At 34.8% G+C, this 144,179-nt stretch overlaps 2 protein-coding genes across 5 annotated transcripts in view; one reads left to right on the top strand and one right to left on the bottom strand.

Annotated features, from left to right (window-relative positions):
- Positions 1-21,288: 21,288 nt before the first annotated feature.
- Positions 21,289-86,582, bottom strand: LOC124354651 (lachesin-like). 2 transcript variants are annotated; one of them, XM_046805274.1, is made up of 8 exons: positions 86,340-86,582; positions 63,865-63,976; positions 39,390-39,556; positions 31,460-31,670; positions 29,146-29,241; positions 25,014-25,141; positions 24,751-24,919; positions 21,289-22,518 (listed from the first exon to the last, which is right to left on the bottom strand). In XM_046805274.1, exons 2-8 carry the CDS (start codon positions 63,923-63,925, stop codon positions 22,376-22,378), a joined length of 975 nt encoding a protein of 324 aa, XP_046661230.1. In that variant the 5' UTR covers positions 63,926-63,976; positions 86,340-86,582; the 3' UTR covers positions 21,289-22,375. The 2 variants fall into 2 exon arrangements, with proteins under 2 accessions (XP_046661230.1, XP_046661231.1); XM_046805275.1 differs by lacking the exon at positions 29,146-29,241.
- Positions 86,583-104,575: 17,993 nt separating this feature from the next.
- Positions 104,576-144,179, top strand: part of LOC124354652 (DNA-directed RNA polymerases I, II, and III subunit RPABC1) — a 52,372-nt gene continuing 12,768 nt past the window's right edge. Inside the window, exons 1-6 of one of the 3 annotated variants that reach the window (XM_046805276.1) lie at positions 104,580-104,941; positions 108,589-108,677; positions 109,725-109,786; positions 117,668-117,807; positions 135,060-135,199; positions 143,415-143,493. In XM_046805276.1, coding sequence (XP_046661232.1) covers positions 104,885-104,941; positions 108,589-108,677; positions 109,725-109,786; positions 117,668-117,807; positions 135,060-135,199; positions 143,415-143,493 — 567 coding nt within the window. In that variant the 5' untranslated portion in view covers positions 104,580-104,884. Of the gene's footprint in view, positions 104,942-108,588; positions 108,678-109,724; positions 109,787-117,667; positions 117,808-135,059; positions 135,200-143,414; positions 143,494-144,179 lie in introns of all 3 variants that reach the window. The other 2 variants (XM_046805277.1, XM_046805278.1) reach the window with 2 other exon arrangements.

Below are 144,179 nucleotides of genomic sequence, written 5' to 3' on the forward strand. Positions count from 1 at the left end.
TCGCAATAAACAACGAAACATTACGCATTTATGATTTTATTAGAAAGTTCTATAATTATATCTCTTCAATTATTTCTTAAAAACACCATTATAGTATTAGTTATACAATTCCTCCAACTAAATTTGTATTATCAGCTGGGGATATTCCGATTCCCCCAATAATATTATCCAGCTGAGAATATTCCGGCGTCTTCAACAATCCTACCTTACCAGACGAGAACATTCCGGTTCTCCAACAAACCTACAGGCGGGAACATTCGACCTCCAGCGCTCGTTGTGTCAACAACTCCTGGAACAACATGACTGACATCTTGAAGAAGATGGGACAGCGTGCCTTTGGAAGTGCCGGGCAGAAAGCTAAGAGGCCTAGCTCTCCACCTGCCAGCTCGGCGCCTAAGAAGGTCGCTGCTCCAGCAAAGGGCCTTTTTAAAGGCCACAACGTCACCTCTGCTACTGTGACATCTGACCAACCTACGGCTTCGGTTTTTACGCCCAGGATACCCTTGCTGTTCCTGGACAGTGTTCCGGACTGGCCTATCAACGCCAAGAAGTTGGAGGAGTTGGCGCGGGACGGCCTGACGACAACATTCCGCCGTGCTCACTATCGCTTGAAAGTGACCACCGTGGAGGACTTCAGGGCAGTTCAGCGGTACCTATGTTCCAAGAAGCTGCCCTTCTACACTCACAACCTTGGGCGTGAAAGATCGCTTAAGTTTGTGACCAGCGGACTGCCCGACACCGATGATGTAGAGCTCTTCGATGTCTTAACTGACGAGGGCTTCGCCGTCAACGAGGTTGCACGACTTCGGACAGCCAGGGGACCTACCAGGAGCTGGGTGATCACGCTGACCAGGGACAGTGAGCGAGAGAACCCTGACACCAAGCGGACTAGCCAAATCTACAACGTGACAAGCCTGCTCCATGTCAGGGTCTTAGTCACTGTCTACAAGCAGCCGGTCGGCCCGCCGCAGTGCTACCGATGCCAAGGTTTTGGCCACGGCTCCGGCAACTGCGGGAGGCCGAGAAAATGCGTCCGCTGCGGGGAAAATCATCTGAAGATGAACTGCCCCAAAGTCTCGACGGAGAAGGGTCACTGCTGCAACTGTGGCGGCGATCACAACGCCAACTATCGTGGGTGTCCAGCCTACAAGGAGGCCAGAGCGGCAGCTGTCCAGTTAGGCCGCAAGTACCGGCCAACCAAACCAGCGGCGAGGCGACCAAAGGCCCAGCCGCCCAAGCCACCAGCGCGGGACGAGTCACCAGCGGACACCGTATTGGAGAGTGAAGCTGAGGACGACATGCCGCAGAAGAAGAAGCGCCGGAGGAAACCCCGGAACCCTGCCAACCGACTTCCTCGCCCGCCGGCATCTGTGGCTGGCCTTCCGGTCACACAGAGGCCCAGGGCGACTCCCAGGCAGAAACTAGAGTGGCCACCTACACCAGCCACTCCGCCGCAACAAACAGAGGCGCCAGCAGCTGATGCAGCAGCAGAAGCAGCCGCCCCCGCCCAGCGCAGCCTACAAGCCGTTTTGGCCGAAATAGCTGCGCAGCTGACCGCCCACTACCGGCTCTTCAATGAAGCAGTGGCCCTCAGTGGCACACCGACCAGCTGCTAGACTGCTGCAGGAGCAAATTTTTCCAGTTGACAGGCAAGTAATAGAGCTCAACTGCTCAGATACTGCCCACAGACCAGGAGGAGCGCCCAGAGGCCATCCTAGCGACCCGACTTGGACTTGGACAGTTTAAATTAGCGACCACTTCGTTCAAATTCGTCTTGGGGACGTAAAATGGCTGCTTAGAATTAAGTCACGACGTTGATTTTAGTGTCATTAAACTGTAGACGTGTATATAACTATCGAAAAAAATATAAAAAATTACTTTCGGTCAGAAAATACACTTGAAAAGCTCTACTGATAAGAAGTTCCGACTACTTTGGATTTCACTGACTGAGGTATTATTTCATTTTCCATAGTATATTCCGATCGGAAGTGATTATTTTTGTTTTATTTTCTCTATAATTATATATTTATTGGTCGGCGTTGAATTAATACCTAAAATCAATGTCCTAACAAAATTATAAGTACCACTTTTACCTCAACCACTCAACCAGTGAAATCCAAAATCGTCAAAACTTGAATCTGTAGAGAGCTTTTCTTCGGTATTTACCGACCGGAAGTGATTTTTTGTCGATAATTATATAGGTAGTCGAGTACAGTTTAATGGTAACAAAAAAATCGTCATCCTAACTCAATCAAAAATACCACGTTTACCTCAATAACTGAAGTCCGAAGTAGTTGAAGTTCTAATCATTAGAGTTTTTCAGGTGTATTTTATTTCCGACCGAAAGTGATTTTTTTCCGATAATTATATACTCGTCTACAGTGTAATGATACAAAAAATCGTCATTATAACTCATTCATAAGTACCTCAATCAGTGAAATCCAAAGTAGTCGAATTTCTAATCAGTAGAGTTTTCCCGGTGCATTTTCCGACCGTTAGTTTGATCTTATACGCTTGAGTGAAGCTCTGTTTTGTTCTTTTTCTTTCTTATCCAGTGAATCCAACATCACTTTGATGCCTTATACTCGGCCAGAATCGAACTTCGTAAAGTTTCTGTAGCTATACAAGAAAATTTGTGGTACTAGAGTTGCTGTGAGAGTTGAATTTGCCTATTACATCTTTCCACCTTCTATAAGGCGTAGTTACTAAAGCCCATATTTTTGTTATTTACCTTTTACCAGTGAATTCATTGGCAAATAACACACAAAACGTCCCCCGGATCCCCCGGTTTCGGACCCCCCCCGAACGAAATTTCTGGCTACGCTACTGCCTTACTTGATGGAAACAATCCAACAAAACTAACTTGCCAGGTGGAGATATTTCGGCTTCTTCAGCTTACTAGATGGAAACATTTCGAAGTCTCTAACCATTCTACCATATCACTCAAATTGATTCTGGACTCTTCAACAATCCTACCTTTTTAGACGGAAACGTTGTCAAAACAAGAATTACTGACCAATGGGAGGTTTTTAACTTATCCAATAATACTTTACTAGCCGTCCTCCTTTGCTGAAGGTTCGACTTGACCTTTACATATATATTCATAATTATATGTACATAATTGTATTAAAAGAAGGACAATTTAAAATATGCATTTAATACTATCTTTATATTTTATATTTCGAGAATGTAAAGTTATTATGTTTGTGTTTTAAATGTGTATGTGTAAATTTTATTTTAACACTATGTTCTGATTTCTGTTTTTAAATAACATCAATTTTAAAGTACTTATGAGTGATGACAACTAACTTAAATTGAAAAACAATCAAATTAAATGTTTTAACCGACAGGTATTTCAGGATGTTCTTTTAATTCTCTATCGGTTTAAATTGCACTTCATCCCAAAAACGTAGCAAGGTTTAGTTATACATTAGGTATATTAACTGTATATTTTAGTCATAGTGTGGTGAATATTTACAAATGATCATTGATATGTACAATTCAATATATATCACAATTTATTATTATTTAATTATTGTTGATTGACAGTTGAAAATTTATTCATATATTAATGTTTTCATTTGTTATAAATTTTAATATTTAAAAATAATAAAAACACTTAATTGTGTTTGATAGATCATTTCACAGTGTTTGGAGGCTCTTTCCGAATTCCAAAAATTCATACATCTCAAATCTGTATGGCGGTTTCAATTTAAAATTTAAAACTGCAATTTTTTTAATCATTAATGACAATTTTGTTTGCCATGCGGTGTGTAACATATTATCAAGGCACTGTGATGTAACTTTATTGACAAGCTGTACAACAATACATAAATACTAACACGCATATTTTACGACAATGCACTCATAGGAAATTATATTAGTAATTAATGTAATTTAATGAGGGGTATATTAACATTTATATAAGCCAGTATTATTAACTGTGCTGTCAATGAACTGATTTGTAGTAGTATTTTTGGAAAAAGTAAGCTGTAAAGTGTAGTTCAAGTATTTGCAACTGATGGCAAAAATTTACAAACTTTTAAACCAATATTAACACAAAATTTACATCCTGTAGCATATAATAAGGAAAACTGTATTCACCGGATATAATTTTATATTTTTAACTATTAATATGGAGCTAAGAATAATACATTATTACATTTCTTATTCCCATAAAATCCAATCTTTTACTATGCTATACTCTATAAAGCCGATCTAAAAGTGGAATATTGAAATAGGTCGCTAAAAGCAGAGTCGTGTAAGTCCACTGCTATTTACGACTACTATTGTTTATAGTGCATAATTCACGTCAAATAGTGCTGCCATTGACCGAGTGCACGTGTGAAAGCATTCCTGAAATTCCCTTTAAGTCAGTAAAGCTGCTGTTACTTTCCTGCCGAGGGCTCAGTGCAAGAGACAACATTGAAATTAGTTTATCAGTTGAAACAACAATTTGGGACTACCCGAGGCGTAAAATAAAGTTTGAAAAATCTCTGTTAGTTTAACTGTTATTGTGTGCGTAATTACATGCAGGGATTTAAAATGCCAAAATTTAATCGTTTTTTGGCAAATCCACTAACCAGGTAAATTCCATACATGAGAGGGAATTTTGAGTTTAAACAGTCCCTTCATAGCTCCTATGAGCCCTTCATAGTTTAAACAGTGCTTAAACAAATTAAAATTGAATTTTCAGCAGTAAAAATAAAATTTCTTGCTCAAATCTGTATTACTTGTTAACTGTAATTTAATTGCATCAGACAGCTGTGACTATTTTACACCAAAAAAATACGAAGAGCGAATATTGGCTTAACAGCTTATATTTTGAGTACATTTCAACTACATACAGTTGTGAGTGGTTTATTAGGTATTATACGAATTATTCAAGTACCATAGACTGGAACTTTTAAGAAATGCAAATCTTTTGGCAGTTCCAGCTGAGATATTCCTGGTGTAATCCCACTTGTCGCATTAGGACCTTGAGGGGTTTCCCACAACTGAGTTGTTCAGTCAAGTGGTAATCACTTCTCGGTCTTCCAGATCCGCTCAACCAGCCTAACTGACACTTCTGTCTAACTCTGGCGAATCCTGTGATGGTTCGGTGACTGTACTGCATCGAATTTAAAAGCGCAATAGCCAATGTAATTTCTATGAAAACACTGTGTTATGAAATTTGAACGCAAAACCGAAAACATAGATAAAAGCTAGTATTTAATGTGTAGCGTTTTAGTTTCAATAGTATTTTTGGCTTTTATACTGCATACCGTAGATTCAGGACTTTCAAATTTCAGAATGGTTTTTATTTGAGTAAATCCTATGCATATATGATAGAATATATACTTTTAGATGAGTTATGTAGGTCTTTGCCTCAAAGGTTCTTCACATTTATAATCTTATACCTTCAATAGTGCCAGATTCGATTCAAAACCACACAGTGATGGTCATTGTTCTAAGGTATAATTGGTCATAGTTACCATTGGCTTTAATGGGAACACCTCAAGGTTCGGTTCTTGGTCCAATCTTGTTCTTACTACCTATCAATGATTTTCATAAAGGAGTAACTTTAAGAAAAATGTAACGTGGAATCATCAAATTCATTTTCTGTATCTGAATTCTGAACTGAGGTAGTTTGTGAAAGGTTTCATGGGAAGAATTCATAATGCAAAGTTTTTATCAATGTCTTAACAGGTTTGTTAATAAAGGTTTTGCATTTTAATTGTTAATACAAATTATATCAAGTGGTTTCGACAAAGTATATCCTATTTCAAGTATAGAATAGAAGTTTTTCATTTTAAGTGAACTAGTTGTTTGTTGTTTAAACTTGTAAATTCCTCAACACAGAAAATACCTTTGGAAATTAAATTTAAAATTAGGAATACCATATTTATTTTACACAATCGTTATAGTTAAAGTAAATTCTGCCGTTAATTTACTAATAAAGCACAGACTAGTAAATGGATGAATAGTTAGAGAAGTTCGTATCTAAAGGAACTTTGGTAGTTCCACAATTTGGTCAATGGAATGGAGCAGATGCACCTAAGTTATGGTATTAGAACATCTACTAATCTAAAGGTTCACGCATACCAAAAATAACTTGTTGACGCATCCATCGTCACCATACGGTGAAAATAAGCTTATTGAAAGTATTTTATTTATGATCAGTTAAGTAGGATACTTATTTTATCAACAATTTGAAACATGGGTAATTGTTTTGTATTACATTACAAAATACTCAAATATGTATGTTCGATTTTTAATTTTTTTGTCTTAAAAAGTTTATAAAAAGATCAGATTATGCGTGTATGTGTAATGGTTTAATATTTTTAAATATATTTGACCCTGTTAAACATTTCTGAATAAGTTTTATTTTATGTTTCCCGTAAGTTTTTGAAAATCTTTTTAACACGTACCTCTTAAATAGTAATTAATGGGGTAATAAAACCTGTTTTTTGGAACATTTTAAAAACATACAAGGACTACTCAAACCAGACAAAGTCATCATTTATTTAACTCAGGTTGTATATTAACTGATTTTCAGTGCAGAAGTAGCTTAGACAAGATAAACTCGACATTGATGTTTTATTAAACCGATCAATGAGTGTAAAGTTACAGTTAATTTACTGTACGTAGATATTTTTTTACTACAATTATATTCATTGACGAATTCGTAAAGGAACATATTCTAAAATTTGTTATTTTGTATTACAACAAGGGAATTCCAGAGTAACTAAAACGTAAAAATCATTCTTCCAGCGAAGTTTTGAACATTATAATCTACCGTTATTTAAAAAATAGTCGCATTGTTCTAAAACTAAAATGTAGATTTGTATACTATTAGCGTTTGCAATCGTAATCAATATTTAGTTCTTTTAATCAATATCAATAGTACTCTAAAAACTTGTATGCAATCAAAAACTTGTATATTGAATACAAGTGTTAATGAAAGTACAATATTGATATTAAATCCATTTTTACAACTATTATTGATTATAAATATTTACATAAAAAAATATATATATATATATATATATATATATATATATATATATATATTAAACGATTTCATACAAATAAATGTAATTTGTTTGTAACGATGTAATTTCATTGTTATTAGTAAAGCAGGCTCGGGAGGTGCGTGATCAAAGGTGCTTTTTTCAGACAAACACCGCACAAAGAATGAGTGAAAGTTGATGGAAAACTTATCATACTTTGTTTGCCACAGTTTGGGGTGAGGGGGAGGAACTTAACAATCTGCAAGCACGGGATCATTCGTGTTGACTACTTATCCACGTAGTAAAAGTTCATATTGATATTTTCTGCTGTTTTAAGTGTTAGCGAAATTTCTTATGAGAGACAGCAAGAAATCATACGTCTGCCCGCGGAGATAAAACTCAAGTTCATTATCTACAACAGAAATAATAATAATAACAAATCGGAATGCAGATTCAGTTACACTTATTCACTGCTCTATCAAAATATAGGTATACACAATTCGGATTAGATATATAAACAACTTTATCATCGTAAAATATAAATTAATTGCTTGAGATTATCATATAAATAACCATGAATATGTATACATTGTTTATCCGAGGGCGGCTTTTATAAGTACTTGTAATTTTTTATGTAATAGCAATCAGCAAATTTAATCTAAAATTTTATTTTAAAAGACCAAACAACCTTTTTCTATCTGTTACTATCTACACCAGCTTTGTACATTAGTTTGAAGCTATAAAATAAATTTAAAAGATTTAAAATGAGCAAAAACCAAAAATGGATCATATTAACGAAACAGGATTTATCATCAAAGTCTACTACAGAAAGAGTCCATTTTAAGGACATATTATGGACAGGGAATAATAATAATAATAGTAGATATATCACATCAACAAACAAAATTGTAGCAAAATCTATTTAAAACACATACAATGAGAAATAAGTAAATGAAATTTTTCGTAAGGCAAACAGTTTATCTCATACGACATCTGAATTAAATACAAACCAAAGCGATGGTGTAAACAAAATTATTACATTATTACATCATCATCTGTAAATAGCACAAAAGCCTGAAAGTATCCAGCTCATTAATAGAATATAACCACTTTCAACTTGATAAAAATAAACCCTACCAACCAAACCTACGAATTACTTAAACAAATTCTGAACAAATATAAAAATAGTTTTGCGAGAAGCTATAGTTATGATCCTGCCAAATTCTTGGAAAGAGCCTGTTTACTTAATTTTCAATCAATGTTATTTTCAATATGTCCTCCATTCTAGCCATCTCTGGTCATTGCTCCCTTCAATCGGTCCAAAAATGACGCATGGTAGTCATAAGTTCTGCGGTAATGGTGTTTGTCCATTTCAAGGTAGTCAATGAAGAAAATGCCTTTTGCTTCTCAAAACACAGACGCCTTCTTCTCTCCAGCGGATGGAGCGCTACCACGCCTAAATTAATTTACGTACAGTAAAACAGTTTCATAGAGGGCATGATTTACCTAATGTTATTTACCTTAAACTTTATCATTAATTTCCTTCCGGTTTTACCCTCTAATAATTTGAATCATACCAATTTTTTGGATTTTGATCCAATTTTAACTAACTTTATTTTAACTATTTCTACTGCACAAGTGTTAAAATACCATATAACGAATAAGGGGGTTTAGAATAATATGGGATCCCAGGTTATCTCATTTTATGTAGGAGTCCTTATTATTGTTTATATAAACATGACATTAACTATTAGTAGCTAAACCAAGATACTTTTGAAGCCAATCTCGTAAGAGCTTCACATGGTTTTAACAGCTGGTTATTTTTTAAATATTAATTTATTTTATTACAGATCAATGCTTTATTGAAAACTGTTATTCGAGTTTGTTCTAGTCTTAGTATCTGACATAATAGAGAAAAACGTAGACATTTCAAGCTACATATCCAGTGATTGAACCTCCTTTAATCATGTCAATTTCAAAGTGGCGAAAGCCAGAAAAGAGATACTTGAAATTGAATGTGTGCAGAAGAAGGTACTGATGGCAGGCACTTCTCCTAGAAAACCCAAGTATCCTTGTTTGTGCCTACAATCATGCTTAATATCTCTACGGAATTATTCTGAAATGTTAACGGGGTTATTTTTGGCCACTGTTATTTGTGCTTATCAGTAGACAGGTTTGCATAATTTATTTTGAGGGGTAATGAACGCGTTCCATTATAAAAATAATTTTATAAAGCATCTTTTTATTGTCAGTCCTTGCTGCTGTTTAAACAATTCATCGCGTAATCACCCCACTATTTTGTTTCTATTTTAGATATGAACGCCTACTATTAAGTGTAGACAAACGTTCATACAAAGTAGCTGACGTATATTCATCTGGTGGCTATTCAAAGTGTAAACACCTACGCAGGACACACTTTATATCTGCATTGGCTTACGCAAAATAATGAGGGCTTATGAACACTATAACTGCTATAATTTTCAATAGATTCAAATTATAATTATAGCCATAGTGTTTGCACATAGGTTGAATGAGTTTGTTGACTGACCTCATCCAATAAAAGTTTCAAAATAGCATCCATTTCCATTTATTAATATTTTTATGTGAACTATTTCACAATAGATACACCAACAGATTAATCAACAATGACAGGTTTTTAAACGTGTGAGTAAATTGCAATAAAGTTTTATAGTTACATGCGGTTCGATATCTCTTTAACGCTATAACATTGCAGCAGTCAAAAGATTTGGAAAATAAATATATCTGTCATTAAGCATTGTAGTTAGATACAAGTTAACCTTATATAATAATGTATCTTCAGTGTGATACTTTGTGACGGCATACACACGTGAAATTTACTTTTCTTCCGACTAAGCTCGAAGGGATATTTTAATTAAAACCGTCAAATCCTTCTTGACTTTCCTACAGCTTCTCTCCTTCCATACTTCAGCTTAACAAAACTTATCTACGTATCTTCATCTTTGTTTTTTAGCTTAGAAAATTCTTAGTTTATTAGCATATGAAAATTACGTATCAGATCCAGGACTTGAACATAGGTTTTGGAAGAATGCTACCATTAATTTTTATCCCAATCGTACATAATCATTGTCTTAGTATACCGACTTAACAAGTGTACTATCGAGCTGGTCGTGTTCACTGAATGATATTATTTAAAAATTTACTAACCCTCATGTTCATGTATCAAAATCCTCTAAAATGCCCAATTTTTAATTTTTGAGTTTTTCTGAGGTTCAATGTATTCATTGTTTTCAATTGTTACAAAACTCCGTAATCATGAACACTAACCATAATACATGTATAAATTGTAAGAAAATTTCACATAAACATTAAAAGTCCCAAAAACGTTATTTTATTTTTACTTAAAAAAAGTATTATTATAAAGTGTAAAAACGGTCACTGAAGTGGAAAAAGAATTGTATCCTTTCATTGCCACTGTCGATCGTAGCCTCTTTTACTTCAGGAATTATTCAAGGTTCGGTATTGGCCCTTTTGTTTCTTCTTTTCATTAATAACCTTCATTTAATTTATTTGCCGCCAATAAATGCAGATTGACTTTATATTTTCATGGTGGTGATACAAGTTTGATCATGAGTGCGACTTATCTTCATGTGTCAGTTGTATACTGTCTCATTTAATAGGTGTATCTGTATTCAATGGCAATGGTTAACATATACTATTTATATTGTTAACGTACAGTTGTGCATGATTCATAAAATAGCTATTAAATAATAAAAAGTACAAATGAAATCTCTTAATTATTTTTTAATTGCCAAAACGTCAATAAAAATACTATATCCTTAATATAAATAATGTTTAAAATATGTGTATATAGATAAAATATGTAATAAGATTTATAAATGGATGTACAAGTATCAACATCCAATTAGTTATACCGAGATTTATACTCTTGTTTGTAGAACAGGAAAGGTAGGTGAACCACGAAACTAATGGTGTAGCTTGATTGATAACTTGTACCAGACCAGACAGTCAGTAGAGTAGGTGTAACGAGCAGCGGTCACGGCATACATCATTCATTGCCACCTTTCTCTTTTATCACTAGCAAGCTTTTGGTCTACGTGTCGTTTATATACAACCTAGATAAAAGTAACGTATTGTGAATGCTTTCACAAATTGCTCAATTTTCCTAACTGGGTGAACGTTACAAGTGGTGTTGGTTCATGTTTTTAATTATTCGTGAAGGTACAGAAAGGCAATACAACAAAATTTTATCCCACCAAGAGTATTGTAGGATATTAAAGTAAAAAATTCGGGTAATTATTTAACCAAATCCAACATTTATAAATTTAATAAAATAAATATGTGATTTTTCAAGAACTTAATTTAGGATATTAGCATAATTTAAATAAAACCTTAATTAGAAGTAAGAAAATCAATAATGACGTAATATGGCTGATGTAAGAATGTGCCATGTGTCATTCAGCGCAAGCGTATCTGGCGTAATTCGGCTGCCGTATATGCGTATTTAGTGGCCAACAGTGTTTCCAGATCGTAGTTATGAGTATATATAAAGTACAATTGTTTGGCGGCCATGAATTTTATGCCCATGTCAGGCATGGCCGAAGACTGTGAGTGTAGTGCCTCTCACGATCAATAATTGCGTTGCACCCGTGGGTATTTGTCTTCTTTAAAGAAAATTTTGCCTCTCGGCCTCACGCTTTCCTGTCACGCGCGTGCAGCACCTGCGGCTCGTGCAGCTCCTGAAGTTCGTGCAACACCCGCAGCTTCAAGATTTAAATTTAAAATTAAAAACTGTATTATTCTCGTTGGAAAATTGGTACCTTGCATTAATTATAATACATCATATATTAATGCCTTATCCAATATAAACATAATTATTATTGAAATTCTACTCCGTGTGGTTCAATTAAAATAAATTACAGAAAGTAGTAATAATAGAACTAACAAATATTGCAAGTACTTACCAAGGTTTAAATTATTGATTAGACCAATTATGAGAAGAATTTATATTAACGCCTAGAAAAGAGTTTTGTTCAAGAATGTTAAATTCATAAATTACACCAATAACCTCAGATTGAATGACTTGCATTGACATATTTTTTGTTGCTTGTTTTCCCGCTCATACCCTGTTAAGAATTTCTCCCTGTACACACGACTTACTACTGTATTGGAGTTAACAAAGTGGGTTGTACAGTTTGAGTACCTATATAGTGAACTCATAGTTTTGAAAATAGAACACCGTCACTCATAATTGGATGAGTACAATATTGTTTCGCGACGACGGCGAACAACCATTAACACACACAATGGACTTACTGAACACCAGTTTTTGTTTAGACCTTCTTTGAATAGATTTTTGCTACTATGAACGTTTATGTAAAAACCCAACATTCTGGTTTTCCACGAGTAGCGTGTGGTCGGACCTCGTGGCGGGATTTCTAACAGCAGGAACACAACCTATTCTTCATACAGTATAGAATTATTTGGTTACAAATTTTCACACTTTTTCTCAACATATCCCAGTCGACCCCATCCCAATGTCACCCTAGTTAACTGTAGGAATGTATTATAACTAAATCATGACTTGTACACGACAATTGTGAACAGTTTTTTTATTGCTTTAATAATGTATTTTCCTAAGTAATAAACTTCCCACTCTCATGTAGTATAGGGCAGTCATTTTGTTTCAAGTTAACTGTACTGTGCTGAAAATATAATATTTTCAGTACACATATTTCAGTGTAACTATATATAATATAGTTACACTATATTATAGTGTAACTATATAGAATTACAGTACAAACAATACCTTTCTGATTTATAATTAAACAGGCCACTGTTATTCACATAGATTTACTTTTATTTACCAAGAGTAATTTTGATTTAATCTGCAATAACCCCTTAAGTATATAAAATTTTTATTTCGAAACATTTATCTCCTGATTAAAAAAAATAAAATGTAATAATTTTAAATTAGTACAATCTTACAATTTGAATCCTTAGATAGACTACACCCTCACAAGTCAAGGTTTTCATTGACAAAGACCATACGTGAGTGAATAATAAACACTACAGTAGTTCTCAAATTATTTAAATTTCGGATTTTCAAGAATGTTCTTAAAATTATTATTGGTCGGATACACAATTTTTTATATTGGATTGAACCTGAAGCACCTTATGTCAAGACAAGTACGTAGCCAGGATAAATTGATGGTGGGGGTACAAGACAACTGACATGTTCCCAAAGTGGGCAGAAACTAAGCTCCCATTTTGTTCCTTAAAAAGTTCTTCACCCGTATGTGTGTTGAGAACGATCTTTCAGCAGTACATGTCAGTAACATTAAATTATTTAAATAATAATAATTGTTTACTAAAACATAAATTGAAACAATTGAAAATTTAGGAGGATCCGGACCCCTTGGACCCCCTCGATGGTGTTAAGAACTTATATATGGAAAATAAGTGATACAGACAACTTTCCATGGAGATCCTGGATTTATTGAATTCTATTTGACAATAACTTCAGACTAAGTTTATGATCTGTAGACTCATCTCCACAGGTAACATTGGTATCCCAGACTGCTTCTTAGGTGTTTTAGCAAGTTGCTCTAATGATCTGGACTTCGGCAACTGCATTATCTTTTACAGGCTTCCTTTCTCTCGGGCATGGAACAAAAGATTGTACTCAGTATTGTAGCAAACTATAGAGGTAGTAGACATTTAAAGAAAGAAATAAGAATCAAAGGTAATATCTGAATGATGGTAAAGCACTCTGGTCCAAAACTCAGAAACAATTTTAACGAGCTCAGAATTAGAGAACAAAATTCCAATCGAAACGCGTAGCGCCGTGCTCTAAAACAGGAACGAAAAACTTTACAAACAATTCAACTAAGCGTTCACTTTTATATAGAATCACCATAAAACCTTTTAGAGCGCCCAAAGTTTAATAAGATTTAAAAATTCAAGTAAGAAATTGGTTCCCCTAAAGAATTATATAGACGTGGCAACTAAGAAGACTGAAATTTTCAAACACAGTCAAATTTCCAACAACCTATACTATACACAATTCTCCCTGTACACTTTGGGTACGGAGAGGATTAAACACAGTTATAAACAGACATTTTGTAGCTTCCATTACAAAATAAGGTATTAATTATTAAGAGGAATGGAAAAGCCGGAACAGTGCTTTTAGTTATATTAATAACGACCAAGAGAGTCACTTTAATTAATTAAGTATATGTAAACCGACTTGTATAAAATAATATATTTGATGAAACTTGCGCAAATTAGTGTTAAATACTGTGATTAATCATTACTAAAACTAATAGAATGCTTTAGACAAGAGAAATGGTGAGATAAGGTTAAGTAATGAATATTAAAAGTAACTCATCCATGTAAGTTCCCGGTGTTCTCGTGGTCACGCCACCGATGAGATGGTAGTAGAGTGAATTAAACACAACTAATTTGTCCAAAATCCTGAATCACTTTAAACATTTCTTTTGCCGTTTCCCAGGTAATATATACGATTAAAAATTGCATTGTTGGATATGTTTTAGGTGGTTTTATTCTGTTTAATTTTGTACAAGACGTGTAGTGTCAAATCATTATCACACCTATGAATTTATATTATCTGTTTTAGTCGAAAGTGTTTATAGATATGTTAATGAAATAATATTGCTCGATCAATCTATAACAAACTTAGTAAACTATAATAATTTATGATCACAACTTAATATGGACATGAAAATAAATAAAAGTCAGTTAATATACAAGTATATTTCAAACATAAAAAACCGACCGAAAACATTTATGTTGAAACAGGTAGACGATAACTTCACCAAGACATCCGACGCACAGGTATGGAATGTCATTATATGGAATTTGTTTTGTTAACAACTAATGCAACATAAAATGAAAATTAATATTTGACTAACAGACACTGATTAAGTGAAGGGTATTTTATCCATATCTCTGCAGCTTCAGGGCTGACATGGAGGAATCACTCGGTAACTACGTGCCCGAACACGATGGTACTGCAACCTTGCATTCCTGTGGAGTATTTCTGTGTATAAATTGAGCTATAAAAAGAGTTAGTGTTACTGAGGTTTACTCTCGGGGTCTGGAAGCCGATGTTGTCCTATTCCTTGTTCCATGTACATGCAAGGTTAGTGAAAACATTTTATGTTTAACAGTTTTAATACAGGTTAAAAGAATATCTATAAACATATATATATATATATATATGTGTATGTGTGTGTGTGTGTGTGTGTGTGTGTGTGTGTGTGTGTGTAAATTACATTTTTAACATATTTTCTTGATCGTGTCAACAAGGCAAACTCAACATTATCGTCGGAAATATAATTAACTCAAACCAAAAGTGCTCATACAGGTGCAAAACCTAGGAAATTACGTGCGAAGCCTCGAGTAACTGCTAATAGGTAATAATATTCAATTATGGTTTTTGTTAGATAATATTTTTCTTCGACACACATAAAACACCGGTAAGAGACACAAATAAAATGTTTCATCTCTTTATCTAGTTGACTAGGGCGACTGCTGATCAATTACTTTCACACTAAAGCTCCTCTATCGGTTTCCAGGAAAACCAGGTTGTGTGATAATGCACTGCAAAGTGGTTCTCGGCTTTATGACTATTAAGTGTTCTCCAGTTGGAAAATAATTCCTGACATCTAACTTATCATCTATCAAGATTTAGTATTTATTAGCCGTTCCAGTTAACCCATCAAAGAATTGACTGCGGAGTAGACATTATTAACTTAAAAAAATTGGAGGGTGAGTAGGCTTCCATTAAAATGAGAGATACTCGATAAATAGCTCCAAGGCAATATAGTAATGTATTACAAGTAACGGTGAAGGCCTTAAGTATTATACAAGAAGTAATGTTTCCAATTGCAAGCTTTCGGAAGAAATAAGAATCTCTCATACTGTTTGTGTATAGACAAGAGACAGACGCAGAATATTTATCGTTTATCCCTGATCTATGAAAGATGAATACACATAACGTCCTTAAATTGGCAGTTAAAATCTTCAGGATAGCTGTAATAAATTGTACAAGTTTATAACTTGTAGTGAAACAGCGTTTTTCCAGAGTATTCATAGCCAATATCGTTACGGACTAAATAGTTAAAATGATTTATAGTCTACTACGCCATTTATTGTGATGTATACAACATCTCAAGGGACCCTAACGCTATATTACAAATTAGGCAGTGAGTGAACATGAGTTATGAGTCTCTGTTTTTATTATTTAATGATATTTATGTTGTTTGCCCATATTTTATAACGCAAACACTTCCTGAGTGTTATTAGTAAACAAATTTCATTATTAGGTAACTGTAGAGAAAGTTTGGAGTATCAAACTCACTTTTAAGACAACAATTGGCAAGAACTTTCTCAAAGAAACAATTTAAGTCTCAATGAAACACCGCACACACCACAAAAGCTTTGCTGGGGAAACTGACAAAGGCTTGGCTTATGTCGGTAATTAAATGAGCTTCTCGGATTTGTGTTCAACGCCTCAACTGGGATCGATTGCAAGTAGACAGTTACAACTTGAGATAAGAGTTTACAACTAATTACATAAATAGAGGGAATTAGCTATACTTTTTTGATAATTATATGCTTATATATCCATTCATACTTCTGTATGTCAACAATAATATAAAATTGACTAATAGTATTGTTTTATGTTGACTTAGACATTTAATTTATAGGCCATGTGCGTCAGAAAAGTTTTTAAGGAATATATAAAGTATGAATATACTAATAACAAACATATAAAAAACATAATGGTTGTATTATTGGGCGAGATGAACTCTTCTATGAAGTATTGAAAATGTACGGTCACTAAGAGAATTAGAGTCTTTTGATTGGAATTATATTGCAAGTACAGTACGTACGCAGGAAAATACTTCTATTTTTCCGATAACTGTTTTTACATTCCTCTCTAATTGGTGCAAACCGTACTAACGTTGAGAGATATGTTAGAAGCAGCACGGTTGGCAGGACTGTTATTAAAGCAAGTCACGCCACACAGAGAGTTGGCATCTCTGACTCCAGTCACGAACTGTTGGAATACAACCCGCTCTGATTTCTGGTAGTCGCCGCCCTCGTCTCGTTTCTCGTCTGAAATCTGAATACCGCTATGAATTCCATATTCGAGGTGAACCTTCAATATTTAACGTTATTTCCAAGTTCTTTGAACGTCAATTACATTTCGTTAAATGTTTTGAAGTTCTTTGTTTCCAGTCGATTTCCAGACTTTAAAAAACTATAATGTTACTTATGATAATGCGTTATGATAGTTCTTGTCTGCATGTATAAAAGTTATAAATACAATTAAGATATTATACCATTTAAATTTATAATACCATTATAAATATTATAAAGATTTTTGAGCACTAAATATTTTAAAATTTACAGTGACAGAATACGAAGTTATACTCCTAGTTTATAAAAAGTAGTACACAAATTTTTATTTAGTTGAAAAATGTTATAAGAATGAATGCCATTTTATATTTTCTGTAGTAAATAATTACCATATCGTGTTGTTGTTACAATATCAGTTAAAATATGTTAAATCCCCATATTTAACTTCTTAGGAAGGGAGTAGTTAATTTTATTTCATCTCTTTAGACTCAATATATACAAAATTACTATTGTGTTAATTGAACAATAAAGTCCTGAAAATAAAACCACCGGTTTATGTCAAACGTCAATAAATTTTGATTGAACACTAAACATCGCTGGCACAAAATATTGAGGGCTAGTAAACAATTCGACAACTTCTAAATTAGCGCATTATTAAAAGCAGCATTTTAATGTTGGCAAAAATACTGCATTGAATAATATTACTTTTGACCAACGTTTATTTAATTTGACGAAAACGTGTTTAACAATTTATTTTACTCTACTCTGATTGTATGAATTTTTATTTTTGGCTCTTCTTCAGTGAATAGGTTATTTTTGTACTTAATTCCCATCGCTATATATTTGCCTGTGATAGATATTGTTGGCATTCCAAAAACATTGGTATACAAATGCAACTAAATTTACAGTAGAAAACAAATATATTTTGGGTTTTGTTCTTGTGGTTTACGACTTCATATTATAGATTTACAGAAATTGTTGTAATAATTATTGATCAAGAGAGTATATATACATACTTAGGACTTATAATCGTACTACAGTAACAAAACTATCTATTCCGGTAGTTTTATTTCACTTTCGTTTAGTTCAAGAAAATGTATACGTATATAGGTCTCGAAAGTCCACTTTGATAATAAATGCGTCTAGATCCGGCCTTTTTTTATTTAATTAGCTAAAATATTTCTAGTGTCATAGTTGTTTGGTCTGATGCTCTGATCAACATTAACATACATAGGGTGAGAAGCTTACTTCGGTCAATACACATCTACTTCCTGCACTTTGTAATCTACATCAGGTATAAGAACAAAGTGAAAACCCTTAACTTGGTGCTAAATCTTCAAACAGACACATACGCACACAGTACACAAAATACAGGAACTATTCGGACCATGCTGATTTATTAACAATATCAACACTATTAGTTTAAATCCCTAAAACTGTAAAAGTTCGCTGGCTTTGTTTGTACCTTCGGTATTCGATTTTTTAAGGTATCAATATATTTAAACCTGATACGGTACAGTGTATACTCTTGCTATTCAATCTTTGTTCGTTATTTATTTTTATTCCAAGATTCAGTCTTAAATTAAAATTCAGCGAAAATTCGAACACGTCTAAAATGCACTTGCTGATTTTCTTTTAATGGAGTAAATGATAAATGTAAGTAACATTTTGTGTTGAGCTGCAATTTAGAAACAAACTGATGGCTTAAAATGTGACAAAGAGATAGTTAAAATTAAAAAGAGTGTAAATATTCAATAATGTTTACATTAAGTAACTCTTCAACGTATCAGCAGCTTTTATACTCGAACAGAACAAATGAACCAGAGAGAGGATCATTTAGTGATTGGGACTCTTTGTTCTAGATCTGACTAATTTGCTCTTTGGGTGTTTAACGTGATCACATAACGTTTTAATACGCAATAGTTCGTTGTCCAAAGTTGACACATCTGCCAGCAAATATTTTTTCTTCCAATATCTCTCTAAATATTAATACAAATGATTTAATCTGTGGCATGAGATATTTACTGTAATTTCTATAAAACTGATTTGTCTCATCTTCAACCCCGCCTTTCTTTCTGGGTAACAAATTTAGTCATTGATCACGTCTGGTGCAATTCCTTTCAGCGTTTGGCTTCGATCGCGCCCACACAGAGCACAGAAATAAATGGTCTTTACAATCAATGACATCACACTCAATACGTCAGCCCACCCAATTCGCTCTAAATAGAGCTAAATGTATAAATTAACGATCGTAATTTCCAATGCCACATAAACAAATCACAAAATATTGATTTGCTTATGACTTTGTACCTGAGATTATTATTTTCATTGTTTAACTTTGGATCTTTATGAAAGGTAACCAAATTGAGTTTTCTCGTGAGAAACTAAGGTAAAATGTTCCGTTACTTTATGCCGAAACAATCAAGTATGTCGTTGTGTGTGTGTGTGTGTGTTTTTTTTTTCAAATACACATAGGTTAGGCGAGATACGCATGATTATAAAATGAAATATATGTGATATTTATTGTGGCGCTACCACTTACACACTTTACATGGTTCGCATAAAATATAATGTTTATTGAGCCTGAGAAAACAGGTTAAACAGGAATAAAATGTTCTGTTACTTTATGCCGAAACAATCAAGTATGTCTTTGTGTGCATATGTGTGTTTTTTTCAGATACACATAGGTTTAGTGAGATGCGCATGCTTATCAAATGAAATATATGTGATATTTATTGTGGCGCTACCACTTTCACACTTTACAAGGTTCACATAAAATATAATGTTTATGGACCCTGAGAAAACTTAGGTAAAAAAAAGGAATAGCTTGAGGTAAAACTAGACAAGTTAATGGTCTTTAACTCTCGGCTTACACACTTCATTGCCCAAACAGATTACAAAGGGACTTTAAGCCATATGTTGTCAGTTTAGTCCTATCCCTTTCACTCAAGAAAAAAACTTTATTAATAATTTATTAAGTAATTAAGAATCAATTATATTTATAATTTGAAACTTATTGCGTTCATTTAAAGGACGATCTTATCTCAAAGAAATAGCTAATTATAGTTTAGTTCGACGTAAGCAAAACTGCCCACAGGGGAAATAGATCTATGAACCACAGATGAAAAATTCAGTATTTTCGTAAGGGCTGGAGTGCTAATTATTTCAACTTAAATGCCCGTTCCTTGGTACAAATGAAGGTTGTAACATTAGTTGCGAGTTGAATTAAGTGGGTGCGTGTTACCGCTCCATTTCGTAATATAGCCACTTAAGGATCTCAGGTTTATCTCTGGAAAATGAATTTATCAGCAGACGTTAGTGCTGGGTTACTGACCGCGTAGCTAATATGAAACTAAAACCTTGCAGCAGAGAAGCTATGGCTGAACATGATGTCATTACTTTTAATTGTGTTCACTCCTTGTTTGATTACCTTTATTTTGTGGAATTTAATTATCAAAATATCGTTTACCCGTATAATTCGAACAATTAAACTTTGAAGTAGATCGTGTCTAGTTCAATATATTTTGTAAATTTTGAATAATTAGCGGTAGCTTTATTCTGAATTTATTTAATTGCTCAGTTCTGCAGTTAGAATTAGTAACGTATGTTAATGAACTGTTCTTATTAATAATATTAGTTCTTAATATTTTGATTTCTTAGAGTGTTTAATTTGTTTAATCATTTTTTGTAAATAGGTTAAATTTTAAATAGGCTGATGTGAAATATAAAAAATATACACAATTTGCAACAAAATTCTTTTTGGAAATTTATTTTCTAAAAGTGTATCACAAAAGGTTCCAATCGTTTGAGTTGGGGGCTCTCCTTTCGGGGAGAAACACAAAACACGTCATGTTTACATATCAAAAGTAACCACAACTGACATAAAACATCCTAATTTCTTTTTTCAATCAGTAACAAAATGTTATGAGACGGTTATACTCTTATGGCCATACTGTATACAATACCCTAATCTGTAATATGAAGCCTGTAGTATAGTAACGTAACTTCGATTACTACTTCTCTGTTTTATCAATGTCTATCACAGGCAGTAAGGTATGCATGCACGTACATGCACATACACAGTTGGCCAACGCAGCGTGGTTAAGATTAATTTAAAACACAAAGATTTTATAAAATGGGTATTTTATTTCATTGTAAATATAATCAAACAACATAATTCTACAATTATGTACACTTTTTACTACATGTGATTTACACGAATATAATGTACATATTATGATACATATGTACAATACTGTACACAATTCAGTAATGTTTAGATATTATTTTTAAGTACACAAACTTAACATAACATATTATAAACTAAAAGTATTCATTAACAGCTGAGGTAAATTTAATTTTAATAAGTTAATATAAACCTGTTGTTAATGAGACTTTATCCATATATACGATCTAAGAAAATAGCATACAAAGTTTTGTATCTGTAAGTAATTTACATACCCATGAGAAAATGGTAAATGCCAAGATTTCAGGAATCCTGAAAGTTGAACGTCTCAGTAACATTGCAACGTGATGTAAATCAAATTCAAATTACCTCCTGAGTTGACAGCTACTCCAACAGTATCACTAATGACATATGATAACGTACCTTTTCCTTCTGCAATGTGATAAATGGTTTTTATTTTAAGTCTTACAAAATATACTAATAATAGTGTAGAATATACTTATCAAATAAAAACAATTAGGGAAGGTGTTAAAACTTATTTATGCCATAATCGTTCTTATTACCTGACTTAATTGCTCGAAAAGGAAAAGAAAATTAATGTGGTAAACTTAACGTAGCTACTTTACAATTGAAGTTAGATATATTTGGGCTATTATATAATAGTACACTATCAATCATAAAAATATTTAGTTATAAATTCCATGAAGCACACAGTGGTGTATAACGAAATGTTCTACATTTATTACTTTTCTTCAACTACAAAATTTTGGAGATATTACTCATAGTTATTCACCATTGGGTAGTTTTACAATTGTTAATTTTTTATGAAGTATAGTGATGAATAAAGGGATATCAATCGGTTTACACATAGTGGAACATAATTCTATACAGCATTCATTATAATAAAAAGTCTAAAATATAACAACAGTGATGAAAGAATAATTAAAAGTTAGTCATATCACAATGAAATTGAAACAGTGGCTCGAAAATATTGAGCAGTCACACGACAATATAAGTGTCCTTGATATTATCTGATAACAGGCTGAGCGTTGAGCTGAACTGCATCTAGCACATGACTATAGTACCAGGAGAGCAGAATTAGAGTGAGGATGTTAAGGGAACTGTTGCTCAGTCCTGCAGAACCAGTCTGCATAGCTGCCGGTCGCTCCCCTACAACCAATATATTACTATTAAAATAAAGGTTGTAATAATACCAGGAAAACATAATAAGTATGAGGATCTTGAACTGTTAATATCAGATGAACATGTCTGCATAGCTGAAGTTCGCTCCCCTACATACAATATATTATTATGGTGATAATAATAACAGGAGAACATAAACAGAGTGAGGATCTTGAACTATTCTACAGATAGCTGAACCTGTCGGCATAGCTATTTTCCGGTCGCTTTCATACAAAAATTATAATTACTGTGTTATTTTTTGAGTAGGGATATTGACAAAAATTCCAGGAAAGCAGAAGCAGAAAGAGGAATTCGAGTGAACAGTTGCTTAGTCTTGTTTGCATGGATGCGTGACAACAAATTATTTAAAGAGAAATATTGGACTGTTATGAATATTTTCCCGCTTTCTAACCCTGATAACTAAATGTAGTTTGAAGCAAAGAAGATATTTTTAAATTTAGGATAAGACCTTTTGTTTGAAACCCCATTCAAGTCATATTTAAAGAAACTACTAGGACACTAAATAATGCCTACGCTGTATGTCTGAAGAAGGCTGCTAGTTATGTTTGTAGTCCGCGAATGTTTGGAATATCCTGAAATTTCGGGATCTCGTACACCACACTTCATTCCTAAACCTAATGAAACAGACATAAACAAATATTCGAGTTTATATTTTCAAAACAAATTGATAGGACTTTATAATATCTACAGACCATGGTGAATATGGTATGGTTTGTTTTAGTACTTTCCAATAATAAAAAGGTTAACTATTTTTGGATTATTCCTCGATTTTAACCACACGAAGTGTTCAGTCATTGTATTGTGACTTAATAATTACTATCCCTTGATAATTCCTATGTATTCTATGTATTCCTATGTAGACTTATTTTGTGTACGCTCTTGCATGTTTCAGTGTACCATTTCTTTATGGTCTGAGACTTATTGTTGTGGTAACGTAATGAAGATTGTTAATGTTACATGTAGAATATTTTTATTTCCATGCAACAGATCGAGCTTTTATATTAAATGAAAATGTTTGTAAAATATAAGTAAAGTTGAAAGAATTGAAGCTAAAGATGTGTAATGATAATGATGGCAGCGCAACATAATAGGCTATTCTTAGAATTAATGGCAAGCTTGTTTCCTACAACAAACAACTACTCCCAGACATCTTAAATAGACCCTTTGAAACTTTTAGCCTTCCCTAAGAAGAATACATCTTTGTATGATTTACTGTTCAACAGCTCCTTCGAGTTATAGAATTAAAACTTCGATTTCAAACGTGTATTGTCCCTAAATACATTTTTGTTAAATAAAATCAAACACTTTTTATATTAATAGTTTAACACTTAAGATCAATTTCAAACAATTCGACATATTTCTTAAGTATTCTAGACCCACTGAAAAAGTTGAAGCCAAATACGCAGACATCTTAGAGCCAGTTTTAATTACTTACTTGTTTAACAAATCTTCACTAAAAGTATGAAAATGTTCACTAGGGATGAGTGGTGTATTCATGTTCTGATGACATCAAAGACGATATTTCATTTTGCGTTAGAAATGTACAAGGGTGAAATTATATTATTAGCATTTTACAGTGAAATATGTCACTCGTTAAGAAATATGCAGTAGGCAACTAAATTCCGTCTGAAACTAAATGTTTCCAGAGCATGAATATCACTATTTTTCAATATCTTTAACAATAATTCAGTAAAAACAAATATTACAATAATAATGAAATGAAATGAATTAATAATAAAATTAAAATTTATTTTATAGATAGTTAATAATTATTTTACTAATTTAACGATAGCGTGCTGATTTGGATTCTACACCAAAACAGATAATCATAATAGCTTTTAAATCCCATCATTTTTAATTGTTTTTTCTATTATTAATGAAACTTAAAATGAATATAATAAAAAAAATTATTTCAATTACAACATTGTTATCAATATATTCCATCTTTGTGTTATTATTATTTAAATACGACCAACATTTCAGCTTTCTTCTTCATGTCTCGAGTTCTTATGCAAAAAATGAACAATTCAAACATGGCTCATCCGTTTAATCAACAAGCTCAAGCACATCAAAACGAACAAAATAGTTGTACCTCTATAAACATATACCTTAAATCCAGTAGTATCTCCCTTTGTTGTAACAGAACCCTGCTGATCACATTAGTTCATAAAACAATGAGTGGCTCACGCTACTACTAACCATTGAGCACGTGGACGCGCACACTGGCCACGTCAGCATTGGACGGACTGCAGGAGTACTTGCCCGAGTCCTCCAGCTCAGCGTGCTGGATCAGCAGATAGCTGGTAGTCACGTCCCCCTTCTCCGTGATCACACTCACCCCACCTCTGGTAGAGTCGTAGCTTATCACCTGCAGGAGGACACAAAACTGTCGTGAAATTATGTCTATCTACACAACATTTCGTGTGTGTTTGTAGCATTACTGGCGTGGAAAGAGCGCTAACCTCCTCGTGGTGGTACCAGAAGATGTAGGCCGGCGGCTCGGGACTGTAACGGATCGCGCAGGTCAGGTTGATGGTGCTGCCCTTGTCCACGTGAAGGTCAGGACCTCCCAGTATAGTTGCTGTGGGCACTGTAACACCAACAAGTTCTAGAATAGTGGCAGAAACAAAAAAGTGGGAAGACAATATTACCAGTACTCTGCCAGTAAACACGGCATCATTCGTTACGTAACTACTGTTAATATCTACGAGTAAATAATTTAAAGATTCATTACTTGTGTAGGAGATAAACAACTTTTAAACATTAAAGTAGACCAAGAGTAAGTACATAAAATTAATTAAGTGTTACAAAAGTGTAAATATATACCAAAACATTTGGAAAACAATTAAGACTCTTTGGAACAACAAGGCTTCTTTATAATATGCTGTCAGATTATCGATAATCTTTTAGACTATCTAATTAATAGATGATCCCTCTTGATCATTTTGTCACTCCCTCCCTTGTAAATAGAGCCGCAACTACATATAATTTCGTACATCCCAGGCGTACACAGTGAAATTTAGTAATCCTTCACTGATATCACACACAATTCTTTAATTTTTATACTATACAGTTTTGATATTGCACTTTTTAATACACATGATCCTACTGGTATATATATATATATATATATATATATATATATATATATATATATATATATATATAACATTTCAGTATCGTGTGATAAATGTCTTTTGTCATAGTAGTCTCTATACTCTACAGGCAAATGTGTTATCCGTTTTATCCTACCTATATCTTTGCTTCTAAGAAATAAAGGCAGTTCAGAAGTTTTTCATTTTGATGTGTAACTTAATATGAAGTTTATTTTTACACTGAATGAATTGGGATTCTTAACAATCACAAAATATGTTTCGAATATTTCCATTAAAAATGTTAATTTTTTTCCTTCAATAATTACGTGTCTCAGTTACAAAAAAAAATAGAACAAAATGCTTTTAAAGCTTCAAACTTTACGATCTTAGCATTATTTAGGAAAGCGTACCGCTTTTTTTTATTACCTATTAAAATCCCAACATAACATCAGTTCAGGTCCTACTGTATACTTAGAGTAAATTTATTTCTCAAGAACATTTTCTTCAAATACATAAAAATTTAGTTCCCTTATTTGTCCTCTATTTGTGTTATTAATTTTCCACCATTTACTGCTTTATGAGGAAAAACATATTATTGAGTGGAGCTCCAGTTTACCTTCCTCTTATGAGCAGCATCTGAAATCTGATGCTGTTTGAGCCCTTCCCACCATAGCTGCTTTATGAGGAAAAACATATTATTGAGTGGAGCTCCAGTTCACCTTCCTCTTATGAGCAGCATCTGAAATCTGATGCTGTTTGAGCCCTTCCCACCGTAGCTGCTTTATGTGAAGAAAATAACAAATCAATACAGCTTTAAAATCAAGGAAAAATATAGGTTTTTAACTAGAATACTATTCATAATTCATAATTACGTCAGATATTTTAAATACTTCAAGTTAAATGATTATAATGTAAACATCTATGGATACCGGAGTAAAGGTACCAATAATTACAAAGTACGACTAACTTTTACAGTTTCTTTATGAATAAAGTACATTTGAATTCTTCCATGTATTTACGGAACATAAACAACGCAGGATTACCAACATAAGGATTGAAAGCGCAATCTGTAAAATATTTTAAACACGACCAATGCATCCCTGTTAAGGAAACGACTGTTTTATGTACTATATTTGATAATATAATTGTTAATCAGTTGATGAAGATAGTTACTTCACACAGCACGTCACTCACAGAAAGAAATGATATATTTATTTGCTTCACAGCATGAACTAACTGTACTTACCCGTCATAGCGTTAGAGGGTAGTTTATTTATTTATATAAAAAGGTTTTAACATATTGACAAATGTTCCTAAATTATTACAGGCTACGTGCATGGTAACCTAAAATCCTAATAGGTCAAACTGAACGTGTCAAAACGGAACACAGCCAGAAAAACAGCATATATATATATATATATATATATATATATATATATATATATATATATTATATACTCCAAAAGACGCAATATGATGAAACTTTCAAGAAACTTTGTTAAGTAAATACAAAATGTGTTATGGTATACTCTACGCAAATCATATAGTTACGAATAATTTAACAAACACTTTTCAATCAGTTTGTAGCTACTAAGCCCGGTCAATATTTTTTTTACTAATTCATTTTTATTACTATGTAAAATTAGTTTTTTAAGCCATGAACTTTTGTACGGTTTGTGTTCGTAAAATTTTTTTTAATGCTTTTTTATTTTTTGTAAAAACAATTACCTACAACAAATGTATTAATACGTAGGTAAATTAAGTCATTGATGCTTAGATCTAGACTATCCACGTTGAGTTATTTTGTTATTTTATTTCAAACTGTCAGAATAGCCAACTGTTGCACGATAATGTAGCTTGGAGAAAATCAATTTTGTAATACTTGTTTGACAAGTGCTGAAACCCAGCAGTGAAAGTATACATGCGATCTCGGCTATAAGATAACAAGTATCCTATTATCCTCGCGTCTAGTGCTTCCGGCGCTACGCAGTAGGACGTGTCCAAGTAGTGTATGTTGATAGATATTCACGAGTATTTAATATAATTTAATTTCATTCAAAAGAGAAAACTTATACAAATTAATAGCTATATATTGAGTGAGAGATAATAGACTACCAAAGGTAATATAAAAAGTGTATAGTTTGCCATACATTGACGTATTAACATCATTATTTATTCCTCCCAAAATAATCCAATAAAATGGGGGTTTTCCGAATCATCCAAAACTGTTTTAACTGTTTACAGGCTTTAAACTTACCAAAATCGGACACCAATCTCTCATCGTTTACCTGTTTATCCTGGGTGATACAATATATATATATATATATATATATATATATATATATATATATATATATATATATAATACAATTATGGGTAATAGACCTGAGGAAGGGGGTAGATATCAATCCTCGAAACGTAGTGTTATACATTTTGTAACACATAACGATTGCACATCTTCGAACTCCTATTATCCTTTTAAACCATTCATCCCCAGTTTATATTAAGAATGTAGATCAAAACAAAGAATATATTAAGTTGACGTATACATTTCTTGAATCGTATGCCTAATTTGGATAAAATTTTAGTACATTTCAGTTATACTGAGTTTAGCAGACAATAATAATTTTTTTATATTTTAACTATAAGTATATTCCAAACAGTTTTACTACTTTGGAAGATGTATCGTTCTATGTAGTGAAGTGTATTTTTAACAATGTTAAAATCGTGGTCTTTCCAAATGTTTAATAATCTAAAAACGACGAAACAAATTAAATTTTGTTAGAGTAGCCTAATTATCAAAACATGATTATACGGCAGAATCATTAGTAATATAAAGTGACCAATTAACTTGAACGAATTACTAACAAATTATCACGCAATTATCTAATTAACACGTGGATGTGGCGTGACATCTGCAGTATGGCCATGCTTCACTTTAACGTGACCATTTGTTATAAATTGCGCGTATCTCCTTATTAATTATTTAAATCCACATTTCTTGATTCAATCGCTTTGTTTTAAAATGCTACATGATTTTGTACTTATGATCAAGTTTTACAATTAGTTTTCAAGATATTTCGCCTTAAACGTCTGTAAGGCCATCACTTCGAAATGCACGATCAAAAAACAAAATGTGTTTTATAAGCTAATAGTGCCTACAACAATCAAATTTACTGTCAATTCTAATGATCTGGTTGAGGAAACATTATTTTTAAAATATAAATTACAAAATTTTAGCTGTTTCATTCAAATTTGGCGTACAGGTAGAATTACAAAAATGTTCATCCATTTCAAAACGTTAATAATGATTTCTTGTTAATTTACACATTATTAATAAAATACAGACATGTGTTAAAATACAATACAGTGCATAAGTAATACAAGGTTAGTGAATCACAACACAACCGCCCATGTTACATCGAGCTTGCTGTTAAGTGCATGCCTTGCAGTATTAGTTAGGATGTTAATGAAACGCATACGTGATGCACAGATTAACCTTGATATATATCACGATACATTTGCTGGTAAGGGTCGTATTCTCTGGGAGATTCTATCAACCTCCTCAAATCCGCTTCTTGTGCCTTTTTCAAATCTGCAAAATCACAAATTCTCAACATTTGTAATGAAAACAAACTGAAAAGTATAGGAGAGTAAATCTAGAATAATTAATTCACTGACTCACTTACCTAATCAAGCTTCCCGTGTTAAAACCCGTCTCAAGATTACTATGAGCCATCCTCATTACCAGTTATTTATGAAATTATTTATAACAGGATAAAACCTCCGTTTTAAGTCAAATATATAATGAAGTAATAATACAGTTACAATAATAACAGCATTAAAAGATAAAGATGTTGATACGTATATGAAAACGGTTAATGTAAAAGAATTTACAACATGGTGTGATATAATGCACCCTAAAAATAATATACATCCGATGATATTACCTAGAAATAATGTTTATGAGATAATCTGATACCTTCCTTTCGTTTAACTAATAACACTTATATCATCTAGTTTTAATTCCTTATTAACTTTTCGTTGGAAAACTTCCCTCCCTAGTATACTACCCCCCAAAAAACATGTTATGTGATTTTTATAAATTTTTATTTTCTTCATTTGATTTTCCAGTATTTTTTTCCATATTACATAATATATTATCTTAAAGAACTTATTACAATAGGTTGTTTAGCTCCTTATAATTATAGAGGAAATGAGTTTATTTCAAGAGATAACACAATAGTACTCCTACAAAGTAATCCCATGGGATTATCCTTCCCCGGCCTTTATTAACCGTTTCTCCAATAGTGCTGGTTGGTCGAATATTGGAGTCGAAGGTGAAACTGAAAAGACAGGAGGGGGTTCGTGTGTTGTGTAAGAATTGAAGGTCTTTTTATCGGGTATTTTGCCTTACTGCAGTTCTTCGAAGACCGTACCTAAAAGGTTAAGCTTTGAGGTTTTGTAAATTAACAATTCGAATATATGACTTTCGCTAATGATTTTATCTAGCTTGACGACCCACTTTTGACGCCTTTAGATAACTCTGGATGACATGGAACAAGCAGACTTCAACTCAAAGGCTTGTATCTAGCTAAATTAAATTTGTAACTTGTCGAGGCAAACCGGATAAAAATCATAGATTGTTACAGGGGTTGTGATGATGTGTTCTTTATAAGCCTTTTTTTCAGAATACAATTATCTCCTTCAAAAGTTAGTACCCAAGAAGGAGGTAAGAGACAATAATTTGTTATCCAAAATAATAATGAGGACCTTTTTAAAACCTGAGTAGAGATATCTTACTACTCACCCTTCGGTCCTGCGATGGTTGTGGTTACAACCATGAATATTGTCATCGTCATCAAAACTGACAATGGCCTATGCATGCCCTCCTTAGCTTTCAATAAACCCTGATATGATACTTTGTAAGTTTAAAGTTGTCAGTATCATCATCTTGAGGTATGTATACACGGTAATGTGTCCTATTAACGTTTCTAGATTCACACTCGATAGATCAATAAATTAACTTTTCGATCTGTTCCAACTATTAAATAAAGTACTTATGACTTTTGAACTAATAATAAGTATGTGAAATCAGCCTAAATAATATAAGCTACTGTATGGAGAACAAGACAATATCCATAACTTATGTAGAAGCAATCAATACTTTATATTTAAAACATCAACACATTTTGACTCAGTCAAAACAGAACAAGAGGACTGGTTTTACTATTTTGTTAATTTTTTAATGAATAAAGAATACATTTTTTTTACTAACCAACATTATGACCACATGGTCCTTTTACACTAAAACTCAAATAATATATTTAGAAAGATTATATGTAGTAATTATGCTTCGTAGTCATGTTGGTATCTCAAAACTTTGAATTGTAGGCAGATTTGTGTCATACTATAGTTCACCCTGTGTATATACTAATATGTGTAAAAGTATAAATAGATGTTATTTAATACCTTATAGTTAACAATATTAATTCAATAGTTAGTTCGATTTCTTAGCCCGTAAGAAAAGTGATATCTTTGATAAGATTCAAAACTAATTTAATAATTACTACTACCTTTTTATCGAATAATAGTGAAATTGTCACGATTATTCAATTATTATCATATTAGGTTGGCTGTGTTTGGGTGTTATATATTGAAACAACTAGCCAAACTTCTTTACCCTGTATAAAACAAACGATGATAGCTAAAATAAGCTATAACCGTTCTTTTGTGTATTTTGAAGCAGAAGACGAGACCGCATCGTGAACGCTTCATAAACACGCTGTGAACTAAAATAGCTGTTAACTCACCCACAACATTTAAACTGACGAAGAAGCTGCGCACTGGCTGTGTGGAGATCTGGCACTCGTACATCCCTGCATCTCTCTTCTGGGCCCACTTGATCTGCAAGGTCCACTCGTCGTTGTCACGGTGGTGGAGAGCCATGAACCTCTGGTCTGAGGTGTAGGTGTAACCACCGACCGTCAAGATGTGGATGTCTCGGTGTCTGACCCAGGACACCTGTTCACCAACAACACAGTTACTTATACCGGCATCGCACTTTTTACATTGGCAGCAACATGAATAAGAACCAACAGGAAAAGTATGGAAAGGATTTAAAGGAATGATGTTTACGCCCACAATACTGACACCTTTTAGTTCATCCAATTTTCAAATGTTGGATGAAGAGATGGACCATCTAACCCTATAAAACCTATATCTCCTTCACCTAAAAATGCATATACGCGTAGATACATCAAAAACCAAATAATAAATTCCTTAGCAAGCGAAATTTAAGACCTCTGAGACATTCAAACTCCTCTAAGTGATCGTGTAATTACGTGAAGACTATTTTATTAACATTATTTTATTTATAGGATAAAGTGCGTCAATGAATTATAACTTTTATATGTGGCTTCTTTCGCTCATTAGACATTTTGTTTGTCCTACCGAACAACGGCATTGCCCTGCTTGTTCAAACTTCTATAACTTAATATTAATCTAACGACTAAGTATGTACTTTAACTCCACACTCCTCAGTAATATACAATTATATTATTTCTTTTCCAAGTTTTCTCACTAGTCTCCCAAACGCATTAAGACAATTTTTAGTAAATTACCTTTCTTTCCCTTATTCTAGTGCAAATGATTTGACTCAAAATCCTTTCAATTCTTCAGGAGCATTCTTATTTTACTTCTGTAGTTCTCTTCCTCGCCACATCACGCATATTCCACACCCCTGATATCACCATTATTCGTCATATTTTGAGCCAATTAAAGCGGCCTACACGCATATTTATCCCCATCCTTTCCTTAAAACACAGCCTACGTTTCTATCTCCTGGTTTCATCTACAGGACCATTTTTCCTGCCACTCTTATAGACTGTACTAGCTTCTTCTCTCTAATGCCACACTTTTCCAAGCTCTCCTTCTTCCATATGCTGCTAAGCACTTACTTTCATTGTCTCTCACGCTGGGGTTCCTAGTGAATTCTCCAGCCAATTGCTCATGAGACGTAATTGCAATAATTACCCTCCAGGCCACTTCCCACTAACTTGAAACACTTTCTTTATCTTACAAACACCACAGTTAGCAAGCCCTTTCACTACATGTATACCACTACATGGCTATACCAATCCTAACACCAAAATACTCGACCTCATTCACACTTGTCGATCTGCCTTCTACTCTCTGCCTCGGCAAGCTAATCTTGCCAAACTTTCCCTTCAACATCAAAAATACCGATCTTTCCCTTAGCACCTTCCCTACCTCTCACCATGTCCTATACTCTGCTTACCCCTACGTAGCGCGATTTCCCAAACTATTCCTTTTTTTCTTCTCTTTTCACTAATACCAGACAGTCGTCTGTGAAGACCAATTTTCAATGTGTTCACCTGTATTTAAACGAGCTAGTATACCAATTGTTTAACCTCTAACAGCCTAGTGTATCAATATGGACATTTCTCATTTTATTATTTGGGCTAATACAGGTTAACCTTTTAACTCTGTTAAAAAGTAACATTAGTAGAAGCCAACACTGAGCCACGGAGGTATGCCACAGTCACTAAAGACCAATCCTGCACTTGCCAACAAGCAGTTCCACCGATTGCTTTCCGAAATAATATCGTACCATGCCACAAAACTCCGGGAATACTACCGCCCCCTGAGATTCGTCTATATTTCTGACATCCACACATCATCAATGTCGCATAATATACCTAGACAGACGACCATCACGTAATATGATCGTTATATTGAGATATGGTCATATTATCTCTTCTTTTACAAGTGTATGCACTTAACGCTCCATCATCTTCAGTGCCTCAGTAGTATCTCGTCCCTCCTGGAGGCAATATTTTCCATCACAAAAGTTTTCTTTCTTGCTTAGTGACAATTTTTTAGTCTGTCCATTTCGATCTCTCTTCCAGTTTATTTATACCCAGATTCAGCGTTTAATATGACAGGAATTGGGTCCTAGTTGAATACTTACCACGTTCTTTCAAGAAGAAAACTATTAATGTGATACTAAATTCACCTATACTGTAACTACATATAAACTTTTCATATTCTCAAAACTTTCCAGTTTTTTGTTTTCGAAAAAAAAAAACATTTTGTAAGTTTGAAAGCCAGACCGGAGCTTTATACTCATATTTCTGTTCACTTCTTTCAAGTTATGTAAAGCATGATGAGAAATTTATCCATAAAAATTACAGTAAGTGCAAGTATTTTCACTTAGAAATTTTTTGGGAGCGAACTAAAAAGTTTAGTATATTTAAATTTTGAATTTGATGCAAAATATCACATACTTTAATTTCCACTATAGTAAATTTCCTCTCCATGATTGATAATAATATTAGAGTTATTGTCACATTAGAGACATATATTTTTTTAGAATATCCGATGTAAGTTCAAAAGGTCAAAGTTGAGACGTTTTAATATTTTATGAAATATAAATTATAATTGATATGCGGTAATTTATATACTATCTTTATATGCCTACCAAAGTGTGTGCTATCCGATTTGTATATTGGTTTTTATACCATTTTGGAATTTCACTTTTATTTCTTCATGAGGAATTTGAGTATTCACTCCATTTTTCAGTGAGTCAGTGAGTAATCAGTTTTAAATTGATAGCTCTTAAGTTTCATCGAGGTTTCCAACATTTAACGCCATGTACATATTCAATAACATTTAAGCCCGATGGCACTCCTTCTTGACTTGCTAACTGATACGTAGTACTGCTCTTTACTGTTGCCAACTATCTTTTTTTTTTTTTTTTTTTTTTTTTTTTTTGTAAAAAAGTTTGAAGACAATTGTTTTTTATTCCAAACTAATGTCATTTATAGATTGGTGACTAAACCAAAAGATACTTAATTATGCTATTAACAACTGTTTTGGTAAATCTAGCTTAAAATCCTATTAAAAATCGTATCTATTAAGCATAGAACATGTATTGGTAAACAACGCAACGGTAGGCGTCAAGATACGATCTATACCAACGTCAAGTACTCAGTTCAATTAAAACTTGGTTACAAGGATTTCCTTTTGATTACACTTGTGTTCTAGAAGTTAGCTATTTAATCAATAAATTTAAACCATCTATAAATAGTTACAGTTTCGTATCGGGCCATCAAAACAACGTAATAAAATTTCAAACCAGCGTTATTGATATATAGTTCAACATACGAATTAATCTTTACTGGAATAATCAGTAAAGTATTATTTACATGTGGTTTTATGAAATAAAATGTGAAAAAAATCATTGTAGAATATTGTATATTTAGAAAAATTGATAAACATACAAACTTATAAACATATACTAAATAAGTTAACAAATTAATTTCTTCTGTTTTGTGATGCACAAATTCCTCACGATTTTAATGGAATGAAAAGAATTAATTCCTGCCAGATATTTTTCTATCCTGTTGAGATATTCGGCTAGATAATCTATTAGTTTTAATCAAATATAATGAAGATCAATTAATGTGTTTTCAAAAGACATTTTAGTAGTTTTATTCGACTAATAAATATAAGTTAAATCATCTCTTTTGTATAGCATTATAAAAATGATGTTATTTTAAGTTTTAATTTTTATGGTACGTATCGATACATTTTTTCGATATTTTGGTGGCCTGTTATGAACATTTATGATAATAACTATTAATTTTAAATAAAGAAATATAATGAATACCTTTAACACAAAACTGTCATTATTTTTTGCTGAATGTTTACAAACACATCATCTTATAACAATCATGTAATAAACATAACATACGTTTTTCATAGAGTATTATATTATATAAATTTATCTACAACTTGTCCCAATATAAATTGCATGACCATAAATTCTCAATAGCAATATTTTAGTTTATAAGTACGACATTCGCCACCCAACACGGCACCTCAACTAGCTACCAAATTAAACTCAATTAAATTTACACTGTAAATGTTTTTTGTAATTTTAGGAAGTCTATCTTCTAACCTTAGTAAGGAATATCGAGTACCCGTTACTAATACAATAGGCACGGTCTGCCAGATGCTATTTAATGAGGAAAGAAGATAAATGACAATTAACACGTAACAATTTATTCCACTAATTACTAAAACTCGGACGCTTGCAGCGCTCTCTTAGTCGGTCCACTGACGCTTGGAACTCACCTGAACTCCATAACTCACTGTCAGACACTGGCGCCAAGCCAACTCCTTCCGTTCGTCGCGTCGTCGTCCCTCTTTTTCTTCATTTTTATTTATTTCCTCGATATTCGTTGTCAACTCCCCGGCTTCTATGTACCAACCGCTCTGATGGAATCGTTTTCACAGTATAATTCAATAAATTAAATTTATAAAAAATAAAAAAAATAAAAATAAATAAAAAATAAAAAAAAAACACTTGTTGCACATAAACAGAATTGACGTTGTATACTATACGGCAGTATATTTAAAGCATTCTCTTAATTCATATTATTACAAGGTTTATGAACACACCTGTCAGCAGTTTCAAATAATTAAATGGATAACTACCTATAAAAATGATGTAATTAATATTCATTTATAGTAACTCACTTCATAAACCAACAATCACAGATATCAAATTACAGTTGATATAATAATATTTCTAATAGAAACCTACATATGTCAACACTGAACGATACAAATCTTACCATCTCTAACGGAAACTGACAATATTAAGAAAACTATTTGAAAAATCTTTTCTCAAATCAAGTATTGTGCTATTTAATGACTAGAACGTTTTACATAAAACCAACGCACTTAGTTCGTGGGAAAATATTTCAAACTTCAAAGCCAACTTTTAATCAAAACAATGACGCAATTGTATTCTACAATTCATTTACATCTGTAGTGTATGGTTTAAATCCGAAACTGATTTTATCATAATGAACCTAAGCCAGAAAAATGGAGAGGAAAACGATAGTAATGGTAAAGCTGGTTGGAGAAAGTAACGCAACCTGTATTGCAGGACAACCTGGTACATCCATGATGCAGTGCCCATAATGAGCCTTAGCCATTTCGATCACATGGGCGAATTATAGCACTCAATTTAGATACTAAAGAGAAAACATGGCCAATATAAGCACTCAACGTTAATCATGATACCAGACAGTAAGAAGTAAATTCGCTATAATAAGACACGTTTGATTTGTCTCAATCCTTAAATCCATCTACAGAATATAAGTAAGAAATAATGTAAATCTCAAGTAAATCTACAAAGTCATCTACACACTGTCCTTAAACTAGATTGTTCAAAGCCTAATTCACTTTCAAACTTTACTATTTCACGAATCAGCTTACCTAAACCGTTGGCATTATATGTATGTATGTATAAAAAGTCCCAGCATTGTATAACCTATAGTAAACCTCCAACGTCATTTATATGTAATAAGTCAGAAACTTTTATGATTTTAACGCTCAAGTCTTGTATAATGCTTTTATTTAATCCTAATATTTCGCTGACCGAAATTCCAACGTTACCTTTGGCTCTGAAAAAAAATGTAAATTTGACTGGTCTAAATATCTAAGGTCATATTATGCAGACTACAAAAACACTTGGCTATAAACCTTCAAAGGTTTCTTTTTCATTTATAAGCATATGTAAAAATTTGAATGACCTAAATCTTAACGCCATCCTGGATAGTGACATCCCTAGTTATTTTTGTGGGGTTTTTCCAACTCAGTGAAACTTTTTAACGGTTCATCCATTGCTTCTTCATCTTATAGTTTATAGAGGTCATGAAAATGAAACTTGGCTATTGAAAGAGTAGCACTGCAAAACAAACCTAACCATTACGAACAACTCCAGATACAGTCAACCCCAGGTGATTTTTGCACAAATCAATGTTATTTGACATCAGGTTATCAAATGCTAGCAATTACCTAGTCTCTTGTCCGATTTTAGGTAACTATATGTTTAAAGATAGGGCTCCTGAAGTCGGAGTAAAACTGTTTTTTTGTAAGGACCTCTGAAGTTTCTTGAATTTCTCTCTAATACTTCATGCTGTTTCATTGAATAACTCCAACGATTTCAGTAAAACTTGAACCATTTAGGCCAGTGTTGAGAAATCCTGTCCAAAAGGAGACTAAAATCGAAGTCCTTACTTTTCAGTTAACACACTGTAAAGTATCAATAATGAAATTTTACTGTAGTTGAGTAAAACCCCAATGACAGTAAACAAAGAAAAGCTTCTGCACGTAACATGATATTTGTAAAGTGTAACTAACATTGACAGATGAATAACAATAAACATTTACTATTACCTGTTTAAATGTGTATAAATTGTTATACTTACTATTGTTGACTTTTACAGGTTATTAAAACACATTTACTATCTACTAATAAAGCCAGGTCCTTATATGGATAATGGCGTGTTTAAAGGAGTTTCAAAGACCAGTGGGGCGTAGCCCGGAGAGATTTTCGAAATAGTTTTCGAAATTTTAACTAGGGACCCTAAGAATGTCTATCAACAGTTTTGGTATAATCACTTCAGTAGTGGATATGTAATTGAATTTAAAACACACACACATAACATTGACAGATGAATAACAATAAATATTTACTATTACCTGTTTAAATGTGTATAAATTGTTATACTTACTATTGTTGACTTTGACAGGTGATTAAAACACATTTACTATCTACTGATAAAGCCAGGTCCTTATATGGATAATGGCATGTTAAAGGAGTTTCCAAGACCAGTGGGGCGTAGCCCGGAGGGATTTTCGAAATAGTTTTTGAAATTTTAGCTAGGGACCCTAAGAATGTCTATCAACAGTTTTGGTATAATCACTTCAGTAGTGGATATGTAATTGAATTTAAAACACACACACATAACATTGACAGATGAATAACAATAAATATTTACTATTACCTGTTTAAATGTGTATAAATTGTTATACTTACTATTGTTGACTTTGACAGGTGATTAAAACACATTTACTATCTACTGATAAAGCCAGGTCCTTATATGGATAATGGCATGTTAAAGGAGTTTCCAAGACCAGTGGGGCGTAGCCCGGAGGGATTTTCGAAATAGTTTTTGAAATTTTAGCTAGGGACCCTAAGAATGTCTATCAACAGTTTTGGTATAATCACTTCAGTAGTGGATATGTAATTGAATTTAAAACACACACACAGAGACACCATTATATTTTTATATAATAGTATAGATAAGATTTTAACATCTATACTTGTGAGCGGATCTATACCCTTAACATCTATATCCTGAATATATAGGAAATATTCAACCAGGGGCATCCATAACAATATCAAATAAATGGCATATCAGTAAAATATTTTAATAATATTGTAAAGGATTTTTAAAAAGTGAGTCATACCCACGGTTATATAGAAAAAAATAGTTATCACCAGCATGACTACTCACCACTCCACGAGAGACATGCCAGCCGGTGCGGTCCAGACAGACAGCCTTATGCAGGAGACATGCATAACTAATATCTAATATTTGTCCACTGTGTCTGCGACAGCTGTGGATTTCGTAATGCAGTCGGTTATGCTTAGTATTTGATTTGCTGATAACTTGTAGGCTTACTTCAATCTATTGGTATTGGTAGCAGTATGTATATAGTATGTACTAGGTATAGTAAACTCGAAAATTTACATCTACATTAGGTTTTCGCGAGCCAGTTGATCAGTTCACAGCACTGCTGACGTCACTGAGTGGAGCTTTATACGGTTTTTGTTATATATACCATGATCACACTTACCGTTCGGTTTCCAAGGTTACGAACCCTGCAGCTGAGGTATGCGGACTTGCCGACCAGGGCTGTAACGTTCCGAGGAGTAAGGGGGTCAAAGTAAGGGTCCTGGCGCCCTGGGGCCGCAGTAGAGCCCATGTCTACTGAGTTGCGCCCGTTGTTCATATAATGACAACCTATGACAAAACAAAAAGATATCATGAGACCATGAGAGACATCTGGTTGTGTGATCATCATAATAATGTTCTATACACCAAGTAACCAACTGAAAAATAACAATTAAAATTAAATTTAAAAGGATTTCAATTAGTTTTAATGCACTTTATATTGAACCCATATTTAACTCTTTACGTAGTATATGTCTATTAGATACATCATCCTGAAAGCTACTAATATCAGTGTTATCACACACACTTTATATACTGCCAATAAAAGATTAAATAGATTGCATGATTATTTTGCCCACATAGATTATAAATTCTGTGTACAAGGACGAGTCTGACGGTGCACTCATATATCAAACATTTATAAAAATTTATTTATCTCAGTGGACTAGAAGTAAACTACAGTAAGTACAGTCTTAAGCTTATGAAGTTAATAAAACAATAATATAACAAACCCAGAACTCCCCCATGTCAAAATTGTTCCAGATCATTATTTTGAGGCATATAAAACAATAACATGGCAAACCCAGCAATTTCCCATGTCAGTATTGTATCAGATCAATATTTTGAGACAGAAAAACAGTAATATGGCAATCCCAGCTATTTTCCATGTCAATAAAGTATCAGATCTTTAATTTGAGGCAGATAAAACAATAGTATGAGAACTATAGATTGCAGTCATAATGAAAAAAAACTTAAGAAAAGAAAACAAAGAAATTTTCAAATGAAAACAAACTAAAACAAAACTACTGATACGGCGATTGCTAAAGCGTCTCTGCAGCTTCCCTGCCAATACGAAGCAGCCAGGTACCCACTTTTCGTTTGTACACGACTCGGCGTAGCCGTACCACTCCATATTTCTTTACTTCTCATGTCCAACGTTTGTACACTATTTGGAGCAAATATAATGAGTTATTTAATTACTTACTTAAGTTACTTTAAAGCTAAGTTTTAATCTTGCTGTATTTTAACCGTACCGGTAGTTATTTATATGCCTAGTTTGATACTTGTGTGAAATTTCACTCAATATTATTTTGTAATTTGTTATGTAAAGAATTAAAGTTTGTATGAATAATAATCTAAAAAAATAAAAACTACGAATATCTTATATGTTTTAGCAATGATCTTCTTATGTTCCCTGGGGACAGCAGGTGTTTCAAGGGCAGTGGGCGAACTGCAACACTGACTAAACTTAATTATAGTATACGGTCCTGGGCTGACCTACACTCAATACCTTACTGAGGTGTTATAAGCGTAGAAGTTTTTTAACATGTTATACGTGAAGAATCTACCTAATTTTGTTATCAAGAATGAATCCCATATTGTTATGCCGTTCACACGCACAATATAAGAGTAGCCTAAGTGTAAACTGTTGACCGCAAATACACCATAAAAATACATTTTAAATTACTTTTACCCGGATCAACTACGTTTCTAATAAAGAATTGAAAGAGATCTTATAGTAAGCTTCTTTCCACGCGTAGGCTTATGAGACCTAAGCCGTATTATCAGCAAATAAGAACAGCTCACCTCAAAATTTTAGATACGATATATTGTTAATATACACTAAATAAGAAACAAGAAAGGGCCCAGAGTACTCCATATTTCATACTTGTGACATCACTGACATACTTGTGACATCGTCAATCGAACCCGCTTCGATAATGACTTTTAACCTATACAAGTGTTTTTATTTTATTTTAATTGATTTGAGAGTAACAATTATTTTTTATGTGTTCACACTAGCCACGGCTTTAGATAAGTAAAGAAAAAAAACAACATATTTTTTATGCACAGTTGGTTTCACATGTATTCTGTTATATCAAACAAATCGTTATAGATGTTTTTATTAGTTTTAAAACCATACTGGAAATTGATGTGTGACTAACAATTAAATAATCCATTAGTTCAATTATTATACTATTTGCTAATACTTGAGATAGTATTATTAAAAGAGATAGGTCTGAAGTTTATATGTTTTTGGTTTTAGATTTGTAAATCAGCGCCACCTTTTCTATTTTAAGCACTTCTGGAAATTTTCCAATGTTGAAAACTGAAATTTACAATGTACGAGTACACAAGAAGCTCAGCTAAAATGGTGACATTATTTTGTATTCAACTCGAGGTAATGTTGTCATGGCTGAAAGTCCTTTGATATTAGTACCTATTTAAAATAAAAACACCCTAAAATAGACTATTTGCTGAGTAACAGGCCTTAGCTCAAAGCTACAGTTCCACATCAAAGCTAAAGTCGTCATCGGTGATCCCCACTGATCAAGATGAATGTATGTTGTTAACCAATTGTTATATTACTGAAACAAAATAATTATTGAAGGAATTACATATTTAATTAATTTTGACCGAAGTGGTGGCGTCAGTCATTTGTTTGGGTTAAACCATTAATGAGGAAATAATTCTTACCTTACGGTCTACCTGTCACCTCGTTAAACACTGATAAACAATGTTTTGAGTCTTTATCACATCACTTCGTCAATCTTATTTTTATAATAATTATATTTATCTTCCTTAACGGCTAAATTAACATAATTCCTTAGGCAAATATATTAATCCCTCAATGTCACATTAAACGGTTGTGTGTTTAGTTTCTTTAATATTTCATCTTAGAATTTTAATATAGAAGTTGTAAAAGCCTTTGTAGTGACAGCTGGTCAGCTGATTTAAAAATATAATTTTTTTTTAGTATTGTAAAAGATATAGACCACCTCTTTTGTTTTGATCATTATATAAAGTTAGTTATCATCTTCTCTCTGTAAATACAATACTATTATTTTGACTAATTACATATCTTTAATTTCTTAATTAGGGAATTATTTAGTAACATATCATTCCCTATATTGGTGACCCCCGAAAAAGAGGACAAATTATTCAAGACCCGCTTTTTATTCACATTCAATGGAAGATTTGCAAAGGCCAAAACGACATTTTGCGGACTCAAGTTGAAGATCTGCAACGTCATCTTCAAGGTCAGCAAGAAAACAATGCTGAAGAGATTCACCAATCCTGCTAACCAGGACAATGAACATGCGGGGAAACTGATATACAAACTGCAGACTCTCCCCAACGTGTCGTCAATCGGGTAAGTGTCAAACTTCCACCCTTTTGGCCCGAAGATGTGGAAACTATGGTTTGCACAAGTCGAAGCTCAGTTTACCATCGCCCATGTTACACAGGAGAATACAAGATTTGCATACGCTGTAAGTCAGCTAGAAGGTCGCTACGCTCATGAGGTAAGGGATATAATTAAAGCTCCTCCTGTAGCCAACCCTTACACGCGTCTCAAAAACCGAAATTATCCAAAGGCTCTCTCTCAGTACCAATCAACGACTAAAACAAATTCTGACGGAGGAAGAAATGGGATCTCGTAAACCATCTCAATTCCTTCGTCATCTACTATCACTTTCCGGTAACACTCCAGTACATGAGGATCTTATTCGTCAAACTATGGATCACTCGCCTACCATGCCAAAGTCCAAGCAATACTGCAGGCACAACCTCAAGAACATTCACTAGAGCAACTAGCTCATGTTGCTGACAAAGATATTTTGAGGTAAGCCCATCAATCCCTTTGAGTACAGTTCAAAGCACCGCAACTCCGAATGTAAGTGTATTTATTTTCCCATCTACAGTGTGTTCTCTCAACCGTAAAACTGTAAATATTGACTCAGAACTCACCTTGGTCATAAAGGAATTGACGGATAGGATTTCTCAGATCGAGACAGCACTCTCAGCTCATCATCCTGGATCTCGCTCAGACTTACACGGCCAGGATGGTTCTAAATCATTATCTAGCTCCTTCGATATATGTTGGTATCATTTTAAATATGGTAAAAAAAGCTAATAAATGTATCAAAGCCATGTAAATTTTCTTTAAACTCCAACAGCAGTCAATAATGGCGTCTACTGGCTGCTCAAATGGAGGACGACGCCTTCTCATCAGTGACCGGGTTACTGGTACTAAATTTCTCATAGACACTGGTTCTGATCTCTGCTGCTACCCACGTTACCTACTACAAAAACAGACCACAACGCGTGGACTACGACTTGGTTTGCAGCGAACTCATCACAAATTCACACCTACGGTTTTAGAAAATTTTGGTCTAAATCTAGGTTTGCGACGCATCTTTGCATGGAAATTCATCATCGCTGATGTCACCATGCCCATCATTGGATCTGATTTTCTTGCTGACTACGGACTTCTTCCTGACTGTCGCAATCAACGCTTGATTGACTCAACAACTAATTTAACAGTAAGATGTCAAACTTCTGAATGCCTCTGTTCCTAGTGTGAAGACCCTCACCGAGTCCTCTCTATTCCACGCTGTGCTTGCTGAGTTTTCCTACCCTCACTCGTCCGGCTGGAACACCTCGTGAGGTGAAGCATAATACGTTACACTTCATCAAGACGACGCCTGGCCCTCCAATCTCTTGCCGACCTCGCCGTCTTGCACCTGATCGCCTTAAAATCGCCAAAGCCGAATTCGATAGTATGGTCCAAGAAGGGACTGCCCGACGCTCTGATGGACCTTGGTCGTCTCCTCTGCACTTAGTTCCCTAAGAAGACGGAAGGTTGGCGACCGTGTGGTGACTACCGTGCTCTAAACGCTAGAACCATTCCTGACAGCTATCCGGTACGTCACCATTCACATTGACTTCAATCCTCAAATTCGTGGGTGCACAACATTTTCGGTCATTGATCTAGTAAAAGCTTACACCCAAATACCAGTAAACCCTGACGACATCCCTAAGACGGCCATAACCACACCTTTCGGTTTGTTCGAATTTCCCTTCATGGGGTTTGGACTCAGAAATGCTGGACAGACATTTCAGAGATTTATCGACGAAGTGGTTTCAGGACTTGATTTTTGTTTCCCATACATTGATGACATACTTATTTTCTCACAAACAATCCGAACAACATCAAGATCACCTCCGTATCCTTTTTCAAAAGACTCACAGACTATGGAATCCTTGTCAAACGCTAACAAATGTGTCCTTGGGATTTCCAATAGTTACCTTTCTAGGCTACGAAGTATCTGCCAGTGGTACTAGACCTCTTCCCGATCGTATCACCGCTCTTCAGAACTTCGCTCGCCCGGAAACTGCCAAAGGACTACGTCGTTTTTCCTGGGCATGATTAATTTTTATAGAAGATTCATTCTTCTGCATCTCAACACCAAGCACCAACTTCACTCTGCTCTTGCAGGCCTCCAAAGGAAATCAGAAGATAACCTGGACCACCGAGTTAGAACAGGCCTTCATCAATTGCAAGGAGAATCTCTCTCAAGCAACTCTGCTCAATCACCCTGACCCAAACGCTCCACTCGGACTTTTCACTGACGCCAGCACCTCATCTGTTTGGGGCATGCCTTCAACAACTCGTCAAGAATGAATGGCAAACCACTTGCTTTCTTTTCTCAAAAGCTTACTGCAAGACAAATAGAGTGGCCCGCCTACTACCGTGAACTCTACACCAAGCACCACTTCACTCTGCTCTTGCAGGCCTCAAAGGACACATTTTCAGAAGATAACGTTGTACTATATTCACTGGACCACCGAGTTAGAACAGGCCTTCAACAGAGGCAAGGATAAACTTCCCTCCTGTTCAAGTCAACTCAACTATCACCTTGACCCAAAACGCTCCAATTCGGACTTTTCACTGACATTCAGCACCTCATCTGTTGAACCGGGACACATGCCTTAAAGCGTCAAGAATGAATTGGTTCAACCACGTTGACCTTTCTTTTCTCAAAAGCTTACTGCAAGACAAATAGAGTGGCCCGCCTACTACCGTGAACTCTATGCCGTCTACTCATCAGAACACTGGTTTTTAGACACACTTTTACAGCTCAACTTAAGTCATCCCGGCATAAAGCTTCAGCTCGCCTTTCCAACAGAGAAAGGAATTTAAACTCTCCTTGTTTCAAGTCAATCAACTATCATTTATTGCCCAATTGGCCCTACTTGTCAGCTCTGCCATATCCGTGAACATATTTGAACCGTGACACAGTCCACTTAACAGCTCAAGAGAATCACGGTCTGCTCGTTTTCAAACGTCACCTCTTCTGTAGACACTTCTAATCCTCACTCCGACCATTTGTACCTGGCCCTCTCAGACGACTGGTTTTGACTCGTTATTACAGGTTTAAGATGGCCAGAAGCTTCACCCACTTCAGCAAATCACTGCTGTTTGGAAGACGCCGAAGCTTTGCCGCACTTGGGCCCAAATTGTCAGCTCTGCCAACGTGCCCAAAGTTTCACGCCACGTTCACGTCCACTTGGAACATCAATCCACCATCTGCTCGTTTTCGTCACATTCATGTAGACATAATTCAAACGTCTCACCAGCTCTACACTGTTTGACCGTTATTGAACAGGTTTACCAGGATTCCAGAAGTTCACCCACTTCAGCCATCACTGCTGAGAAGACGCCGAAGCTTTGGTGAACTGTTGGATATCCCGTTTGGATGCCCAGAACGTATCACAACGGATCAAGGTCGTCAATTCGAATCTGGACTTTTCAAATCTCACCTCTTGGGATTGAACGTCTACGGACCCATCAGTAATCACCCACAAGCTGGTTTTCACCGTCATCAAGCATCATCTGTCAATCAAGCTGGCTCCAAGCCCTTCTCTACTTGGTATCCGAAACGTATACAGAGAAGATTTAACAACGTCCTCTGCTGAACTAGTATACGGAGAACCCTTACGTCTACCTGGATCACTCCTTGCCAGCCCTCCGGGGTTGGGGACGCAGTGAAGACATCTCTGACCTTGTTGTCAGGCTGCAACGTCAAACATCTCGCCTTCAACCTGTCTCTGGCTCAGCTCACAGCAAACCTCAGACATTTGTCTTCCAGGAATTATCAACATTACACTCATGTTTTCTTACGTGACGATACTGTGCGTCGAGCCCTGCAACCTCCCTACAGCGGACCTCACAAAGTGCTCAGCCGTGACGATAAAACTATGACCATCCAGATCGCAGATAGAAGCTCTAAAGTAAGCATTGACAGAGTGAAGCCTGCTTACATTCTACCTGACCCTTCCCCACAGCCTCAACCAAGAAGCGCCCACACACCGGCACCCAGCATCGGTACACCTGCTGCAGACCCGGACAACGCAACACCAGAGTGCGCTACCAGATTTGGTCGCAATGTGCGATTACGGCTTGCTCCCTGACTTCCAGTCTCCCTAGGGGGCTTATGTAGTGTCAGCTGGTCAGCCTGATTTAAAAATATAATTTATTTTAGTATTGTAAAAGATATAGACCACCTGTTTTTGTTTTGATCATTATTATAAAGTTAGTTATCATCTTCTCTCTGTAAATACAATACTATTATTTTTGACTAATTTACATATCTTTAATTTCTTAATTAGGGAATTATTTAGTAACATATCATTCCCTATACCTTGTTTAATAACAAAGGCTTTTAATTTGGTCTATCTAACTTTTTGTTTAACTTTTTTGTGCTTATTATTTGCATTATTATTCACTGTAAAATTAATTCCATCATAGACTATACAACTGAGTCTCAGTATCAGACCTGGGTAAGCCATAGAATATCTTATACAAATTTCGGTAAGTATCTGTCCAAAAAAGGGATCTACATTACTCGATTTCGTTAACGTTTTCCATCATAGTGAAAAATAGATGCATATCCCTCTGATCATTTTTGTTCGAAACAGGGTCTTTGCATTAGTATCAAACACTGACATCACCAGGTCAACATTTTTAAAGTATCCTCCACAAATAAAGCTTTCAGAGTAGAGTAGTTTTTTTATACTTATTTCCACTCTAGAGATCTGTTCCTTTGCCCAAAATGTATTAAGATGTAACAAACAGAGCTGCTACGCCGTATGTACATTTCTGTGCCATATAAAAAAAACTGCAAAGTAGTAAAAAACCCAGACCAGTGGTTTGATTTAGTACCCTAAAAATTCCCATGTCACGTTTCATTATGATCCCTTTATAATGTTCTGTCATAATCACCCTTAGGCTTCGCCCTCTTTGGTCTGAAATAAGTTCAGAATCATTTTACAAAATGAAAATTGTTCGTGGGCAATCTTACAGAAAATGCTATATGTAGTGTTTAGAGGTACGCTTCACTTAGTACATACAATTCCTTTTTAAAACTGTACCTTCACCCAAAAAATAAATCAAAAATAAATATCTTCTTTTATATCTGAGACACTCGTTTTAGACCAAACCTACACTTTAATTTCCACTTATATAACGTGTTGTTTTTATACTTTAACAATGAAATTTCAGAATGATATAGAAAACTTTTAGAAAGACGGAAGGGATTCTTCTTGATAAACTATTGCAAAGTTAGTAAGAATGAAATGCACAGTTTTTTATGATTGTACATTCTAGCAATATGTTTTCTTAATTCACATAATCCATTGTTTAAGTTTAACTCAGTGCCATCTACATCACGTGCCTTTCAATATGGTCATGAAAGTTAAAATTAAAATCATATTCACCTCTGCTTATAAGTTGAGATCAACAGAATTGCACTACCAAGAACAAGAGCATGGTTGATACTCTGAAACCAATTTAAATTTGTAATAAATTCCTAAATTGGTGGCAATTTGGTGAAATACACTATTGTTCAATTCTTCCACATTCTTAAGCTGGCATTCAATGATTCTACAACATATTGCATCCTAGTAATTCTGCTTATGGCATTAATTGTGATGTGGATATTGCAGCATATTTTAATATTTTATGCATGGCCAAGTCTCTATCCTCTGACTGTCCCAGAAATGAGTTATCAGTATAAAATAATGGATCTCTTAGGAGACATTATTGTAAGCCACTGGTATCATCTACGCATCAGGAGACAAATAATGAAATTATGTTCTTTTCACATAGACGAGGAAATTTCATGATTTTATATTTTTCAAGCGGCAGGACTACGAAGTTTTACTTCTCGAGAACATAGTGGAACAAATGAAATAAACAGAAAGACTTGGCGATGGACAGATATCGGTTTCTACACCGACAAGGTTCAACCTTGATATTGATGAATATTAAGTTCATTACTTGCCGATGGTTAAATTAAATACAGTACTATTTTTTTTAATAAGCATGCATTGTATATATTAACTTAATACAATTATTTTTATATTAAATATTGTAAATAGTTCACTATTTAGTATATTAAAATATAAAAACTGCTAGTATAGAGCAGATGATAAATAATTGAGTATAGAAGATATGCAGAGGTCTCACTGGTAAAATGATTCTCAGTATGATGTGACAGCCGAACCTGATTGATGGAACCGTCTGTAGTTACTGTTAATTTGTTGAGTTGCTACTACCAAGACCACGGCGCGGCTCGACGTCACCAAGACTAAGTGAGACATCAGCATGGAATGTGCGATGAGAAATTCAGCATTCCATCTGGACTGTCATCTGTCTACACCATAAAGTTCTCTATTTTACCAAATCTGTTAAGTATATATGTAGTTTATTTCGAAACAGTGATCAAACAATTCTGGGCTAATGTCGTGTTCCTATGTTGAGTCCTATGCTATTTTTAAAAAAAATCATGATTTTTTTTATGTTGTAATCGCTCTAAATACCTTCTTTTATTTATACTCTCAATTAATAAAAATGTGCTATCACGTTTCACATTCACTTACAACATACGGAAGGGAGCTACATAGAATCTGTTTTGTTCACTTTGTACACAATCGATTCAGTTCTGTAAAACACTGCAATGTTCATGCATATGCAGAACTGTCAGTTCCATTTATCATGTCATCCTAGCTAACGCAAGAGTTGGTTATTACTATAATATACACTGGTCTTGAAGACATAATGGTTCAATCAAGAATAAATTTAACATACACACAGTCCTCCACATCATTCCCAGAGAAAATAACACGTATAACGTTAAAATACTATATATATATATATATATATATATATATATATATATATATATATATATATATATATGTGTGTGTGTGTAGGGTTTTTCATTTTGTGCTGGTAGATGTTGGCAGCTTGTGACGGCCATGTTGTTTTGGTGTCAGCTGTTTTAATAGTGTATTGTTGTTCAGTAAGTTCTGCCATTTCATTACAATTTATTTCATCATGACAAGTTACTCGATTGAGCAGCACGTTCGGATGATTAAACTTTATTATCAAAATGAGTGTTCACCGGTTAAAACGTTACGTGCGTTGCGGCTATTTTATGGCAGACGCGGAGGCCCTTCAATTTCAACTCTTCAACGTTTGGTAGCTAAATTCGATAAGACCGGTTCGGTAAATAACCAGCCGACACCCAGACGTCAAAGGAACAGCAGATCTATCGAGAACCTCGCCACTGTCCATGAAAGTGTGGAAAGTGTGCAGAGAAACCCGGGCAGTCAATTCCTCGCCGTGCACAAGAACTCGGCCTTTCTAAAACTTCAACTTGGCAAATTTTGCGTCTGGATTTAGACCTGCATCTGTACAGAATCAAACTGACCCAGGAGGTTAACGTGTATGACCATAGACAACGCCATTTGTTCGCCGAGTGAGTTTTGTAGCGTTTGAAAGAGGACCCTAATTTCGGCCGAAAAAGTATCTTCAGCGACGAAGGACATTTCTGGATGAATGGCTACGTTAACAAGCATAATTGCCGTATATGACACAATGAAAACCCACATGAGGTTCACCAGATAGCGGTGCATCCACAAAACTGTTACTGTTTGGGGCGGATTTGGGCTGGCGGTGTGATTGGTCCGTATTTTTTTTTAAAAACAACGTTGATGAGGCCATCACTGTCAACGGCGAACGCTACAGAACGATGATAACGGATTTCTTTTGGCCCAAATTGAACGATATGGATGTAAACGACATGTGTTTTCAGCAGGACGGCTTTACGTGCCACACAGTGAACGAAATCATGAACTTTTTCATGAACGATTTGAGGGTATGGTCATCTCTCGCAGAGGTGACGTGAATTGGCTACCAAGATCGTGCGATTTGACGCCCCTAGACTTTTTTATGGGTTTTCTGAAGTCGCAGGTCTATGCCAATAGGCCTCAATCAACCGATGAGCTTAAGATCAACATAACCCAGGCCATCGATCAAATTCAACCGGATTTATGCGGCAGAGTAATTGAAAATTGGACCACTCGAATCCTTACTATTGTGAGAAATCACGGTGGACATTTGAACGATGTTATATTCCACACATAATTGCATACATAGGCCTTTCAAATGAAAAATAAATTTCGTTAATATATCATACATAGCTTGTTTTATTTCATCTCAACATCTACCCGCCCAAAATGAAAAACCCTATAGATATAGTTTCTCGACAATAAAAACATGTTGGGAACGATTCTCTTTAATAATGGCAATTTGTTTTGTTGAATGAACGTTACGCAGCGCTATCGTGGAATAGAGCTGTACAGGAACAGTTATAGGTATTAACGGGTAGTTACCGAAAAGGCAACAACGACACGCCTGAAATACAACCATTCACTGCTAACCTGCTGGAAAACAACACTTTAAGGCAAGACATTGAACATATCCCATTACAGTGATATTTGGCACTCAGCAGTATTCTTGTTCATCAGAAGAAACCATTCCTTGCCACGCGGAGGTTTCTTGTGAAGTGGGAGGGAAAGGTTCTCGTACTTCACCGACAAGCTGTATAAGTATATTAATTGATTCCTGAAAGCACTAAAGGGCCGATTTTCCAACATAGAACAGAATAGCTGTTAGTTTATAAACGTTCAGATATTGCTAGACGTACATCTAAAACGCGTTATTTGAAATAATAGTGTTTTAAAACTGTTAAGATTCTTATTTGTTCCAATATGCAAAGATACATTTTGTATTTTTTATCAAGTAATGAGGAATTTGGGCTAGAATATAACATTTAGTAACTCAATTTCAGGTGCATGTACCATGCAGGATCATTTATGGCGGATGTCCATAATTGGCCTCTTGTGCGTGAAAGCATAGTTTCCTTATATCTTTATGAGTTAGCCTTGTTTATACCTTGTCCTAGCAGCAAGTATTCTAATGAAACGTCTATTTTATTAGTATGAGAGGGGCTAGCCTTTCAAACCGAAAAAACTCATTGGTTGATATATATTTTTTGCACTTTAGGACATTATATATTCAAAAGTGGATGATAATTTAGCACGTCCTAAGAATTAGTCTGATATTTTTTTTTATTCCTGTTGTCAAATCCTAAAATACAAGACCTTACTCAACCTTTTCATATACTCTTGGCTCTGTAGCGTGCATTCCAAACCGGCATTCTTGATTTTAGTCTCGTCCAAATTTGCATTCTAATTCATAACAAAATAATTAATTATTTTACAGGTAGAAATAACTGTATTTAGTTTTCTAAATACATCCTTACAATTTCCTTATTACAAAAGATTATGTTGCAATGTGGGGGTTTAATGAGATAGTTCTCTAGATCGTGTAAATTGTGCAGAACACATACGATTTATTTCATCTTAAACGTAAACTTTAATCTGAAAACTACGACCGATTTGGTAATATTTATTATTGCCAATCTTGCAATAAAACTGTATTTACAAGTTGAAATATTAGTATGTATAATTATTTTTTTTACATTCTTGCATTTCCAAGTCCGCCAAGAAGGCGATATGATACTTTGAACCTGTACAATATCTTAGGAAAGAGTCAGACAATAGATCAAGTCGGTTGAGGGTGCCAAGGACTGAGACTAGTGTTTAGAGCGGTGTGGTGTGCATGTGTGTGTGTATGTGTGCGTGTGTGTCTGACAGTGAAACATTAGCCCATTAAACGAACGTTCTTTACGCCACGCCAGTTGGGCTTGTAATGTTGGGGGCGGGGAGAGGCGTCTATGTATAGCCCAGTGTCTGCCTACCAAACATCTTTGTTTTACCGTTACTTATTTCTGGTTCGCAAACTTTTGTCTCATAACATTTGTTTAGCATATGATTAGCCACACAAAGTGGTGGTTAGTAATGGCCTTGGGTGACCGAGTGATGCCATAGAATGGATTGTTACATTCACGGACAATAAAGATTCATATTTTTTGTGAAGCTAAATATTCAAAATCGTATACATTATCAAGATTTATAATGATATTTGACTTCTCTCGGTCCTATCAGTTGTTCCAAACAGATGAAGTTGCTTCTGAGACCAGGATGAGCGGATATCTTTTCATGAGCGTTCGGCCACGTGTTTTGGAGTTTTTCACAACTCTTTATTTTCACTTTCTAACATGAAACATTTCAATAAGGCTATAGGAAAAATCTTAGTTTTTGAATCATTTAAGCATTTCAAAGCCAGCTCAAATTATTTAGTAAGTTATTATTAATTTCTTTGGTAAGTTCACGCTTATATTTATTTGAACAGGAATCTCTAGTCTGCATACTTGAAAGCCAAAATAAGTTATAGGTAACGGAAGGACCGTGTGAAAAAAGCATGATATATCTTGCTCCTAATCCACGTAAGGCGGCTTGGGACAATGAGCGAGACTGGTAAACCTAGGGCAATAATGAAGTGCTCGTCCAGTTCCGATAATTTTTAACAAGTTTATTCTGGGAAAGCAGAGCGAATTGAGGAACCCATACCACCATGTTAAAACATTGGCCATCTGAGCTTTACCAAAATTGGTGTACCAAATAATTTGTTAACTAAGTGGAATTATGTTGGCCAGTCTCTGATAATGTGGATAACTTTAAGGAAAAGGAATTATGTCACTAATCCTTGCGTAAGGCCGTCCAATGTGTTCCTGACGGAATCCTACTGGAGAACCTGGAGGCATAATGTGTTTGTGTATCAGCCTTGCAATTAATTTGTTCCTTTTTCAGGGATCGTAAGCAACAGGGGCCTCATCTTCGACCCTTTCGATTAGCTACGGTGTCCCACAGGGCTCGATCATTGGCTCTGTGCTGTTCATAGTAACAGTAAATGACATCAGTCTGCTGAGTGATATATTGCTTTTTGCCGACAATACTACCCTCTTTTTAAGGACAAAAAGTCAGAGGATACAGTGGCAATGGCAAACGAGATCTTTGTCTGAGAGGAGTGGTTTTGTTAGAGGACCACCTTATTACTGTTTATCGCTGTCTCTTCCAGGGCTCATGCCTCAGGGTTTGCCACTGCCTTGTGTCTCCAGAAGAAGGCTGTCAGGATATTTTTTCCGCTGGTAGTCTGGAACACTGCAGGCCTATTGCCTAAAACGAAGTCCCTCCCAGTTGACGCCCAATACATTTTTGTTAGCTTGCTTCATGTGAGAGCAAATCTGGATTCCTTTGGTACAAGAGCAGAGCTACAAACTCGTAACCTTCGACGAGGTAATGAGGTCAACATTCCACGATCCAGGCTGAGCAAGAAGAAAGATTGCTTCCCCAAATTGACTATGAGAATGTTCAACAATCAGCCTGGTGCTGTGAAAGACCTGGATTATACCAAATTCTAGTCCAAATTAAAGACCCGGTAAATAGAGAGACTTTTTACTCACTGAAGGAGTATTTTGACAGAAACTTTAGTGGCCTTCTTAGCGACCGATATTCTTGTATTGGTTTTCAAAAATTGTATTTATTATTTTTTTGCAATTTCCTACCATGGAGATCAACGATGACGTAAACAAGTGTCAAGTAAATAAGTTGAAAAATTAATCCTCAACCTGGTGAGATTTACTAACACATATATGATTAGTTTCCATCAAAATTAATGTATAACTTAGTGAACAGTACTTCAGTATACTATTTGGTTTTTTCCTCAATAATTTCTCATTCATTGTTGATTGTATTTGTACGCTGCGTTATGCAAAAGTCCTAATACTTTTTCCAATCCATTAGATGTCAAACATTTTACTCACAAACTACATGTTTAACAAATTTAGTTAAGAGTCTATACAAATATAATTATGATGCATTTTAATCAGAACTTTCAAATCATTTTTAAGAAAACATATTATTAATGAAAATATGTAAATAAATAGTCTAATTTGTAAAATAGTAATACATTTTTGCCAATAATAGTAGCAAGTTATATATGAATTTACTGTCACTCACGTTTCAACGTCTATTGATTTATACTTTTAATTCCTTTTTTTAATTCAGTGACATGGTAGATCAATTCTCGTTCTCAATTAACGTTTAAGAGACAGTCAACCACGTCACGCGATGGTAGTGCACGACCACGAACTCAACATCGCGTGCACTCTTTTCCATGAATCGGGGACATCCGAACGATCTGAGCTTGCTGGACAGTTATAAATTTGCTCGATCCTACTAGTAATATAATTTTAAATATTTGTCCTTCCAGCACAAAAAAATTAACAAACTGGTTGAGTACACGTTCTTATGTAATTACTTTCAACACTACACCACCCCCACTAGCAAGTAAATGTGTCATTTAAATGCATAGAGATGTTGAAAATGGTAACAGTGGTAGCAAAGGCTGAAAAACTTGTTTACATTTAATGTCTTGAAAGTAATAACACTTCTTATTTCAGCCCATTCCGTAATTGTTGTTGTGCGCTGAATTTACCCAGATAAGAAAATTGGAGTTTCTACATGAAAGATACTTTTAAAAGCAGATTAAAAATATTAAGTACACAGTGTTTAATTTGTAGTGTAATTACATTTAAACACATAAACCAATATTTAATACTTTTATTTTTGTGAGGCCTTTCGATCGCAAGGCTATCTCCGTCAAACACATCACTTTTGTAAAAGTATTAAATATTGGATTATGTGTTTAAATGTAATTAAGTTAACAGTAGCTAATATAACCTCCATCTTCAAAATACTTAAAATACGTAACATTGGAATTTTAGTACTATTATGCATTTATTAAAGGGGACGCCAAATATTAATTCAAATAATCTATAATATTAACACTGCAATAAAATTCAAATTAGTTTTAGATTAATATATGCACATAGTGTTTTGAAATTGCTTACTTAATATTATGTATGGTACAGTAGCTATGGAAAAGTACTGGAGGAATATGTGTAAACATGTCACAACGAATCAAATTTTTAGAAACTTCAGTGTGCGAGCACGTATCCACTGCAAACGTCACGATCAATAGTACACGTAGTTTTGGGGTCCTTGTCCCCAAGAAAAACCAGCGAGATCAGCAAAGCCTGTGTAGAAATAACGCGGAGTGCGATACTGATCTGATGTGAATGGATATACAACTATGCTGTAGTCAACATGCTCATCGTTTATTTAGATGGTCTTCAGACTAACAAAATAGGAGAATATAGCGAACTAGGATTAGAAAGTGTATTATTGCCGGGATAGCTCCACGTAGTAGGGAGGACACCATTGAAGGAAATATCTCCTTAACACTAAATGTTGTAAGCTGTGTTTTGTAACGGGGTTTTTACTGGGGTAAAATGAATTATAACTTGAAATGAAGTACGAGAGCCAAAAAATTTAAACGTGACGGAAAACATTTTCTGTTTATGGAAATATGTCTAGTTATCGAAAATGCTCGATTTTTTTTGTAAAATCATAACTTTTGATTTGAAAATTTTAGTTTACAATAAATTATGTATAGATTTAAAAATCAGTAACTTTTTAGAAAATTACATACTGTACGTTTCTGGTACCTATAGTAAATTATTTTGATGTCACACACAAACACAATATATATATATATATATATATATATATATATATATATATATATATATATATATATATATATATTTCCATATATACGAGGTGTGTTAGAAAAGTAATGAGATTGGTACACTGCGGGAGATCTGGCAACGTTGTTGTGTCTACCGGCTGACGCTAAACCTGTTTATTTATCCCTTCCACTTCCTCAGTCCGAGTTACAACTCCGTACAGTTAACACATTAGTTTTGACAGCGCCATTAGTAAAGTTGTGTTTTAATTGTGCGTCACAGAAATGGAGCATCGAAATTTAGAGCAACGTTGTGCAATAAAGTTTTGTGCTAAACTTGGTGAATCCGCGAGTGTGACTTTTGAAAAGTTGAAACAGGTCTATGGGAAAACAGTGCTTATCGAGAGCACAAGTTTTCCGCTGGCACAAATCATTTTTTGGAAGGCCTGAGAACACGTTGAAGATGAACCTCGCTCAGGGAGACCTTTGACTTCAAGAACGGACGAAAACATGGATCGTGTGAGGGCGCTTGTGAGATCAGACCGTCGTTTAACAATAAAGATGATCAGTGAAACAGCTAAATTTAAACACTTTCACCGTGCATCAAATTGTGACAGATGATTTGAACATGCGAAAGGTTTGTGCCAAATTGGTGCCGAAAAATCTCACAACTGAACAGAAGGACAATCGAAAAAATGTGTGCGTTGATCTTCTTGAGAGGATTGCTAATGACCAAGAATTCTTCAATTGTGTGATCACTGGTGATGAATCCTGGTGAAAATATTGAGTACGATTCCTGAACACAAAGCGGCAAAGTAAAGAATGGCACACTTCGTCATCTCCTCGGCCGAAGAAATGTCGAATGAGCAAATCAAAGATCGACAGGAAAGGTATCGTACACAAAGAATTTGTTCCACCAGGACAAACTGTCAACCAAGTGTTTTTTTTTATAAAAGTGTCCCTTGAAAATTTTGAGGAAAAAGAAGTGATCCGTGTGAGACCGGAAATTGCAGACAAGTGGATGCTTCATCATGACAATGCTCCATGTCACACGGCCATTTCCATCTGTGAATTTTTGAACTCAAAACGCATTACTGTTGTTCCTCAACCCCCCTATTCACCTGATTTAAGATTTAAGTCCTATTGTGACTTTTTTCCTCTTCACGAAATTGAAACATGTCCTAAAAGGACGTCATTTTGGAACTCTGGAGAACATTCAAAAGACTGTGACCGACCAGTTAAAAGCCATACCAATTGAAGACTTCCAGCGCTGCTACCAAGAGTGGGAACGAACGACTCCGCCGATGTATAGCTGCCCAAGGAAACTACTTTGAAGGGGATAACATTGTTGTTTGAAAAATAATAAAAACTTTGGTTAGTATGAAAATCAGTCTCATTATTTTTCTAACACACCTCGTACATGAGCACTAATGGAAATATTTCACAATATATATATATATATATATACCATCTGATATATATACACAATATATATCAGATGGTATGAACCTATGATTCTCTTTTCCTTCTTATCAAAATATTTAGTTCTATGTAAACATTTACAAGCATTCTACATACAGCTAATTGGAATCTTGTTTTTAATGGTATTTATTTGTTAAAATTCTATTTTGTTTAAGTTTTTAATTCTTGGTTTGGGTTCTGTTTCTGTGTTTTATTAACTCAGTGTGTTTCTGATGAAGGGTTCTGAACTCGAAAATTAACATGAGCACTAATGGAAATATTTCACAATATTAATAAACAAAACATTATTGATACTTACTGTATATAATATACTATAGTACTAATAAGTATAAAAACAAGTAACGTTAAATGATACGTTATGTTTTGCTGTTGGTACCAGTGACGCGTATCGAAAGCCATTATCATGACAGACGGAGTCAGACTGCACAGCTCATAACTTACTGATGTCGTGGGTAGACAAAGTTTGCTCTGGAGTTACATTTGCATCTTTGCTCTTGTAACCTAGTGTAGAGTTGGAGTCTTGAAACAAACGTATTCTGTCTTTGTGTGCACCGTTACTTAAAGAACCGTAGTTTGACCCACTTGTTCCACAAACAGAGCTGGGAAAGGTTTTGGACTCAAAGCACATTTTAAACCAATTTAAATGTAAATTTGGGCAATCGTGTATTGTATCACCTTACGGAACTGAAATTCTAACTTTGTTGTGTCTCTAAGTGATTATGTTTCGTACATCATAATGAGAAACAGTTCAGGACAGGAAGGTATGAGTGGGTTGTAATACAATGCTCATAAAGTATTATGCCATTATTGTTATTCGAAGAATTATGGGATACGTGTCATTTAAAAGATATAATTAATACGTGTAAAAATTCTTTTTAGTTTTTTCCATATTTCTATAGGTTATTCTGAAAAAAAATCTCACACTTTGTCGTACTTCATCATATAAACGTTCAAAAATCATACACTTTACAATTCGGTTGGATCCATATCAGGTATATTTTTAAAATGAGAAAAAGCCCATAACGCTATGATCAAAAATAAGGGCTACATAAGGTGTAACATTGCTTTATAAGGAGAAACTCAAGGTCACTTTACTACAGTAGAACCTTAAAGCACTAACTACGGATGTCAACAATATTCAAGTAGACATTCTAGAAAGAGTAAACAATAAATTAATTTGGTTTTCTTTCTTAATCAAGAAACAACAAAGCTTAATTTTCACATGTTTAGTGGAGGAGTAAAAGGTAATCAATTTTGAAAGGACTAAACCAAGTATTTTTAATACTAGTTTCTAAAAATTAGATCACTTCTGGAGGGAATCATAGTGGAACTGACACAGCATGCATGGTACCATGGGAACGGCCGGATGTAGGTTGTTGAATGTAAGTCTCTAACTGAAATGTATATTTTTTAACACTTTCTTTCAACACAATAAAATAACTACTGCATTTACATAAACTTTTAAGGACAAAATATTATTTTAAGGAATAAGGAATTATTTTATTAGAAAACTAAACTAAGGACTAATTAGGACTAAACTAACTAACTAATTATAAGGACAAAATATTATTTTAAGGAATAAGGAATTATTTTATTAGAAAACTCTATGGCACATTTACCGCATGTTGAATGTTTTATTGGTTCGTATCTATTTATAATGTTTCATAAATATATTCCAAGGATATTCAAGAATGCAAGGAGAATGAAATTTTATGTAGATAGCAGTATAAAAAACGTATTTTTTAATAAAGTATTGTGAAGACCTAGCCTAGATCAAGTAATATAAATACAAATCAAGATTTAATTTTCACAAAAACACTAAATATATTTCGTATCAGTTTATATTATTTTTCCTGCATCACAATGGACATGCCTATAAACATTAATGCGATTTACACTTTTTCCATATTTACATATTTACCGTTGATAGTTTCTTTAAATTAAGCATTAAATTCTTGGGATATTAAATTAGAATTGAATGCATAATAAAATGCGTTTTAAAAAAAATGTTTACTTATACGACTTTTACAAAAAGTATGTAGCTAAATAATCGTATATTGTACAGAACAATAAATCTTGTGGTGTTCTGGTTCACGCTTCGAGTAAACACACGTGACAGGAGTCCGGGGGCACTATTGTACTTTATAAGCACACAACATGATCGAATTCGATACAGAAATTTCCTCTAAGAAAAACATTAATCGTCGGCCACGCCAGTTTTGGTACAGTTAATGATATCCTCCCAGTTAAGTGTCAGCTAACTATATATTATATTGATGACATCACTCTCTGTACCTAGTTATCTGACAATGATATAACTATAATTTATGTAATTTGCGGTAAAAGTGTATCAAACTATAAAAAATAAAAGTTATCATTTTTAACACATTTCGATCACAAAAACACTAGCGCCACTGATGATTAATGTTCTCTTTTAGAAAATGTCCTCTATCGATTATACGAAAACCCCGGTTGTGTGCTTCACAGCGAAAATTGGCTCTCATCCCTTGGAGTATGAGACATGTTTGCTTTGCAGTAGAGGACCATATGGGGAGTCGGATGGCCAATACCTGCCCATGTTACAATTTAGTATACTTTATGTACCTATATCTCTAGAACCGTAATATATAGAGCCACAATTTAAAAAGTATGTTTTTCCTTATATAAAACTAGCGGGCCCGGCGCGCTTTGCTGCGCATTTCAATAATTTTTTGCAAAAGTTGCCCGCGGCTTCGCACGCAATTTCCCGTTGAAAACAGTACACTATATTCACTTATTCTTTTTCTATCACATTCTAAACATTGCTGAGATAATTGATAGTCGTTCCATCGTGAGCCTCTTGGGCGTATTATGAAGGTATGTACCATATTCCTGCCTCTATCTAGCTGTTACCCACGGCTTCGCACGCAAATCTTAAGAACCGAAGTCCTTATATTACTTAGTAAATTTTTTTTTTACTATAATAAATTTTAGATTAAATTAGTTATATCTCCGATGCCACGATTGAGCTTGCTTTGTTGTCTCGATCGAGAGAATATGTACACACGGAGTTTTGAGAACCATACTTCTGTCAAAAAAAAACAACTAAGGTTGATTTTATAACATTCTTTATATTTGTAGCCAACGTAAGATAGTAATTATGATATCTGCATTACTCTTCTGATCAAGCATGAGCATGGTTTATATTAAATAAATATTGCAGTTAAAGGTGAATTTTTACGTCAAATTTGAATTGTATTATCTGGATAGTAAAGTCTATGTTTAACAGTGATTGCAAAAACAGTTTAAACAAAATTTGTCGTTTCTCTTAAGCTTACTCTATGCTTTAAAACTATAAGTGTAATATATGTTTATAAAGAACAGCTGATTAAAAATTTGAAAAAAAGTTAACATATGTTTGCTGCAATGCATTTCTTATGGGTATTTCTGTAACCAGTGGGGCGGAATCCTGAATCGGGAAAGGGATGGGCATAGCTTATAAACCTTCTCCGTGGAAAAATACATATACGTACAAATTTTCATCATGATCGGTCCAATAGTTCACGATTCCATAAAGGACAAACATACAAACATTCATTTATATATATATAGACTAAACAATTTGAGTACAGGTATTTTTTTCAAAAATTATTTCTAATGAGTCCTTGACAAATTTTTGTAAAATCTTAAATAAAATATACTTAAAATTAGTCTAAAACTTACTGTAAATAAGTAACTACAATTTATATTCAGTTATATATATATAATAATATGTACAGAATTATCCACTTAACAATTAAAAAAATCTGTGTGACATTATATAGTATAGTTCCTGAGAAAAAGGTACATTTAGACACAAAAACAGTTTTTTTTTCAGAAAACGCATTTAAATTATGGTATCTAAATAGATGGTACTAACTCACATTTAGTAGTGACCAGAAGCATATGCAGGTTGTCTGCACTCTCCTCCTCTTCAAACTGCCCCCTAACCTCAGCTTGGCCATTGCGGTCTTCTGCCGACACTTTTTTTCCAGTTCTTTGATGGCCTTTTCCCCTTTTTTTATCCTTAGTTCATCTTGATTTTTCGCCAACATGAACAAATTGTTGCCAGGTTTGTACCCTAACTGTTTTAGAACTTTACACCTTACAATGTTGCCTGTATTAAAACATGCCACAGATTCATAGACACCAAGTTCCAGAGTTGACTTCAAAACAAATTTATTTTTATGAACCCGCGACCATATCATGTTGTTCATTGATTCATTGGGATTTTCTGTGCCCCCATGTAGGCATTTCCTTAGGAGATCTGGTGAAGCCAAGTCCCTAAAAATGGGTTTTATTTCATCCATGACCTCTTTCGGAAGATGAAAATGTCCTTCATGGTCGTACAACTCATTATTGGCCTTCGCCCTCTGGTATTTGCACCAGTTGTTATGGCCTTTAGGGCAAAGATTATGCAAAGGGGTCAAATTTGTTGAACACAGGTGAAAGAATTCTGCCCATTCAGCACGTCTCATTTCTTCTTCATTAGAGGTGTTCCTTCAAATGGCCAGCCCATAGTATTTCTGGATGTCCATTATGGCAATATCCGTCAACCGACCACGACCTCCAACTGTCTTACCATCCGCAAGTTTTTTCCTGACAATTTTGATTTTAGTTTTCTTTCAAGCGTGCCCCCATTCTCTTTTGTATATGCCTTACACATTCTAGTGTTTGTACTTTCAGGGTAGGGCCATAAGGCATAAGCTGTTCAACTTCAGGAACAGCTGCACTATCGCCATCTCCCAAATAATATTTATACTTTACCCCGTACTTTTCTTGTGATTCCGAAAAAATCTCTGTTACTCTTTGTATTTCCATCCCACCACTAACTCCCTCATAGTTTGCAATGCATTTTTCATCATGTTGCCTTTCAAGCCTGCCCTTGCATCTTCAATATTTACTAAATATCTTCACATCTAGAACTTTGCATGTGTTGATATTTACTGCCGTAACAACACCGTTCAGAGATCTGTGCCCGCGTTTCTGCCACGTACCATCCAACGCCACATAAAGAGTATCCCTATCACCTTCATTGTCAATAAGAGCTTCTTCCACAGCATTTTTAAAACTCTGTGTACAAACCTCTTTGACTGGTTTACAAAGCCTTTTGTTATAATATTTAAATGCCGGGGGTTAGGCAAATTCATGACACCGCAAACTGTTTTGCTTCCTCCTCCCTTTTACCAATACATCTAAACCCATATACTAGCCTAGTGTTTAGCTCTGATGGTTCAGTGCTTTTCTTATTATCATTATGCTCAGATACTTCAAATCCACATCCAGTACATTTAATGAATAACTTTACACTTAGGCCTAGCCTATTAGATGAACTGAAAATTTGTTTTAGTAAGTCCTCAAGATGTTTGATATTTAGAATGTCATAGCACTGACCTGGTTCCTCAATAAATGAATCGTAAATATTCTGACTTGGTCCTAATTTTTTCTTAGAAGAACTTTCTTTTTTAGTTACACCAGGACTAGCAGAATCTGGAGTGGAAGGAAAAGGATTAAGCCTAGATGGACCAGGCTCAATCACTAAATTTACACTTTCATTCTCAGATAACTTACGATTTTCTCGACCCAAAAAATTGTTTTGGTCTCTTCTGAAACACTTTCGAATTACGTGGCATTTTAAAAAACCAATCAAATATGAAACACTTCACTATAAACTCTTTACTCACTTCAGAACAAAACACTGTTATAAAAGTAAATAAAACATACGTAAACACAAACAACAGATTATTAAAGCTTTGTAAATGCAATAGCAAGGTACAGTGAAAGAGGAGTAGATCCATAGAGTAAGCACAAAAAAAACACTTCATAGACAACTACCATATACCATATGAAATAAATGGAGCGCCGCTGAACTGTGGTAGGCGATGAAAAGTAATAATGTTTGACAACATGTGTTTCAAATTGCCATAAAACTACTTCTGTGTATCGTAATTATATAAATGTGGTATTTTTTTGGAAGTACAAAAAATGGAGATAATTTATATAAAAAATTTGTTTCATAAAAATAAGGTTTTGGCCATCCGACTCCCCTTAACATTGCATTGTATTATTCTATTTTACACAAGCTTAATCAACTGGAGTAATTATTACTTTTATATGAATTACAGTTTTAACACATTTCACAGCTAGATACTCTTAGCGTAACAAACTCCTAAGTGTTATACACTGGTCTGACCTGTTTGTACTGAGGTGAAAGCAACCACTAGGATAGTATAGGGAACCAGACGTCCCAGCATACTGCAGCACTGTCTCTATCTGACACTCTTGTACCACATGGCTACAGCAACCTGTACAACACATTCTTACTTCAGCAATAAATAATGGTGAGTATATATTAATATCAAAACAAGTACATCTATTAGTACAGAGATAGTCGAATATAAAAGGACACAAAGATGAGCCTCAACTATGAAATGTTGTCGCATGCGCGACGGAGATAGTGGGGTTAGGCCACCCTCAGATGTTATTAGATTCAGCTATTAGTTCAGTTCGTATTAGTCGTTTAATAAATAAGTCAATTAAGTTCTTCAAAATATAGCAGTTACATGCAGCAATACCTGGATTATTAGATGAGAAGACAAAAACTAATCGTGAACCACGTGTAGTCGTCAAATGAAAGAAACTCATTCACATTAACAGTAAAGGGTTAGTAGAGCGTTTCTTTTCAGCTTTATGTCTTTAAAGAGCTAAAGAGCCCTGTGGGGAAACGGCACGGGCGCGAGAACCCTTTTTACTTTTACTATCTAGCATATAAACTCTCTTCTTAGCTCATTTCCAGTTTTTATCACACTCATGCCCTGTACGTAATTACTAGTTGTTGCAATAATTATAGCTCATTATTAGAACAAATGGAATAGTTATGCAAGGAAAGTGCAAAAGTAAAAATTACCTATCTAACAGTGAGTTGGTTTCTCACTGAATATAAGGTAACCGTGACAGTATGTAATCTCCTGCTGTATTCTATTATTAAACACAAACTTTGAGGAACATACAATACCGTTTTTCATACATTTCTTCGGTTTTATTGCGAAACAATCAATTCACTCCTAAGCTACAGCCAAGATCCCAGGATGGCCTACATTCCTGATACCGTCTCAACTTCTATTTTAATAAAGTTCATTATCAATATATTTCCCTAACTTTCAAGATCAACTAAAGTACGATTGTGAAACTTGAAATATTTCTTACCAAACCCTTATGGTCCGAGGATTTCTTATAATTCAGATATCGTCTTGGCTTCAGTTTTAATAAATTTCACTATAGCATAGATTTTAATGTATATATATAACGAAATTTTTACTTATTACTATTTTAGCGGCACTATGAATCACAGCCTTTACAACCTTTTAATTAAATTTAAATTCATACCCCTCGTCGTTACATCGTTCCAAAGATCTTCTGACTGTCCTGTTTGGAGTATGATTATTAACGATTATTTTCTAAAACTTCTATTTCCCTAACGCTATAATCAGTACCAGTGACAAATAACACTACTATATACCCCTTCAGGGTAAACATCAGTATCAAAGAAAAATAGTACCACTATATATTTCGTCATAGTCGAAACAAGAATCAGATAAAATTACTATGTGCCGCGTCTGGGTCAACACCAGTATCAGAGACCAATAATGCTTACTATGTACCGCGTCTGGGTCAACACCAGTATCAGAGACCAATAATACTTACTATGTACCGCGTCTGGGTCAACACCAGTATCAGAGACCAATAATACTTACTATGTACCGCGTCTGGGTCAACAACAGTATCAGAGACCAATAATACTTACTATGTGCCGCGTCTGGGTCAACACCAGTATCAGAGACCAATAATACTTACTATGTGCCGCGTATGGGTCAACACCAGTGTCAGAGACCAAGAATACTTACTATGTACCGCGTCTGGGTCAACAACTGTATCAGAGACCAATAATACCCATATATATGCCGTCAAAGTCAACGTCAGTATTAGAGACCAACAATATATACCCCATTAGGGTCTACATGAATATCACACTCACATAGTCCAACTCCGTCAGGGTCAACACTGGTATCAGAGACCAATACTACTATGTACCGCGTCTGGGTCAACACCAGTGTCAGAGACCAAGAATACTTACTATGTACCGCGTCTGGGTCAACAACTGTATCAGAGACCAATAATACCAATATATATGCCGTCAACGTCAGTATTAGAGACCAACAATATATACCCCATTAGGGTCAACACTGGTATCAGAGACCAATACTACTATGTACCGCGTCTGGGTCAACACCAGTGTCAGAGACCAAGAATACTTACTATGTACCGCGTCTGAGTCAACAACTGTATCAGAGACCAATAATACCAATATATATGCCGTCAAAGTCAACGTCAGTATTAGAGACCAACAATATATACCCCATTAGGGTCAACATTAATATCACACTCACATAGTCCAACTCCGTCAGGGTCAACACTGGTATCAGAGACCAATACTACTATGTACCGCGTCTGGGTCAACATCAGTATTAGAAACCAATAACGATACTATTTACCCCGTCATGCTCAAAATCTGTCATCTTTTGTTAACTACATAACTACATAAATCAAAGAACTTGTGCCAAAACTTATCTTAAATACTCCAGTGGTCTTAGGGTGAATCTAGCACCTATAAAGACTCATAAGGTGACTGATATAAAATACGAGTGTTAGGGCCACGTTGCGTTGTGTAAACATTAGTTTTAATTAAATATCGAGTCGGTTCAACTTAGATGAATTTGATAGGACGTAGTGTGCAGTCCATGTGTTACTAAAACTTATTAATAAAACATCACTGTAGGCATATGATTCAAAAGGAACGTTCAGAAAGGCTGAAGATGAAGTGAGAGTAAAGAGAGAAAGGGAGGACCCCAGGCGATCGATAGAAGAGTGCCGTGGGACACTCCGGCCTCGGCTCCGGTGTGACGCGGCTACTCCTAACGTCGCGTCGCGTCATACAATTTAATAATTTCTGCGGTTATAAATTTCAGTGTGACAGTAATTGTAGTGCTGCTGTCAACTCGCTTATATTAAAAAGCTAGACGTGATGACTGACTTGCAAACATATTTTCTGAAATTTTCTTCGCAATCTAGAACTTGAAACTCGGCATATGAACTGTGCTCAAATCAAAATTAAAAGTAAATTATTGACATTTTGTTATATTGATGGCACCATTTAGAACAAAAGATTATTTTCGTTTACTTACTGTGGAAATTATTTTTAAAAGTGATATTTTACCAGATATACAAAAGTAACCGTAGCACTCTCTTAAGTTTTCGCATTTTACACGTGACCCCTTCGTACATGATTTAGAGCTTCATTAATACTCGTATAACATTTCAAATATGAAAACCAAAAATAGAAAACGTTTTTCCAAATTTAATCGTGTTCTGAAAATATTTAACAATAATGAAAAGTCGCATAACAATTATTTTTTAAGGAGATCCGAATACTTTGACAGTGTTTGGAGAGAAAATCAAAGGAAAACTATGGTAAGTAAAGTCTGTATTTTCCTACCACCGCACAATATATACAACATCTGATATGGTATAAAAGTAAGTTTGACTTTGTGTTGTTTCAATTTTTGACAATGTCAAATACGTGGGTCCCACCATCAAAAGAGTCTAAGTGATTGGTTAAATCCAATATTTAAATACAATCCTAGAGCAGAATACTACATTACAGATACTACTTTTATTAATCCAACTAAAACTTTTAGTTTCGAGGACTTTAAGTATTTATCAAAGTTCTCTGAGTTTCAAGGTACACATAGTTTAAGACCTATTTTAGAAGAACAAACGAGATACCGACCGGAATAAGCATACGACTAGAGTGAATATCATATAAGTTTTCTGGTTCAAACCGCGCCCAAATATTGTTAACACAGTCATATTCTTGAAATATTTTAGGTTCGATTGCAGAGTCATTTTTAATCAACAGATTGTAAACCAATAGTGGTGATAGAACACCTCTGCTTATTCACGTTAGATGAAGGAGGCAGCGGCTATAACGTGATTAGCTCTAGCTTTACAGACCAACGACCAATTGGGTCAAAAGCGATCAACATGCATTTTTACCACGGTCTCCCAGCTTTTAGATAATTTTACACTCTCTTCATTGTTAAAATTATTTCTTTCTTGACTACATATATCCTATCTTATCTCATCTATTTTTTTCTTTCTTTTTTATTTACCTTAATCCTTGGATAGTAAAGAGATTGCAAATACTATTATTTTGTCAGTTATATTGCATATGTATGTGTGTTTGGTAAGTTTATAAACCAAATATATAATAGAAATTGACAAAAAATTTTAATCGACCTGTTGCTAATATAATAATTATTTAATTTTGGTTACAAAGTGCGTTTACAAGAAGGACATGGAATAACAATTCTAAAACCTTTAGGAATAAGCATACTATGAATCTTTGATAGTGGACAGATATATAAATTAAAATATTTAGTTACGAAAAGATTGGTGAATTAATAATATATCATGGCCCACACTGTGTGGAAGCTGTGGGCGGACTCTTGGCAGCATCCTGGCCACACCAGAGATATCCCGTGGAGAGATAAGTATTATCATGGAACTCTATCTTGCCTATGTTGGAAATGAATTTTCATAGAAAATTTCGTCTTTAACTGGTTTCTTTCTCGAGATATCCTGCAGACAGACATACAGAATATAAATTTAGCCAGGTTTCATTGTAATTAACACCCAGGTAAGAAACATTTGGTCAGAAGAATTGCGTTTTCTACTTATGTGTTTTAATCTCCAATTTCTGTTTGTGTCTTTCTTAACGATGAAACATCGTGCAAACGTATGTTGTAATTCCTTTCATTCGGCTTCCACCTGGATAGAGAAAACACACAAAGACACGTAATTTACTTTTTTGGTCACTCAGCAGTGAAATAATCACACAGTATGAATTCTCATTTGCAACAATCGTACATAATTCAATTTAAAATGGAGTATTACATTAAAACTTTCATTAAAAGAAGAAATACACAATAACGGTAATGAGATACTGGCAAGAAAGACACAATTAATGTTGTTGACTTAGACAATGAAATTGTGAACTAAGACAAAGTAAGTCATATTACGCCTCAGGAGATGAAAGTTACTTTGCTTGTAAGTTGTTCCACAACTTAAGGGGCATTTTCCTAGACGCGTGTCTTCTACACTGAACAAAACGCAAAGTATTCTTCGCTGATTAACCTGCGAACATTAGTAGGTTTACTTTCCCAGAACTGGCTCGATTTAGGCTCTAACATGAAGTTACCGATAAAGTTAGATTCCCCGCATTGTGCATTACACTTAATCTAAATTACGCTGTGTTTGAGTACACTGCTGTTCCTTACTCAACAACTCTTTTCTCTTGCTCTAAATATTGAGTTTTCATTTTTATTGTACTATTATAAAATATTATAACGGAAAACAATATTACAAACCGCTACAAATAAAACGTTTTCCATTACATTTTTTTCTTCGATTTCCGTTAAGCCTAGGTCAGTAGGAACGTTGGTAAATCTCGCTCTCTATTAGGTATTTACAAAAATATTTCTGTAAGTTTATTATTTTAACTGAATTTATAGCAGTAAAATCAGTAAAACACCACTAAAAGGATCCTATGCACTAAGTTAAAAGTTTTTAGAACCTTTCTATCAAAAGTGCTCGTATAGACAGAAGACAGACAGATGCGATGTTACAGAGGACTTGTCCGGTCTTTAATTCATCAGACCAGACAACACCGTCGCGTCGTATGTATTCTTTGGTCGCTAGTCGAGCCACGTAACAAAACAGTACCACACAGTGTCGGCGCCGCGTCGCGATCTGTCATAAATATATGAAATCCTATAAAATATATATTGCAATAGATTTCAAAAATGTTTGGATGTTTCATACTCTATCAAACAAATCCTATTAGACGGATTTGGACAAAATTTGGCATGTACAATACAGGATATAGGAAACGAATATATGAATACTTTTATTTCGAAATACCAATTACACATACTTTTCAGAGTAACAAAAAAATTTAATTATTGTAAAGATAGGCAATATTTTGACACCTGATACACAGTGTTATATTACTTTTTATTAATAAATGTATACATAAATAACAGCTGTCATAGCTGTCGGTATGATATATACAGTAATGACAAATAGTATTATATAACTCCTGTCATAGATGGCAGCAGTGACAAATTCAAACCATCTAGTTTATTCTGGATTTTACTTAATGAACGAAATTAAGAATGTGCACATAGTAAAAAATTGGTTCTCTTTGACATTGTGTGACGGCATATTTTCAGTAGCTGAAGGATGGAAAACGGAAGGACCAGGTACGAAGGTGATACAACGAATCATTCGCTCGGTGACTAAAATTTCAGGAAACAAGCGAGCGCAGTGAATCCGTGACAACTGCAAATGAAACCGCAAAGCAATAACAGAAAGTTTTGAAGGGAAGGGCTTTGCATCCGTTTTTACTGATTACACGTACTGATAGATATATAAATATTGATATAATGCCTAGACTAAACCAAAGAAATTTGATGATATGGCGAATATGAGAAGTGAGATCATGTACTCTACTGTATATAAGGTGTAAATATATTCATACCTTCGAAAAGAAGTTACCGAGTGTACAAAAAAAGCAACAAGATGGGTGGCCCTCAACGTGGACGTACTTATAGGTAATTAAACTAGTCGTAAATATTATTAGTACATAGGGATAGTTTGAAAAGTTTATATATTTTGTATATGCATGTATCGGAAAACGCAGAAAATTTATTATGTAAGCAGAATTACTGATTTCTTTTATGCTACAGAATATTCAAGATCCTGAATTTCAAGGAGTATGATAATTTGTCCAAGTAATATACCCATGGTCATGGTAATAGCTAAGAATTTGGTGCGTATGCATTAGAAGAATACAATTAACTATCCAAAGTTGTGTCACAAAATTCAAATATATCTGATTATGTTTACTTGTGTTATGTTATTCACAGCCTATTGGGCGTCAAAGAGACTATAGTCTGGCAAAGCCACTCATGAAGCGAGCTATTACGCAATACCTTTGGCAACGCGACATTGTTTGTATACATCGTTCCGGACAGTTAATTGATAGAAGAATGACCAATATATCGATTATAGTTGCTTCTCAATCGGTGTGATGAATTATTTACCTGTATTGTATTATAAATTATAGTAGTCGTCATAGTGCAAATATTCCAGTGTTGAGGTATAGAAATACTATTATTGGAGCAATATCGATTAGTCCTCGTGAAATATTTGTGATTATTATTATTTGCTTAATATTTAATAAAAATATAAAATTATTTATTGCTGTCTTGATTTGTATGAACACCATAAAAAGATGAATTTATAATAACATCAGTACTTACAGCAGCTTCGCAAACAATTTTCGAAATATAGGCTAAGTCCGTGGACTTCTTAGTGACAACATGTATTGTGTAATGGAAGCCTGTGATATTTTTCAAAAGGAAGTTGGCATATATTACTTCGAAAGTTGGGTATATATTACTTCAGTGTTTCTCGGTAAGAGGATCAGAGGTTAAGGAATATTGTTACTGACTCGTATATCAAATTTTGTGCGTGTAGTATCATTTCTAGTTTGAAAGTGGATGAATTCTATTTTGTACGCCACAGTTGAGTTTGCCTTGTTGCTCCGATCAAGACAAAATGTACATATTTTGGTCACATAAACTAACTATGATCAAATAGTCTACTTCCATCCTTTCATCTACTCTCTGTTTAAAAGATCTCAAGATAAGTTTGGCTGTGTAATTACAAAACTAATTATAACAAATACGTCAAAATATGTCAATGACTGGTTGAGTTATTAACAGTTTGCTAAATAATAGATTTAAACATACTATTGATACATATACCGCATGGCTTACAGTTCTGTAGAATAACTGTCTAGCTTTATGCATATAGTTAAAGGAAGGAAAACTAGCAATATCGTAATTTCATTTCTCAAAGATTCGAGATATTTATTTTAAAGTCAGAAACATCTTATTTGTTGGTTTTATTCTTTCCATGCTATGTACTATTTGCTTGTAACAATTAGTTTTACAAATAATACTCTACCATCACAAAATTACTTGCAAAAACGACCTAAAACAATATGTCACCAATTATAAAACTGTTAAAATGTTTGTTATATTTTTATTTTATATATATATATATATTGTTATTTTTTGTTGATATTTCCATCACCAATAACAGCAAAATTCAAGTTTACTTTACAAATTACAAATTATAACCTCAAAAAGCAATAATTACATATTTACGTTTATACGACTATTAACGTTACGCTCAATATTCCACTTGTTTCGTAATGAATACAATCAGAATCAGTTTTATTGGTTTGCCTCTTTAAAAATAATCCTGTTCTGTCTAGACTTACTCCTCTGCACACAATGTTTATACTATGACTTATTGCAGCCGCGGAAATGTGTTTCTAACTACAAACAATACACTGTTTGACGATACAACTGTTGTTCTCCTGACCCCAAGGCGCGCTGCTGGAGACCAGTATACTGAGCCAAGATTAGCTTCGCCAATTATCCCTATATTTACGCACAGATATTAATAACTTCTCTGTTTCTCACGTCACACCTACACTGCCTCAGATCGCCACATTCTCGGTAGAGAAGCAATTCAGCTCGTACGTCTGCATCAAGTCAAGGGACGATAGGGATATATTAATATTACTAAACAATACTAACAATGGCAGTAAACATGTGTCTATTACATCGGTATTAAGAAACTCAGCGGCAACCGCTACATCCTTACATATTATAGTAAATGACCTGTTTATAACATCTCTGCCTTACTTTTTCCAAGACTACCGCTGATCATTAGCATGTAGGCCTACTTCTTATTGATTAAGTTTACATTGTCGGCCATCTTGGATTAGAATTATATACATTTTTAATTGTAAATATGGTCTTGTAATACATGATTTCAATGTATTTTTTTAACATGATTACTAAAATCGGATTTTAGTATATTTATTCGTTCTTAAAATATTTATACTTTTATCATTACATTTTCTTCACCATTACATGTTCTATATCATTACATTTTCTTTATCATTAAATTACTATTTATTAAAACTATTATATGATTCCTCTTAGGAATTTATAGCTAAACGAATTGTGACATCGCGTTCATTGCAAAATAAATAAATTTAAATTATGGATCATAACACCACCTTTACAATTACAAAAATGTATATAATTTCAAAATGGCGGATCCAAGATGGCAACTAAAATGCGAGCTTGAACAAAATGAAGTACTTGCTACTCTACAACGATCAGTGGTAGTCACGATTTAAAAAGTGTGGTAAAATTTAGGGTGAGACTAAAAACTCCCCATACTTATTTATACATTGAGGCACATAGTTACTATACACATATTCAATTATAGTATAGTAGCTCCTCTGGTTTCGATGAAGTAATAAAAATATTTTATCAGACGTTTTTGTTTATTATCTGTTTATATTTTATTTTCGTTTTATTGTGCCCACCCACTTAATCTATTACGAGTATAGCTACTATTTATAGCTCGCATAGTACTTTGTCAAAAACGGTATTTTCATAGTAGTCTATGCCTGTCTTTTGAACTTGCTACAAATATGTTATGCGTTCATGTTGGCAATACAATATTTTATGAGGTTTTTTAATTCGCGTAACAGCTGTCAAATGAATTTCTCTACCACCGCCGTTTGGGTAACCGATCTCTATGTCGAATAAAGGAACTCTTTCATCAACTAATTCCGTATAGAGAAAGAGTGTTGGCAAAATGTGCTTTGTGCAGCTTAGGTAAAGATATTTTCTTACCATCCACATCCTGTCCTAAAGTACAGTGTGTTGCAGTTAAAATCTGTTGCTTCTACACAAACACTCCCTAGCTGAAGAGACGAAACAAAGTCGAAACATGTGTAAACAAAGATGTTAAGGACTTGCGCCCATAGTTTTGTTCGCAAAGTTCGCATTTCGTTTTTCTATTTCTATAGAAAATAAATCAAGAAACTAAATAACGTTGCTTTCTACGCTAAAATTATTTTTTATTTTAAGAAACAATTTTTGTTTTATAATTAATTCTACTGCTACTGAATAGTGTAGTATTGTATAACATTTTATTGTAAATAGTATGAGAAACAATTATATGTTCTTTCATAATACTATATTTATAAAAGTTATTTTTTATTTTCCCCACTTGACGTCTTCTTGAAATAATGAAATAATTATAAATATTTTAGTCGCGCTAAATTAATAATAAAATTGTAATCTTTAACGCATTGAACATTTATGTAATTCCCTTCATTATTTTTCGGTTGACTAGAGTTGTTATGAAAGGATATTGCCGTGAATACGATTCAAATAACTAAATCCTACAATAGAATTAATAGTACATCTTAACTGAAGCTACATTAAGGGACAGACTAAACTCCTTACCTACTCCTCTACCTCTTAATGTTTCTCAGTGTATGAGTACTATACAACACTCTGTTACATCAAATATTGCTTTGGTTCCATTTGACTAGGAAGAATCTTTCACCAGCATCATATAAGCAGATTTGAGGATTTCTTAACACTTAAAACATTTCAGAAGAGAGTCTGCGACATTACCTACAGTTTTCCTAGAAAAGTACAAGAAACACTTTCAGGATTTAGTTATTGTATATGGCTTTTGCGTGATGTATAATAACAGTTTCGTAAACCTAATAAAGGATTATTTTAAACTATTATCTAAGTTTCTAACACATCACCATCGATTTGTTTTCCTAATGAAACGAAATAATGTAGTGTTAATTTTTAATAGAAAACAAGAAAATTGACAAAGATTGTCAGTTTAAATGTGAATGTGGCATCTCCATGTCTAGTATGTTACTGCCGATGCAACTTGTAAGAGAAATTTGAGAGGGTGGCAAAAGAGGAAAATTATACCAGTAAAAGACACTTAATACTTTCAAAGATATAGTGGCGAAATCTACATATAGATTGAGACGATGTTTCCCATGACACCAATACCTACCAGAAAACTCAAACAGACGTAAAGTATAGCATCAGGTAACGAGACAGTCAGTGGTGGCGCTTCAGAGCTACTAATAAATCTACTCTACTGGCTGTGCGACAAGAACGGTACCGTCGTCGGCGCGGTGTGGCATATTCATAAGACTAATTAAGGCCGGTTGGAGAACCAGTAGGTAGGTCACTTGGCCAGATTATGTTAGGGAAGATATAGACAGAAGCGTGTTGATCATTCATAGGGTGCTAAGAACATGATTTGGACCCAGCAAACATAATGATCTAAACAAAATACAAATAAAAACTCGGACAACGCGTTGCATAAAGTAGAAGCAGGTAGGTCACTCCTAATCGAATTTGACACTGTGGCGGTTTTTATATAACTCTTATAGTGATCATAATAAGCTGGACATCGATAAGAAGATTTTTAAACTTATGTACACGAGGGAAATCTTAAAACGTAGAGGATTACTTTATGTTCAATTCCTTGTTAGAGAAATGAAATATGTGATACATTGTTTATTAGTCAAGGATATTGAACCAAATGTTGGGAGAGATGGTTTATAAAAGTTAATTTCGAAATTGAAGACCAGATCAATTATGCAATTCTTCTAAGATCCCTGAAGGAATCTCCGTTATTTTAAAGAATAATTATTAAATATGTTATGCTCCTAATAAAGGTGGCAATTTATTAGACCCTCTTTGGGCTCTTCTTGCACTCTGTAGGGTAAAAAGCAATATTCCTCAAATAAAGACAGATCTCGTTCTCAATTATAGAGAACGTTCAAGAAGATCAAGTTGAGGAGTTTTGTGTTAACTAAAGTAAATTGCTCACAGTGGGGAACACCAATCTTGCCAGTAGTGCAGCTGGACCGAGCGACGTGTCAGTAAGGTTAAGTGTAGATCACAAAACTACATTAGACAAAGTTTATTTATTTATCTCCTCCTTGTAGTTTAACGTCCTTATTGTTTTGAATTGTATAGAAAGTGTATTTTAAAACAATTGAAATCATACTAAAGTATAATATAATACAACTAATCTCAGTAGTAAGTTTAATCGCTTTATTATTTTTTTTCAACCGAATAAAGAATTTCACTTCATTTTAATATGTCATTGTTGTTAAAGGATTATGTTCTTCTTGTACAACTTCAATTTTAATATAAAACAGATATCATATTCATAGTGGGACGGGGTTGATGCAATGTGATTATTGAGATTTGGTACAAATGAAAGCTACAAAATTTGGGAGATCACAAATAAACACGCGAAGAATAACCTGGAGGAGCTGTTTTCTAATTCGTTTTTAAGATTTGTAAAAACATTAAAAGTACATTGTAAAAGTATTACAAAGTACCGTTAAAATTAATTCCTAACAAGTCCACTGCTGAATTGGGTACTCTCTGTCATAAGGTCACGTTCTTCAGAAGATCCAACGGTTTTGAAAAAAAAAATCCAAAATTTTGTAATAGTAGCTCCGACCTTGTACAACTTAATATACCTGGTGTCCCACGAAGAGGTTTAAACGTTTGATTTTATATTACTTGCCCATTTATGCACAGAAAATTTTCAAACTCTATAAGGTTCAAACATATCAAACATTATTTATTCAATAAGGTTTTAAAACATTCTGTGAAAATTCTACCTGTCTAGCAGTTCTTGAAACTAAATAATGGCATTTTGAAAAACTATACTTTAAAAATAGCAAAAAAGTATTTTTGATTTTGTAAAATTATTTATTATCATATTCTAGAGAAATTAAGCATTTAAATCAGAAAATTTGAACATAGCCTATTAAAAAACCTACAATTACAGTCCACAATCATTCGAATTATTGTAATCCATCCACAGCGACAAACTGATAAAAGCGCTTAACGAATGAATCGTAAGCTCTTACCCATAAATTCTGCGGTGTTCGTAGAAGTCCCCCTTCAATTGATTGTTTTAATTCCTCATCATTATTAAAGCTACGAGTATAAACCTGTTCCTGTAAGTAACCCCATAGAAAGAAATCACACACAGTTCAATCTGGAGATCGGGGTGGCCAATCTAAAATATCACTTACAAGACCAAGGCCATGAAGGTTGTCATTTAGTAATCCCTTGACAGGGTTTAAGAAATGAGGAGGAGCACCATCTTGTTGGAAGATTGCTTGATCCATTTCTGGAACCGTAAAATGAGGCAAGACTTGTTCATTTAAAACCTATTCATACCTATTTCCAGTCATTGTACTGTTTGAAATGTCGTAAGATAGCACCCTATTACAACTTGCAGCTGCCCAAACAGTAATTGCTTTTGATTTGAGTACAGTCTGTTCAAGAATGTGTGGATTACCAGTGTTGTATTAATTGCAATTATACCTATTTACAGCACCATTGCGGTAAAAAGTAGAATTTTCTGAAAAAACAATTTGAATATGCCAATTAGGATCTAGCTCATGAAACCCAATGATACGAGAACAAAATTTCACTCTCCAGTCCGGATCATATTCAAGAAGATTATGAACTAGGTGACTTTTGTAAAATTTAATTTTGTTTTTTCTTAATTATTCTCTGTACTGAAGACTTTGGAACATCAGTTTCAAGTCCAAACTTCCCTAGTGATTTCGGTTTACCTGGATAGCAGAGCATTGATGCGCATACTTCTCTTTCGTCATTTGATCCTCTAGAGTATTTATTTACGATACTTCCAGTTTCTAACAAAAGATTTTTCCACTTAGTTATTGTTGGGTTGCTAGGTGGTTCAACTCCTGGGTAGGCAACCTGAAATTGTCTAATTGTTTCTGTAATGTTGCCAAAAGCAATAGCCCACGCACAACACTCCACTTTTTGTTCAACATATAAAGCCATTTCTCGAACTTCAATATCAGTAAAACTGTAATGGAGGAGGTTATGTTATGCTTATACATATTTTTATAATTTGAAATGAATGTTTATACGAAGCAAAATGGTGAAATTTTTAATATGTCACCATTTTGTTTCTACAATTGTTGGGGAGCTTTAATTTTCACAGAATATTTTTAAACCTTACTTTAATTATTGTGTAGAGTATGAAAATGTTCGGTGTATAAATGGGCAAGTAATATAAAATCAAACGTTTAAACCTCTGCGTGGGACACTCTGTATTATTGTGCTAAAGAAACCATTCTATATTGACACTATAAATCATGGTTGTTACTTTTAAACGATAACTCTGTATTTTGTGTTTAAGAAATGATCAGCGCTTATTGTGGAATGAGATAAATATATTTATGTTTTAACATACAGGTTTTATTTATGAATGAGTGAGGTTTCCTTATTTCTATCGACTTTACTCCATACCTTTATGTATCTAACTAATTCCATGGAGATAAACTTTGTTGTACGTAGTTTAAATTTAACATACGGGATCGTTGGCTGATATTCACGTTCAAGCTACAAAATCATTTATATAGGTCCCAACTGGTTTCAAGATAAATAGGTTTCCCAAGCTATACATTTTGTGAATATGTAGAGGAATAAAAAAGCGAGAATGTGACGCTGTTAGAACCGACTGTCGCTGTCGTAGCGCTCGCTTGGAAGCAACGAGCCAATATACATCAAGAGCAGGAGCCCCCCTCTGGCTGAGAGCTGTGTTATGTGTTTCTTCAGTCAAAGGGTCCGGTCGTTACGAGAAAGTACATGAGGGAAGGTTTTATGTCTCGTCATCAGTCACACCCAACTCCTGGTGTTCTTTACCCGGGGTCGATTCGATCGACAATTTGTTGTTTAAATAGTAGAGTAACAAAACCCTCTACAGGCCAAGTGAATGAATGTTATTCCAATGTTATTTATTCCATTACAATTTTCAAAACATTAGTTTACGTTATACGTATTATAAAGTAGCCTATTATTTCGAAATTTTTATTCGAAAATAATGTAGTTGTCCCAAAATATCCCCTAAAAAGTGGCAGTGAGTTTACTAGGGTGAGTTAAAAGTATGGATACTCTCTGTTTAGTTTTTGGTGGATAAAGATGGAGGGATGTAACTCGGGACACTTTTCTAGGAAATGGAAGTAACCTTTTTCGTCACTGTTACAACTTTGCTCATTCCCTTAAATGGGATTTGGGGGGGGCTCAACATTTTTGAATGTAAAGACTCATTAAGAGACACTTCATTTGAAATTACATGATAAAAGAAGAACAGTGGAAACTAAAGGTTTATATCCCAACCCAATACAAAATGGCAAATCATTTTAGTAAATGAACGAAAAACTAAGTAATATACCAAGTTGATCATTATTTAGACCAACTAGCATGTAATCAAGATAAATGTATTTGTTTTCTGTTTACTGGTTTAGCGATCAGTGCACCAGACTAATTCCGAAGACAACTGCAGCTAGGTCAACGATTAGAATCTTTTCCTCGCGTATGAGCAATAAAGACAATAATAAAGACAATAAAGACATTTATTTATCCTTCGGCAAGTCACATAACAAGCAATAGACATCGTCAATACTAGAAACTATTAGTTGACTAATTTGTCACAATAGTGTTTTAAAAACTTAATCCTATTAAGCAATAGTACTCACTAGCCTATACACAATCTAGACTAAGTGTTAAAATTAAATTTAAAATATTCTTCTAGGTTTTACAGTGGATTATTTACAAGCCATTCATGTAATCTCTCTGAAAATTTACGATGGTTTAAATTTTTCCAAGACACTGGTAACTTATTGAAAAGCCTTATTCCCATGTTTTTATGGTAATTCATTGATTTTGTAAGTCTTAATCTAGGCAGCTCAATTCTTTCTTGGTTTCGTGTATTATGAGAGTGTATGGCATTTCTTTGTGTAGCTATAAAGATGCAGATTTTTCTTTATTACCATTAATACATCAAAAATATACAAATTTACAACAGTTAAAATGTTTAATTGCCTAAAAAGAGGTCGACAGTGATCACGCGGATTAGAGCCAGTTATGATTCGTATAGCTTTTTTTTGTACAATAAGAACCTTTTGAATGCCTATTCCATTACCCCACACAATTAAACAATATCTTATAATACTTTCAAAAAATGAAAAATATGCCATTCTTAAATATCTTGGAGACACTTTATTTTTATGGTTTGCAAGTAAATAAATTACTCTAGACAATCTCTTACAAATATAGGCTATATGAGTTTTCCATGACAGATTAGAATCAATATTTACACCTAAAAGCTTCACTGTACTTAATGAATCTAAGAGATCTTCTGTTTTTAAGGTTACCAACAGATGCTGTGTTTTTTCTTTATTTAGGAATAGTCCATTAGTTTCAAACCAATGAGTTGCCTCTAACAATGTGTTTTCTGAAATTATTTTTAGCTGATCCACATCATTATGATAAGATAACAATGTTGTATCATCTGCATATATTGTAGAGTAACAGGACAAATTATTGCTTAGGTCATTAATTAAAACTAGAAAGAGTATAGGCCCTAAAACAGACCCCTGAGATACTCCTAAGTTAAATTCTAAAACTTCAGACAAACTGCCATTGTGGTCGACCAATTGCTTACGCTCTGAAAGATATGACTTCAAAATTTTCAAATCTTTGCCATAGAAACCATAATACTCCAACTTACTCAATAAAATTACATGGTTGACTGTGTCAAATGCTTTACTCAGGTCACATAAAGTGACCTGGGCAGCATTTTTACTCTCTAAGGTCAGTAAAAGTTGATTAATTAAGCCATCAATGGCATGTGTAGTTGATCTACCAGGACGATAACCATACTGACTATCATTAAACAAAACAGAAGACTCAAAATATTTACAAATTTGTATTTTAAGAATTTTTTCTAAGACTTTCCCTATGACTGGGATACAAGAGATCTATAATACGTTAATGCATCTAGAATTAACTAAGGTTAATACTTAAAAATTATACCTTTTTGATGTTAAAAATAATAATTTGACATTACTGAATTTTTAATTGATGAAGACGGAATGAAAACTAGGATATGCGAGGAAGGTAATGGCCTTGACGTCTGATGAACTTTTGTATCAAAAGTGATCGCAGAAACACCATCAGTTTTCTTCCACACTGTTTCTACTCTAGCCCCACCAAATTTATAATCAAACCATAAAAGTAAAAGTATCATTTATAAAAAAAAAATTGTAAGAAAGGTTTCATCATCGTAAAATACTCAAATGAACAACGAAATGTTGCTCCTCTGCTGTAAATAAATTAGACACAAATCAGGTCATGTTTCTATTAAGCAATGAAACACTACATAAAGAATTCAATGTATCATAAATGAAATAGTCAAGATGAACAATGAAAGGTGGATCGTCGACTGTAAATAAATTACGACTCATAACAGAAACTTCCCGTTTAGCATGTAAACGTTTCACATATTCGTCATAAACATTTTTGTACTCTGTATGCACATTTGTTTGTATTGGGTAAATTATATTGTTCGTACATTTAAAAGTTTTTTATATAAACATCGTTAGTCCAACATGAAATGAATACAAATATTATTTTGTTAAATTATCATAAACACTGTGACATTAAAATCACAAGATGTTTAAATGTGAATGTAAAAAACTATTAAGGTGTTTTCAATGTATGAAATTTTAAAACAAATTATAAAATTAAATTGATTATCGGGAAGTTTTAAAATACTCTAGATTTATCGTTTAGTACATCTAGCTCTTTTTCATTCGTAGCAGTTCTTGAAAATTTACATAAAGATGTATAGGTATCATTTATATTAGACGATAAAATACCAAGACTTCAAAAAGTAGCGTCTTATAAGCGTAGTAGATTCCTACCAAATATATCCTTTCAAAATTTATATTGTTTGTGTGGGAAATAGTTTGACATCACGTTTTGAATGATTGGGCTGTTCAGTTATATTTGAAGATGCTATGACACAGATGGACTTCATAATGACTAATTATTGGGGATCATTTGTCAGACATAGTCGGTAGTTTGGTTAAAATTAGATTGACCTATAATGGATGTTCTTAATTCTAGGTAGTTAGATGTATAGTAACTGAGAAAATCCGTTGAAAGTCTAGCTTTTCTGGATCTCCTTATGCATTCTTGAGACAAACTTTTCTAAAATTATTATAGTAGTAATTTTCTTTATAATATTAAACAGTAATTTTTACAAATATGAACAGTGTCTATTAATACATCGGTAGTCAAAGTTTTAAATTCTCAGAAAATAATCTTGAAGTCGAACTAAAACACGCTTTGTTGTTTTATACTTTATCTGGTAAGTACCATGTTTCATGGATAGAAGAAAATTGATTTCTTGTCTCTCAACAGTCTATTTCTAATAATTGCATTAATATATATACAAAGGAGTAATTCCTTATTGAAATATTTGCTATTACAGAGTATTGATTATGCCAAATAAACATGGTTTCAATATTTCAGCTTATACAAATGAAATTCACATGGACTTAGGTATAAAGCAAAAGTTGTTAACTAATCATTGATTCGTCACATCGTCAATGTGTTAGTAGAATACATTAAATTTAAGCTGAGTGCAATTTTAATTACTTTTAAACGATCTTTTTTGTAAAAACTATGTATATTAAGATAAATAAATTTTTAGGCACTGAAAAAATTAGTTATTATTGGAATTTTTACAATATTATATTAAATTAATGAGTCATGTTAGTTTTTACCTGCGGTTGATGAGAAATATAAACAACTTTAGGTGAATGAACTTCAAAAGATTTAAGTCGCAAACAGAAGGAGGGGCTGTAAGAAATTGTTAACTTTGTAGATCCCCTTAAAGAAACGAAAATATGTCTCGTTTAAAGCGCATTATAACTTTTTTTATTTCTAAATTAATATCAGTGTGAACAATGAAATTTGCATAACAAGCATTTTTGGTCCTGCATAATATGACGATACTTGGAGAAATAGAATTAAGCCCTAAGAAAATATTGCGCAAGCTAATACATTAAGTTGGAAAGCTTATCGGTTGCTAAGCGCCGTCAGGTAATACTGTACAGGCTGAGCCACAAGCGCCTGGCCTGATAATACCGTGGGGACTGAGACATGTGTACCTTAGTGGATAATATTGTGCAGGCTGAGCCATAAGCGCCTGGTCTGATAATACCGTGCAGGCTGACCATAAGCGGCTGGTTTGATAATACTGTGCAGACTGAGATATGCGAGCCTGAGCAGATAATACTGTGCAGGCTGAGCCATAAGCGGCTGGTTTGATAATACTGTGCAGGCTGACCATAAGCGGCTGGTTTGATAATACTGTGCAGACTGAGACATGCGTGCCTGAGCAGATAATACTGTGCAGGCTGACCATAAGCGGCTGGTTTGATAATACTGTGCAGACTGAGACATGCTTGCCTGAGCAGATAATACTGTGCAGGCTGAGCCATAAGCGGCTGGTTTGATAATACTGTGCAGACTGAGACATGCGAGCCTGAGCAGATAATACTGTGCAGGCTGAGCCATAAGCGGCTGGTTTGATAATACTGTGCAGGCTGACCATAAGCGGCTGGTTTGATAATACTGTGCAGACTGAGACATGCGAGCCTGAGCAGATAATACTGTGCAGGCTGACCATAAGCGGCTGGTTTGATAATACTGTGCAGACTGAGACATGCGAGCCTGAGCAGATAATACTGTGCAGGCTGAGCCATAAGCGGCTGGTTTGATAATACTGTGCAGGCTGACCATAAGCGGCTGGTTTGATAATACTGTGCAGACTGAGACATGCGAGCCTGAGCAGATAATACTGTGCAGGCTGACCATAAGCGGCTGGTTTGATAATACTGTGCAGACTGAGACATGCGAGCCTGAGCAGATAATACTGTGCAGGCTGAGCCATAAGCGGCTGGTTTGATAATACTGTGCAGGCTGACCATAAGCGGCTGGTTTGATAATACTGTGCAGACTGAGACATGCGTGCCTGAGCAGATAATACTGTGCAGGCTGACCATAAGCGGCTGGTTTGATAATACTGTGCAGACTGAGACATGCTTGCCTGAGCAGATAATACTGTGCAGGCTGAGCCATAAGCGGCTGGTTTGATAATACTGTGCAGACTGAGACATGCTTGCCTGAGCAGATAATACTGTGCAGGCTGAGCCATAAGCGGCTGGTTTGATAATACTGTGCAGGCTGACCATAAGCGGCTGGTTTGATAATACTGTGCAGACTGAGACATGCTTGCCTGAGCAGATAATACTGTGCAGGCTGAGCCATAAGCGGCTGGTTTGATAATACTGTGCAGACTGAGACATGCTTGCCTGAGCAGATAATACTGTGCAGGCTGAGCCATAAGCGGCTGGTTTGATAATACTGTGCAGACTGAGACATGCTTGCCTGAGCAGATAATACTGTGCAGGCTGAGCCATAAGCGGCTGGTTTGATAATACTGTGCAGGCTGACCATAAGCGGCTGGTTTGATAATACTGTGCAGACTGAGACATGCGTGCCTGAGCAGATAATACTGTGCAGGCTGACCATAAGCGGCTGGTTTGATAATACTGTGAAGACTGAGACATGCGAGCCTGAGCGGATAATACTGTCCAGGCTGAGCCATAAGCGGCTGGTTTGATAATACTGTGCAGGCTGACCATAAGCGGCTGGTTTGATAATACTGTGCAGACTGAGACATGCGAGCCTGAGCAGATAATACTGTGCAGGCTGACCATAAGCGGCTGGTTTGATAATACTGTGCAGACTGAGACATGCTTGCCTGAGTAGATAATACTGTGCAGGCTGACCATAAGCGGCTGGTTTGATAATACTGTGCAGACTGAGACATGCGTGCCTGAGCAGATAATACTGTGCAGGCTGACCATTAGCGGCTGGTTTGATAATACTGTGCAACCTGAGTCTTGCTTGCCTGAACAGATAATACTGTGCAGGCTGACCATAAGCGGCTGGTTTGATAATACTGTGCAGACTGAGACATGCTTGCCTGAGCAGATAATACCGTGCAGGCTGAGCCATGAGCGGCTGGTCAGATAATATTTTACAGGCTCTGCCATAATGTATTTATAAATCGACATATTTATATTTATAAAGATCATGAACGTATTCCTTCTAAGTCTGTTTGCAGTCAAATGTCAGTAAACTGACCTTATTTGTACTATTCATGTTTTGCTTGAGAAATACGTGTTTGTACCTTTACTAATTAATTCTTATAATTAAGAAACACACGAAAGATCAAATTACAATAATTAACTATTTGCCTATAGATTTTATATTACTTCTTGACATTCAACGAGTCATTTAGATTAAAGTTTTCAATTTCCATGCACACCTTCAATGTAATTCAGCCTTATGAAAGTTTCAGATATTGTGGGCAGCAAGTTATATTTGTTTTTTTCAAATAAAAGAAGTTTGACGTATTTTAACAAATTATATCAGTGGATATGTATTAACATGAAAACTCAGACTTTCGTCTGTTTTTACACAATGCTATAATGTATAGGCTATAGGTTTTACAAAAACTAAATACGAATATAGGCTATTAATTAAAAAAGTCAGGCCAACGCAGGATTCGAACTTGCTCTACTTTCAAACCAAAATAGAACTCATGTTTCTTAAGCTGTATGCTTATAAAAGGCTCTTTCAATCGAACCTTTTTGGCACTGGCAAAAATACAAATTGCAATATAAACTTACAGAATAACCCAAGATAAGGGAAACGTATTTAGTAAAAATTATTATAAGAAACTTAGTTTCCTAAAGTAAAAGGCAAATTTAGGAGAATGTGCTAAAGTATTGATGGCTATCTTATGATATAAGTAAAGGTGAACGCGGCTCTATAAAAGTGCTTTTAGTCGGAAAGGTGACTGACAGTTCTTTCTGTCACACAAATGTTACTTATCGAACACGGTTGCATATTTCATTTACCATCTTTCATTACGTCGTTACATTCGTGATTGTTAACAGAAGATATATTTGTTTCTTATTTCAATGGTGACAATAATATGTACTGGAGAGAATGCTAAGAAGCCTGTAATCCAAAACTCAATACACACGTCTTCACTGACAAAAACTAAATGGGTGGGAGATCCGTAGGTTACCAAACTGTTTTGAACTTGAGTAAGCGATAGAACTATTTCATCAAAAAACTTGTTAAAAGAGATCTTTTTGTACTATAGCTAGTGTAAACAACTATATGTGTAACATAGCTAGTAGTGTAACTAACCCATGAGTACTTCAGATATGTGTATCCAACTCTATGAGTATTATAGCTATGGTGTAATTAAACCTATGAGTATTACAGTTACTGGTGTAACTAACTCTATAAGTATTACAGATAGTGGTGTATCTAACCCAATAAGTATTATAATGTCTGATGCCGATGAGAGTAATTAGAAAGTATTGTCTTAAACTACGCAAAATTTAATTTCAACTTCCAAATAATTGTATATTTCTTTGAAATTTGAAGCCAGTTTTTAGTAATTTCTTAAAATGTAATCATGCAAACCACCAGTCTCTCTCTATGTTATTTTTATTGAAGAAGACAAATTGATTATTTATTGAAGACTTTAGGGGTTACTTAGAAACTAGTAATTTTAGGATCATTTTAATGTTCTAAATTAGGATATTACAATATTATTTACCTCATGCTTTACCGTATGTTGATGGGAAAGCCAGAAAGAGAAAACAACCACCACTTCATGTCACAACCACTTTTCTAATATGTCACTGGATATAATAGAAATGTCATAAGCTAAATTACAGACCGGTATAATAAATCGTGCTAATGTCAATTTTATATTTGTATGAAGTCATTGAGGAGGCCACGCAACGCATTCCTGTAGCGTGTGTCTCACGCACACTCCGGCTCGCTCGCTGTGCTCACACTGTTGGGGACGGGGCAGGGACAGGGTGGGCTGCTGGGAACCTCTCCTCTCCGCGCGCAGACGCACCGTCACCCACCGCGTTACATTCATAATCAATTGAAGATGAAAATAATGAAGTAGTGTTCCAATACGAGAGTGATTATAGCCGTAAAGCACTCGCATTGTTCTGTTCCCCGGTTCTATTATATCTCTGCTATTGAATTCGCCGTACACTCGACATTAAGTGACTGCGTACAATAGAAGGGGGTTCGGAAGTTTTTTTAGTGAACGTCGTGTTGTAACATTTTTTTAACTTTGATTAATATCAATTTACCCAACCGTTCTTTATTTTACGTAAAAAATATACACTGATTGTATTTATTATTGATTTTAAAAAAGTAACCGACGTAGAGAAACAAATCTGTAATTTGTGTGGAAAGACGATGTTAATGATTAATTTAATCTTTCCTATTTTAGTTTGGAATGAAAAATGTATTAAGGATCATCGCCATAACACAGGTATGGTGGGAAGGGTAAATACAATATGAGTGTTGAATTTAGCTCCTTTTCGTTTTCCGCTTAGTGCACCTGATGAGATAACGAGAACACCTTTTCATCTAGATTATACTAGATAGCTGCGGGGGAAACCATATAGTCTTTTTTGTAGTCTGGATGTCTCTGATGTCAAAATAATGCAAGGAGTTCGTTTCAAGCGTCTTCACCGCCGACCTTTGTAGGATCTCTTCAGATAGACGTGGACTCCAGATTCCAAGAGTCAAGTCTGTGACAGTGTGAGAGAGTCTAGACGCTGCATCACGAGGAAAGTGAAATGAAGCTAAATTTAACATTCAAATCTTCGTTACCTCTTTTCCAATAATGACCTTCCTTTAGTTACTTCCTGTTGTCTTTTCATCTTCCCACTGTCCACGCTGACTTCCAGAATTGTTGATCTTGTTTGCCATAAATCTATGGTCGTAAATCTCCATTATTGATACTATGAGGTTAAAGTTTACTCCATTAAAATTAGGGAATGGCAGAAATATAAGACACCGTATAAGATAGGCTACTCGTGGAGGGTATCTGCTCAATTTCGTCGTTCGATGACAATCTCTGTAATCCAACCATCACATGTTGTTCAATCAGGCTAGGCAGTTTTTTGTCCATAATCATTCCAAGATAGTTGAACCAACTATCATAATATTTACTTTGAAATAATGTACGAGTATTCGGTATGAAAACAAATGTTATGATTTTTTGATTTGAGATGGCTTTATTGCTATACAGGTATACTGCTCAAGATTACAGAAAACATAAAGAAGTCTAACAGCCCTATTCTACAGCCCGCCACAGAAACCGTTCATTTACTGCACATATATCCCAACACAAGAAAATTATGTTTACTGATCCTGGTTGATGCCTCAGTGAGACATCTAATCTTGGATTGCTCAAGATTATTCTTGAGTGAAAATACATTTTTTTTATCTTAGGAGAGAGTTTAAGACCTCTGCGCTTCCCATACCTGTATTTAATCCTCAAATCAGAATACTCTGCCAAGACCAATTAGGCTTCTGAGTTTCGGGTCTTTAATATTCTTTGAGTACAAGATATAAGCATTCAGGAACTTTTATCTGGTTTTAATAACAGCGGGACAGTTTAGCCATATATGTTGCGCTGATTCTTCTGCCACTTCACAGAGTGATCTAAGGTTGATGAGGCCTTGTAGGTCATAAGACTTTCGGAAACCTAAGACTGCCTTAAGACGAGTTTGACATTGTTGGTGAAACGTTGCTTCACAACACGAAATTCAAACAGCAAATGTGACCAGGTAACAACAGCAAACTTAGGCTTCATACAATGTTTTACGAATTTTCGAAATGGAACCTAACCAGATGTCCAATGACTCAGAGCTACATTCCACTGAACAGTTTATTATCCTGCAACCACCTTGAACTTCATTCTTCTGTCTTCTATGCATTTTTTAATGACACCCGTTACAGAATCCATAGTATGACCCAATTGTGTGGAAGGTTATTCCAATAGTAACTAAACTAATTCTTCCACCACTGATGTTATGTGCCCTTAGAATATTTCTTAAATAAATGATTATGAAGTGAAATAATATAGACCATGTTCATAAAGAAGTACGTACCCAAAGGATATCAGTAGATAAAAAATAATAATTTGCATTATAAGTACTCTTTTTCTGTAGCACATTCATACAAGTGTAGTATAGGCATAAAAGAAAATAAACTTTAGATACGTTTTTTTATTTTCTGACTAAATATTTTTATTGAAAAAAATATTTAGTTAACCTCTTGACGTATCCAAATAAAAGCTGATAGATGTATTTAAGTATAACTTTTTTAATTATATCGTTCCAAAATAGCGGCCATTATTTCCTTAATGCCTAATATAATAAAAGTTTTAAATATTAAAAAAATTGAAGATTACAAAAGTTGTAAAATAGGTTTTGGAGATAAAATAAAATTACAAAGCTCTTCAATGATTGGTAATTAACAGCATAATCGCAAATAAAATTAATGATGCTTGTTAATCTACTTATACGATTTGTACCAACTACATTTACGCTGTCCTTTAACTCAGCGGTCAATGCGGCGCAAACTTAGGGTACAAATATCGTAGTCGTAGACACGGAACTACGGTTAGTACAGGAGTATCCGCTTGCCAAAAACCGCAAGATCGATGCGTATTTCATAGATACTGTTAATCTATAATTTATATCATATTTCATAATCTTAGGACCAACAGCTGTAAGTAAGTTTTAAAAATCACTACTGAACATTTTCTAAAAGGTTTTAGGCTACCGTCACACCTCAGCTCTACTCAAACCCGATATAGCGAAGTATCAAAGGACCCGTCGGAACGAAAGGAAAGTTTATTCCGACCGTTTTTCCCAGATTAGTTTTGCAGACTTTAGTTTAGCAGTTACTCTTTCGACCAAGAAGAACCTATTTACTTAGTATAAAATCTTTCAAACTGATGTATGAAGAGTTATCGTTCCGACAATTAGGCAGACCGACACGAACTGTTGGGTCCTTAATGATAGATCAGTATTCGTCGAAGTCAGCAAATAAACCACTTTCGCTGTACATTGACCTAGTCCAAGAGAAGGTCAAACATTTTCTAGAGCGTCTCTTCTTGCCTGTAATCACAAGTCAATCTGGTAATACCACCTATTAGCACCTAATACCTCTCTGCTGAGGTCTTCAAATGAAACTATCTTGTAAAGAACCGACGAAACGCACTGAAAAGTTGTCAACAAACTTTCGACAGTCGCCGTCATTTGCTTTAAGACATTAGTGTAAACGTTAGTAGGCTATCATATAGCTTACAAATATGTTTTCAATAAAATTAAATTATTTTGTTCCTGATTCTGGAACAGTCATTTCTATAAATAAATGTACTGCATTAATAATTTGTATTAAAGTTGAATGATTAATAATTTACTTTCCAAAACATCCGTTTTGGTTTCCAATTTACCAGTTTCAATCAAAATTTACTACTGATTCACAAACTAAACGGAATCTCCTGTATTCCGAGATGGTTGAACAGTCCGTATATTGTACAATCAATGAAACTAACATAATACACATAGACACGTAGGTCTGATTGTTAGCAGTATATTTGTTGCTGTTCGTCACATGACGTGAAGGATGAGAGAAGCTCGCGGGACCGAGATGAGTCACCATGGCGGCGCGGCGCGACTACATTATTTGGTTCTAGGATCCAGACCCGCCTTAAACCCTTTGAAGCACAGTGGCATCATAGTGAAACCACCTATGTTTTTATTTCTATTCCTTTCCCGCATAGTGGTGCATATACGAAACCACCTTCCAGAAGTGATTTAGGACGCATTCTAGCGGCAAATTACGTAACCGCTCCGCTAGATTCGCCCAAATCCCGGCAGGAGCGTTGTTTGCCACGACTGGGTGAAAGAAGAGTCCATGCCTTGACTGAGTGTGACATATTTGTATTTCTTTTGTGCTTTGATCACTTTTGGTAAGTACAAACATATATTTTCAGTATAAATGTACTTAAATATATACATATAAACTATAATAATTAGATTTGAGATGCCAGGCGAATAAATATTAGGCGTTATTGTGGTGGTTTCACCACATGACCACCATGCATTTGGGGTCGGCCGTCGTTTATACTACGTACCAGTTGCTAAACCTGTTTTATATTGTTATTTTTACTATATATAAAACTACTTATTACATTTTTTACAACTGCTTATTGATTTCAGGGGGGTACTATAACCATGGAGAAACAAATCCATAGAGGCTTGGCTGGCGGAAACTGAAGACATCCCATCTGACCCTGAATCAGAGGACGACGAAGATCAAGTATACCCGGATGTTGCTGAAGGAATATACACAGTTGCAGAAAATGGAATCTTAGAGGTAGATTATTTTGGACCTAGCCCAAACAGCTGAAGGTAATGAAATCCCGATTTTAATTATTAATGAAAATGACTTTCAAGATAATCATAGTGCAGAGGGGGTAGAGCCTGGCATTCCCGAAGGTAATGCAGTCTTGGACGTTCAAAATCAGCCTATGGACGTTCAATTTGATGAGGACTCTGAGCCTTTGGCTAACAGACTTACAAAGATAGTGTTACGTGGTATCAAAAAGTACTACTCACCCAATAAGTCGTATGATTTCAATGAACGCACAGGTCCCCTAATTGACGCTTCAACCCCAGTTTGATGTGTTTTCAGCTCTTTTTCCCGACGATCTAGTTGACAAACTTGTGTTTGAAACCAATGTTTACGCTACCCAAATAGGTGGGGGCGTTATCAGATTTCCAACAACAAGGAAAGAAATGAAAGTGTTTCTAGGCCTAAATATCCTAATGGGAATAAAAAACTTCCCTCCTACCGTGATTACTGGTCTTCAGAGGCAGATTTGAGAGATGACTACATATCTTCATACATGTCTGTGAACAGATTTGGCTGGCTTTTAACAAATTTACATATAAACAATAATAATGACATGCCCGAACGAGATTCCTCCTAATTATGACAAACTATATAAGATCAGGCCTCTCCTAAACAAGCTTCAAGAAACCTACAAAGCATGCTATGCTCCATCTCGATTTCAATCAAGTTGATGAGAGCATGATTTCCATTCAAAGGTCGGAGTGGAATCAAGCAATATATGCCAGATAAGCCAACCAAACGTGGGTACAAAGTTTGGGTGAGGGCTGATGAAAAAGGCTTTTATCAGCCAATTTCAAATCTACGAAGGTAAAAGGGCTGGAATAGTTGAAAAGAATCTTGGGGCAAAGGGTAGTAACAGAACTCACTGAAGAATTAGTAAATAAGAATTATGTAATATATTGTGACAATTTTTTTAGCTCAGTCAATCTAATGATTTACTTACAGAAAAACAATATTCAAGCTTGTGGTACAACAAGAGCTGACAGACAATTTTTTCCAAAAGAGTGTTTGCCTGAAGGGAAACATATGAATCAAGGAGAACATGACTTCATGTCAACTATGACTGGAATTGTAGCTGTCGAATGGAAAGACAAGAGAGGTATCTACTTTCTTTCTAATTACCACAATCCTAACGAAGTGACAACTGTAAACAGAAAACAGGCAAACGGTGAAATTGTAGCTGTTCCATGCCCTATATTAGTAAAGGACTACAATGCTCACATGGGCTATGTCGATAAGGCAGACATGTTGAAATCTACCTACTCAATAGATCGCAAGTCCAAAAAGTGGTGGCACAGAATCTTCTGGCACTTTCTGGACACAACCATAGTAAACTCTTTTATCATATTTTCAATGCTATCCCAGGGAAAACCACTGACACTAAAAGAGTTTTTAGGAGAAGCGTGTCAAAAGCCCTTCTGGGAGTACCTCGTGGAGAAACTAGAGGAAGACGAAGTTCTTCAACTCCAATCAACAACTACAAACCAAAGGTTCCACAAGAACTTCGTTTTACGGAAAATGCACACATGCCAGTAAGAGGAACGTCTCGACGTTGTGCTCAATGCTCCAGCAAAGAAGAAGTTCATCGGTCGAAATGGGTATGTGAAACGTGTGGTGTTGCCCTTTGTTTGAGTGAACTAAAAGATTGTTTCCGAGCCTATCACCGAAAGGAATAAATAAAAAGTGTCCACATATGAAGTAATAATAACATTATCAACACAATCAGTTTTTGGATTGTTAGAATAGTCATTTATTGATTGTATTAAATAAAAGTTGGTGGAGAAAATTTAATTTTAATTTGCATACACCCAAAGACCGTACTTGCATAGTGGTTATGCAGTGAAACCATCTCAAAAAATAAATATAAATTATGATTGACAAAATCTTAAAAATAAATTTACTGTACTTACAAAGGTTATTTCTATAGGGAAACAATATAAAATCACTAAAATATTCATTTTTTGTAAAACGTGCTTCAAAGGGTTAACGCACGAGATATCGTCTGCTTCTATATTTACATTTTGTTCTCTCTGGTCGCAAACCCGTCAGCCCACATATTGTAGATGAACAGATTGCGTAAGAGTCATAAACACAACCTCTGACATTGTCTATTAGGCGGGGCATCATCTCAGCCGACTAGACCTCATGTTAACAGTTGATTCTCTTCAGTATTTCAAAGGTTTTAAACAAGTAGGGGCGTTGTCTAGTTGCCAAATTTTATTCAATTAAATTTTTAGACTATAATGTGTTTGTCGCGGCTCAGCTTTTGCCGCCAATATGTTTGAAGCCCTATCGCGAGTATTCTTACCTAGTCGACTTGAAGTTTCTTGTTTTATTCAACGTTTAAATCATTTTACCTATGTTTTATTAAATCTTTAAACTACACAAAATAATCCGAACTCATTGCTATATATAGTGCATTACTGAATATTGTTAGGACCCTATGTATAGATACCTGATTGTGTACTAAATACCACCATCACAATTATTAATACCATCATAAACATTTAATATTGTATTTTGTAACCTTGCATTTTACAGGCCTTAATATCATCCTTTTTTAAGTTGAAATTTGTTGTTCTCATGTACAACTGTAAAATTACATTTATTAAGGAACTTGTTTATTATTACATCTATACCTTCCACTATTGATATATAGAAATATAATTATAAATACTAAAATATAATATTAAAGTACTTGTTACAGCTTGAAATTAAAGAATGTCTGCTAATGTCAAATTTATAAAGCAATAATTACAAAATGTCATATGATATATTTCGTCTTAATTTCGACATTTTTATTGGTTCCCATCAACTATGAGAACTAATAAATTAAATAATAATAATTTTAAACTCATTTAGAATTATTTCAAAAGTTACCTAGTTATATGGTATAATTCCGTTAAAAATGTCTTATTGAATTCTTTTGTTTAACAAATCAGTACTGTTAAGTACCTAAGTATTTTTAATCTTCAAACTACAATTTATATTAGTGTAGTAACCTTATATTAAGTTTAATACAATGAAAGGGCTGAAGTAAGTCATCATTAAGCGGCTCATCTGTGTTCGTGTAGGACCGCCCTGTAGTCTACTCTCAGTGTTAGAGTAACGTGGGGCAAGAGTGCGCACGGGGCAAAAGTTCGCATTGAGGGTATTTTAGTTTTAGAGATGAACAGTTGGTATCACTGACCGTCCATTTTATTCGTCTGCCTAGTAGTGTCAGTCACGTGAAGTTTCGTTGCTCTCTGCCTTTTACCTAGGATAATATGAGGTAAGTTTACTTTTAACCTATTTTGATATAAATATTGAGAATTGCAGAATCGTGTTTTCATATATCACATAGTAAATAAGGAAGTTGTGATAGGCATGGTTTTCAACGGCATTTCGTCTAGTTTTCAAAGATATGCTTGAATAGTTTGCAGTCTGCTCACCGACAGCAGCACCATGCAGGGAATGTAAAATGTACAATTGGGGTAAAAGTTCGCAATGCACAGTGGGGCAAAAGTCCGCGTGCGTACTCTTACCCCATGCATTTTACAACAATTATTTTAATGTTTTTAGTTCATTTTAAACAAATATAATGATGTTTTTACTTTAAAAACAGGTACAATAGTTCATATAAATTTTTCAGTGAAAAACTTTTATCAAATACTGGTGTATAAAAATAAGTACCTATTAAAAATAATCATTTCAGTTGTCGACCTAATATCATGGTTGGTTATAGTATTGTTAGCAATATTTTTTATTTATTTCACTAATACTTATGTTTCTCTTTTTTTAGGAATTATAAGAGAAAAACGGAAAGAAAACCATGCACTCCAGAAATGCTACAATCAGCCAAACAAATGCTCGAGGCTGGACAGTCAAAACGTAGTACAGCTCGTGATTTGGGAATAACGGAAGGAGCATTGAGAAAGAGACTAAAAATGGTAAAGCCATATCACGTTTAGTCTATGTTTAAAAACTGCTAATTAAGTATTTTAACGCTTAAAAAGGGAATCACTTAATTAGGGCAATAAAGGTCCTGAATTTTGCTGTTAACTTGATTTTGTTTTCAACTATTTTTTTTTTTTTTGTACTAAACAAATTCTAAGGTCTCGTGTGATGTTTCAGGGAGCTGGAGTTACCAAGCTCGGGCGGTTTGTCTCAGTATTCACAAGTGAAGAAGAAACACGACTGAAAGAACACGTCATCGATTTAGACTCCCATTTTTATGGTTTGACATTCAAGGATTTTCGAAAATTAGCTTTTGAATTTGCAGAAACTAATCAAGTTAGTAATCCCTTTGATAAAGACACTAAAATGGCTGGAAAAGAGTGGGGTGGTGTCAGTTCAAGGTAAAAAAGCTGTCGGAAAAGTTTCATCGGCAGAAAGGGGTCAGTTGACAACAGTAATTTGTGCAATGAGTGCGAGTGGTAATTTCATTCCACCTACTATCGTTTTTGCCAGGAAAAGACTGAAACAAGAATTGTTAAATGGTGCTCCTACAGAAGCTGTCATGTTTTGTTCAGATTCAGGCTATAGCAACTCAGAAATATTCCTAGAATGGCTAAAGCACTTTCAAACACACATTCATTCTTCTAAGGACAACCCGGTGCTCTTGGTAATGGATAACCATGGATCTCACATCAGCATTAACGCTGTAAACTTACTTATTGGAACTTCTAGTAATAAAGAGTTCTCTAAACCATAGAACAGATAAGACAACTTAGCCTTACTGGCACAGCTTTTTAATCCCTTGCGCAGTTAAATAAAACATTAACTGCAAAATCAGTTACCACTCAAAACATAAGAGGCTATACATCTTTTTAATCAGACTAAAATTCAGTTCATTATAAATGAAATACAAATTTGGTTTACTTTTACATCCATTGGAGTATCGTGCTCCTAAGTAGAAACTGTTATTTTATAGAAGTAGATTTTTTTTATTTTCTACAGCCCATAGAAAACACTAAAAATCTTACATTCGAAAATATAAAAGATATCTGAGTTGTTATGATAATCAATAAAATGTCTACTTCTAATACAGATTCAAAACAAAAATAAACTGACCAGAATCCAGCGGATTTAAACAGCAACATCTATCAAAATTGCATAACGCGTCAGACACCTTTAGCTTTGAGTTGCCAGTTAATTCTAAATAAACGTTAAACGTGTGAGTACATTAAAAGAAAGCGTGAAATCTGCCGATTATAATTAAATTACAATTTAAATTAAGATTGTTCGAAACATGACGTAATTAGCAGATGATGTTTAACGCGTCGCAAATTACGACTCTGCCAGTTCACAGCGGGAACAAATGCGTCATAAATTACGATTTTTCCAGTTCTAGGGTTAAGGTTCCTGCAATAATTTCTTTTTAGGCATTAAACAAATCATATCCCTTTTATATAGTTATATATTTTTCCTGAAGACAGAAAAAGAAATCTTTAATATCACATGGATAACAAACTACTGCTTTATCCGCCAATGTTAAATCATTAAATTTATTGTGTAGGGGAACATCTTCACAGAAGCTCTGTTGAAGAAATCTCTTGCGGTTTGCAAATTCATATTTAAGATCTGGAAAATACTAATAAATATCGAAACAGATTAAACTTTTATTTGAATTTAAATAAATTACTTAAGATAACTTATTATATATTAATATCCTTTTATTATTAACAAAATAATCTAAGCCTTTTTTAATTGACAATGATGGTTTAATTTCAATGCAATAAATGTATTGAAAACAATGTGACCTAATTTAAATATTAAATTAGAGAATACGACAGTCAAGCAAATATTTTCTTAGATTCATTTTACAGTTTATTTCTGTAGTATTTTGTTTTATAAGTAGCAAACTTACTCTTAAAAGTCATTACTAACGTTCTATCCATGTGGTTTACAATGTGGCAAATATTTATGGTACTGCCATACATTGAACTGTACACCCTGGAAAGGAAGGGTATAAATCAATCTACAAAGATTGATGTATTAATATTTTAAAACCACTTAGTCCCTAGCCAATCATGAGAGCCTTGGAGAACTGAATTAAATTACTTCTATAGAGAACAGTGCAAAGTTGTTGAGCAGAAAGTTATGTAGTATGCTCACACTGTTGAAGTATGTTCTCAACACAGCCCCGTGTTTGTAACGTGAAGCAGATTCAAGTCACTGCTTAGCATGTCTATTAGGCAGTCACACTCAAACATGTAATTCGATTCGTCTCCTATTCCATCTGCGTAGAATGTTGTGTAGTATGTTCACACTGTTGAAATGTATTCCCAACACAGCCCCCTGTGTTTGTAACGTGAAGCAGATTCATGTCACCGCTTAGCATGTCTATTAGGCAGACACACTCAAACATGTAATTCGATTCGTCTCCTATTCCATCTGCGTAGAATGTTGTGTAGTATGTTCACACTGTTGAAATGTATTCTCAACACAGCCCCCTGTGTTTGTAACGTGAAGCAGATTCATGTCACCGCTTAGCATGTCTATTAGGCAGTCACACTCAAACATGTAATTCGATTCGTCTCCTATTCCATCTGCGAAGAATGTTGTGTAGTATGTTCACACTGTTGAAATGTATTCTCAACACAGCCCCCTGTGTTTGTAACGTGAAGCAGATTCAAGTCACTGCTTAGCATGTCTATTAGGCAGTCACACTCAAACATGTAATTCGATTCGTCTCCTATTCCATCTGCGTAGAATGTTGTGTAGTATGTTCACGCTGTTGAAATGTATTCTCAACACAGCCCCCTGTGTTTGTAACGTGAAGCAGATTCAAGTCACTGCTTAGCATGTCTATTAGGCAGTCACACTCAAACATGTAATTCGATTCGTCTCCTATTCCATCTGCGTAGAATGTTGTGTAGTATGTTCACGCTGTTGAAATGTATTCTCAACACAGCCCCCTGTGTTTGTAACGTGAAGCAGATTCAAGTCACTGCTTAGCATGTCTATTAGGCAGTCACACTCAAACATGTAATTCGATTCGTCTCCTATTCCATCTGCGTAGAATGTTGTGTAGTATGTTCACACTGTTGAAATGTATTCTCAACACAGCCCCCTGTGTTTGTAACGTGAAGCAGATTCAAGTCACTGCTTAGCATGTCTATTAGGCAGACACACTCAAACATGTAATTCGATTCGTCTCCTATTCCATCTGCGTAGAATGTTGTGTAGTATGTTCACACTGTTGAAATGTATTCTCAACACAGCCCCCTGTGTTTGTAACGTGAAGCAGATTCAAGTCACTGCTTAGCATGTCTATTAGGCAGTCACACTCAAACATGTAATTCGATTCGTCTCCTATTCCATCTGCGTAGAATGTTGTGTAGTATGTTCACACTGTTGAAATGTATTCTCAACACAGCCCCCTGTGTTTGTAACGTGAAGCAGATTCATGTCACCGCTTAGCATGTCTATTAGGCAGTCACACTCAAACATGTAATTCGATTCGTCTCCTCTTCAATCTGCGATGCAAATTCATATCCCAGCAGTTATCGTCGATAAACCGTTTGCTTGTTTATCACTGTAATAACGTAAGCCATATCCGAACATTAATTCAGTGTTTATTAATAACTCAGGAAAGATATGTTCTAAGCGGTCTATTTTCCAAACTGACGAGCTAAAATAGTTATATCAAGCTCCTGCTAAAGAGAGTCTGGGGGATATCGGTAGTGCCTGCCTACTTTTCTTCATCTCGTTAACTTTGGTCAGATGGATGGTCAGTTGACTTACATGAACTTGCTATACGAGTACATTTGGTAACGCCAAAAAGATCCAGATGTGTCATACTAAACTCATTCAGTAGCCTACGAGAGACAAATTTTGTAAGGTCTAAACTTTCTGGGTGCCTCCTTGGAAATACTTTAGAGTATTCGCCCTTTTCATTTTCCAAGCTTCATCGACGGACTGAACCATATAGTGTACTATATCAGTCTCCAGTTTCACTAACTCACTAATTGCAGTGTATGTCCTCACTATCTTGATTATGCTTATTATGTTTTCTGCCCTGCAACCCCATTGTATTTAGGCTAAGCAGAAATAACGTAATGTCTTTTTGATAGAAGAATAAACCTGATATGTTGTCCATCCTTTAAGGCTAGGCTCTCCTAATCTGGTATGGTAAAATTCCGTTGTGGATAATAATTAGCTCTGTTTAGTGGAATTTTAATAACTTGTGCAGGCAATGGAGAAATGTACCAAGGACTTTCCTTATAGCTGGCATTGGTTTCATTAGTTGTCCTCATGCACAAAAATCAGGGTATACATGCACATCTTTGGTAAAAAAATAATATTATTTTCGGTTCAGTTTATAACATTGATACCGTTATTGTTATTGAATAAACGTTCTCACTGATTTATTTTAGTGATTATTTGAATCTCCAAAGTTGATGCCAGGATTACAATTAAATTAAAACTTACTTATCTCACCTATGTTAACCTGGCACCTGTGTGTTGTCCTTCCAGCCCACAGGGAAATCGAAAATAGAATTTCCTCCGAATCTACACATTCTTAAACAGAAGTTTTATTTGACATTATCTGTTGAATATGTATTTTTATTTTAAGGCATGCATGATTATCAATTTCACATTTAAATTTTTGTATATTGTTAATTAGCGACTGATAAGTCTTGCAAACTATGGGCACAGAAGCAAAATCAAAAGACCAGGATATTGTAAGTACTGTGAGATCTCCCCAATTAAAAAGGTGGCATTAGTCGAGCGATCTATGATACAAAAAGTAATTCGTCTCATCTATTTCCATCCTGCCTCTCTTCCCAACCAAGAGACTCAGAACCGCCTGTAGTGGTAGCCATCTAGATTGTAGCCTCATAAAAGCAATGTTAAACCTTATGCACTGTTACGGCCTTCGTATTTGGCCGTAGAATTAAGGAAGATGTTTAATTTAAAACGATTAAATTAATATGCGTCCAAAAGCCCTCTTTCAGTGTCCTTTGAATGGAAACTTCTTTCCTTCTAACAATAGAAACGAAAATTTACGGGCTAACTAGACATGATGTTCGGCGTCTAGTTTTTCAACTTTGGAAGAAAAATGGAATAAAACATCCTTTTGGTGGTGATGGTGTTGCAGGCGTGCTTGGTTTGACTATTAGGCTACATGAATTGCTATAAAAGCGTTCTCTCTATCCTAAAACCCTATTTCCTTTTCCCGAGCCAATGGGTTTAATAAGGAGTCAGTGAATGGTTTCTTTGATTTTATGGAGGCAGAACTAGAGAAACTTCCGTATCCACCAGATTGCATATTTAATGTAGAAAGTGGCATTTCTGTTATTCAAAGTAAAGTGCCACATTTAGAGATCCCAAAGGAAAAACGCCAAGTCGGAGCCTTAAGTTCTACAGAGAAAGGGTCTCTCATCACTACTGTGTGTTAAATGGGCGCAGGAGGAACGTTTGTACATCCAATTATTTTTTTCCCTACAAGGAATATGATTGAACCTTGATGAGGGGAGCCTATATTGTTGCCATCGGCAGATGCCACCCTTCAGGCTGGATCTCGAGAACCCTGTTTACAGAGTGGTTCGTCCATTTTATTGAGGCATCCAAACTTACAGTAGAATATCCGATTTTCCTAATTTTTGATGGGTATAATAATCACACGAAAAACATTGACATTGTGAACCTTGCTCGCACAAATCATGTTTCTATTATCAGCCTACCCTCCTATATAGCACATAAACTTCAACTTTTGGACAAGACATTAATGTCACCGTTTAAATCCAAACAGTGAGGAGTAGTAACATTGGATTCTTATAAATACTTCAATATATTCTTTTGTAAATAACTTTCTGAAGCAACTTATGTAAATTGACTAAAGAAGGCTAATTGAGCTGTAGTTTGGGGAATCTTTAGGTTTGCTGGGCTTTTGGAGGACGGTAATTTCAGCATGCTTCCAAACCTTGGGAAAATACCACAGTGTCAGATTTACACGTATTAAAAATTGATACCAGTATTGAGATTGGTTTGCGAACACACATACAAAAACAATTTTACGTAACCTGGTGGTTAGATCAGTTTACTACGATCACTCATCAGTTTGGAATGTTTACAAGATCAATTTTTTTTAATTTTACTCTATGGCCACAATACGAGGCGATCATGAAGTAAGGGCCGTTTGCTTATATTTAAATATAAACAAATTGGAACACAGTTTTACTCCTGCAGCGCCATCTAATGATTCATTGTGAAGCAAAGCAGCATGTGTTTTGTTTCAGTCGTTTGCTTGTCCGTGCATGCAAACAATGTCCGTGACATTCGTTGATCCCGCCAGCAGTGAAGTGCGTTTTGTGACACGATTCCTGTGTGCAAAAGGATTGTAGCTGCTGAAACTCATCGGGAGTTATAGCTATTTTATTGAACTACAGCTGTTATTGAAGAAAAGTTTAGACAATGGTGCCACGATTTAAAAATGGAGAAACAAATGACCGTGACGAATAGCGGAGTGGCAGTCCGAGTATCCTGACCGATGAAATTTTTTCTCAAGTGGACCAAAAACTGCTATCTGATTGACGATTAATGGCTGAACACTTTCCTCAACTTGTACGCACTACTTTCTACAAAATTATTACAGAACACTTAGGGGTACACAAATATTGTGTGCAAGGTTAATACCGGAAATGCTGAACGATCACCACAAAGATCAAAGAATGTCCAGCGGACGACTTTCTCGCATAGTTACCAAAGAAGAAACGTGGAAAACCTACATAAATCCAAAAACAAAACAGCAACCGTTGCAGTGGCGACATTCGTATTCACTAAAACATAAAACGTTTAGCCAAATACCGTACACAGATCGAAAGTTAATTGCTACCATTTTTTCAACAGAAAGGGCTTTTTTGTAGATTTTATGGAACGTACAATAATGATAATTACAGCTGGTTTGTACTGCGAAATGCTCAACAAACTGAGACCTGCGATCCAGAATATATTACACGGAAACTGCCATCTTACGAAATCCTCCTTCGCGATAACGCGCGTCCTCACACTGCTGCCAAAACCAAGGAGAATATTCAAGATTTTAGTTGGGATCTCTCTGAACACCCCACCTTTAAGTCCTGACCTTGCACCAAGCGACTACTTCCTCTTTTTGCACTTGAAACGTTTGCTCGGTGGACAACGTTTTACAACCAAAGAGAAACTGAAGAACGGTGTCGTCAATTGGTTCAACTCTCAGGCTGCAAGCTTGTATGCAATGGGATTAAAGAAAATGGTGCAGCGCTATAAACAATCTTTACAAATGAACGGAGATTGTGTAGAGAATAGAAGTAGGTTTGTAGCTAACTAAATGTTCCAATAAAATGTTTCTTATGTGTTTGTTTTTTTCCTAAGAACAAATGGCCCTTACTTTATGAATATACTACGTAGCATATTAATAGTTTTTATTTATCAAGTAGGTGGCTTTGAATGCTATCAAAAACTTAAGGTGCACTATTTATTGGACACTTTAATGTTCAATAAATAAATACGTAAAGTAATTTTGATTTCGTTTAAACCAACTGGGATTAAACCTTTAGGGATTGCTGTAGCAGGTTACTAAATCTTTCACTTTACACATTTTTCTTGTAAGTTCAGTATATTATCATTATTAAAGGTTAACACAAATTTCACTGCAAAATAGATGGCTTATATTTCTGTGGTGTGAATTTATTTCTAGTCATTTAGTTTAAATTTTTGTGATATTTAAATAACGAATATAAAAAGCTGTTCCTTCTCTATTTTCATGTTCCTAACCATCAAAATATACCACCAGAAAGCCTCGATAGGTTGATTCCAAACGTCCATTATGTATTGCTAAAATAAATTATTAACATAAGTCATTTTGCTTATATTCTCCAAAATCAACATCAATCTTAAACACTAAATCTGGATTACTCAATATCAATAATAAATTAAGATTCCGATTATTCGGGAACTTTTGTTTTTTAGAAGCTTATAGTGTAGCAGAGATCGAAAACTTGAATCTGTTTTAATGTATTTATGTACAATAGAGTTTCTTTTTTGTCCGTCAATAAATTTGAAATACGTATATAGTAGATTAAGGTAGGTCATGGTATGATATCCTGAATGTTCCTAATGTCAGTCTATCTTGTATATTTTTCTTTCTGCAACAGTATCATACCTCGTATTTAGTGGTAAAATAAAGCTTCTGTTTTTAAAGATAAGGTATATACAATTTTAAACGCTTGCAGAAAAATTTAATCGTAGCAATTTTCAGAAATATGGCTAAATAAAGAACTGCAATAGTCCAGTTCCGCAATTGTTCAACTTTTATACGATTTAAGTAGGAAATCAGGGTTACAGTCTTGTGTCACTCCCAAGAGTTCGATGGAATTATTTCTTAGCAATCGAGTTTAAGTTCCCTGTTCTGCTGATTCTTTCCCTTGAGAATACAATACTATGAATATAGAGAGAGAAAACCAAGTATATTATGACCCTTTTTAACAGTTTTAATTTGGTGCATTATATTCTTTTTTTCTTGTTATTCTATAGAAATATAATTTTTTTAACAGGAAAGTAGAACAATATGCTTTCATGTCATCAAGAGAGGGTACCACAAAAAGGCAGTAAGTTTAAATTAAGTCTAAGTAGGCAACAAATTTTAACCTGGAGTTTCTACTTTATTTTTTCTCATTTTACCCTGTAATCTGGCGCGATAGTGATTCTTCAATACTTGCAATATAGTTTAATAATTAAAAGAAAACCTTATTTTGTTGAAAGTAGTAGAAATACTGAAGATCATCCAAGAACTTGTTTACATTAACATTATTGACTGAGCCATATTTTTTAAATTTTTTTAGTCTATTTATAGGAAGAAGTGTCGTCCAAATATCGGAAACATTATAATATGAATACTGGAAGACCGCGCGATTTAATGTTTACCTTTTTATTGCAATTCTTTGTCTAAATAGTGACTATATGTTCTGGAATTTTTATTCTCTACCTCCAATTATTTGATTTATTACTGGTATTATCTAGAGGAATAGTATTCATTGGTCGCCCGAAGATTGTTTAGTAAATTTGACACATACAACATAAACAAATGTTATAGGCATTGGGAAATTGTAACAAGGTGAACGACATAAAAGGTCATTCGGGCAATTGTAGTATTTACAATAATAAAAATACATTATCTCCGAAAATAAAAACGTCGTGCCTCTGAAATTTGTCCAAAAAATTATTTAAAAAATTGTAATTAATTATTTTAATAAAAAAAATAGTACTTATAAAATATGTATGATTCTGCACAAAAAAATTATAATACGTTGCCAGTTTATGTAGCACTGCTGTACCGTAGTTGGAATGGTCTATACTATGGAAAGCTTAGAGATACAGTAATTTCATTATAGTGTGATTTAAATTCTCGCTCAATATTTATATACTCACTATACACGCAATACTAGTGAATCTATAATGAAAAAATAAGTGAGTTCTAAAGGAGACTGAATAAAGAAGAACAAATATTTAGTACCCCTTATTATATCATAGTCAACATAATAATTTCAACACGTTAAAATGATGCAGTACAAAGTAACTATAAGAAAAAAAAACAACGAAGTTGCATGGTTTTAAATTTAAGCTATATTGGCAAATAAAAAAAATAAGAAGACTAAACAAAACAAAGCCAGCATTGTACACCAACTTCAACGTGCTAACCTAGTCTATCTAGTAGTAGTACACACACGGTTACTTAGTGCGTTGAGTACAAAATATACAAATATTAGTTCTGTCCAACTTTGTCGACACGTCATAGCCATTGTTATAAAAAGTTACTCTTTTTCCTTATTTAAAGCTTTAAAGTGGGATATTTGTCAAGTAAGCCATACAGTATAATTTTTATTCTTAACCATGGATGATGAAGCTGAAACTTACAAGCTTTGGAGAATAAGGAAAACAGTAATGCAGGTAACATACATTATGGATAGTGTTTTAGCTTAGCAGTGACTGTGAAACACGTTTTCATAGCACTGAAATACCACATTATTATTTGTTGTTATTTGATAATTCTATATAACATATTATCCAACTTTGATATGTACAAATCGTACACAATAAGTTTTAATAAAATACAGAAACAAAAACATAAATTTAATACTAACCTTACAAAACCAACTATGGCCTTTAAAACTTAGAGGCAAGACTTTACTAAGCGGCCTACTCTTGTTATTCGGTTTTTTGTCGAATTGTTCGATATATCATCCAACTTCGATATGAAAAAATCGTACACAATAAGAGTTATAATAAATTACTGTAACAGTACTGTAAAGGCCTAGACTTACAGATCAAAGAAACCTTACAATATTTATAACTTGCTCAGCTTGATAGCAATGAGTAACAGCTTTCGTGAAATGGCTGTAACGTACATGTTGAAGTCACTTAAACTAATCTCGTCACTTGTGAGAAATATCTCACATATTTTCCTCATATTCATCACCATTTTCAGTCTCAAAATATTAGTTACTTCTTGATGTCCATTGTTTACATTAAAACTGCTATAAGTAATATGGTGAAATCATATGCTAAGTCAAATAAGTTTTAATATTGAATTATGCCTTCGGATAAAAACATTGAACAATTTGTTAAAACAACCGAATAACGAGTGTAGGCCGCTTATTAAAGTCTGTCCGACTTAGATATCAAAGAAACCTTACAGTATTAGTAACTTGCCCAGCTAGATATAAATGAGTAACCGCTTTTATGAAATGGAGTCGAAAGAATTCTCCTCATGGGTTACCAGGAGCCAAACCCACATGTTGAAGCCACTTAAACAAATCTCGTCATTTGTGAGAAACTTCTCACATATTTTCCTCATTCATCGCCATTTTCGAAGTCTCAAAATATTAACTTAGTTACTTCTTGCTGTGAAATCATATGTTAAGCTAAATAAATCGTAATATCGAATCATTCCTTTGGATAAAAACATCGAACCATTCGTTAAAAACAACCCAATACCAAGTGTAGGCCGCTTATTAAAGTCTACCGCTGGGAATTTTAATTTTATGTTTGGTAATTTAGATTTTGTATTTTTTCTTGTTTTTCATCTTGTTGGCTACATTTTCTAATTCCAAGGTGAAGTTTTTTCATCATTGTTTCCTTAGCCTTTTTCGGCCTTCTTGCAAAAGTTACACTATTTCTTGGGGGCATCAGAGTTCATTCAGGTAAATGTGAAATAACGGCGAGTCACATATCTTGTTGTGACCGTGATTCAACCTCACATTGGTTGCTGCTGACATCAGCTGTTATGTCATCTTTTGATACGAAAAATATCAATAATGCTGAGATCAGGGTGATGTAACCCAAATGAAAGGCATTTTTGTTCATTTAGACCTTCTGAGAATAAAATTTCTGATCGTCCTAACACAAGTGCCTCCAGCCATAAGCACGGGGAAGGACCGAACGTGCTGTTCTGCATTATGGCGATAAATGAAAAACATCCCTTGATGTAGTACTTATCACTAAAAGATCAAATTCTAGAGGATCTGATCATGAATGCCTCCGGCTATTAATGATTGCTAGGAATCTCAACTTGACAAAGCAAACAAATATTGTAAATTCACCTTAAAACCACAACTTTTATTATCATGCAAGAAAAGTAGCTCTTAATGTTGAAAAATTCATAAGTTGTCATTTTCATCCCCTAAAATCTTAGGCTATATTTTGTTTAGGAGCACGATTGCAATAGGCTAATAATGTGATCTCTTTACTGGTGTGAATAAAAGTAAATTCAAAAATAATACAAACAAATTTTACAAATCTTTCTACAACAAATAAATAGGTTAGTGTTAAACAAACATAAGTTTAAGAAATAAATAAAATTAAAGTAACTATTAAACTTCCTCATTTCGTATAAACGTGCAATCTACTTACAAACTTCTGATCACGTAAAATATCTTTCCTCATTTTAAAAATAGCCTAACACATGATTACACGATGAACTCATTGATACTCTAACTCCGATAAAACATGATGATCAAAATAAAAAGGAATACATTAATTTCCTAATATTTTAACTACTCACGTAATTCACACATAAACAATTTTCAAAACTTATTAGAGTTAACGCGTCGCAGTAGAGTAATGAACACCTTGGTTACCCAGAAGGCAGTGAAACCTACTGCATGGGATGGATTTTTTGTGCTGTACTAAGTGTTGTTCTGACCACAGAACACTCAGGTAAGCTATCAAGGTATTGATAACACTGAAAATGATAGATTAAAATAGGCATAGTACATAAATATGTACAAAATAACATTTTCATTTCAATTTTAAAATAACATAGTTTTTTGTGATTTGCACTCCATAAAACTCATAGGTAGTTGTTCAGGAGGACAGGCAGAATATGTAAATAACATTGAAATTTTGATTGGAAACTCCGGCCTTTAACTTCACTAATACCTTGATTTATTTTTGGGATTTCCTGATTGGTTACATTTTCTTGCATAGGCTATTTAATTTCAAGTGGAAGTCGTTGTTCTTTCTTTTTTGTGTGTATTTTCTTGACATATAGCTTTTAATATCCTTTCTTTATAAGCATGACTGTTTCCTTGATTACTGTACAGAACTTTTCATCTAGCAATATTATTCAATTGAGGTTCCCAAAAGGTGTTTACAATGTTTTTTACATGCTAAATGTCATTAATCCTTACCCTCAGTCTAGCCAAATTGGTGTAAACCTTGAGTTTTTGGAAAGTTTTTTCTTATACATCTTGTTTCTGTCAGGTGGAGAACAAGAAGTGTTAATGATGTCATAAGATCGGTTAAGGAGTGGCCGTTTTGTTCTCCATAATAGTTAAATGTGAATTGTAGTTTTAAACAAATAATCCTCCATTGTAATGGTTTATTTCGTACTTAGGTCAATAGTCAGATTTAGCCTAAATGATAACACTCATTTATTATTAATATACTGTAGGCTGTGTTGCAATATTTTACAAAAAAAAAGTGTCATTATGATAGACAAACAGTCGCTAACTCTAGAGCAAATGAAAGAGGGTTTAAAGATGGCACAAGTGCACTTGTTAACTACCCAAGCAAGATAGCTTGGATTTTGTATTAGCATTCACATTAATTATTTTCATGTTATTTGTCGAGTTGTATTTTATTAAAATAATCTTATTATTATGATAGTGCCTAACTGTATAATAATAATAAATTGTTCTTAATTAATTAAATCATTTATGTAATTATTAAATTAATAGTTACAATATTTTGTGTTTTCATTAATATACACTAGTTTCTGATGTAAGAAAATTATTTGCTAAATTAGTTAAAACTTCAAATGCTGTAGAATTTTAATTTGTGGGTATTTTCAGGAGTCAGGTAGAAGTTTTGCAGATATGAAGCCATTAATCAAATGACAAATTAAATTTTAAATACTTGTTAATTTCTCAACTTATACGGAATAACGTTCAAACTTGACGAGGAGCTCTTCAGAAATGTGAAGACTGCTTTAAATTAGAATGTCTTATTTGATTAAACTTATTTTACGTTTCCATAGTGAACTTAATGTGCCATTTTGCAGAACTAACTGATTTGTACTTATGTTTGTGTTATAGCTTTGTCATGACAGAGGCTACCTCGTAACTCAGGATGAGTTGGACCAAACCTTGGACCAGTTCAAAGAACAATTTGGAGATAAACCAAGGTCAGTAGCAAAGAAGTTGAGTAATAGGTATAAATTCATTTTGTGCCCTTTCACTAATTTATAGGCTATAACAATTTAGATTTATGTTTTTTAACAATTTAATAACATCAACAGTGTAGCCTATCTTTTTAATATTTTTTATTTTGATGATTACACTTAATGTGTCATGAATATAATCACTAGATTCTCATTTTATTTTCGTTAAACGTTTGGGTTATGTGGTACTACTATATACGGGATGATGTTAAAAGTACGTAAGTACCAGTAATGGTGCCAGGAATTATAACTATTTGATATATTGCACAGTTATTTTGGATGTCTAACTGAAAAGAATCATTCAACAAGTTTTGTACAATCATTTATGTGAGTTTTGTGTTTATTTTCCCTGTAATTTGTGAATTTGTCATTGGTCTTCTGACATATTTGTTATTCTATTTACAATTCTTGTATTAAATTTGTGTATTATCGTAAAAACATGTTACTATACAGTACAAAATAGTTAATGTATTTATTCATGTCTTTTAAAATTAGATTTTTTTCAATGTAATAGATCAAACATACAATAACAAGTAAAAATCTTTTTTATACCAACGAGGTAATTATAATGTAATCATTGATCATGTTTGTTTTCTCTATATAAAATATATTAACGAATGTATATTTTTTATATTTGCATTACTTTTTTCCATGGTATAGTTTTCACAAATGTTGAAAAATATTGTGTAGCATACACCAAAATTTAGCTCAGATGTAACATTTATTTTAATAGTTTTTCAAACATAAAATGAAAAAATTAGAAAATACATGCTCATGTCATTATTATTTTACATTATTACAAAAAATGTAATTATTGTAAACATTGACTGTATGATAATTTCCCCAATTACTTCCAAATCTACTAAATACAAGTTTACACTTTATGTGTACATATTGTATGAGCTTAAGAAAAGGGTAAGTCATTGTGAAGGTTAAACCAAATAGAATGTCTTGCTTTTGTTTTAGTATTTCATGTAGACCCTTTATAAGTTATTCTACATTATGTTTTAGTGAAAAACGCCCAGCAAGAAGTGACTTGATCGTCTTAGTAGCACATAATGATGATCCAACAGGTTAGTCTGAACTTATATAAAAAAATCAGGTAAACTAGTTAGAAATAACAGTAGAAATAAATTTTATTTTCAGAAAGAGAAACATTTAAAGAATGAAACAAGACGGTATAGTTAATTACAAATCACTAATGCATCTGTGTCATCACAGGCATGATGCTATTAATGTAACTGAGAAAAATCTTAATAATAATTAAATATCTTCATGCATCAAAACACAATCTTAAACCTATAGTTATTGCAAGTACATGTTGTGTGAAATTTATAAACAACTAAGTATTTATATTTTCTTTCCAAAAATAGTACAAATGCGCAAGAGAATTAAAGTTTCTGACAGTGCCCTGGAGCCATACAGTTCAATCAGAATTTAAATCTATGAAAAATAATAGAAGATATACATCACAAATAATAACATTTTTGATTATACATGTTTGCAAAAGTTTTAAAATGTGTACGTCAGGTTCATCAGTATTTTATTGAGACATAATTAATGATTTTTGTGTTCCTTATTTTCTTTTAAACAAAATATTATTTTCGTAAGATTTTCATATTTATCACATTGTGTTAAACATGTTTAATCTAATGAAATAATTTTTACTGTGAATCCCTGCCAGCTTTACAGATCGGTTTCAATTCAACTTCGGTGTTGTGCTCAGAAAGTTGTGATTTCATGCCATTTAAGGATATTGCAATGATTTTACAAATTATTATATTATTTATCTTTTTTGTCACTCCATCCCTGTTCTACAGCTAAAGTATATCTTGTCCAACAACTTCATATCTTATATATTATAGATTTATAGAATTCTATATTTTCTTTCAATCTAAAAGTCTCCTATGGATTCTTTTGATAGTTTTTAAATATTGTCAAGTTATAAAAATAGATTTGTTGAAAATTTTAACCTTTGGTCATTTAGCACAACTGAAAATCTATACCTTTCTTGGGAAAAATTCCTCTATTTACTTCAACCAAAAAATAGTCTGTGCTGTTACGCAATGCAAACTGGTCTTGCCTCCTATAAGTACCACAAGAAAAAGCCTTAAAATTGCCATTGTTAAGATTATTCTGTGACCACATAATATGTCTCTCATTACCAATCCACTGACTTAATCTAAAGCACTTATTACTTGCAGGCTATAGAGGCCAGAGCACCATCTTGCTACAAAAACACTTGTCAAAACGTACAACTACAACATATCCAAAGGAACTGCACCTGTTGTTATACCTTTGGCAAAGTAAAACCATGCATAAAGTACATTTGCCACATGTTCATTTTAGGCAAATTTTGCACATACTCATCACTTCATTAGGATTCTTAATCATAATAGCACTTTTCTCCATTTATATTAATGAATTTTATTATGTAACAAATTCATTTTTAAACTTAACCCTCTCCTGTTTGAATTACTGTGGCACGCTTCTGATGCTACTGGGCTGATTAAATGAGCCGCTTCGTCGCTGGAGAACACACTTGTGTTTTTATTATTTTAACAACTCTAGTCAAACAAAACTGTTGTGTATTATATATCTTTATAATGTTATTAAATTCTCTTTAATACAGTGGTGTTTGATACATTATTAAGTTTATACGGTAAAATAAATCAATATGAATACTCATTTGTACAAAAAAGTGTTTGTACTGTTATATTAAAATATGATTACATGTCTTGTACAAGGAACTGTAAAAACAACATATCAGTATGTCAGTAAAACAGTAACTGCAGGAAATTACAAATAAGTGTAATGAATGAATGAATGAATGAATGAATGAAATAGTGTTTTTATTTTTGACCAAAATATAATACAATACATACAATAAAAAAAACACTACATCTACAATGGCTTGAATGCCGTCTGTAGTGGTTAGCAGGAATGATAACTGTACTAATCTAAGAATAACAAAAGTCAAGTTAAATGGCAATAATAATTTAAAATTATAAATCAACACACTGGGACACTTTTCCAAAAACTGAATAAGGCTAACTTAAAATTATTTAATTTCTCAATTTTAAACTAATCACAACTTTTTTCAGTAGAACAGCACACACGCACACACACATACACGCATACACATTTTATACACATATAACACCTTAAACCCAGAAAAATTAAAACAAAATTACATTATAAATGGAAGAAAAAACAAGGTGATGACTGAAATATACAAATGTTGTAATTAAAATATTTTCCCCTTTTTCCTACCTTAAATTCGACCCTAAAAATTGAATTCCTGGATTAATTGCCATCTACACTTCCACGCGGTGCTCATGAAACCCCCCAAAACCCGCCAATTCCTACCGTTTAAATAATGTATATATTCATTTTTGTTTAATGTTGATTTACCAAAATAGTATTTTCTTATTTCCCTCAAAATTGGACACACTGATACGAAATGAAAGACGGATTCAGCTTCATTTAAATTGCACAAAGAGCAGTTATAATTAAATTCTGGTAACCATGGTTTGTAATTTAAGTCAACCAGTTCTGACCTGGCTTTGATAGCCCACGATATTGTAGGGATATCATAACGATCAGTAAAACACTCCTGTCACCGAGGGTCAGGTCCAAGGTTAAATACTGTGAGCGGTTGACCACGGTGCGGGCCCTGCCTTCGCACTCTGCCTGCCACCGAGCGCTCATTCCAGATACCACCTCTATCAGCTGGTTGCGTAGATTGCCCAAGTTATCGGTCGAGAAATCCACCTCCACTCCACACTTTTCACCCAACAATTTCCATTGTTTACACCAATAGATGTTTTTCAAAATTATTTGCTGGGCTAAAATGTAGGGCAAACGGTGGTGTTCTAAATTTAAAATTTTACAAATATAACCAGAGCTAATTTTTTTAGTGTATGTAACAATCTTTTCAAAATTTGTTTCTAAATATAAAACATAGTTAGGCGTATTATAAGGTAGACGTAACATTTTTTTAATAAATGTTCTCTGAACTGATTCTATTGCATCATATTCTGTGAAGCCCCATACCTGAGCACTGTAGCAAATAATGGATCTAATAATAGAATTGAAGCAGATAATCTTTGCACTCAGAGGAGCTTTATTAGAAAGAATCAAATTTCGCCAAATTGAATTGATTGCAAATTTAGCCATGGTCAATTTTTCTTGAAAATGCCGTCCCCAAGATAAGGAGCTTGTAAAAAGCATACCCAAGTACTTGTACTTATCGACGACTTTAATTCGTTCTTCTTTTAAAGTCCAATTGTCGTTAGATTTTAGTTTTCCGCCATTTCTAAAAACCAATATGTTAGATTTAGCTAAATTTATTTTCAAATTCCAAGCTTCGCAATAATGTTCTAGTTTATTAATCATATGCTGTAGACCTGCAGCAGAAGGCGACATGAGAACAATGTCATCAGCGTACATGAGTGTATTTACCCGTGTACTCCCAAAACTACATCCTCCCTCCACCGCTTCGGGCAAATCATTCACAAATAGCGAAAACATTAAGGGACTCAGAATACAGCCTTGCCTTAAGCCTATTTTGGTATCAAAACTCTCAGTTATATCTCCTTTGCACCATACATTCGCACTTGTACCATCATAATAATTAGTTAGAACATTTAACAGTTTCGTTGAAATACCCATATTCGATAGTTTAAATTGCAACGCTTTCCTGTCAATGACGTCAAAAGCCGAAGAAAAGTCAATAAAGAAGCAGTATAATTTTCCTTTTTTGTTTGATAGCTGGAGTTTAATAATGTTCGAAAGGTTAAATACATTATCAATTGTAGAGTATCCTTTTCTGAACCCCGCCTGATATTCAGTTAGCATTTTCTTTTCATTCACCCGATTGTAGAGCCTATTATTCAACATACTGGTAAATAGTTTACAAATACAATCAATAAAAGACAATCCCCTGTAGTTGTTACTGTCATTTACATCGCCCTTTTTGTACAAAGGAAAAACAATAGACTTCTTAAAACTATCGGGTACTACACCCGTATTAAAAATATTATTATAAATTTCCAAAGGTTTATTTTTCAGACTGATATGGAAGTTCTTAAAAAACTCATATGGCACTCTGTCTAATCCAGGCGCCTTATTATTTTGAGCCTTTTTCAGAACTATTTCCAGCTCATGCAATGAAAAATTACAATTGAGAAACTCGTCGGCAATATATGGGCTAGCATAGCTGACGCTTGCAGCTAACAGAGGCGGATTAAGGAGTCTTCTGAAGTGTCCGAGCCACTCGTTAGGGGACAAATTTCCGATTATCTATCCACGACCAAACGACCAAAGCCTGCCGACCACGTTGTCTGACCGCACGCACAACTAACTGATAAAAGCGAGTTTTGGCTGTTGTTCGGCACTAATTGCTGCTGCGGTAAACAACAGATAACATTAATAGCTGATTCTGAAAAGATAATTATACAAGGATTCTTATTAAATTGATTATTGATTATTGATTATTAACAATTTGAAAAAATTGTTCTTGCTGGAGATTTTAATGTGGATGTTTTAGTAAAAAACCACACTTATACTAGATTTGTAAATGTTTTATCTGGTTATGGTATGAGGTATATGGTAAATTTCCCTACTCGAGTAACAGAACATTCAAAAACAGCAATTGATAACTTCATCACCAATATAGAACCCAATAGTTTAAATGTAATTGGGGCAATCACTCATATTTCTGATCATGATGGCCAAATAATGGAATTGTTAAATTTAGAATAAAAAAATATTACTCTAGTTAGAAAAAAAGTAAGAAAATTTGATAAAAGTAACATAGACATATTTCACAAACAATTAAGCTTAGAACATTGGTTAGATGTCTCTCAATCTACCATTCCCCTCAAATATGATAGTTTTTACAATATATTTAAGTATTACTTTGATGTTAATTTTCCAAAATTATATATTACAGAAAAGTTGGATAGTAGAAATAAATGGATTAATGAGGAGTTAAAACTAAAGCAAACTGAAATAACTTATTTGGAGTCTCAATTTAGAATATGTAAAGATAACGAATTAAAATTATTAATCAAAAGTAAAAAGCAAGATCTACGAAATAATGTAATTAGTAATAAACAGTTATACTTTGAGGAAAAAATTATGAATTCAAAAAATAAGATTAAAACTACATGGAACTTAGTAAATTTAGAAACTGGAAAACTGTCAAAAACCTACACAAACACTAAATTATTTCATCTGGGCCACTACATAACTGATCCATCTGTTATATGTGAAACATTTAATGAATTCTTTGTGAATGCAGTATGGAAGTTCTTAAACTCCATACTTACTTTTCAAAGTAAGTCTATGCTATTTGAAAGGTCTACCTGGAGTTGTATGGGGCAATGATAATAAAGTTTGCCTTTATGCAGATGACACAAACATAATTGTAATCTAGTAATCCCAAACATTGAGCACTCGGCAAAAGCTACTTTATTAAATGTTAGTCAAGTCAACACAAAATTTCAATTCAAAATGGTAACAGAAAATGAAATTGCAAAAATAATAACATCCTTCGATAATAAGTACTCTTCAGGATACGATGACATTCCTATTACAATTATAAAGGCAGCTTTGCCTTTTATTTGTATTCCGTTAACTCATGTAATCAATCATTCCCTAATCTCAGGTATATTTCCAGATAAATTTAAAATAGCCCAAGTTATACCTATATTTAAAAAGGGTAATTTAGAGGATGTGAAATGCTATAGACCAGTATCGGTATTTCCAGTATTCTCAAAAATTTTAGAAAAAGTAGTATATAGTCAATTCTCTAATTATCTCGAAACTAATGAGCTATTAGATAAACAACAACATGGCTTTAGGTCCAGTAAGTCTACTACAACGGCAGGAGTTGAGTTTATTGAATCAATAATTGAATCTGTTGATAGAGGGCAAAAAATAATTGGCATTTTTCTGGATTTGTCAAGGGCCTTCGATAGTGTTGAACACAGTAAGTTACTGAATGTACTTTATACTCTTGGAGTGAAAAGTACAGAATTGACATGGTTTAAATCATACCTGTCAGAAAGAAAACAATTTGTTGAAATTAATCATTATAAAGAAAATGCAACAGTTAGATATAAGGAAAAATATGCTTCTCGTCTTTTAACTGTTCACTATGGTGTCCCCCAGGGGTCTATATTGGGCCCATTACTATTCCTATGCTATTTGAAAGGTCTACCTGGAGTTGTATGGGGCAATGATAATAAAGTTTGCCTTTATGCAGATGACACAAACATAATTGTAACTGCGGAAAGTGAAGAGCAAATAGAAATTTCCTCTCACATTGGCTTGTCGTTGGTAAAAGACTTTTTGGACAGTAAAAATCTCCTTTTGAATTCTAGTAAATCTAATTTTATTTCCTTCTCAACAAAGCAAGCTAAGAATAAATTACGGCCCACAGTATTTGTCGAAAATAAGATACTGGACCAAGTACAAGAAACTAAATTTCTAGGATTAGTTATAGATGAAAACTTAACGTGGGATGAGCATGTAAATCTTGTTATGCGCAAAACATCAAGTGGCCTTTATGCTCTAAGAAGAATGGCACTATCATGTAACATAGAAACATTAAAATCTATTTACTACGCCTTAATCCACTCCCACATTTCTTATGGTATTTGTATATACGGCACAACAACAAAACGAAATATGGACAGAATCTTAATCCAACAAAAACGGGCCTTAAAGATTATGCTCCATTTGAAACAATCCGACTCTGTTAAACATATATTTTCAGAATTGAAGATTTTTACAGTGTATAGCTTATATATTTTTGAGACAATAAAATTCATACTTTTAAATAATAAAACTACAATAGGGAAAAATGTACATACATATAATACTAGATCACATCGACAAGTTGAACAACATAGATTGTGCTTTTTCGAAAAGAAAACTTCTTTTAAAGGAAACAAATTTTTTGACTGTTTACCGCAAAATATTAAAAAAGAGAAAAATCTGAACAAATTTCTTAATAAAATCTGCATTTTACTCAACTGAAGAGCTACTTACTCTAAGAAACCATTGAAATACATTGTGCTTTTCCCCTTTTCGTTTTATTCAAAAGAAAATTGTTAATGACTACTCTAATAGAACAGGTATGAAAGTTGAAAGAAGGTGAAAACACTTAATTTTAATATTTTTATTTGTAGGCTCAATGTTTGTATGATTGTTTGTAAAACCTGTATTTAGAACTAATGTTGTTCTGCCCGCCCGAAGAAGGGGAAAACCCCTAAACTAATCTGCACAAACTTCTTGTTTTCTGTTTTGTCTCATTTGTTTTTATTGTTCATTGACATTGTAAATGTTTAAATTAAAACCAATTACTCTGTTGACACTATTTCTTGTACGATATGTACATTTTTATGAAATAAAGATGTTTGATTGATTGATTGATATTGAATGAATTTAACGGACCGATGTAAAACCTTGTCTCGACTATTATCGCCAGTGCTGCCAACCAAATAAGTGTAATAGTTCTACAAAGTAGCCAAAGAAGTTTGAAAGAATTTTGATGAAAACGGCTAAAAAAAGATTGGTAAAACGTTTTTTATATAATTCTACATAGCACCACTAGGCATAAAACATGCAATAAATGAGGACAACAGTACTGTCCATAGATATTTCCATTAGCAGTTCCAAAAATAGCTGTATGATGGCAGCACAAAGCAGAGACCAATGATAAAGCAGTTGATGGTGATTGGACATTATTACCTGGCTCTCCACCGTGGTGAATCATGGCAGTTACCCAGGAGAGGGTTAAATGTATTTCCGTAAAAAGTTACAAATATTTTGTGTATACTGAGTTGCTTCCTATTCAAACTTAAGTATTATTCCATAACTTAATAAAAATCACAACTGATTTCTGTATAGAAGTTTTATGTAATAAAAATCTGTAATTTCAGATCAAATGTTTGTGTTTTTTCCTGACGAACCAAAGATTGGTATAAAGACCATTAAAACCTACTGCCAGCGTATGCAGGAAGAAAACATCCACAGGGCCATAATTGTGGTGCAAGCAGGCATGACTCCTTCAGCCAAACAGGTGTGTAAAACATGTGAATTTACATTTTATTTCTTTACATTTAATTAGAGTGGTTTTAACCCTTGAAGTGGCTCATGTTGCATTTATGTAGAATTAGACTAAATATTAACCAAATGCGATGAAATTGATATGGTTGCAAAGAGATAAATCAAACTCCTTACAAATATTGGTGTTTGTTAGATTTACTTTTATTATTAGTACTAATTAAAATTATTGTAAAGGGCATGATTGTATTTATTGCTAATGGTTTGTTGTACGGATTGTTTTCAATTAATATAATGATAACTAACATCAAAGTCTTCCAGTCCAACGACATTAAAACATTACTTACACAATTATCTTTTTAAAATATTTCAGCCTCCCTGAGGTGAGCCATATTCAATTAACATATGTGAAACCGGAAGACTAGTGTTAGTTATGACACCAGCCATGTAGGCTAAGAACTAAGAATTGAATTATAGTTTATTTAAGTCAGTGATGTTTTATAATCACTATAACAAAGAATAATATCTAACTTCTTAAATTTGAGTGAACGCACAATAATATTTGAAAATAAAATATTTTTTAAGTATATGAGAATTACTCTGAAAGTTTTGAGATACTGGCAAAAAGTGTATACTGCAATAATCTTATCATTCTTATCTTATTGTCCTGCACCAGTCAATAATTGAGAACAACTAGGGTTCATCAGTGTATTTGTGCTTGTTCGGAAAGATCAAGATTACTCAAGTTATCAAGAGAACATTTTCGGGCTACGATTTTAAGATAGGTTTGTTCAAGAGAAGTGGGCCAAACGTCTCCAAGTTTGGCTTTGGTTCTGAAGCCCTCTCCCATGCCACTATATTTAGATGGTTTTCGGATTTTCAAAGGTGCTGTAATTTGCTGAAGATAACGAACGTTAAGGATGATTGCATTCCATCATCACTCAAAAAAATATTGATTGGGTGGACATAATAATCTTTGAAGAGGTCCTTATTTATTTATTGAAACTTCTCTAGGGATTGCATCACCAGCATGTGATCTTGCATGATTTTTTAAAAGGCAGGACAGATGTTTCTCAATGAGTCAAGGATAACTGAGAAAAATATTTGTCTAACAGTTGTCTTTCTCGATTATTAAGAAAATCACACTGTGGGGTGCTTTAATAAAAATGTAGTCAGGCGTCTTAATATCAGCCAAACAACTGATTTTTCTTCAGTCGGTAGAATATATTTTTGAACTATCCCCTATATTGACCTTCTTTATCAACTCTTCTATCAATCATGGCGTTTTTCCCAACTGATTTGAAAATTAATAAAGCTATACTTATCTTAAATATAAAATAGGAATTTAAACTTTGATAGCTTCAAGCAAATATCTCAAAGAAAATTGTACATGACCGCATAAATCACTTTCTTGAAAACAATAATATACAAGGTGTATTAGATATCACCAGACCCATACTTAGACCGGTTTATTAACCAGAAAAATCATTCCTGAGTCAGTAAATCAGAATGGTGATAAATGTGTGTTTATGTCAATCCTTTATGTGCGGGGATTATCAAATAAATTAGAAGAGTAGATAGAAAGTATAACATTAGAACCGCTTTTAAAACACACAATACTCTTAGACAAAGTCTCATAAAAATAAAACCAACAAATGGCACACAGGATTCCAAAAACTGTGTTTACAGTAAAAAAATAGACAGTACAAAAAGACCATTAAACATAAGGAATAGAGAATACAAAATAAACAAGAGGAAGGGGCTAACAGAAAAGTAAAAAATTACACATCATTGTTGCTCCAAAAGCCATCATATGAATTGGGATGAAGCCAATATAATACTTTTTTTTTTTTTTTTCTTGGGGCGGCCTACTGCCATGCACTTAAGCCTCAAGGGCTTTTTGCGCACCCCGGAAACACCATGAGGCCTACCAGTCTACAACTTTAGCAGTTCAAGAAACCGCCGAAAACAACCTATCAAGTCCTCCTGGGAAAATTCACCACCCCTGTCCAAGCTACCAAAGATGGCATACCGCTCTCTTGCTATTGCAGGGCAATCAAAGAGCAGGTGCTCAGCAGTCTCCTCCTGCTCATTACACCTTCCACAGAGCGGATCCTCCTGAAGGATGCCAACTCTGTGTAGATGCTTCCTCAGGTGACCATGCCCCGTAATGAGACCAATGGCCTTAGAAGACATTGATCTGTTTAATGAGAGAAGGTCCAAAGCCACCTTGGAGGAAGGTGACTGTAATACCATTCTACTCACTCTCAAACCCGGATGCAACCTCCACCTTCTCCCATGCTCCACGCGAATCCATTTCGAGACAACCCTAGAGGATTCACACCTTGGAACACCGCAGAACGGTTGAGGGCCCGTCATAATTGTTGCTGAGCCCTGGTTGGCTGCGACCTCCGCTTGAAAGACTGTTGGATACGGACCCATAAGAACCACCAGCTCCCTACATGGTCTCACTCCCAGAATTCCAGCGCCTGTGCCGCTTTTTGTTTTGGAGCCGTCTGTGTACCATTCGAGCTCCGCTGGTGGGAGAGGTTTCTTCCCCTCTGACCAATCATCCCTTGAGGGTAAAATAATCCTAAAAGGTTTGCCAAAGAAAAACTTTTGTGGCATCTGATCAGAGATCATGTGCAAAACATCCTCCTGTATCAAAGTGCTAATTCTGCAGTGCCCACCGCTGCAGCCCAACCAGAGTCCCATCTGCTGAAGACAGTAGGCACTCCTCCTGGCCATAGCTCGAATGACAATGTCCAGGGGGGGCGAGATTAAGACAACAGTCCAGAGCCGCGCCTGGCCCTGGCGCACTAGGAAAAGCCCCAGTGATTTCGAGGCAGGCCATCCTTTGGATACCCGCCAGACGTGCTACCACCGTCTTGGCTTCCGTTTTTGGCCACCATACGACAGCTCCGTACATTAGTGCAGGTCTGACCACGGAAACATAAAGCCAGTACAAGAGCCTTGGCTTCAGTCCCCAGGGCCCACCTATCACACGTCTGCATTGCATTAGAGACCACTTACCCCTGGCAATGACCCTTTCTAGATGAGGTCCCCAGTTTAGAACCCTATCTAGGACAGCCCCTCGTAGCCTACGCGCTAACACTTGCTCCCATGAGGGTTGTAACAACAACCCTGTCCGTCAGCAAGGCCCCTATCCAGTCACACACCTGACCATCAACGCCACGCCACGTCTTGAGACCGCATTGATAATCGCCTGAGTGGCTGTATTTTCAAAGGCACCTTCAATGGCTAAAAAGACTCCTATGGCTACTCTTTTGCCGCCAGCGTCTTCTCAATCTTGCATACCAATTGATGCAGGGCCGAGTCGCATGACTTTCCTGGAGTGTAGGCATGCTGGTTAGGATGCAAAGGTCGCTCCAGAAGAGCTCCTTCCCAAACAAACCTGGCAACCATTTTCTCCATGGTTTTGAGAAGGAAGGAGGACAGGCATATCGGCCTGAAAGACTTCGGCCGATCCATGCCCGCCCTCCCCTGCTTCGGTATGAACACCACTATGGACAGTCTCCGATAGTGGGATGTACCTGAGAGCCACGGAGGCTCTGAACAGTCTGCACAGCTGGGGAAGGAGAATGTCCAATCCCCGCTGCAAGCAAACCGGTCTCACCCCGTCGCCCCCAGGACCCTTGTAAGGACTGAATGAGTTAATAGCCCACTCAATCCTACTGAAGGTAACAATACAGTGCGCCAGACTCCTGCAAATGGGTGGCGCGACCCGCATGTCTCCCCCCACTTTCGGGTGGTTGTTCACCCTCATGAACAATACAGTCCGGGAAGTGTGTTCCCATCATAACTTTCAGAACTCCTTCCGGCTCAGTAATGTAAACACCTTGATCGTCCTTGAGACTACCAAGCGGCGAGATGGGATTCTTTGCCAATATCTTTTGCAGCCTTGCACAGCCCTGCACACTGTCAATATCGGTGCAGAGCTTCTTCCAGGCTAACCTCTTAGCCCTACGAACCTTGTGGTTGTACAGTGCAAGAGCCTCATGGTAGGTGTCCCAAGTGCCCCAAGTTTTGGCTCTCCTGAATAGAGCCCTGACCCTCTTCCTCAAAGAGGCCAGTTCAGATCTCCACCAGGCTACCTTTGATCTATTTTTGTTGATAACCGGGCAGCTGAGATCGAAGGAGCCGACAATCGCAGAAGTTAGACCGTCAGCAGATTCGTCAAGCTGCGCCGCGCTGTGAATCCGTTTCCCATTAGTGGAATCAGAATCCAGCCGTGCCCTGAGGTTTTCCTTGTATGATACCCAGTTTGTGTTCCTCGGATTCCTATACTGAACTTTTTCCAGCATCTGTTCACCGATCTTAAAACAGATGTGATCATGATCAGAGAGGGAAGGCTCGTCAGACACATGCCAGCCATGCATCCGACCAGCCATACCCTCCGACATCATGGTCACATCTAGCACCTCCCTTCTTGTCCTCGTGCGAAACGTGGGCACATTTCCCACATTTGCAATCATTAGAATACGGGACATTATATATTCTAGAAGTAACTTACCTCTGTTATTGGTATTGGTGCTGCCCCAAGCCTCGTTGTGCGAGTTGGCGTCGCATCCCACCACCAGTTCCGCTCCACTCCTCCCAACATGGTCCACCAAGGCAGCCAGTTCCGTGGAGGGCGTGGACTCCGCATCATCATACGGTAGATATGATGATGCAACTAGCAGGGCTCGTCCAGTACCAGCCACCATCAGCCTGACTGTGGCGAGATCCCTGCAACAAAATTCCAGAACAGGAATGCTGTCCACCTTGTTGCTTACAACAATACATGTCCTGGCATTTTCAACCTGGACACTTACAATTTTCACCCCTGTCATTGAAAGCCCTGATATTTTTCCCTTGCTGATCCAAGGTTCCTGTATCAGAGCCACATGAAAATCTTCCGACAGGAAGCGTCTGCAGAATACAGCCGAGGCAGCCTTATTGTGCTGCTGATCTGAAGAACCTTGATCCCCATGATCAGCCGCCCCACCCCGCGCCCTCAGCTGGACCTGCTCCACACCAATGAACACCCTCCAGCCCCTCCCCTTAAGAGTGGCTGAAGATTGTTCATCTATTAAAATTACGAGTGTTCTGGAATTTCCTGTGTGGACATCTCCAACAATCCTCCAGTCCGACACAGAGATCCCAGCATTCTGTTTATTTATGGCCTTGAGAATGGTCACAGAGTCCTTCTCAGCCATGGGACCATCAACCCTTAGGAAGTCCTTGGTAGATCTTATGAGGTCTTTGTAGTCCCCACAGATCACCCCTATTCCCCCAGGGCCACCGATCCCCAGCCCCGGAGCCAGACCCCGCAGCCCATCCCTGGTTTCTTCACTGCCACACAGCATGACGAGAGCCCCCCTTTCCGGGAAACACATCATGAACTGCAGGCACACACCCTCTGCTGAGAATACCTCGTCGAGAATGCGCCCCCGAAGCTCCATAGCCTCCTCCTCTGAGAGGCGCCTCTCAGGAAAGTTCGCAGGGACCAAGACTAGCTTATGTCCCATCAGAACCTGCCTGAATGTTTCTCCCAATCCCTCCTCCGTTGAGGGATTGGTACTCCTCGCACGCTCTGCTTGCTCAGGAGGTGCGGTCGGGCGCCTCTTCGGCAGGGGTTTTTCCGCCGAAGAACCGCCCGAGCGCCCTGTCTTCCCACTAGGAGTAGAGACCGCACCTGCAGTTGCCTCCGGTGCTGCCTCCCTCTGTTTCTTCATCTTCCTTCTTTCGTTGGCCGACATCTTGCCCATTTGCCTCCTCCATTGACTGTCCGGAAGCCAGGTGCCGTCGGCCTTCTTCTGCTCCATCGCCCAACGCTTGTGCAGTTTAAAGGGGAGCTTAAGGTTGTAGTCCATTACACATGCTCCAGTGTCTGTGTCCATGGACTCAACCCTTCCGCTAGCATCATCGAGTACTACATCGTCGTCGATGGTGGTAGCGCTAGAGGAACAGGCAGATACATCCAAGGCCTGGGTGCCGGATGCACTGCCCATTGCAGTTCTTCCAGATCTAAATCTGTTGGTGTTTTTTGTTTGTTATTGAAAGAATCCATAAAAGGTCCCACGAGTACCGAGGAAATAACGGTCCACCCAGCCAGAGCCCCACATGACCAGGTAAGGCTATTTACGCTTGGGAGGGCGCCCAACCCCCAAGGGCTCCGTTTACGACGCACAACCCCTGCGCCATGCATCCCTTAGGCACGGGTCGCCTCACACCGTGGGATTGGGGTGCGTTAGGAAATACGTTATATAATATAACTAGCTGTTTCCCGCGGCTTCGCACGCGTCTCTTAAGCTTTGCCCGTATATTTCTTTGCCTTCAAATAGTGTTTGGATATTTTAATATACGTAACTACTGTGTTGTAATTGCAGTTTATAATGTGCAGGCGCTTTGATAACTTTTATATCTTGCAGTACAGCCTGGTGGTTAGTTACATCAATGGGCATTGCGTATAAACCTTCTACATAGAAAAATACAAATTTTCATAGTGATCGGTCCAATAGTTTCTGAGTCTATAAAGGACAAACACACAAACATTCATTTTTATATATTATGATTGCAGAAACAGTTTAAACAAAATTTGTCGTTTCTCTTAAGCTTACTCTATGCTTTAAAACTATAAGTGTAAAGAAATTTATATATAAATATATTTTTTGTCGCATTATATATGTTTACAAAGAATAGAATAGAATATTCTTTATTGCACATATTCTTGGAGAACAGGGCAAAAGTCATGTTTATGTTACAATTGGTGTATGAGTTAGTGTTTGTCAAAAATTGTGTGTTCTACATTGTACAAATTCTTGGATTGTGTAAATTGGTCGCTCCAGTAGCCAGTTTCTCAAGGAGGCTTTGAAGTTTTTTTCTGGCAGTCTTCTTAGGGATTCAGGTAGAATGTTGAAGAACATTGCTCCTCGATAAGAAGGTTTCCTCTCAAATAAGCTGAGATGATGTTGATTTAGGAGAAAGTTGCTCCTGTGTCTGGTGTTATAGGAGTGTCCGTCTCCAGTCCTTGCTTGTCCTGATTTGATTGTATAGAGGATTGTCTCTTGGATGTAGAGTCCTACTACAGTCAGAATTCTCAGTTCTTTGAAGGCTGTTCGGCATGTGTCAAGTGGTCCTAGTCCTTTTAGAGCTCTAATTGTCCTTTTTTGTAGAACCAGTACCCTTTGGAGATTTGAGATTGTCGTGCCTCCCCAGGCTATCAGGCCGTATCTCAAGTGAGATTCAAACAACGAGTAGTATGCTGTCATAGCTACATCAGTGTTGCTGATTTGTGCAATTCTCCTTATTGCGTAAAGACTGCTATTTAGTTTTTGACAGAGCTGGTTGATGTGTGGTTCCCAAGATAAATTTCGGTCCAAGGTGAGTCCTAAATATTTTCCGAATTCTATTGTAGTTACTTCTGGGAGACCATGATAGTTATTTTGAGTAGCTGTAAAAATTAGTTGTTGGGTTTTTGATTCATTTAAAACCAAATCATTTAGGTTGCAATATTGTTTAGCCATATTAAAAGCTACAAAGGAGTCAATGTCTAGTTGATCTTTGTTTTTGTTTGCTACAATAAGGGCTGTATCATCGGCGTACATTACCATTTCACACTGGTTTTGAAGGTATTCTGGAAAGTCGCTAGTCAGAAGGATATACAAGACGGGTCCAAGAACAGAGCCTTGCGGCACTCCTCTGCTTACTGATAGTGGTTCAGATTTTACTTTTTTGACCGTGTTGTGTGTAGTGTAAGTAATTTCCACAATCTGTGTCCTATTGCTGAGGTAGCTTTTGAACCAGTCTATTTCTTTGTCAATGATTCCCAGAGTTTGCAGTTTTTTTGTAATGAGCTTGTGGTCTAGACAATCGAAGGCCTTGGTAAAGTCCAAAAGTATACTTGTGGCTATATATCCTGCTTCCAATTTATCAATGATGGTTTCAATTAGTTGGACCAGTGCTGTTGCTGTAGATCTGTCTTTTACAAAACCATGTTGTCTCGGAGTAAGAAGGTGGTGCTGTTTGAGATGGTCCAGTAGTCTAGTTAGCACTACTCGCTCCAGGATTTTGGAAAAAGTGGAGATAAGTGAGATTGGCCGATAACTGGTGGCTTCGTCAGTTGCTCCAGTCTTATATTTTGGATAAATTTTTGCGAGTTTCAACCCGCTGGGAAAAGTCCCTTGTAAAAGTGATTTGTTTATAATAGTTGTTAGTGGAGTGATAATTTCATGTTTGCATTGTTTGACCAATTTAGAAGATATTTCATCGTCTCCTGTTGATGTTTTTGATTTTAAGGTGTCTATGATGTTTCCGACTTCTATTTCATTTGTCTCCTGGAAAATTAGTCTTGGTATTTGGGGTATGTAATTTGGTTCTATTGTGTGTGTTGTTCGTTGTTCATTTCCTTTGGTATCAAGTGTTCTGTCAGCAATTGTAGCAAAGAAGCTATTTAAGTAATTGGCAATGTCTATTGGAGAGTCTGATGCGTAGTCCTGTATGTTTAAGCATTCAAATTGAGTTTTTTCTAATCTCTCTTTTCTTTCATTATTAATCACTTTCCACATGGCTTTTGATTTGTTGTCAGATCTTTCAATGTAGGAGGAGTTAAGCTGTTTTCTTAGGGTTTTTAGTTTTAAGTCGTAGGATTTTTTCCTTTGGGCTGTTTCTTTTTTGTCGTCAGGATGGCCCGTAATGTGTTCTCGATTTAGTGCCTCTAAGTATGCGTTTTTTAGCGCCTGGCTTTCATCATCCCATATATTCTTGGTGGGATTTCTTTTATGTTTTACTATTTTGAGAGGGCAGGCTATGTTCATTGCAGATTGGAGGATCCCATGAAACGCTTTATAAGCAGCATCCACATTGTCTGTGAGCATAACTTGTGACCAGTCCTGTGTTTGTAGATTATACCTCAGTTCTTCTACGGTTCTTGTGTTAAATTGTCTTCTGTATGATTGTGTCTGCGTGGGGCTTGTCATGTTTGTAGAGATAAAGCATAACTGGGCAGTGTGATCTGAGAGGCCTGTTTTTAGCACTCTGGTTGATATTTCAGTTTCGTTAATGTTGGTGCATATGAAATCTATAGAAGTCTTGCTGTGACTGGTTATTCTTGTAGGGGGTAGGTGAAGTCTGCTCAGTCCATAGCCGTGAATCATATCGTCCAAGTTTCTTCTGTCGTTGCTTGCCACCAGGTTGTCTACATTGACATCCCCTATTACGAGTACCGGGTTTTTAAAAGATGTTATTTTGTCCAATTCAGATGATAAAATATCTAATGCTTCTTCCAAGTTGCTACTAGGTGGCCTGTATAAACCTAAAAGGTGCAAGAATCCTTGTTTCATCTCAATTTTTAGAAGGATGGTTTCACATATAAGTTCTGATGTGGTTCCTGATAAGGATATTACTGTAATTTTATTTTTAAGGTTTAAGTTTGCAAAGACAGCCACTCCACCTTTTCTGTGTTGTTGTCTATTAAAGCTGCCTATAAGTCTGTAGCCAAGGATTCTAGTGCTCTCCAGCTTTTCGTTGTTTAAGCCATGCTCAGTAAGTATTAGTAAGTCTGGTTTGTTGTTGTGGAGAAAATGAGCAAGTCTGTCGGTTTTGTTCTGAAGGCCGTCAATATTTTGGTGTGCAATCATAAGTTTCTGGTGCTTATTTCTAGGTTTGGAAGAATTTATATTTTGGGGATTTTGATTTATTTTTGGTTCTTGTGCTGTTGCTAATTTCGGCTCAGCTATGTCCTTGTGGACTTGATTTTGGTTTTGTCTAAAAAAGTGTCAAGTTGGTGGGTCGCATCCTGTGAAGAGGTTTGAGTCTGAGATCCTGGTTGTGTAGGAGACTGGTTAGGCATATATGAGGTGGCAGTTTCACATAATGCAGAGGGTTTGCCGTATTTTTTTACCTTGTCTTTATAAATGTTAATATTGTCCTTGTACTCATCAATGTGACGGTTGAAGAACTCCTCGATACTTTCTCCTTCTTTTCTGATTTTTGCTAAAGCTGGTGGTGATCTTGAGATCTTATGGGAAGATGTGGAAGCTGAAGTTATTTTAAGGCCAGGCATTGGTGATGTTGGTGTCGTCAGAGGACTCGTTTCAGAGGCTTGTCGCCCTGGTTGTTTTCTTGAGTCCTGTCCTTGGGGTGTTGCAGCCTCCTTGCATTTGGCAACTTGCAATGCTACACTGAACTGAGTCTTCTTTTTGTTTTTGGAGATTTTTTTTGATACATTAAATTTAGAGCAGTTATTTTTCTGACTTAGATGTGATGTCATTTTGTGGGGATTTGGGGTTTGAGAGCAAGTTTTCCCAACTTGTTCTTTTAATTTTTGTATTTCACACTCAGTTTCATATTGCCTTCTTTTAAGGGCAGTCAATTCAGTAATTGTTATCAATGGTAAGAGAGTCTCTCCTGTATGTGAGCTTGTTTGAATACCAACGTCCCGATTGGTAGCTTGAGGGATTACTGATTTTATTGACTCCGATTTGGAAGTGAGTTCTTTTATAGTTTTTTCTAAGTTAAAAATTGTTTTCTCTAGATTGTCAATAAGTTTGCGTTGGTTGTTGTCTTGTTCTTCAAAAAATTCTTGGAGCTTTGTTTGGTTATTTCTCTCCTTGTCTAGCTGGCTCTGTAACTTTGCCAGTTCTTGGTGTAAATTCTCGACTTTGCTTCTGTATTTTTCTTCAGTTAGCTCCATTTTCTCTGTCTTTTCTGAAGTATCTGCCAGCTCCGCCTCGAGTCTCATGCATTTTTCAAGCAGCTTATTGTTTTCTGCTTTTAGCTTTGTATTCTCCTGTAGAAGGACACTGCCTGCCTCAGCTGCAAGAGATAAAGACAAATTGAGATTGGCTTCCTCAGGATTTATTAGATTTTGTATTTTCTCCACGATAGTATGAGTGTCATTTGCAAACGATTTGTTTTCAGTGAGACTGTGCTCCAATTCTTCTTTTAATGAGTTGTTTGCTAGGCCGGTACTGCTCACAGTTAACCCTTGTGTTTTGGGGGTGGAGCAGCAGAGCTTTTCTTTTATGTTAGGTTGGAAATGTTCTTCACCGGTGCCTTGGAAAACTTCCTCTGCTCTTGATAGTGGTGCACGGTCTATGTGAAGTATAGTGGTTAATTCGGGGTTGTCTAGTATTGGGAGATTATTCATAACTTGGTTAGATTCAAGGAGGGTTTTGGTTGGGGATGGAGGAGAGATGTTGCAGTTTCTGCATTTCCAGTTTGATATCTCTTTCTTTGTGAGTTTTGTCACTTGTCTTTCTGTAAGATTCACACAACCACCATGGTACCAGAGGTTGCAGGTGCCTGTGCATAAAATACTGGAGTATTTTACCCCAATACCACACTCTCCACAGGGGTAGTTTCGAGCCTTTGCTCTGGTGTTTGGCATTATCTGGTGTCCTTTTACAGTGGGGCTGTGTGAACGGATAAAACAGCGAAGTAATGATTTCTGCTCCTTCAATTTAGTGGTGGCAATATGCAGCACAGATGTTTGGTGTTATTGCAGTTCTGAGTTGCAGTAGGGATTGTCAACAGGTAAGAATAAATAACAAGTATTTATCTGAGAATTTTGTCAATATAGTAATAAATATAAAAATCAATATTTATTGCTATTGTAGTGTTGTCAGGGTTCAGTTAAAATCTTGAAGTTGTCAATATATGGTTATTATTTTAAGAATTGTCAGGTGTTCTAAAAATGAGCAGATTCAGTTTTTTATATCCTGGTTTGTCTGTTTCCAGTAGTTGTTATATTTAAAGAGTTGTCAACTGTTATAAAATTGAGTAAATCAGTTTTTTGTATCCTGGTTTGTCTGTTTCCAGTAGTTATTATATTTAATTTAAAGAGTTGTCAGGTGCTCTGAAAATGAGCTGATTCAGTTTTTTATATCCTGGTTTGTCTGTTTCCAGTAGTTATTATATTTAAAGAATTGCAACTGTTATAAATAAATATAATTCTTAGAGTAGCTGGCTGAACAAAGAACAGCTGATTAAAAATTTGAAAAGACTCTTTCACTTAATAACATATGTTTGCTGCAATGCATTTCTTACGGGTATTTCTGTAACCAGTGGGGCGGAATCCTGAATCGGGAAAGGGATAAAAAGTATCCTATAACCTTCTACAGATCAAGACGAACAAATTAAAAAAAAAATTAGGCGAATCCGTCCAGCCGTTTGTGAGTGATGCTGTTACACACGAACAGTTTCATTTTTATATTATAGATACGTTAGGAACCTCACTTCTTTAAAAGGAAATTAATCAAGGCTTCATATATTAAATTAGCAGACCATCCAATCAATCAACCAGCAGTCGAGATTAGACTGCTTTAGTTGCTAATTCTGAAAAATTAACTGAAAAGAAAACCAAAAGTATCAAGCAGTCATTTGTAATAAACCAATGTGGAGTCACAGTATGGCTTTAAGAAGTTCATCTAGAATGAACCAATAACAAGACCCACTCCCATTCCCTCCTTTTTGCTACTATATTGTTTCTGCCGTAACTACTGCTTAGTGGCCTCTGGTTAGTTGTAGGTGGTTGGTCGGTGGAAGCAGACCTATTATGACCTGTATTCAGTAGTTCAGTTTTAATAATTGGTGTTGTGTTTTTAACAAGTGCATGTTGTAGAGTTAGTGAAGTTGACACACAACATGGTGGTTGTGATTTCTGACTTATGCATGTCACAATGCTTTGGTATGATTTGTTTATTTTAACCCAGATTTTAATGATGTGTTAAAACGATCTCGAAACGTATTTGACTCAATTTGATCTTGAGGGCAGCAGAGAGATCTGATTAGATTCTTCAAAGAAGTCTCTAGGCTTTGATGTTCAGTAACACAGGTAAAACGCTCTTAAGGTCTTTCAACCTTTTTGATGTGGCAGTGGTTGATGTAGATCTCCGATTGGCTTCTATTCAGGACGTCTTCCCCTCTCGTGCAGCCCTTGAGTACTTTCTTCTTGGTGTCCTCTTCCTGTACAACACTCTTTTGTAGTCTCTTCAACAAAAAGAAACTGGCAACAAAGAAAGAACTGTTGGATTACCTGTTCAAGAGTATTAAGCCTTCCTTCTTGATTTCCTTTGGAGATTAGTGTTAGCAAGAGAATCTAGAAGAACATCCACTTGCAGAGTGAATCTTTTTAGTAAGACAAGTGGTATCCTTGGAAATAAATAACAATGTGGGATTTAATTTTTCTGTTCCATTAAACTCTCATGTACAAATAAATATTGTTTAAAAATATTGCCAATAAATCTTTGAATAAAATAAATATTCCTAGGCTTTTTATGTACAAAATACATGAACATTATAATATACTGCTATAAGAATGAACTCATAACATTTGTGACAAACTTATTATTTCAATGATTGATGAAAATATAGAATCTAAATGTTTTGGCTGAGAATTACACTTTTTTTTGTTAACCTAATAACTTATGTGGACTTTCTTTTCTTTTAAAATAAAAATTATATTCAAACGATCAAAAGAAGAATATGGTACTGCGTTTTAAAAAGGTAGAAAATAATTTTGAAGATCAATAATTCAGTTTAAAATACAGTATATAACAATTAATTGTAATTTTTGATCACAATCATGTAATTATTACGAATAAATTATACTGGTGGAATACTTAATGAGTTCTTTTGCATAGATATTAAAATTTGTTTTCTTCTATAGAAGATCTTATAGAATTTAGAGATAAGGATATAATCTGCCATCAAAAGAAGTCTTGGTGTTTCCCAGAGGAAAACATGAGCTCTCAGGTCTGGAGGACTGGGATGAATATGAATTTTGAACCAGTAAGAAACCTTGACCAGTATAAATATAAGTGCCAGTATGCATGCTCATGATAACTGTTCACGTAACAACTTTTAATAAACAAAAGTTTGTTTTTAACATAAATAAGCACTTGGAATGACCGGCAATAAAAAGAAGCAATCCGATTTAACTGCTCATTTATGGTACAAACAAATGAAAGCCTGCATTCCTTATAATAAAAATACATTATGTTTTTAAAAATAAGAATGCCGTTTACAATAACAGTAGAGATTGTGGCAATAGAATGTTACAAAACAACCATACTAAACTAACAATATGTTTATAGTTTGTTGGGTTACAAAGATTAAGCCACTGCAATCAATTTTATGGTTTGAAAATATTTATTTACATTAAATTCGTATCTATTTAAGTTAGCATCTCTGAATAAACAAGAACCAGAAATATTTTTCATCACCCCATTTGTAATAACAGATATTTAAAGTCAGAAATGTAGACAACTTTGTAATTAGGCTTAAGTAAAAACTGTGAAGATTGAAATACGAAATGTCCACAAAATACGTGATTTTAAATATCTTATAAATAAAAATGAAACACTAAATGTTTTGTTAAGCGCTAATCTCAAGACCAGCTAGACCAATTCAGCTATTCTTTTTTTTAATATTTGTTGAAGTCCGAGAAACTACTCAAAGTTTTATTTAACATTCGAGGATTGCGTGTAAAACCGCAGGTAACTGCTAGTTTTTATGAATAAAATTTATTTGTATATTAGAGTAAATACTATCCAGCCTTATAATATACTGTTAGTAACAAACCTACTCTCCACTGTACAAGTTAGGCAAGGAGTTAATCTTCATTCATTATTACTAAACAATTAGGTCACTATTGTTTTTTTTATTTCATCAATAAAAAACATGACCGAAACGGAACGTTTTTTACAAAATAATAAGACTATCAAGTGGTTAAAATTTGCTTGTTCAGTCAGCCGAATTTTGACATAACTTCACAACTTACTGGCAAAACTGGTCTCGCCTTAGTAAATGTATGATTTGTGGACTGTTTGTTCTATGATACTCTGTATTTGCTGAATAAAAAAACATTATTAATTTCAAAGTGATCGTCCACACATTATCGCAGATTAAATTTGTCTAAGTTTACATTATTTATGAAAACCTAATAATTGTAGGAGGGTTGAAGTAATTTTAATTGTGGATCATAAATAATTAACAGAAACATTCCACTTTAATGGTACACACTGAAATATTGGTTATAAAGGTAAAAACAGCAACAATATGTTGTGACGTGTTATCCAGTCTGGTATTTAGGTATATATACATACATTTTATATATATATATTTATAAAATTTATACCAAAATAATATCTGTAAAAGTAAAAGCGTGAAGATAAAATTATAATGAAAAAATATTTCTCATGATATATTATCTCTATACTATCTATATACGAAACATTTACTTTTACATATACTTTGACACATCATTTTAAAATAATTTTTGTTAAAACAGTACTGGGAGAAATAATTAACACATTTATGAGTTCTGTATTGAGAAAATGTATATTATCGAAATCATTGACACGGCTACATGACCAACATGAAAAGATGAAACATTAGTCTATAACAGGTAGTAATGAAAAAGTGTTATGTCAACAGCGGTATTGTATATGCAGAAACATGGAGTTACACATAAAGCAACACTGCAGTCTGGGCAATGGTATCTGGATACCCTGCAGATATTCTTACCGTGTGTGTCCCATACTCTGCTGCAAATTACACAGTGACGAGTAGGGTGGTCCTTCCCTGCCGTGGCTGGAATGTATTCAGGGAAATGACATTTAGTCAGCCTTACTTGGTCGTCCCTGTTTCACCTTCATGTATTCGCTCAAGTGCATTTCCATTGTTCTTTTGGTTACTTCCAGTCTGAACTGAAGGGGGCTAAGTTGGCCATCACATTTTATGTAAAGGACATAATGCTTTCTACACATACAGAGGTCAATAAGATGAAAATATACTTTTTTCCTCTTTTCCTAGTGGAAGTGTAGGTGGAACCGTGCTAGTTTACACGATCCACTCCACCTATAGTGTCGTTATAGTCTACCACAACATTAGGCCTTTTGGTTGTAACTCCCCGTTTCACCACCCCACCATTATTGCAGGATGATTGGTGGAAAGAAGGGCAACAATCCTCTTGTCTTGCAGGACATTTATTTACTTTCCTTTTTTTAGTGAGAGACTACATTTCCTTTTTCCATTTTTTTCTTCATTGGCTTCGGGACATCTTTTTTTAACAGTTTTATTATACCATAGGTATCAGTCTTATTACCAATAAGAACCTGTTAGTTGGATTTTATATATACGGATCTGGAGTAAACTTAGCAGTGCCCCTGGGAAAACACACGTTCTTCCAAACGGAAGTCATGGCAATTGAATCGTACGCCAGAAGACTCATAAAAATGAGACAAAAAGGAACAGCATACCTAATCCTTTTAGATAATCAGGAAAAATTAGGAAATAATTCCTGGGGTGTATTTTTTCAGCCCCAAGGATATCAGAGAACAGAATCCTCAAATTTGATTGACTCCTGTAAAAGTTCCAGATTCTGAGGGCATAAACATAAAGTAAAGGAACTCATAGGTTTTAAACTGGTGGCTATTTCTATTTAAAGTTTTAAACGTATCCAATTCAATGTGTATAAGTGAATATTTTTTACATACATAATGTCAGGTGAATTTTAACTAAACTGAGTCCACTTTTTATAAAGAAAATTATATGCTTATAACAGTTTATGTCTTGTAAGTTTTGAAGATTATGGAGTTTTTAAAAGTTTGAATGTGTTACAATGATATTAACATGCCAAAATTGACAGTATGTTTTGCAAGTATTAAAACATCTAAATTAACAATGCAACTTTAGTTTGACATTTAGATACAATATCCACATGTGAAATCTACCTTTCTTCCAACTGAGCCGGAAGAGATATTTTTATTTTGCTTTAAAATAAAACAATTTTGGAACAATGCTTTAAAATATCACTCAAAAGATATGTAACACTCTGTGTAGGAGTTTCCTAAGTACTTTAAAGAAAGTAGGATATCAGAGTTCAATTTTCCTATTACTTTAAGAAATTGATCTAACACTTTTCTTATTGATTTTCCTTGTAACAAAAATATAATAGGCAGAACTGTACAGTACTTCTAAAATTTTAGGGATCCTAACTTTTATATATATATATATATTTAAAACAAATTATTCTTTTTTTAAATACAAGCAGGCTTTTTAGTTCAAAATGTAATTTTGGAAAGATTGTTTTTAAACATAATTGATTTTTAGAACTTGACATCTTTGAAAGATGGATCGGTATCACACCACTTTTATTTTTAGTTCAGAACTGTAATGGATGTTATTATTATTTGTAATGGGTATATTATATTATTAGATAGATATAATAGATCTAGTAAACCCATTCTTTCAATGTTTCAGTCCCTGGTAGACATGGCTCCCAAGTACATCTTGGAACACTTCCTGGAGTCTGAGCTGCTTATCAACATCACGGAACACGAACTGGTCCCGGAACACGTAGTGCTCACCCCGGAGGAGAAGCAGGAGCTACTCCACAGATAGTATCCTTTTATATACAGTAACATCAGTACTCTGAGTATTCTTTATTCAAGTCGTTAGTTGTCTTTTTGAGCAACTCCATGAGTCAAGCGATGAAAAATTGAATGAAATATATTCCTACAGAGTGTTCAAAAAGCATAAAATCAAAGTATCTATTATTGTTTTGAACCATTGCAGATTACGCCAAATAAATGTACATACTAATCAATACTTTTATATCTTTGAAGCAGCTACCAAGTTTTTGTCATTTTATGAATAGAGGTGAGGGAACAAAACTTGAAAATTATTTCACAGCTGCTATTTATTGTTGTTTTGCAGAACAGGTTTATTGTTGACAACAAAATTGAACGTAACAACAGAATTTGGGTGAGCCATAAAATCCATTGCAACAGTTTTGTGACTTGAACATTTTTCATTGCGATCTACTCACAAACGTTTGGTTCTAATTTGCTTGAATTCAGTTTGTTTTCTTTAACCTTTATTAAATTAAGCCATGAATTAATGTTTGCTGCATTTTAATTTTTCAAACAAACAAATTTTGTGTGGCATTGGCGTCTCAAAAATATAATTTGACTTTTCTGACATATTTAGAACACCTAGTTAATAAATATCACAAGTCACACACAAATCTGAACAGCTAATACAGGATAGAGACTTTTATGTATAAGAAAACACATAAATAAGGTGGTATTTGACCTATTAATAAAAATTCTGTAATTTGAAAGTGTCACTGCTCTACCTTTTGGTGTTGGTGTCACTAGATTAAAAAAAGCAATATTTGCAAGATGGCATAATTTTTCTGGAACATTGCTTTTAAAACAGTAGCTGTCTGACCTATATTAGTTTATACATCGTTACATTTTGGTAGCAAACTTATTGAAACTGAAAGTTAACATTCTTCTGAACACAATAATACTACCAAGCATGCATGCATGCATGACCTTACTTGCTGATGCTCCATATTTTTGCTTAGCCAAAAATATTTTTAAGTTGCATGTGATGTAGTAAAGGTTAAGGATGTATTAAGGTCTATTAATTATAATCTTTAGTTATCCTAAATATTACAAACTATTGGTTTAGTATAGAACATAAAAAAATATTCTTATGAATTCAAAGTTTACTTTTTGTTATGGCAGATGTTCTTTTTCATCCTCAAATTTGTTATAAAAATAAAACTAATGATCATAATGGTATAAATTTACTATCAAAAGTTAAATACATACGTGGTTACTTTTCAATTTGTCATACCGGGCTCCAAGCTTTCCAATACTCTCTTCCTGACAAGATGGGTTTCCATGGTGTTTTGGACTGTGTCGTCAGTTTGGTCTGCCCTTTGGCTTTCAGAAGGTCTGCCATCCTAGCCACTTCAATTAGGGAACAGATAAAAGTCGCATGGCACTAGGTTAGTACTAAAGGCTGGATGGTCTAAAATTTCACTTAAATTTCATCAAGAAGCCTTTTCATCAAAGCAGCACTGTAAGGATAGGGATTGTCATGAATAAGGACAATTCCACAAGAGAGCATTCCTCTTCCTTTGTTCTGAACGACTCCCAACAATCGTAATGTTTTACAGTATCCTTCTGCATTTATCATGATCCAAGGCTGTAAAAATTCCACATGTAGAACATCTTTCTGGTCCCAAAACACAGAAACAGTTGTTGTGGTTCTTGTTTAGTTTCTGGAGTGTCATACAGAACCCATGTTTTGTCTCCTGTCACAATTTTTTTTAAATAATCAGCTTCATAACGTTAAGAAAAGATAATGCTGCTACCATTCATTGAGCTTTGTGTTCATCGTAGGAAAGAACTTGCTAGGAATGGGGTTTACTGGATTCTCTGTTTGATAAAGTAATTTCTTTGGCTTTGGCAGACCTTAAAGCAAGTGTTTTTTCTGGTTTGTTGGCAAGGAGAATGTCTGAGTTACACTTCACCAGTATAATCTGTTCTACTTCTAGATGTTGGAAAACTAGATGTGAGAAAGGGAAACAAACATCTTAATGTTACCCAATTGGGTACATGACCCCTGAATATGGGATTCAATGAGTTATGTTCTGTGGTTATGGATTATGATGTTACGTTTTATGGTGTATCAGAAACATGGCTCTACCCATCTGACTCCTTGTATAATTACACAATGCCCGGTTTCATTTTGCTGAAGTTGTGATTGGCACAAATATGTGGTAACTTTCTGTTTGTTTTTAAAAGTTTGTTCATAAAGTAACATTTAATCTGTGAGCGACAGTACCTTGCAGTGAATTGAGACTGGACATTGAGTATATTTACATTGTTTTGAAAGTAAAAGTTGTGCTATATGTAGTTTAAGGCCTACCAACCTTGTATATACCCGCCTGTGCTTTTTCCACGTGATATTTGTTGACCTGACGGTCTGTTTAAAATCAGTTATATTTTTGGAAGATCTAAATATTGATCTTGTATCAAGGAATATTCCAGATTCAAACTATTTATTGCTCTTAAAACATAAAGCAATCCAACTTATAAGTGAGCACAAGAGATATAACAAACCATTCCGCGACTTTGTTGGACCACATCGTTGTGGACAGGTCAGTTGGGATTAAGAAGAACTGTGTTCTTGACATTCCCACCATAAAAGACCACAAAGGGGTAAATATATCAGACCACAGGGTTGTTTATACTCTGCTTTAGATCCAGGAGGAGGAGAGTGAGTCCAAAATAATCTCATGTAGAGATTACTCTCGATTTAATTTTGAGAAAATCTTTGATGAAGCTGAAAGATGGACTAGGAATTAGGGGCATACAGCATATTAATGAACTAGAGACATTTATAATATCAAACATTATCATAGTTTTTGATGAGCATGCTCGTGTTGTTGTAAAAAGGTACGGAAAAATAATGCTCCTTGGAAAAATTATATGATTAAGGAGCTTACAAAACTAAAAACAAATTATGAGTAAATATTGGAAATCAAGGAGCGACAATGATTGGGATAGAAATATAGAACAAGATATAAAACAGTTCTGGTCTTATATATCAGGCAGAAATACAAATTGCATACCAGCAAATATTGGTGCTGAGAAAATTAGCAAATGTTTCACTGAAATGCGATTGAGCTGCAAAGCAAATAAAATAATAATAATAACAATGAACTTTGGGAAGCTCAGAGAACTACTTATGAATATTTCACACCAGTGGCAAACGAGGAATATATTAAAGTAATGAACACAAAATCTATGGTGGTGGGCCCAATACAGATGGTTAAAGTTATAAGTCCATTTGTTATAACAGCTCTAACACCTTAAATCAATTTGTCACCCACTGATAAGATTAAAAATTATAGATTCAATTTGACCTCGAATGCTAGGATGAACTCGTATCATAGAGACAGACATCAGGTCACGAAACTGGGAGGTGTTACTTCAGGACCTTTTATGAAACTGTGCAGTGTTCCTTAGGGGAGCTGCCTGGGGCCCATTCTTGTCAACCTGTATGTAGCTGACCTCCCCAGTTGTGTGATGAACTGCACATATCACCAATAGGCAGATGATTGCCAACTGCACTTAGCCTATAAGCGTGAAGTAATGGAGACTGCCATTGAAGACATTAACTACTATGTACAGAAAATCTGTTAATGATTAGTCAACAACGGTGTAAGATGAAATAAAAACAAAAGCGCAGACCTGCATATTGGACCTCACGACCTGGTATAGGCCCTCAGAATAACTACCTCACTCTTTCTGATTATGTCACCTATACAGTCCAAAAAGCAGTGGTATGATTAAAAAACCTGTACAGGTTCAGGGACTTGCTTCCGGAGACCATCATGCTTCAACTTGTACAATTACTTATCCCATCAGCTGTCTACTATTGCTATTGTGCGTACGAAAACACTATCTCAAGGGGGAGACTAATAGAATTAAGAAATTACAAAACCCTACCATTCGGTACTTTTACCATCTTGAAAGGTGGGATTATGCAACCTGCTTTCTGGAATCTCCTTCCTATGGAAGCCACATGCAGGTTGCAGACGTGCTCGACTTTGCACAAGATGTTTACAACCAGAGAGCCTCCTTATCTTAGCAAGAGACTTGTTAATGGAAGGAGGTCACCCTGCACAACACACATCATTACAAAAGCTCAACTTTCTCAGGGTCACGTAGGAAATTGGATGGTCATTTTTTTTCTTTCTTTGGACTAAAAAGTGTACAATAACTGAAGAAATACTGCTCTGCCAATCTAGACTTTGTCTATAAAATAGTTTGTAACTGAGATAAGTTCAAAATAAAACACCATTTTCTTTCATTCACTCATTTATCAGACTCTTCGAACCTTAGAACCGATTGAGCACAAATATTCCTGTAGCTTAGTTGTTCTGTTACGATAGGGTAGAGGGCAGATCTTGAAATTTCAGGAAATTTATAAGGCAATTCACTAATGGTAAACATCCAATTGCCTTTAACTATTTCATCAATTTCTTCAACACTCTTCTTTTATAACAAACTTGTACAACTTTGGTTTTCAAAAAAAACTTCATCATGAACATCAACTCGTCCTTTTTTTACATTTTCTGCACCACTCATGCATTACAAAGTTTTCACTGTATACTCATTACATTCTTCAGTGAATTTCTGCTGTGTTTATTCCTCAGCTTGCAAAATTTAATAACACTGCACTTAGTAGGAGAATCAATCGTAGTACCCATGTTTACGTGTTTTTAGATGAACTTGTAATTTTGTCAGATGATTGTCACTGTGTGAGGTGTTAGCGGAAGAGGTGTGCATTCAACTACTGCACAGTGTTGCATCATATCTAAAATAGCCCTAAAACAGGACAGCCTAAGTTAATGTATGAGTAATGTTACTGGAGATCCAAAATCTGATGGTTCAGTATTGTCTGTAACCACAGAGGTGATAAATTATTCATTACAGTAAGTCATGGTTATTTAAAGTAAACAGTAAATAATATACTGTTATAAACGTATAGTATTTGATTGTTAGAACTAACAAATTCTCAATAAATTTTCAAAGTTCTTTAAATTTTCTTTTATGTCTTAATCATTCTATTCCTATTTAGTAATTATCTATTGAGATAATAGCATCTTATTGTAAGAATTTAGTAATCAACTTTGATGATACAAACAACTCTTAGGTAGGCTACTTGAATGTTTAACATTTTAGTTTGGGTAAGATTTGTTTGAATTTTGAAACCTTCTCCAATCTGAAAAAAGATGAATTTGCTCAGACAGTCAGTTCAGAGGAAACATGCTATCTATTATTGTTGTCTTCCATCAACCACCTTGCTATCTACTATTGTCTTCATCATCCTCCTATGAACAAGACGATATTAATGATAGATCTGTGATTTCTAATTAACAAGTTGTGGGTGTTGGGAGACATAATAGAGAACCAGTTTTATTCCCTGCATGGCTGCAAAGCCAAGCAGCTTTTGAACTCAAACTTAGGAAACCTACCAGCTGTCTCCCTGTGGCTTTTACAGATTTTCCTGCCAGAGTTCACACATACAGTCTTTAACTGTCATCCAAACTCTAAAGCAGAATTCTAGAATGGTCGTGCATTCAATGTTCTTACTAGGTAAAATATAAATTCCAGGGCTTGGATCAGAGAAAGAAAATATCTGCATTCCTGATGACCAACATTCTTAGATCAATGTAAAAAGTCCACTAGTTGTTGCATTTTATTTATGCATAGTAGCCTGGAGAATATGGCAGACAGAATAAATCATGTCTTTGCGGTGTTGAGTTTCGTCATTACTCTATTCATTGATTGGGTGATAATCCAAGGATGTTCCGTTTTTCTATTAACAGAGAACAATGTCTTCATCCTTCTTTGCATAAATCTTGTGGGTTCTAAGAAGAGACAGTGGGTCTAAGTAGATCCTTTTAATCTCATACAATTACACACCCATGTCAAGTTACAGCTAAGGACCTTACGCTCTCAGCCATAATATTTTTTTTTTACTTTCTTGTCTCAAGTTACAACTAAAGACTCCTTCTTAAAATATATTGTCAAGATTGGAAGCATTAAGTAATTATCCTCTCTCCAAACATCTCTTGTATGAACTTCACCCTAATTATTTCACATTCCTTTTTCACTAACTTTGCTTTGTTTATCTTTCGGCTCATTTTTTGGTCGCTGAGTAAGGATCCATTACTACTTTTCCCCTTCTGATCTCCATCTGAATCTTTTCTTATAGGTCTCACAGATTCTGTATTGGTCTCTCAAGTGTAGGATGGTTGTTAACACGCGAGAGATCGCGCCCGCGGCAGTTTGCCGCGCTTTTTTTATTTCTTTATATTTTCGTTTGCAGTGATGCCCCAGGATAACAGGGTCTCGTTTTATCCCTCCCAGTACATCCCTGCGCCTGACCTTGACAACCGTTAGTCTGTCGCTGGCTTTGTTTGCGAGTGGTGGAATTTCTGTTGTAGCTCTACACCTGCCGCGGCAATATGCCTTCGCGGGATCTCTCCCGTAGTGCATTCTGTTAAATCTGCGAATATTGGAAATATTTCTAAATCTTCAATATTTTAATGTTCTTGTGTTTTTTGTAACGTTTTCGAATACATACACACTTCTTCAGTTAGCTTAGACGATAATGTCCACTGAAACAAAAATAGTAAACTTGTACTAATTTACGGGTTTTTATATTTTAACTTTTTATGAAACTTAGAAAGAAATTTTAATTTTTCGTTAACATTTATAATTTTTCTTTGATATAAAATAGGTTTCTTCATTTGCACATAATATTTTATTGAATTAGTAATATTTTGCCTAAATATTGATTTATTATTATATTATAACGTTTTTGAGGCAATTTGTTTTGTTTTAAGGAAATATACATATTATAAAATTTATTTCTTCCTCATAATAAAATACTTTATTGTAATAAAATGTTTCATTTAAAAGCCTAATTTATATTATTGCGGCAAATTGCTCACACGCGACCTTTTTCGTACCAAAAAGTCACCAATTCCGAACCAGATATACAGTGTATCATAATAATATTTCTCTTTGTTAGAACTTAAGTACCCAATTACTTTTATTAGTATATACTGAAAGACAGTAATAGATACAACACACAGTTTTTTTATTGAAACTTTTCTCACCAAATTAAAGCTGCAATTTGAGTAAAAGACGAGCGTGAGCAATTTGCCGTCGCGCGACCTCTCGCGTCCAGGAAGTGAGTGCGATCTCTCGCGTGTTAAAGATTACAGTAAAAAATCTTTTTCATGAAGTCAACTCTACCTTACCATTCAGTTCTATTCACTTGTCGCTAAAGGTATGTCCAGAGTATGTGCATTCTGTCTCTGAGTTACTTGCAGATTGAATTAGGCATACGTCTGGCAAGGTTTGGCAGCTTCAGCCACCATCCTGTGTACTTTTTCCAGACCATATTTTGTCTCACTGAAGTACATCGACCTTACATCCTTTTGCTGTGCACACCCACAACAACTTGAGAGACATTAGATTTCTCTACAAATGGCACCTTCCCATAATCCACATCCTCCAAAGTGGAGTGTGATATTCACCACCACAATGGCTACTCACCTGTAGGTCAGATCCCATTTGCTTCTACTCTGGCACTTCAAAATCTTTCTCAAATTAATGTTCGTAGTTAGCTGTCCATATTGTGACTCCACTATCACTATCTGCACTGCCAAAGTAGCCAGACTATTGATGATGGCCAATTATTGGGTTTATCATAGTAATTTATAATCAGAGTAAGAATTTTTTACTCTGATAATAAATTATTAAAACAGTATTTCATTACAATGTTATTAACAGTTTGTGTAATCGATATAAAATGTGTTTACAAGATCCTAAGGATGATGCTTTGTCTAGGTCATTTTTAATACAGATTTGCATTGTGATTATTACTTAGTGGTACAAATTTTTTTTTATATTTCCTATTGCTCCAACAATCTTTATTTGTGTGTCTTTTTTATGTAATGGAGGTTTTTATAAAATTGGCTACAATGAAGCAAAGGTAATTCAAACCTAGAAATTCACTTAAGTTAGTTCTAATAAAAAGAGTTCATTTGTATTGCACTGCATGCAACAATTGATAGTTTTTAGGTCTGACTGACTAAACCGTATTTTCAATGCAATTCATTTTTATTTGTGATAAACATACAGTCAGTATTTACATACATACAGTCTGTGCAATAAAGTGTTGTGTGGTCTAACCTAGCATGATGTTTTGTGTGCCTTAACCATTTCACAGTAAACTGAAGGAGAACCAGTTAATGAGAATACAGGCAGGTGATCCGGTCTCTCGGTACTTTGGACTCAAAAGAGGACAGGTCAGTATGTAGACCGTACTCAAGATGTTCAAAATATCTGCCATCCATTACTAGTTTTGTGAACAATTCTAGACGAAACTTCTAAGTTAACCATGTCTTATATATTCAAAATATTGAAGGAAACCTTCCAACTGTAAATTTTAAAATGGTATTTCACACTTCTCTTAATCATCTTTATATTTCATAATTAGAACGAAAACAAAAACTCAACAATTTTAGCGCTCATCATAAGTTTCAAATTTATATTTTGCCTCATTATTTAAGACACAAATTAAAATTTGAAACATTAAAGTCAATACTGACATTTAAACATTTTGAAAAATATTAAAACTAAGTGAAAAGTGCTGAGTATAATTTCAAATACTCTTAACCTCTTCAAGTTGTGAAGAAGAATTTTGAATGTGTAATTTCATTTCAATTGGAATAGAAAAATGTATTTTTATTGTACTTGAGTATTATTAGTAAAGTTAATTGTGATCACTTACTTGTAATTTTTTATTTTTTATTTTACGATAATAAGTCTTACAGATATATTTTATATACACCCCAGATATATATTATTTATACACCCCTTGAGTTACAATACTCAGAAAGTGCATCTGAACATTCTAGTTCTGATTTTGTAGACGGCACAGACAAAGACCCTGACTTCCAGCTTGAAGATATATTTTATGAATCTGAAGATT

Source organism: Homalodisca vitripennis, chromosome 2 (assembly GCF_021130785.1).
Source record: "Homalodisca vitripennis isolate AUS2020 chromosome 2, UT_GWSS_2.1, whole genome shotgun sequence".
NCBI classification, from domain to species: Eukaryota; Metazoa; Arthropoda; class Insecta; order Hemiptera; family Cicadellidae; genus Homalodisca; species Homalodisca vitripennis.

What these genes read in the sequence shown, in the direction of transcription:
- LOC124354651 (XM_046805274.1), bottom strand. Translation starts at nt 63,925, where the DNA reads ATGCTGGGACGTCTGGTTCCCTATACTATCCTAGTGGTTGCTTTCACC. An exon ending in GTATCGTGATATATATCAAG is followed by an intron (nt 25,142 to 29,145) that starts GTTAATCTGTGC and finishes TTGGTGTTACAG; the next exon opens with TGCCCACAGCAACTATACTG. An exon ending in GCGCGTCCACGTGCTCAATG is followed by an intron (nt 22,519 to 24,750) that starts GTTAGTAGTAGC and finishes TATTGGTTGTAG; the next exon opens with GGGAGCGACCGGCAGCTATG.